Here is a 144,179-nt window from a genome sequence, read left to right on the forward strand (position 1 = left end):
CCTAACAGTTCCATATATATAGATAACCTAATTTATGACAGTTGGTAAGAGGGGAAAATATAGCCTTTTCGTAATGAGAGACAATTGGTATACACACACACACACACACACACACACACACACTGCACCCCTCCTTTGTCTTACAGAAAGAGATCGATTCCAAGAGATTTTGATAACAACAACAAAAAAACGTGTAAGGCAAAACTATAATGCTTTAAGAATATAGAAAACTAAAATTATGACTTTTTAAAAAATATTTTTGAGCACACAAACAGGCGCCTGCGCCTGTGTGGGGAGCGACAGAGGGCGAGAATCCTCCAGTAGACTCCCACCCCTCCCCCCAGCCTGATGCAGGTCTCCATCCTGCAACCCATGAGATCATGACCTGAGCCGAAACCAAGAACTTTATTTTCTCTCCACAAGGCAAGGTAAAATCTTATGTATAAAGTTATTTAATTATTTTATTAGTTGATGGCCTCTCAACCTTACCCAATAATGTCCCCATAATAGAAGAAAATGGGTGCTCACATTGCAGGGCTGTGCCAGAGGTAAAAAGCAGTTAAGCTAGGACTGGCTTTGAAATCAAATTTCTTGAAAACAAAACTGTTGATTTTGCGTTCTTCCCTATAACACGTATATTTAATCCAATAGAAAAATCATGTCTAAATTATTTGCCAGATAAATTTGATACTCCCCCCCTCCCCCCGTTAAATTAGTGCTCAAGAAAGAAATAACTTGACCATCCATCGGGAAGACCTCCCGCTCCTCTGGGAGTCAAACTCCTACAGACACTCCGAAATAAAGGCATGAGAAAAGCACATCTGCATAACACAAACATCACCAGTCACGCAACTACTCTCAATTATGAACCCAAAACAAACCACAATAGCAGAGGTCCCTTCCTCCGTCCTTCAATCCCACAAGTTACGCCATTACCCACTTCACGCCACGGCCTGCAGACTCAACTCAGTCGAAATACAACCACACACCCATCCGCCCAGGGACTCCCCAGTCCGCCGGACAACGTCTCCCGCTGTCTCACACACACCAAAAGGCCTGGCAAAGGCACACTGGGGGGGGGGGGGTCTCTGCGAGTCTGAGGCGCTGGCTGGTCCCCGCCTCAGCTCCAGCTCCTCCTCCGCACCTGCCCGCCTGAGGGTCCGTCCCACCTTCTCTGGATCCGGTTAAGACCCTGGGACCGCTCAACACTGGCGGTCTCTGTCCCCAACTGCCCCAGCTGCGCGCGCCAAACGCCTGCGCACTGAACGCAGGCGGGCACTCCCAGAAACACCCGCGGCCTGGCTGTTGGCACTAGCGGGTTTCAGCCGCGGAGTCCAGGAACCTCGCGGAGAGTTAGTAAACCCGACATCCTAGCGTCCTGGCCCGCCAACCTATAGCCTTCCCCGCGTTGGACTACATTTCCCAGAGCCACCGCGTCCCCAATGCGGCTTCATTTCCGTTTGTTCGCGCGATTTGGGGACCTCGCGTGGGGAGGGCAGAGTCTGTGGAGGATCTTGGCCCGGCTCCGGCTGGGCGGGCGAACCCGAAATCGGGGCTCGGACCCGGGAGCCAGATCCTGGATCGTGAACCGCACCTTCTGTCGAGGTGAGGATGTCCGGAATGCCGGGGCGGAAGCGTCGCTGGAATTGCCTGTGCGTCGGTCTCCAGCCGTTTTGTGTTGTGAGACAGCCAGCCTGTTATTGGTGTGGCGAATGGACGTGTGCGACTGTGGTTTTGTGTGTAAGCGTTTGTGTGAGGGTGAGTTGTGACTGCGGGTGTAGTAATACTGCTGTGACAATGTGTTTGTGACCGCGTGCTTAACTGACTGGAAATGTGCCTATGTGACAGTGTGATTGTGTGTGTACCTCGTATGTGACTGGGGGTTTGCTTGTGACTGTGAGCTGTGCGACAGTGCTGTTGTGACAGGGTGTTTGGATGTTCTTGGGTCACTTTGAGGTTGTGTATGCGATTGTGTATTGTGTGTATTACTGGGGTTTGTCTGTGACTTTAAGGTGTTATGAGAGTGTTGCTGTGACACGGTGGTTGTGACCACTTGTTTCTTTGACCTGGTACTTGGTTCTTTTTTTTTTTTTTTTTTTTGTCTGATATGTGTGACTGTTGGAACTGTAAGTGTGCCACTTTCATGACTGTGTAAAGAGAGTAAAAGTACTGCTGTGAAAGGGTGGTTTTGGCCATGTGTATTCCTGATCCAAGGGTGCTTGGATGTGCTTGAGTGATTGTGTGCATGCTGTGTTTATTATTGGATTTTGTTTAAGATAAAAGGTGGTCTGAGGATGTAATATTTAATTTGGCAATTGTGGTCTGGCTGTGTGACCATGGAAATGTGGGTGACTTTGTCTAGTCATTTGTGTATTTTATAGTCTGTGATCTTACGGGAGTTTAGTGAGGTACAGAGATAAAATTGGATTTTTGTATTTTGGGGGTCCATTCTGGGACTGAGTCTGCCTGTGTGTCATGAGTCCCATGTGGCTTTGTCGTCACAGAACTTGACTTCTTTCTCTTCCGACTTCAGTGATCCCCCTTCACACATGGCCTGTATGGCTTCATTTCTGTATCCATTCTTAGTTCACACTAGGATTGTAGATGTAGATTTCCGTTTGGCTTCCAGGTGTCCTCTCACCTTACAGCCTTAAGAATGTAGAATGCAGAAGGGTGACAGGAAGGAAAGAAGTCAGAAATTTAAGCCCCTGAATGAAGATTATGAGTTACTTCTAAGCCATAGACCTGTTTTTGACAAGATTAGAACTGATAGCACCTTTAAAACAGGCCATTTAGAAATGTAATGGGGTTCTAGGAATGGGAATACTTCTAGAGAATGTGCCAGAGGAGTCAGTCACACACTTTAGAACCTGTAGTACTTCACTGCAGGGCTCTGTCTCCAGTGGACAATTTTGAATCCAGCAGTAAATTCTGGTCCAAGACAGCTGTGGTCTTGAACCTTCCTTCTAAAACAAAAAGTGCAGAACTGTTCTACTCTCCTTCTGACTTTCCTCCTGGTTAACTGAGGGGTAGATTGGGGGCTGGGTGGATAAGAGCATGTGTTCTAATTCCGAGTATATCCTAAGAAAGGTCAACTATCTCATGGTTCCATTTTCTTTTCCTGAGAGTAGAGCCCAGAGGAGGAAAAAATGGCTGTTACACATTCAAAAGCAAAGTCTGAGGTAAGTAGATGTTTCCTCTGTTTCCCTTTATTATATAATAATAAATGCCTTTATTATTTCAGGACATAGGAATCTTTGTTTTCTCTTTGAAATTTCCTAGTTAAGCTTTCTCAAATGATGGAGGTGGCAAGGCAGTTTTCTGTAGATTGGGAGCAGGTAACACGTGCAGTTAATTTTGATAGATACTTCCCAACAGTGGTTGAATTGAGGAACAATGGATTTGAGACTCGTAAAGTTAAAAAGGAGATAATAATGTGTTATTTCTGACACAGCAGCATTCTTTTTTTTTTTTTTTTAATTTTTCTGTTTGGTAATTTTTTTTTTTTTTTTTTTTGAGAGAGAGAGACAGAAAGAGATAGATGTGGGGAAGAAGGGGGAGAGGGAGAGAGAGAATCTTAAGCAGGCTCCACACCCAGTGCAGAACTCGAGGTGGGTCTCCAGCTCACGACCCTGAGATCATGATCTGAGCCAAAATCAAGAGCCTGACATTTAACCAACTAAGCCACCCCAGGTGCCCCTGTTTGGTAATTTTCAAACATACACAAAAGTATAATGAACCATCATAGGCCCAGCTCAAAAGTTGTCACTTGCCAATCTTATTTATTCTGCCTTCAGTTTGAATTCATTTCTAATTTGATTTCTTCTTTGACTTATGGTTTATTTATAAATATGTTATTTAGTTTTCAGGTATTATGAGGATCTTCAGAGGTCTTTTTATTACTGATTTCTAATTTCATTCCATTGTGTTCATAAAACATACTTATGACTTGAATCCTTTAAAATTTATTTTTTTTTATTTTTTTTTATAAAGATTTTTTATTTATTTATTTGACAGATATAGAGCAGCCAGTGAGAGAGGGAGCACAAGCAGGGGGAGTGGGAGAGGAAGAAGCAGGCTTCCAGTGGAGAAGCCTGATGTGGGGCTTGATCCCAGAACCCCGGGATCACGCCCTGAGCCGAAGGCAGACGCCCAACGACTGCGCCACCCAGGCGCCCCGAATCCTTTAAAATTTATTAAGAGTAGTTTTGTGACCCAAAATGTGTGATTCTATCTTAGTAAATGTTTGATGTGCACTTGAAAAGACTGTATTCTGTTATTGTTGGGTAGAGAGTTCCATGTGAGCTAGGTAACGTAGGTTGACAGTGTTGTTGAAATCCTCTGTACCTTTACTGATTTTCTGTCTGTTGAATTTATTTCTTTCTCCTTGTAATTTCTATTAGTTTCTCCTTCATGTTTTTTGAAGCTCTGTTATTAGATACATAAAAGTTTTAGGTAATACGTCCTGTTGGTGAATTGATCCCTCTATCATTATGAAATGGTCTTCTTTATCCCTGGTAGTAGTCTTTGCTCTGAGCATCTACTTTGTCTGATATTTAATGTTGCCACTCCAGCTTTCTTTACATTTGTGTTAGCATGAAATATCTTTCTCTATCCTTTTATTTTTAACCTGTTTATGTTCTGGTGTTGGAGTGCATTTCTTGTTTGCTGCATTTAGTTAGATCTTGTGTTTTTATCCAGTTTGACAATTTCTGTCTTATAATTAAAGTATTTATACCATTTATATTTAGTGTGATCATTGATGTGGTTTAGGTCAAATCCTTCATCTTGTCCCATTTGTTCCCTATTCCCTTTTCCTTCTTTTCTGCCTTCTTTTGAATTGGGAGGGAGAGTTTCAAACTAACAATACCAATACTTTGACTAACAATCATTATGCAGAAAAACAATCAAGACTTCTTGGAGTTCAGTAGGGTATGACCTGTCCTACAGTTAGGCTCATCATGCTTTCTACTTTTAGTGATTGTTTTTCCCCCACTTTGATTTAATTTGATTTTTTTTTAATCTCCAAAATCAAAACTACAGAACAAGGTGAATTCAGAGAAGACCAGTGTTTATTCCTGTCCCTTTCAGCCTGTTTCCTTTTTCTCTGTATAGATAACTACCTGTACTTTTCTTTGGTGTATTCTTCCATTTTTCTTTTAAATGATGTATTTATGCATATGCATTTGTATGTATACGTGTATACACATACACGTATACATTTATTTTTTATATCTCCATTCCTAACTTAAAGGAAGTGAAATTCTATGTACAGTACACTACACCTTTTTTTCCCACATGTTTAATGTATTCTGGAGATCATTCTTAGCAGCCTACAGAGATTGTTCTTATTCTCTTTTATAATTATTCTGTTGTGTGGGTGTAATAGTTTATTCATCTAGTCTTCTATGAGTGGGCATTTGGGTTTTTTCCCCAATATTTTGCCATTATATAATATAGCAACCAATAACAGTGTATATGGTTTCTATTTGTAGATGTTTATCTTTGGGGCAAATTTCTAGAACTAGCCTACTTTTAGTTTATTTTAATGTTTTTGATATAAATTCCACCTGAATCACAACTCTTGAGTAATAATAAAATGGGTGCATTTCCTTATTTTTCCCCTTCTCCATCTTTTTTCCCTTACCCAAGTTAAAGGAAAAAAAAAAGGTGTTAGAGTTTATCTTTTGTCAAAAGACAAAATTCTTTTGTCTCAGAATTTACTGAGACTTTTTTAACCACTGCATGTCCTTTTTTAAAAATTTCACAAAGCTATTATTTCCTTGTTTTCTGAGATCAAGGTAATACAAAAGCAATGGAAGGAAATACAAAAAACAGTGAAGAAAATAACAATTACTCAAAAAACCTCCTTTAGACTGAATCATGGTTCATATTTGGAATCTATCCTTGAAGTCTTTTTTTTTTTTAACTTCTTCTTATAGAAAAATTCAAGCATGAAACTAAAAAGTATAATACTTCCCCATGTACCCAACCCATCCCTAAGCTTCAACAAATATCAATTTATAACTAAACATGTTTTTCATCTATAGATCCACTACTCCCTCTCCCCACCAAAAAAAGGATTATTTTGAAGTAAATTCCAGATATGTATTTCATCCACAAATATTTTAATATGTGTGTCTAAAAGATAAGAACTTTTTACTTAGAAAACATAACCATGGGCCCCTGGGTGGTTCAGGCAGTTAAGCATCTGACTCTTGGTTTTGGCCCAGGTCATATCTTGCAGTCTTGGAATTGAGCCCCAAGTCCACCTCTGAGCTCAGAGTGGAGTCTGCTTCAGATTCTCTCTCCCTCTCCCCTGTCCTCACGGTCTCTCACTCACTCTCTTTCTCTCAAATAGATAAATAAAATCTTAAAAAAAAAAAGACCACAATATCATCACTATAAAATAAACCCCACCTTTAATACTTTCTTAATGTTATGAAATAGGAAGTCAGTATTCACATTTCTCCCATTGTCCGTAAATATTTGTTAGAATTAAGATCCAAACAGGGGCGCCTGGGTGGCACAGCAGTTAAGCACCTGCCTTCTGCTCAGGGCGTGATCCCGGCGTTCCGGGATCGAGCCCCACATCGGGCTCCTCCGCTGTGAGCCTGCTTCTTCCTCTCCGACTCCCCCTGCTTGTGTTCCCTCTCTCGCTGGCTGTCTCTATCTCTGTCAAATAAATAAATAAAATCTTAAAAAAAAAAAAAAAGATCCAAACAATGTCTATTTAGTGTAATAGTGTGTGATGTTTCTTAATCTTTCTTTCTCTTTTTTTGCAGTTTATTTGTTCCAGAAACAGTTTTCTTACAGAGTTACTGTATTCTGGATTTTGTTGGTTGTATATGTGTTGTATCATTTTACATGTTCCTGTATTTCTTCTAAACTGGTATTTAATTCTAGAGGCTTGATCAGGTTCAGGTTTTTTTGTGGTTTTGCTTGTTTGCTTTGCACTAATATTTCATACATAATGGTGTGTGCTGCATAACATTTGGTTGTTTTCCTTTACGTGATATTAGCAGCCATTGGTTATCTTTACTTGGAATTTATTATTAGAGTTACAAAATTATATTCTAATTCTCTTATTTTGTCTGCAATTATTAGTTGGAATACTTCTGTAAAGGGAACCATCCTCTCATCAGTGTCTTGGTTACTCTGAAGTATAGCTCATTTTAAAAAATTAGGATAAAAGCTTGCTTTTACTCATTATTTTTCAGCATCTTCCAAAGTTTATCCTATGTTTTCCTTTTAAATTATTATCATGAACTTGAAGATTTAAATATATTTGATATGTTTCAATCCATAGCAGTTATTATTCTTATTAATACTCAGATTGTTCATCTTTGATCTATGGGATCCTCTTTACCCCCTCTGATTGGGCTCCTTTTGGATTCTGTGGCCCTGGTTTTTGAAATGGGTGAAGCCTTTTATTTGGTACTCTGTTGGCAGTGAAATGATTCCCTTCATCTGTGCTGTTCCATCTGACCCTCTCTAGGTACTGTTCCATGGGGGAACATAGACCATGGGGGAGCCAGTGCTTTCTTTGGGTTAGCCTCTTTTTGTACAAAGTGATTGGTAAGTGATTAAAAGCTTGACTGTTACTTTCATTCTGGCTTGTTTTTCATTCTGGCTTGTTGTCTTAGTTTTTCTGACAACTGGCAGCTCAGCTCTTTTCAGCTCATCTTTTGACATTTTGGTGTGGTATTCTTGACAGTTGGGTGTGGTAGCAGTTTTGTCAAGGTACTTGATAGTGTTGTATATAAATCCTCTATATCATCACTGCCATTTTTATCTACTCGTTTTGTTAGTTGCCGAGAGTAAGATGTTAAAATTTCCAAATCTGATTGTGGATTTGTCCATTTCTTTCTTTAGTTGTTAGTTTTTGCTTCATATATTTTGGTACTTTGTTGTTAAATCTGCACACATGTAGGATTTCTATGTCTTCTTGATGAATTTATCCTCTTTGTCTCTTGTAATAGTCTTTGTCTTGATCTCTGTTTTGTCTTATATTAATACGAGTACATAGGCTTTCTTTTGCTTAGTATTTTTGCTTAGTATGGTATACCTTCCTTAACCATTTTACATTCTTCTTTGTTTTTTAAGTTTTTATTTAAATTCCAGTTAACATACAGTGTAATATTAGTATCAGGTGTACAATATAGTGATTCAACATTTCCATACAGTAGCTGATGTTCATTTCAGCAAGTGCCCTCCTTAATCCCCATCACCTATTTTATCAGTCTCCCTGTCCACCTCACTTCTCGTAACCATCAGTTTGTTCTTTATAGTTAAGAGTCTCTTTCTTGGTTTGCTTCCCTCTTTGTGTTCCCCTTTGTTTGTTTTGTGTTTTAAATTCCACATATGCATGAAATCATATGATATTTGTCTTTCTTTGACTGAGTTATTTTGCATAGGATAATACTCTCTAGCTCCATCCATGTCATTGCAGAAGGCAAGATTTCATTCTTTTTATGGCTGAGTAATATTCCATTGTGTATATATACCACATTTTCTTTATCCATTCATCAGTCGATGGATACTTGGGCTATTTCCATAATTTGGCTATTGTTAATGCTGTTATAAAACATCAGGGTGCATGTATCCCTTTGAATTAGTATTTTTGTATTCTTTGGGTGAATACCTAGTAGTGCAATTGCAGGGTCATGGGGTAATTCTATTTTTAACTTTCTGAGGAACCACCATACTGTTTTCCAGAGTGGCTACACCAGTTTGCATTCCCACCAACAGTGCACAAGTGTTCTCCTTTAACCACATCCTAGCCAACACCTGTTGTTTCTATTATTGTTGATGTTGGCCATTCTGACAGGTATGAGGTGATATGTCATTGTAGTTTTGATTTGTCTTTCCCTGATGATCAGTGATATTGAGCATCTTTTCATCTGTCTGTTGTCTCACATTAATACAGATACACAGGCTTTCTTATGCTTAGTATTTGTATGGTATATCTTCCTCCACAACTTTACTTTCAATCCATCTGTGTCTTTATATTTAAAGTACATTTCTTATAAAGAACGTATAGTTGAAGCTTGCTTTTATTTCTTGTCTTGACATTGTCTTTTAATTGGAGTGGTTGGATTATTTACCATTTAGTTTAATCCCTGCCGTGGACAGGAGCTCCCCAAATACCTCTTAAGAAGTGCTTGGCACATTTTACAGTTAGTTCATTTAAATTTCCTTGTGTCTTAGCTCTGTAATGAATTTAAAGGAAACTATGATATTTTATCTTACCTGAAGTATTTTTGGTTGTTAAGATGGGCACAATTATCTATTTAACTTTCCACGTCTGGAGGAAGTAGAATTTTTAATTAAATGTTTATTGAATATATCATCGATTCTTCGTAGGGGCAGTGGTTCTCCCTAGAGGATGTTTTAGAAATACATCTGTGTGCTTTTGAATGTTAAAATAACTGAGTTGAAAGTGAAGTCTTCTGGCTATTGAAGGACTGAAGTGATGGATCTCGATTATAGGGTAGATGATTTTTCTATAAAGGGATAGACAGTAAATATTAAGCTTTCTGGGCCAGATGGTTTCTGTTGCAGTTATTTGACTCTGCCACTGTTGTGTGAAAGTAGGCAAAGATAATTTATAAACAATTGAGTGTAGATGCGTTCCAGTAAAGCTTTATTTACAAAAATAGTTGGTGGGCAGTAGTTTGCTAACTTCTAATCTAGATGCTCTGCAGTACACAGCAAATAATTGTTCTGTGACCTGCAAAATGAAGATCTTGGCTGGGGAAGAAATGTGTTTATAATAATCTGGGTCTAGAACTTCTCACGTAAAGCATTATTTTTGCATGAGTTTTACAAACTGCTCAATTTATCTGTTACTATTATTGCATGGTTTTACTCTTAATCTTCCAGGAATGCTTGAGAATGATTGAGAAAAGACTGTACTTTGTTTTATTCAGAAGTTTACTGTGAGTTTTAAAGTCACAGCACTGATGGCAACACTACTTGCAATATTTTCCTTACCAGTATCACATACTTGTAGAAGCCTACATTTGTAGATAATGAATTTCTTTGAGTCTATACATATCCAAACACATCACACACATACATACATATGCATACATACATATACACATATATAGACTTTATTTTAAAGTGTCAAATATAAATAAAAGTTTTCAGCTATACTTAGTTGAAGATTTCTGGGGAAGATGCCAGAGTAGGAGGACCCTAAGCTCACCTCGTCTCATGGATACAAACTAGATAACACCCACATCAGTGTAAATAACCCAGAAAATGACCTGAAGACTGGCAGAACAGACTCTCCAGAGCTAAATGTAAGGAATAGGCCACATTGAAGAGGGTAGGAGGGTAGGGATGCAGTTGGGAGCTAAATGGACCCACAGGACTGTCTGCAAAAAGGAGGGACACTGCAGGCATGCAGAGGGGAAAACAAACAGATCCTCACACCAGAACCCCAGGAATGGGAGCCCACATGGGGAGATGAATCCCCTTAGTATTTGGCTTTGGAAATCAGAGGGGCTGGATTTCTGGAGTCCTTGCAAACAGGGGGCTTAACACATGGAACTTTAAAAATCACTAGGCTTCGCTCTGGAAGAGGTGGGAGGGTGAGAGAAAAACTGAGTCCCTGCCCTTAAAGAGATAGCACAAAAAACAGCCCCACAGAGATACAGCATAGAAGTAGCAGTTTGAAAAATGCCTGGGGTATGTCAGAGAGCGATTTGTTTACTTATCTCAGAATTTGTGCTGGAGGGGCAGGGATCACTGGGAGTCATCTCCAAGTGCAAAAGAGCTGGCAGGCACCATTTTCCTTCCCCACCCCCCAGTGTAGACACACAGACACTTATGGGAACCAGTGCAGCACTGGCATTTACTACATAACTTGCTAATGGTGGCCCCGCCCCTGCATCCTTCTGTGGATCTGCCCCTTACAGCCAGGCCTCTGCCCTGGGACTCTTCCCACAGCAGACCTGTGCAAAATTTGCCAACACCCTGCAACCCACACCTGCATACTCCTGCAGACCTCTTCCTCCAATATGCCAGGCTAGAGCTAATCCAAAGTGGTGCCACAAGCTTGGCAGTGTGCACACATCCTCGACATGGGCCAGCAACCACTCCAATGTGACTCCTGCCTGGAGGAGAGGGGAAGGTAACCACACACACCAGTCCAACTGCAGCCCGAGCTGGGGATTGGGGACAGACATCTGGTCTGACTACAGGTGCTGCCCACCAATGAAAGCTTCTTAGGGGACAAGACAGAATGTGCCCTGTAGTTCAGTGCTACTTCAACTTTGGCAAATGCCCAATGGGACTCAGCTTAAGCCCAGTGCAGCCCCAGACTGGCCCACAAACAACACAGGGACCAGACTTTACCCACAACAGGCAGAAAGACATTGCAGACACCTGGACTAAAGGCAAAAGAAGCCACAAAGCAGGGAGCAACATGCAACACACATAAAGGACACCCCTGAAGTGCCAGGTTCTGGCGAACAGGGGATATTGTGCTGCAGGGTACTACAGGACCTCTTCTTCATAAGACCGCTACTTTCAAGAGCAGGAGATGTAGCTGACTTTCCTAACATACAGAAACAGACATTGAGAGATAGACAAAATGAAGAGACAGAGGGATATGTCCCAAATGAAAGAACAGGACAAAATCACAGCAGGAGACCTTAATGAAATGGAGATAAATAATATATATCTGATAGAGAATTTAAAGTAATGGTCATAAAGATACTCACTGGACTTGAGAAAAGAGTGGAGGACATCAGTGAGACCCTTAACAAAGAGATAGAAAACATAAAAAAGAGCCAATCAGAGATAAAGAACTCAATAACTGAAATTAAAAATACACCAGATAGAATCAATAATAGTCTAGAGGGAGCAGGAAAACAGAGGATAGAATAATGGAAAGCAATCAAGCTGAATAAGAGAGAGGAAAAAATGATAAAAAATGAAAATAGACTTGAGAGCTGAGCAACACCATCAAGTGTAATAACATTCACATTACAGGGATCCCAGAAGAAGAGAGAGAAAAGGAGGCAGAAGATGTATTTGAAGAAATAATAGCAGAAACTTCCCAAATCTGGAAAAGGAAACAGAAATCCAGATCTAGGAGGCACAGAGAACCTCCAACAAAATCAATACTTGGAGGTCCACACCAAGATACATAGTAATCCAAATGGCAAAAAGTAGTGAGAAAGAGAGAATTTTAAAAGCATCAAGAAAAAAGAAAACAGTTACATATGAAGGAAAAGGCTCATGTAGCCTATTAGCTGATTTTTCAACAGAAACTTTGCAGACCCGAATGGAGTGCCATGATATATACAGAGTGCTAAATGAAAACCCCGCAGTTAAGAATACTCTGTCTGGCAGAGCTATCATTCAGAATAAAAGAGATAAAGAGTTTACCAGACAAAAGTTAAAGAAATTCATGTCCACTAAGCCAGCCATATGGAATGTTAAAAGAGACTCTAGTGGAAAGGAAAGACCATAAGTAGGAATAAGAAAGTAGGAAGAATAAGAACAGTAAAAATAAGTATATCTATAAAAATCAGTCAAGGGATTCACAGAAGAAAAGGATGTAAAGTATGACATCATATACCTTAAGTGGGGGGAAGGGAAGGAGTAAAGAATGGGTTCGAACTTAAGCAACCATCAACTTAATGTAGACTACCAAATTCAGGAGATGTTATACACAAAGCTAATGGTAACCAAAATAAAAAAAACCAGTAATAGATGTGCAAAAAAATGAAGAGGATGGAATCCAAGTAGATCACTAAAGAAAGCCAGCAACGAAAGAAGACAGCAAGAGAAGAAAGGAACAGAGACCTACAAAAACAACAATTAACTAATGAAATGGCAGAAGAACATACTGATCAGTAATCACTTTGAATGTACATGTACTAAATGCTGTAATCAAAAGGCATAGGGTGATGGAATAGATTAAAAAAAAAGCAAGATTCATCTATCTATATGCTGCCCACAGGAGACTCATTTCAGACCTAAAGGCACATGCAGATTGAAAGTGAAGGGTTAGAGAGGTGCCTGGGTGGCTCAGTTGCTTGAGCGTCCTGACTCTTGATTTTGGCTCAGGTCACGATCTCAGGGTTGTGGGATTGAGCCCCCCATCGGGCTCCATGCTCAGAGTGGAATCTACTGGTCCCTCTCCGCCCCCATTCCCCCACCCTATCTGCCCCTCCCTTTACTCAGCCTTGTGCGGTTGTGTACTCTCTCTAAAATAAATATTAAAAAAAAGTTTTTTTAAGTGAAGGGATAGAAAAGCAGTTATCATGCAAATAGAGGTAAAAAGAACACTGGGGTAGTAATACTTATATAGAATACTTATATAGAATACTTATGTAGAACAAAATAGACATTAAAACAACAAAGACTGTAACAAGAGACAAAGGACACTAAAGATGAAAAGAACAATCCAACAAGAATATCTACCAGAACAGTACTTATGCACCAAACTTGGGGGCACCCAAATGCATAAAGCAGCTAATAACAACATAAAGGAAAAGGAAATAATTGATAGTAATACAATAATAGGAGACTTTACCATCCCACTTAAATCAATAGATGATCCAGAAGAAAATTAACAAGGAAACAGTGGCTTTTAAAGGCACATCGGACCAGATGGATCTACAGATATATTCAGAACATTCCATTCTAAAACAGCAGAATACACATTCTTTTCAAGTGCACAAGGAATATTCTCCAGAATAGATCACATACTAGGCCCCAAAACAAGTCTCAACAAGTTAAAAAGATTGAAGTCATACCATGCAATTTTTCTAACCACAATGCTATTAAACTAAATATCAACCATAGGAAAAAAATCTGGAAAGACCACAGATATGTGGAGATTAGATAACATGCTACTAAACAATGAATGGGTCAAGCAAGAAATCAAAGAGGAAATGAAAAACCATATGGGGATGAATGAAAATGAAAATACAATGATCCAGAATCTTTGCGATGCAGCAAAAGCTGTTCTAAGAAGGAAGTTTATAGTGATACAGGCCTAACTCAAGAAGCAAGAAAAATCTTAAATAAAAAACCCAGGGGCGCCTGGGTGGCACAGCGGTTAAGCGTCTGCCTTCGGCTCAGGGCATGGTCCCGGTGTTATGGGATCGAGCCCCACATCAGGCTCCTCTGCTATGAGCCTGCTTCTTCCTCTCCCACCACCCCGCTTGTGTTCCCTCTCTCGCTGGCTGTCTCTATCTCTGTCGAATAAATAAATAAAATCTTTAAAAAAAAAAAACCCAAAGTTACACTTAACACAGCTAGAAAAAGAACAAACAAAACCCCAAGCCAGTAGAAGGAAGGAAGTAATAAAGGTTGAGCACAAATAAATGTAATAGAAACAACAAATATATATATGTGTATATGTATATATATAAATATATATATATATAGAACAAATCAATGAAATGGAAGCTGGTTCTTTGAAAAGATCAACAAAACTTAATCAACATTTAGACTCATCTAAAAGAAAAGAATGAGAAGACTCAACAAAATCAGAAATGAAGGAGGAGAAATAACTGACACCACAGAAATACAAAGAAATGTAAGAGAATATTATGAAAAATTGTATGTCAACAAGTTGGACAACCTAGAAGAAATTGAGGAATTCCTAGAAACATAAAACCTCCCAACACTGAATCAGGAAGAAACAAAATTTGAATAGACCGATTACCAGCAATGAAATTGAATCAGTATTCAAAAAACTCCCAACAAACAAAAGTCCAGGACCAGATGACTTCACAGGTAAATTCTACCAAACATTTAAAGAAGAATTAATACCTGTTCTTCTCAAACTATCCCAAAACACAGAAGAGGAAGAAAAATTTCCAGATTCATTCTATGAGTCCAGCATTACCTTGCTACCAAAACCACATCTAGACACCATTAAAAAAAGAGAACTACAGGCTCATATCTCTGTTGAACATAGATGTAAAATTCTTCAACAAAATACTAGCAAACCAGATCCAGCAATATGGATGGTTGATCAAGTGGGATTTATTCCCGGGATTCAAGGGTTGTTCAATATTCACAAGTTAACGTCATACATCACATTAATAAGACCAAGGATAAACACCATATAATCATTTCTATAGATGCAGAAAAAGCATGTGACAAAGTACAACACTGATTCATGATAAAAACCCTTAACCAAGTAGGTTTAGAGGGAATAGTCCTTAACAAATAAAGGCCAAATGTGAAAAACCCACACCTAACATCACACTCAATGGCAAAAACTGGGAGCTTGTCCTGTAAGATCAAGAATAGGGCAAGGATGTCCATGCTCACCTCTTTTGTTCAACATAGTACTGGAAGTCCTAGCCACAGCAACCAGACAGCAAAAAGAAATAAAAGACATCCAAATTGGCAAGGAAGAAGTAAAACTTTCACTATTTATAGATGACATGATATGATATATGGAAAACTTGAAAGACTCCACCAAAAAACTACTAGAACTGATAAATGAATTTAGTAAAGTCACAGGATACAAAATCAATGTACAGAAATCTGTTGCATTTCTATACACTAATAGTGAAACAGCAGAAAGAGGAGAAAACAGTCCCATTTACAATTGCACCAAACAGAATAAAACATCTAGGAAAAAACTTCAACAAGGAGGTGACAGATCTGTACTCCGAAAACTTAAAATTGGTGAAAGAAATTGAAGACAACACAAATGGAAAGATATTCCATGCTTGTGAATTGGAAGCACAAATATTGTTAAAATTCCCATACTGTCCAGAGCAATCTACAGACTTTAAAAAAAGATTTATTTATTTATTTATTTATTTATTTATTTATTTATTTATTTATTTATTTAAGAGAGTACACAAACCAGAGGGGGGCAGAGGGAGAGAGAGAATCCTCAAGCAGACTCCCTGAGCATGGAGCCTGATGTGGGGCTGCATCCCAGGATCCTGAGATCATGACCTGAGCTGACATCAAGAGTCATATGCTCAACTGACTGAGCCACCCAGGCATCCCCAATCTACAGATTTAATGCAGTCTCTATCAAAATACCAACAGCATTTTTCTCAGAACTGGAGCAGATAATCCTCAGATTTATATGGAACCACAAAAGACCTCCATTAGCCAAAGCAATATTGAGAAAAAAGAACAAAGCTGGAGGTATCACAATTCTGGATTTCAATATATACTACAAAGTTATAGTAATCTACATAGTGTGGTACTGGCAAAAAAAAAGACCAGTGGAACCGAATAGAGGGCCCAGATATAAACCCACGATTACATGGTCAATTAGTTTTTAACAAAGAAGGCAAGAATATGCAATGGAAAAAAGTCTCTTGAACAAATGGTGCTTGGAAAATTGGACAGTGCATACAAAAGAATGAAACTGGACCACTGTCTTACATCATACACAAAAATGTAAAAATCGGTTAAGAACCTAAATGTGAGACCTGAAACCATAAAAGTAATAGAAGAGAGCACAGTCAGTAATTACTCTGACATCAGCCATGGCAACACGTTCTTAAATATGTCTCCGGAGACAGGGGGAGCAAAAGCAAAAATAAAATATTGATATTACTTCAAAATAAAAAGCTTCTGCACAGCCAAGGAAATACTCACCAAAACTAAAAGTCTACTGAATGTGAGAAGATATTTGCAAATGACATATCTGATAAACTGTTAGTATCCAAAATGTATTAAGAACTTACACAATTCAACAGAAAAACTGAATAGTCTGATTAAAAAATTGTCAGAAGACATGAACAGACATTTCTCTGAAGAAGACTTAGAGATGGCCAACAGATACAAGATCCCTCATCATCAGGGAGATGCAAGTCAAAACCACACTGAGATACTACCTCACACCTGTAAGAATGGCTAAAATAAAAAACAGAAGAAATAACAAGTGTTGGCGAGAATATGGAGAAAAAGGAATCCTTGTGCACTGTTGGTGGGAATGCAAACTGGTGCAGCCACTCTGGAAAGCAGTATGGAGGTTCCTTAAAAAGTTACAAATAGAACTACCCAACAATCCAGACTCTTAATCTTAGGAAACAAACTGAGGGATTGCTGGAGGGTAGGAGGGTAGGGGGGATAGGGTGGCTGAGTGATGGACATTGGGAAGGGTATGTGTTTTGGTGAGCACTGGGTGTTGTGTAAGACTGATGAATCACAGACCTGTACCCCTGAAACAAATAACACATTATATGTTAATTAAAAGAAAAAAAAAAAAGAACTACCCTACAAATCCAGCATTTGCACAACTGGGTATTTACCCAAAGAATACCAAAACACTAATTCAAAGGCATACATGTACTTCTGTAGCAGTGTTATTTACAATGGCCAAGATACTACCATATTATCCAGTAATTCCCCCACTGGTATTTACCCAAAGAATATGAAAACACTAATTTGACAAGATATATGCACCCCTATGTTTATTGCAGCATTATTAATAATAGCCAAAATACGGAAACAGCCCAAGTGTCCATTGATAGATGAATGGATAAAGAAGAGGTGGTATATATGTATATATATACACAAAATGGAATATTACTCAGTCATTAAGAAAGAATGAAATAGGGGTGCCTGGGGTGGCTCAGTCGTTAAGTGTCTGCCTTCGGCTCAGGTCCTGGTCCCAGGGTCCTGGGATTGAGCCCCACATTGGGCTACCTGCTCGGCTTGTGTTCCCTCTCTTGCTGTGTCTCTCTCTGTCAAATAAATAAAATCTTTTTAAAAAAAGAATGAAATATTGCCATTTACAACAACATGGATGGTTTTAGAGAGTATAATGCTAAATGAAATTAGTTAAAGAAAGACAGATACCATATGATTTCACTCCTGTGGAGTTTAAGAAACAAAGAAAAAAAAAGAGACAAACCAAGAAACAGGCACTTAACTATAGAGAACAAACTGTTGGTTACTAGAGGGGAGGTGGGTGGGATTATGTGTGAAATAGATGAAGGGAATTAAGAGTACATTTACCTTGATGAGAACTGAGTAATATATAGAATTGTTTAATCAGTATATTGTATACCTGAAACTAATACAACACTGTATGTTAACTATACTAGAATTAAAATTTTTAAAATAGAACTTAAAAAATGCTTACTTGAATATTGTCGTCTTATAAGTGAGAATTTGTTCAAGTAGTTGTAAGCAGAAGTGTTTAATTAGTTGTGTGTTTTAATTTGTGTAACAGTTGGTCATTATCTCTATTTTTGGCATAATGTATATAAATGTGTCATATTATCTATATGTTTTATTTCTGAAATGGTAGAGAAGTTGTTTTAGATATTATCTTATTGTATATAGAGAGCATTGAGTTTGATCAGGGTAATAATCACCACCTGTATGTCTCCCATACAGTATCTTTTGGTGACGGGAGTGAGACAGGAAGAGGAGAACAAGAAAGATAATTCTAACTTACTTATTTGGAACTTTGTGAAAAGCCTGGTCTCACGGTTCCGTTTTCTTCTCTCCAGCTCTGCCCTTTTCAGACTCTGTGCTTCTCTAAGCTAGGAATCCAGAGGAGGATTGATAATTTCTTGCAGTGCTAAAAACCATGGCTCAGGTAAAGTGGTGTTTTTGTGCTCTCTTTAAGTAGTCGCTTTTTTACAGAGTGTATGTACGTTTGCATTCCTTATTTCTGAAATTTCCTTCCTAACTGATCCCACTCAAGAATGTGCTCCCCAGCATTTCATTCTTATAAGTGATAAGGGTCTTCCCTAAGTTTGTCTTTCTTATCTACAAAAGAATGAAACTGGACCACTGTTTTATATTTACATAATTATTCAAAAATACTTTGAGCATCTCTGTCTAGGAGCACCAATAGGACAAAAGCACATTCCCTGATTTTATAAGATAGAGAAGTTTGTTAAATCGCACCACACATGAGAAAACTTTGAACTTTTCTTTGGACCTCAGTTTCCTGGTCAGACAATATGATTAGTTTTGACTGGACTTAGTCTCCATACCTGGCAAGAGCTTATGTTTTGTGAGCTTTTAAGATTGATTAGGAACATGATTAGAGATTGAGAGAGATCAGGGATCTTCCTTGGGAATCCATAATTGACATAAAGCAATAATATAGATACTTTTGAAAGTCAACATTATGAGTTAATATTGTATGCATAAGTTTGGATATATCTTTTTCATTTTTTTGTTGCTTAGAGCAAGGAAAAGTTATATTTATAATTGATAAATAGTAACAAGAAAGATCATTCACATGCGAAAGTTGTTGAAAATTGTAAACTCACAAAAGTGAGAAATGCTTATGAGATTTTTATGTAACCTAAAATGTTCAAATATGCACACTTAGAAAGTCAAACATATTCATTATATTCAGCTATTTTGCAGCCTATTAAAAATGTATACTAAATTATTGGTAAGGAGGAAAATGCTTATGATGTAATATTCTGATGTGATGATGAATTGAGATTTCAATAAATTCTTTAATTTTATACAAATCTTATAAGGTACAGATTTTATAAGATTTTGCAGAGAAACTTCCCCAGTTATTTTTCGTATTTCTTAGAGAATAAGAGAAACTTGCATTTACTGAGAGTGTATGATATACAAGATACAAGCATAATTAAAGAGTGAATGGTAGAGTATTGTACAGGTTGCCTGTGTTTGCTTTTTCTTTTAATTGGGACATTGCATCTTCTTTAAGTTCCAGACTTAACTGTATAATGAGATGTTCTATATACAGGAATAACAAGGAATGTGTTGGCACGTCAGAAGCGTTGATTTCTTTAGTGTCTCATTTCTGTCAGTGGCCTTTTGCTGTTTGCTCTGTTGCCTCCTTTGTGGAGAGCTCCCCCATCATCTCCCTTCCACTGAAAAAATATTTTCTTTACTTCCACAACTAGTATTATATTTGTTGTTTCAGAGATCAGTGATGTTCAGGGATGTTGCCATTGACTTCTCTCAGGAAGAGTGGGAATACCTGGACTCTGCTCAAAGGGATTTGTATAGAGATGTGATGTTGGAGAACTATAGTAACTTGGTGTCACTAGTAGGTAAGGAAATGTACTGCTAGAATTTCAGGATTTACCTTGGGAATGGCTGTTTTCTCTGATTGTTTTTAAGTAATTAACTGAATTGCCTCTTATTATTCTCAAAGGAATGGTTCTAAATTACTGGAAATAGTATTTCAGCGGGTACATTTGGCTTCTCCGTTCTGCAAGCATAGTTATCTATCTTCTGTCTGTCTTCCTTCCTGTCTTCCTTGATAATCAAGGGGCTCGATTTGAATTTTGGGACACTTGGAATATTGTCAGATAAAACAGGCTATGCATTGTTACAATTTAGATCTGCTAAAGGAGCTCAAAATATTTTTTAAAGATAGATGCAGAAATGTATGGTTTTTCTGACAATAGAAGAGCTCATATCATTTATATATTAATACAGTAGGTCAAGTCAGGTCAACATAATCCATTACAACAAATACATTCTCTTATTTGTGTTTTGTAATTTAATATTACATTTTAAGAACTTTGTACTTTACATTAAATGAATGTGCCAAAACCACCTTTTATTGGAAAAGAGCTCAGGAAAAACATGCGATTGTCTAAGAAAGTTTATAGGTTTTTTTCCTGTAGACAAGAGACATCCTATATCAGCTAAAACTTCAAAAAGTGGTTTTCCAACCTAAATGATCACTATTCTTTTGACTCTCCAAGTCCCTGGAATATAACTGTCTCTTGCCCATTCACTCTTTCCTCTGAAGGCTTTATGAAGTTAGTAGTTGGTACACTGCCTTTCAGAGCCCAGGTCATGTGGGAGAAAAAACTTCTGACTTAAAAAGAAAAGTGAGGGCTTTTCAGCACAATCTCTGTAAGGAATCCCGCCTAATCCCTACTTTTCCCTTTTGGTCTTTTATGATAGTCCTTCCCACTGCCAAAGGAGGGGCTCTTCCTTTTCTCCAGTGACAACAACCCTTTTATGTAAACTTGGGAGTCCATTTCTTTCTAGATTTTTTGAAAATTTAGACTTATATCATTTTCTCCCTTCTTTAAAATGTACTCATTCATTCAAAATACATATACTGAGAGCCTATTCTTTGCCAAGGACTGTAGTAGGCATTGGAGAAATGATGATCTAGGTAAGGTTCGTATTCTGCTACATTCTCATGGGAGAAATAAAAAGTAAACAAGGAAATAAAAATACATGTGTATTTGTGTGCATATATATGTACATATATGCATTTATTTAATAAATATAACAATTGCAAGTTGTAATAAGTAATATGAATAAAGATAAAGGATAGTAGGCAAATGAGTTAACTGGGGAGTAAGGGTGGGCTATTTTAGATAGGTAGGGTTTTGGGTTTTTTTTAATTTTTTTGAGAGAGAGCACGAGTGGTGGGTAGGGAGGGACAGAGGAAGAGGGAAAGAGAGAAGCTCAAGCAGACTACCTACTGAGTGTGGAGCCCGATGCAGGGCTCAGTCTTACAACCCTGAGATCATGACCTGAGCCGAAATCAAGAGTCAGATGCTTAACCATCTGAGCCTCCCAGGGGCCCCTAGATAGGAAGATTTTCAAAAACCTCTCTAAGGAGGTAATATTTGAGCAAAGACTTGACTGATGTAAAGGTATGAGTCAGACCAATCTATGAGGGAACAGTATTCCAGGCAGATGGAGTAGTGAGTGTAAAGGGCTTGGGGTGGGTGTTAATTTAGGAACAGAAAAGCATGATTAAAGAAGAATGATGGATAGAGTAATAAATAAATATAGTTAAGCAACTCCAGAAAAGGAGTCCGAATTTTATTTTATTTTTTGAGGTGCTGCCCTCTGACTTCTGGTCAAAGAAAATGCACATTCTCTCTGAAGAAAAGTAAGAGGGCTTTAGAATTCTCAAAAATTAGAATTCTCTCAACAAAAGAGGAGGTCACAAAGATCATCAAACCCACAAGGAGACAGGTCATAGGTGAGTGATAATCTAAAGAAACAACAGATTATATGGCAAATGATTTCAGATATTGGTATTATTAGATATAAATGTAAAATGTTGGTGAAATGTTTAAAGAAATAAGTGAAATCACAAAAATGACAAGCAATAAGAGATTTTCATAAAGGATCTGATTTGAAAGAGAACCAGATAGAACATTTCTAAAGGTTCTGGTTATATCTTTTTAAAAAACAATCAGTAATAGATTGATAAATTTGCATGAAAATTGTTCTCTTTATAAAAAGACATGAAGTAAAAGACATTGGGTGAAGATAGTTGCAATTCATATTGATGACAGTAAAATTAATACCTAGGATCTAAAAATCTTTTATAGATTAAGAAAAAGTTAAATAATTTTTTTTGAAAAACTGGGTAAAAGACATTCATAGGCAGTTCAGGAAAAGGAAATAAATAAATCAAGGAGGTGAATAACTTATGCTCTGAAAACTATAAAACATTGATGAAAGAAATTTAAGACAACACAAATGGAAGGATATTCCCTGCTCATGGATTGGAAGAATTAATAATTGTTAAAATGTCCATACTACACAAAGCAAACCACAGATTCAATGCAATGCTTAATAAAATACCAGTAATATTTTTCACAAAACTAAACAAATAATCCTAAAATTCGTATGGAACCACGAAAGACCCAGAATAGCCAACATAATCTTGAGAAAGAACAAAGCTGGAGGTATAACAGTTTCAGATTTCAAGATATACTACAAAGCTGTAGTAAACAAACCAGTATGTACTGGCACAAAATAGACAATAAATCAATGGAACAGAGATCCCAGAAATAAGCCCACACAGATATCATTAATTAATCTACAGCAAAGGTGGCAAGAATATCCAGTTGGGGAAAAGAGAGTCTTTTGAATAAATGGTTCTGGAAAAACTGGACAACTACATGCAAAAGAATGAAAACTACATCCCTTTCTTACACCATACACAAAAGTAAACTCAAAATGGATTAAGACCTAAATGTGAGAGTTGAAATCATAAAACTAAAAGAATGCATAGGCAATAATCTCTTGGACGTCACCCTTACCAACATATTTCTGGATATGTCTCCTCAGGCAAGAGACACAAAAGCAAAAATAAACTATTGGGATTACATGAAAATAAAAAGCTTTTTTGTACACCAAAGGAAACCCATGAACAACATGAAAAGACAACCTACTGAATGGGAGAAGATATTTACAAGTGATGTATCTGATACGAAGTTAAAAAAAAAAGTTTTAAAAGAAATACAAACAACCAATAGACATGAAAAAGTGCTCAACCTCATTAGCAATCAGGAGATGCACATTTAAACCACAGTGAGATAATTATTTCACATACCCTGGAGGGGCAAAAGTTAAGTGGTAGTACCAAGTGTTCACAGCTTTTGGTGACAGAAGTGCTATATACTTCATTTTCACAATAGCCAGAGAGTGAAAATGACCCAAATGTCTGTTGACTGATGAATGAATGAATGAATGAATGAATCAATGAATGAATAAAATTTGGTGTAATTTTACAATGGATTATTATTCAGCAATGCAGTAGCCAAAATGTGGAAACAACACAGATGTCCATCAGCTGATGAAAGGATGAATAAAATTTGGTTTATATTTTTTTAATATCTTGCTAAATTGTTTTTATTCACATATAATTGACAGATAACAGTTTCAGGCTTACAACATAATGTCAATATTTGTACATATTACTAAATGACAGCAATAAGTCTAACATCATCATTACACATATTCCAGATTTTTTTCTTGTTATTTTTATTTTTTTAAAGATGGAATATTATTCAGCAATAAAAAGGAGTACTGATACATGCTACAACATGGATGAACCTTTAGAACATGTTAAGTGAAAGAAGCCAGATACAAAGACTACATATTACATGATTCCATCTACATGAAATGTCTACCATAGACGATCTATAGAGACAGAAAATAGATTAGTGGTTGCCAAGTGCATTTGGAGTGGGAGGTGAAGGTGAATGGAGAATGAGAGTAGGGAAATTGGAAACGACTACTAATAGGTGCAGGTTTTTTTTTTTTTTTTTTGAGGGGATAAAAATATAAAAATAGATTGTGGTGTTGTTGCAGAATTCTGTGATTATACTAAAACTCATTGAATTGTATACTTCAAATGAATGAACTGTAGGTTATGTGAATTATATTTGAACAGTTCTGTTGTTTTTTTTTAAGTGCTCCATACCTTACCAATTGCAGTATCAATTGACATAACCACTTTGAAAAAAAAATGTGGAAATGATTTCCAAATTTGTATGCATAGCTGGATTCTTTTAAAAATTCCAGATCCCTGGCCATACTCCAGACCAATTAAATCACAATCTCTGGGCATGAGACACAAATATTATTTTATGAAGCTTCTTCGGTTGTTCAAGTGTTCAGACATGTTTGGTAACCACTACAATAAATTATCTGAGAATTTATTATTTTTTTTAATTTGAAGGTTCACTCCATTTAATTGCTTTTGCCAGTATGCCTGGATTTATTTCTCCCCTATTTTATTGTTTTTTTTTGTTTACTCTTTTAATCTTCTGTGCCTCCTTTTTTATTTATTTCCTTAATCAGGATGGGTACAGCTTTTTATTTTTGGTCTGTTAATTCCATTTACCCCCTTGCTTAATTTGGAAGATGTATATTATTTATATGCTTTTGGTGGTTATCTTTAATTTTTATAACATATCCTATATTTCTTTTAATGCAAATACAGTTAGTTTTGTAGTTTTTATTAATTGCAGTGATGTTTGAAAAATATACATATTTAATGAAAATTGACTTTCATTAATTATACGTATTAATTCAATCCACATAAGTATTTGCTTGCATACTGCTTTGCAGAAGTCTTTTTTATTCCCAAGTTTTTATTTAAATTTCAGTTAACATACAGTGCAACACTAGTTTCAGGTGTAGAATTTAGTGATTCATCACCCCCATATAACACCCAGGGCTCATCACAACAAATGCCGTCCTTAATACCCATCACGTATTTAACCCATCCCCCTGCCCACCTCCTCTCCAGAAGCCATCAGCTTGTTCTACACAGTTTAGAGTCTGTTTCTTGGTTTGCCTCTCCTTTTTTCCCCCACTATGTTCATTTGTTTCTTAAATTCCACATGTGAGTGAAATCATATGGTATTTTTCTTTTCCTGACTTATTTTGCTCAGCATAATATAATCTAGTCCCAACCACATCATTTCAAATGGCAAGATTTCATTCTATTTGATGGCCAAGTAATATTCCATACATACACACACGCACACACACACACACACACACACACACACACACACCACATCTTCTTTATCCATTCATCAGTTGATGAACATTTGGACTGTTTCCATAATTGGCTGTTGTTGATAAGCTGCTATAAATATTGGGTACATGTATCCCTTTGGATCAATATTTTTGTATCTTAGGGGTAAATACCCAGTAGCGCAATTACTGGATTGTAGGGTAGTTCTCTTTTTAACTTTTTGAGGCACTTCCATAGGTTTTCCACAGTGGTTGCACCCATTTGCATTCCCACCAATAGTTCACAAGGGTTCCCCTTTCTCCACATCCTTGCCAACACCTGCTGTTGGGAAAATTGGACAGCAATATGCAAAAGAATGAAACTTGACCACTTCCTTACACCATACACAAAAATAAATTCAAAATCAGTTAAAGACCTAAATGTGAGACAGGAAACATCTCCTAGAGGAGAACATAAGCAATAACCTCTTTGACATCAGCTGTAGCAACTTCTTAGTAGATATGTCTCCTGAGGCAAGGGAAATAAAAGCAAAAATAAGCTGTTGGGACTATATGAGAATAAAAACCTTCTGCACAGTGAAGGAAACAATCGACAAAACTAAAAGTCAACCTACAAATGGGAGAAGATATTTGCATATGACATAACTGATTTTAAGGGGTTAATATCCAAAATATATAAAGAATTTACCAAAATCAACACCCAAAAACCAAATAATCCAGTTAAAAAATGGGCAAGAAGACATGAATAGACATTTTTCCAAAGAAGACATACAGATGGCTAACAGACACATGAAAAGATGCTCAACATCACTCATCATCAGGGAACTAGAAATCAAAACTACAAAGAGATATTACCTCACACTAGTCAGAATGGCTAAAATTAAAAGCACAGGAAGACAGAAGACTTGAATAAACCGTATGCCCAGTCTCACACCTGGGATTTCAAGTCCGACCAGTTGAAAAACAGAAAGGATTATGTCTACTTTGAAATAAATTGGAAGCTGTAGTGACAGTGAATTAAGGTTCTATAAAGAGATGAGTTATTGACATCTCATGTCACAATATCATCGTTGTCACAAAATTCTTATCAGGAGCATGCCATCAGTGTATACTCTTTTTCTGTACTTTTACAAACACTACATACCTGTGGTTGCTGGTGAGTTTAAATATTTCAGGAGTATTTCTGTCTATTTTGGTACTTTAATCATTATCATTATTGTTTGTTAGTTTTGTAGTTTTTACTTAACAAGGGCTAAAGTTAATGTCTCCTTTGTCCGAGAACAACATAAAGGATATATGAAGGGTCTTAGAATGCTCTAACTTTAATCTTTCCCATCAGTTATGTTGTCTGGTGTTTCAATTTTATTTTCTTTTTAACCCTCAAAATGAGCATTATTTTTGTTTTATAATGACAGTGTTTGCTAATAGATTTATTCACCTGATTATCCTTTTATTTAGACACTATTCCTCCTCCATTTTACCTTCCCCCTGAGATCATTTTATTTGTCATGATTACATTAGGCAAGTCCTATTGTTAGTAAATGCTCTGTTTTTATTTTTGTTGTTTTTGTGAAGTAACCTTTGTTTCACTTTCACTCCTGCTTGATGACTTAACTGGGTATAGAATTCTATACTGACAATTATTTTTTTCTCAGCACTCTGAAGATATTATTCCACTGTCTTCTGGCTTCTTTGTGCTCTTGAGAAGTCTGCCTTCTGTCTCATTATTGTTCCTTTTGTAAGTAATCTGTATTTTCTCTCTGGCTGCTTTTAAGATTTTTTTCTTAAGATTTTAATATAATTGATTATACTGTTTTATTTCAAGAACTTCATATTTTCTTCCTCCCCTAGATCTTATCTTTGTGTGTGTGTGTGTGTGTGTGCTTCTATTTAGTTTCTTTCTCATGGTTTTGACTTTATGTTTTACATTTTCATATATTTCAATCATTTATATTATATATCTCTTTCAACATTCAGTAATTGTAGAGAACAGGTCTAATTCTGCAGCTTCTTACATTCACGTGGGCTCCTATGTAAATCATTTTTTTCTTCCTTTTCATTGAGAGTCTAGGCCAACACTGAAATATTTCTTGTCATTTCCTTTGAGGTCCCATGGATTCCCCCCCCCGCCCCGAACTGTAAGCCTTGGATAGTTCTGTTTTTGTGAAGAGGTTCAGTGCTAATCCCTGACATGTTGTGGGCCTATGGCTTTTTGTCTCTTGGATTTTTATCAAACCATTAAGATAAATAAAAACTGGCAATTGAAGTCAGCAAATGCTGTGAGGGTAGCTGTGTCTTCAGGGCATGTTTACCTCTAGTTTCTCACTTTATTGTGCTTCTTTTGGATCTTCTTTACTTTTTTTTTTTTTTTAAGCATGGCATATTTTTAAAAAGATAAATGTCGCATGTTAGCCAGCGTTTCAAGGTGTTTTCAGAAGTCTGATTCACCATTCACATATTTACAATTGTGAATCCTTCTGTCTTTAAACAAGCTATATCTCCTTTTTACGTCCTCTATAAAATGTCGTTGTTTTTTCTTAAAACATCTTTTGCATTTCTTGTTAAGTAAGTTTCTCAGTACTTTATAAATATTGATAGTATGCATAGGAGTATTTTGTTGTATGATATTTTCTAAATGGTTAATACAGGTATTTATACAGACATGCACAACACACACACATATGGATAATAAAATGTTGATTTCCATAAATTGATAATACTCTTACAGAAATATCTAATAATTTTCCAGTGGGTAATATTGGATTTCTAGGTAGATAATTTTGAGTTTTATATATGTCTGATTTCTTCCTTTTCTAGTTTGTACCAGTTTTTGAAAACTGTAATCAGTAGGAGCTAAGTATTTGTGTATTTCACAATTTGAAAACAATGCTTACCTTTTTAAGACTCTTGGGAATACTAATGTTTACTGAATGTGTTTCTACAGGTTTCTGGTAAATACGCTTAATTAATTAGGTTAAAGAAGAGCCATTCTTGTTTTAGAGAGTTTTTAATACAGGATCTCAAGTACATTTTCTTTTCTTTTTAAGATTTTATTTATTTATTTGAGATAGAGCGAGAGACAGTGAGCATGAGCTGGGGGCAGGGGCAGCAGGAGAGGGAGAAGCAGACTCCCCTATGAGCAGAGAGCCTGATGCAAGGCTTGATCCCAGGACTCTGGGATCATGACCTGAGCCGTAGGTGGACACTTAACCAACTGAGCCACCCAGGCGACCCTCAGATAGATTTTCTTTTTTTTTTTTTTAATAATGATTTTTTATTATATTATGTTAGTCACCATACAGTACATCCCCGGTTTTTGATGTAAGGCTCGATGATTCATTAGTTGTGTATAACACCCAGTGCACCATGCAATATGTGCCCTCCTTACTATCCATCACCGGCCTATCCCATTCCCCCACCCCCCTCCCCTCTGTAGCCCTCAGTTTGTTTCTCATAGTCCATAGTCTCTCATGTTTCATTCCCCCTTCTGATTACCCCCCCTTTCTTTATCCCTTTCTTCCCCTACTGATCATTCTAGTTCTTATGTTCCATAGATGAGAGAAATCATATGATAGTTGTCTTTCTCTGCTTGACTTATTTCACTTAGCATTATCTCCTCCAGTGCCGTCCATGTTGTAGCAAATGTTGAGAACTCGTTCTTTCTGATTGCTGAGTAATATTCCATTGTATATATGGACCACAACTTCTTAATCCAGTCATCTGTTGAAGGGCATCTCGGCTCCTTCCACGATTTAGCTATTGTGGACATTGCTGCTATGAACATTGGTGTGCATATGGCCCTTCTCTTCACTACGTCTGTATCTTTGGGGTAAACACCCAGTAGTGCAATGGCTGGATCATAGGGTAGGTCAATTTTTAACTTTTTAAGGGACCTCCACACTGTTTTCCAGAGTGGCTGTACCAACTTGCATTCCCACCAACAATGTAGGAGGGATCCCCTTTCTCCACATCCTCTCCAACAATTGTTGTTTCTTGCCTTGTCTATTTTTGCCATTCTAACTGGCGTAAGGTGGTATCTCAGTGTGGTTTTGATTTGAATTTCCTTGATGGCTAATGATTTTGAACATTTTTTCATGTGTCTGTTAGCCATTTGTATGTCTTCATTGGAAAAGTGTTTGTTCATTTCTTCTGCCCATTTTTTGATTTGTTTATTTGTTTCTCGTGTATTGAGTTTGAGAAGTTCTTTGTAGATCTTGGATACCAGTCCTTTATCTGTAGTGTCATTTGCAAATATCTTCTCCCATTCCGTGGGCTGCCTCTTAGTTTTTCTGACTGTTTCCTTGGCTGTGCAGAAACTTTTAATCTTGATGAAGTCCCATAAATTCATTTTATCTTTTGTTTCTCTTGCCTTTGGGGATGTATCATGAAAAAGGTTGCTTTGGCCGATGTCGTAGAGGTTGCTGCCTATGTTCTCCTCTAGAATTTTGATGGATTCCTGTCTCACCTCGAGGTCTTTCATCCATTTGGAGTTTATTTTTGTGTACGGTGTGAGAGAGTGGTCAAGTTTCATTCTTTTGCATGTAGCTGTCCAATTTTCCCAGCACCATTTATTGAGGAGACTGTCTTTTTCCCACCGGATGTTTTTTCCTGCTTTATCAAATATTAGTTGCCCAAAGAGCTGAGGGTCCATTTCTGGGTTCTCTATTCTGTTCCATTGGTCTATGTGTCTGTTTTTGTGCCAGTACCAGGCTGTCTTTGTGATCACAGCTTTGTAGTACAGCTCGAAATCCGGCATTGTGATGCCCCCAGCTTTGTTTTTCCTTTTCAACAGTTCCTTGGAGATTCGGGGTCTTTTCTGGTTCCATACAAATTTAAGGACTATTTGTTCCAGTTCTTTGAAAAACGTCCTCGGTATTTTGATCGGGATAGCATTGAAAGTGTAGATTGCTCTGGGTAGCATGGACATTTTAACTATGTTAATTCTTCCGATCCATGAGCATGGAATATCTTTCCATCTTTTTATGTCTTCCTCAATGTCTTTAAGAGTGATTTATAGTTTCTAGAATAAAGGTCCTTTACGTCTCTGGTTAAGTTAATTCCAAGGTAATGTATGGTTTTTGGTGCTATTGTAAATGGGATGGATTCCTTAATTTCTCTTTCTTCCTTCTCGTTATTCGTGTACAGAAATGCAACTGATTTCTGAGCATTGATTTTGTATCCCGCCACGTTACTGAATTGCTCTATAACTTCTAATAGTTTGGGAGTGGCTTCTTTTGGGTTTTCCATACAGAGTATCATGTCATCTGCGAAGAGAGACAGTTTGACTTCTTCTTTGCCGATTTGAATACCTTTGATCCCTTTTTGTTGTCTGATTGCTGTTGCAAGGACTTCTAGTACTATGTTGAATAATAGTGGCAAGAGTGGGCATCCTTGTCGTGTTCCTGATCTTAAGGAAAAGGCTTCCAGCTTTTCCCCATTGAAAATAATATTTGCAGTAGGCTTTTCATAGATGGCCTTTATGAGATTGAGAAATGTACCTTCTATTCCTACACTCTGAAGGGTTTTAATCAGGAAAGGATGCTGTATTTTGTCAAATGCTTTTTCGGCATCAATTGAGAGGATCATATGGTTCCTGAGTCTTTTCTTGTTGATATGATGTATCACGCTGATCGATTTGTGAATGAACCACGCTTGCATCCCAGGTATGAATCCCACTTGGTCATGATGGATAATCCTTTTAATGTACTGTTGGATTCTATTAGCAAGTATCTTGTTGAGGATTTTGGCGTCCATATTCATTAGGGAAATCGGTCTGTAATTCTCCTTTTTGAGGGGGTCTTTGCCTGGTTTGGGGATCAAGGTAATATTGGCCTCATAGAATGAGTTTGGTAGCTTTCCTTCTGTTTCTATTTTTTGAAATAGCTTTAGGAGAATAGGTATTATTTCTTCTTTTGAATGTTTGGTAGAATTCCCCAGGAAAACCGTCCGGGCCTGGAGTTTTGTTATTTGGAAGGTTGTTTATCACTGACTCAAACTCTTCATTATTAATTGGCCTGTTTAAAAAATCAATTTCTGAGGTCTTTTTACTTTTATAGAACCCCCCTTAATATCTCCTGTAGGGCTGGTTTCATGGTTATGAAATTGGTCAATGACTGGTGGTTCTGGAAGGTCTTTATTTCTCCATCAATTCTGAATGACAGCCTTGCTGGATAAAGGATCCTTGGCTGCATGTTTTTCTCTGAAAGCACTTAAAAAATGTCCCCCCAACCCTTTCTCTCATTCCAGGTCTGTGTAGACAGGTTTGACGTTATTCTGATACCTTTGACTTGGTACGTGAGAAATTTCTTTGCCCTGGACACTTTCAATACTTGGATCTAGTGTTTGCGAATTGCACTATGACGTGACGTGGTGTAGGTTTGTCGTGGTTGAGCTTGGGAGGGGTCCTCTCTGCCTCTTGGACACGGATGTTTATTTCCCTTGCTAGATTAGGGAAGTTTTCAGCTACAATTTGTTCAAATATCTCTTCTAGACCTCTGTTTTTCTCCACCCCCTCGGGGATGCCGATGTTTCTTACATTGGAACGTTTCATTGAGTCAGTAATCTCCCATAACCTACATTACTGAGCACTGATTTTTTTGAGTCCAGATTCTATTTTAGCTTTTTCTTCTACTAACCCATCCTCCACTTCACTGATAACGTTTTTTCTGCCTCATTTACCCTGGCCATCAGAGCCTCTAGTTTTGCCTGCATTTGGCTCATAGAATTTTTAATTTCTGCCAGGTTCACTCTCATTTCCACCCTTAGAGATTCTATATTCTCATTAACATTTCTTTAATACTTTTTTCAAGTCTACACATCATCTTGACCATCGTTACTCTGAATTCCATTTCTGATAATTTGGTTATATCCATATCCATTAGTCGTGTGGCAGAGGCCACAGACTCATTGTCTTTTCCTTGCTGGGGGGGATTTCTCCTTCTCATCATTCTGATGAGAAGAGGTTGCAGGGTTGTCCAGAGCCCAAATTATTGACTGGGACCCAGGCCGTGCACCCTTGTTTTATAGGGATTTTAGAAATGTGGGCTTCTTGATTTTTCAGCCTGCCTTCTGAGGGAAGGGCCTGCCACGCCGATACTCAGGCAAACCTGTTTGGGTAGAGTCTCCGTGTCCCCTGCGAGGGAGGATGGGGATGGGTACACTGTGAACCGGTCTTTCCAGGCTTTTGTTCTCTGGCGGCTTACCCTGGCGGTTTGCTGTGCCTCTTCTGAGAGTCAGAGCAGCAGTGGTCGAATCTCAGCCTCTGTCTCAGAACAGAGGGATCGCGGACCGTTCTCCACTGATATTCTGGCCACTTTAACTCTGTTTCTGTTGGTATTGCTCAACCCTGCAGCATCCCGGATGTGCGCCCCACACCCGGCATCCCAGCCCTCACTTCCAGCCTGGCGCATCTCTATCCTTTGTTTTTCTAACACCGCCATCCGCCAGTCGCCCCCGCACGCTCCCGGAGCTCCCGGTCTCAGTCTGGTTCCATTGAGCACACCGGAGCTCCATTTCAGTCTGGTGGTGCACGTTCCCCGGCTCACGGTTTCAGTCTGCTCTCTCGCGGGTGCCGGTCTGTGAGTCCGTCCGCTCTCCCCTGCATGTGGCTACCGCTTCCTGAAGCCCGAACGCAGCGGCTCCCTCCCCCTTCCGTTTATCTTCCGATATCTGTGTGTGGTTTCACGGCTTTCCCGCCTCGTACCTCAATACTCATCGCTGGAGATTTCATTTGTAGAGATACAGATGTATCTTCCTGCATCTCAGGCTGATTCCGTGGATGTTCAGGGTGGTCTGGTACCTATCCAACTCGACTCAGGGGACCGGATGAAAAAGGGGTCCCCCTTTCCTCCGCCATCTTAACTCCCCCTCCTCTGTTTTTACAATTTTTAATTTTAATAAGATGCTATTAGTTTTTTTTCTCCTCTTGTTAATTATGTTCCAGTCTTCTCACTACATATTTCTTCTCAGTCTGTTTATACTACTGCCCTAAAAAGGAAAAGAAAAAACTACTTCCTTTTACTCATACAACACTTCTGACACCAAATGTGTGGATTTTCCCACACCATGCATTTCTCCAGTTCTTGTTAGACACCAGCAGGATGTCCTATAATTCAACTTAATTTTGACACTATGTTTCCAGAGTTAGCACAGACCCCACTGATTAAGGGCTCAGTCCCACAGACTGCCTCTTACCTCAGAGGCCAGTTGTAAGTCCCAGGTTGTCATCTGTACCCATGACTGTTTATAAATCAGAGGTTCCCATAACACCTTCCTCAGGTTTAATAATGTGCTAGAATGGGGAAGAGAACTTAAGAGAAACACTTACCAGTTTATTACAAAATATACAACTCAGGAACAGCCAAATGGAAGAGATGCACAGGGCAAGTGTTTTTGTGCTGGTCTCGGCTTATCAGTAACCACTAACGTTGTGGCTGGACCAGCTCTTGTGGCTCTTATTATGATTGCAAGATGCCCTTTAGCAATAACCATCAGGAAACTTTGAAAAAGTAAAGATTTATGACTTAGAGGACCTGGAAATTACACAGCATACCCTGGGCCACACAGTGATGTCATGGGTAGAGAGAGTACACAGGCCTAGGGTTCTGCTTCTGTTGAGGATGACAGTTTCTGGGCTCTTTATTATTGAATTTAGAATAAAAGCAAGAACTTAAAGGGTGGCAAAGAGAAAACAAGTGGTCTAAATGGTTAGTTAACTGACATCAACCAAGATCTCTAAAACAAAAGAGTCTCAGTGGGGGGAGGCAGCATGGCTCTTTATCTGCTGTGGCTTGTAATATGTTTGAGATAGTCATCTTTGAAATGGATGCCTCTTTGAAGTGGATGCCTCGGCAATCAAAGCTTAAGTCAGGCACTCACATTAAAAACAAAAACAAAAACCTGTCAGGACTTACACTCTAGCAAGGTATGGAAAAGGGGTGTAGAGATTCCATGCTGTCTCTTTGTATACCACCCTCCCATCACTTTGATGTGTTCACTAATCCAGAAGCTCTCTGAACCCCAGTTGGGGTTTTGCATGGAGGCTTCATTATGTAGGCATGATTGATGAAATAAGGGCCATTAGTAATGTATTCAGTGTCCAGCATCTCTGCCCTCCAGAGGTGGGGAGATGGGGCTGAAATTTCCAACCTGATGATCACATGGTTGGTTCCCCTGGCATCCAGCCCACGATCCTTAAGGGCTTTCCAAAAGTCACTTCCTTAGCATGAACTCAGCTGTGGTTGAAAGGGACTTGTTATGAGTAACAGAAGACATTCCATTTACCTTTATTTTTTTTCTCACTTTTTCCACTTTTATTTGTTTTTTTAATTTTTTTATTATATTATGTTAGTCACCATACAGTACATCCCTAGTTTTTGATGTAAAGTTCCATGATTCATTACTTGCGAATAACACCCAGTGCACCATGCAATACGTGCCCTCCTTACTACCCCTCACCAGCCTATCCCATTCCCCCCCTCTTGAAGCCCTCAGTTTGTTTCCCAGAGCCCGTACTCTCTCATGCTTCATTCCCCATTCTGTTTATGCCCCCTTTCTTCTTCCCTTTCTTCTCCTACTGATCTTCCTACTTCTTATGTTCCATAAATGAGTGAAACCGTATGATAATTGTCTTTCTCTGCTTGGCTTATTTTGCTTAGCATTACCTCCTCCAGTCCCGTCCATGTTGCAGCAAATGTTGAGAAATCGTTCTTTTTGATAGCTGAGTAATATTCCATTGTATGTATGGACCACATCTTCTTCATCCAATCATCTGTTGAAGGGAATCTCGGCTCCTTCCAAAATTTAGCTGTTGTGGACAATGCTGCTATGAACATTGGGGTGCATATGACCCTTCTCTTCACTACGTCTGTATCTTTGGGGTAAAGACCCAGTAGTGCAATGGCTGGATCCTAGGGTAGCTCAATTTTTAACTTTTTAAGGGACCTCCACCTATTTTCCAGAGTGGCTGTACCAACTTGCATTCCCACCAACAATGTAGGAGGGATCCCCTTTCTCCACATCCTCTCCAACATTTGTTGTTTCCTGCCTTGTCTATTTTTGCCATTCTAACTGGCATAAGGTGGTATCTTAGTGTGGTTTTGATTTGAATTTCCCTGATGGCTAATGATTTTGAACATTCTTTCATGTGTCTGTTAGCCATTTGTATGTCATCATTGGAAAAGTGTCTGTTCATATCACCTGCCCATTTTATGATTTGTTTATTTCTTTCTTGTGTGTTGAGTTTGAGAAGTTCTTTGTAGATCTTGGATACCAGTCTTTTATCTGTAGTATCATTGCAAATATATTCTCCCGTTCCGTGGGCTGCCTCTTAGTTTTTGTGACTGTTTCCTTGGCTGTGCAGAAGCTTTTTATCTTGATGAAGTCCCACAAGTTCATTTTATCTTTTGTTTCTCTTGCTTTGGAGATGTGTCATGAAAAAGTTTGCTTTGGCCGATGTCATAGAGGTTCCTGCCTATGTTCTCCTCTAGGATTTTGACGGATTCCTGTCTCACATAGAGGTCTTTCATCCTTTTGGAGTTTATCTTTGTGTATGGTGTGAGAGAGTGGTCGGTCAAGTTTCATTCTTTTGCATGTAGCTGTCCAATTTTCCCAGCACCATTTATTGAAGAGACCGTCTTTTTTCCACCGGATGTTTTTTCCTGCTTTGTCAAAGATTAGTTGCCCAAAGAGCTGAGGATCCATTTCTGGGTTCTCTATTCTGTTCCATTGGTCTATGTGTCTGTTTTTGTGCCAGTACCATGCTGTCTTTGTGATCACAACTTTGTAGTACAGCTTGAAATCCGGCAATGTGATGCCCCCAACTTTGTTTTTCCTTTTCAACAGTTCCTTGGTGATTCGGGGCCTTTTCTGGTTCTACACAAATGTAAGGGCTGTTTGTTCCAGGACTTTGAAAAATGTCCTCGGTGTTTTGATTGGGATAGCATTGAAAGTGTAGATTGCTGTGTAGCATGGACATTTTAACTATGTTAATTCTTCCGATCCATGAGCATGGAATTTTTTTCCATCTTTTTGTGTCTTCTTCGATGTCTTTCAACAGTGATTTGTAGTTTCTAGAATATAGATCCTTTACGTCTCTGGATAAGTTAATTCCGAGATAACCTATGATTTTTGGTGCTATTTTAAATGGAATGGATGCCCTGATTTCTCTTTCTTCAGTCACGTTGTTCGTGTATAGAAATGCAACTGATTTCTGAGCATTGATTTTGTATCCCGCCCCATTACTGAATTGCTCTATAACTTCTAATAGTTTGGGAGTGGATTCTTTTGAGTTCTCCATATAGAGTATCATGTTGTCTGCGAAGAGAGACGGTTTGACTTCTTCTTTGCCAATTTGATTACCTTTGATCCCTTTTTGTTGTCTGATTGCTGTTGCAAGGACTTTTAGTACAATGTTGAATAATAATGGCGAGAGTGGGCATCCTTGTCGTGTTCCTGATCGTAAGGGAAAGGCTTCCAGCTTTCCCCATTGAGAATGATATTTGTTGTAGGCTTTTCATAGATGGTTTTTATGAGATTGAGGAATGTACCCTCTATCCCTACACTCTGAAATGTTTTAATCAGGAAAGAATGCTGTATTTTGTCAAATGTTTTTTTTGCATCTATTGAGAGGATCATATGGTTCTTCTTTTTTTTTTTTTTTTTAGATTTTATGTATTTATTTGACAGAGATAGAGACTGCCAACGACAGAGGGAACACAAGCAAGGGGAGTGGGAGAGGAAGAAGCAGGCTTCCAGCAGAGGAGCCCTATGTGGGGCTCGATCCCAGAACACCGGGATCACACCCTGAGACAAAGGCAGGTGCTTAACGACTGAGCCACCCGGGCGCCCCGAGAGGATCATGTGGTTCTTGACTCTTTTCTTGTTAATTAGATCTATCACACTGATAGATTTGCGAATGTTGAACCACCCTTGCATCCCAGGGATGAATCCCACTTGGTCATGATGGATAATCCTTTTAATGTAGTGTTGGTTCCTATTAGCTAGGATTGTTGAGAATTTTGGCATCCATATTCATCAGGGCTATCGGTCTGTAATTCTCCTTTTTGATGCGGTCTTTCCCTGATTTGGGGATCAAGGTAATACTGGCCTCATGGAATGAGTTTGGTAGTTTTCCTTCTGTTTCTATTTTTTGAAACAGCTTCAGGAGAATAGGTATTATTTCTTCCTTGACTGTTTGGTAGAATTCCCTGGGGAATCCATCAGGCCCTGGAGTCTTGGTTTTTGGAAGGTTTTTAATCACTGCTTCCATCTCCTCATAATTAATTGGTCTGTTTAAAAAATCAATTTCTTCCTGTTTCAGTCTTGGTAGTTTATAGGTTTCCAGGAAGGCATCCATTTCTTCCAGGTTGTTTAATTTATTGGCATAAAGCTGTTGATAAAAGTTTCTAATGATCCTTCCTATTTCATTGGTGTTGGTTGTGACCTCTCCCTTTTCATTCATAATTTTATTAATTTGGGTCCTTTCTCTATTCTTTTGGATAAGTCTGGCCAGTGGCTTATCGATCTTATTTATTGTTTTAAAGAACCAGCTTCTAGTTCTGTTGATGTGCTCTACTGTGCTCCTGGTTTCTAATTCATTGATCTCTGCTCTAATCTTGATCAGCTGCGTCCACGTGCGTGGATTAGGCCTGTCCCTCTGTTGCTGTTCCAGCTTCTTGGGGTGAGAATATAAAAATTGCATTTTAGATTTTTCTATTCTTTTGAGTGAGGCTTGAATGGCTATGTTTTTCCCCCTTAGGACTGCCTTTGCGGTGTCCTATATGTTTTGGACCATTGTGTTTTCATTCTCGTTGGTCTCCATAAATTGTTTAAATTGATTTTTAATTTCCTGTTTTATCCTGTCATTCTTGAGCAGGATGGTTCTTCGTTTCCAAGTGTTTGAGTTTCTTCCAAATTTTTCCTTGTGATTGAATTCAATTTCAAAGCATTGTGGTCTGAGAATATGCAGGGGATAATCTCAGTCTTTTGGTATTGGTTGAGACCTGTTTTGTGACCCAGCGTATGATCTATTCCGGAGAACGTTCCACGTGCATTCGAAAAGAATGAGTATTCTGTTGTTCTGGGGTGGAGTGTCCTATATATATTTATGAGGTCCATCTGGTCTAGTATGGCATTCAAAGCTCTTGTTTCGTTGTTGATTTTCTGCTTAGGTGATCTTTCTATTGCTGATAGTGGCGTATTGAGTTCCCCTACTATTAACGTATTTTTAATCTATATATCTCTTTATTGTGGTTAAGAGTTGGCTTGTGTGTCCCGCTGCTCCCCTGTTGGGGGCATAGATATTTATAATTGTCATATCCACTTGTTGTATACTTCCTTTAAGAATAATATAGTGTCCTTCTGTATCTCTAACTATAGTCTTTAGTTTAAAATCCACTCTGTCTGATACAAAAATTGCTACCCCAGCTTTCTTTTGAGGTCTATTGGCATGAAAAATGGTTTTCAATAGTCTGGATATATCTTGAGGTTCAAGATGAGGCTCTTGTAGACAGCAAATAGATGGGTCATGCCTTTTTATGCAATCTGCAACCCTGTGGCGTTATGGGAGAATTTAGGCCATTCACATTGAGAGTGATTATTGAGAGATGTGATTTTAATGATGTCATGTAAAGTCTTTGTTTCTATAGATTGTAACTTTCTGTTCTGTATCACTCTTGGGGCCTTTTTTCTTTTGTAGAACCCCCCTTAATATCTCCCTAATGCTGGTTTTGTGGTTACAAAATTGGTCAGTGTCCGGTGATTTTGGAAGGTCCTTATCTCTCCATCAATTCTGAATGACAGCCTTGCTGGATAAAGGATCATTGGCTGCTTGTTTTTCTCTGAAAGAGCTTTAAAAATGCCCCCCCCCCCCGCAACCCTTTCCCTCATTCCAGGTCTGTGGTGATAGGCCTGACATAATCCTAATATTTTTGCCTTTGTATGTGAGAAATTTCTTCGCCCTGGCCACTTTTAGTACTGTATCCGTGGATCTAATATATATGAAATGCACTATGAGGTGACGTGGTGTAGGTTTGTCGTGGTTGAATTTGGGAGGGGTCCTCTTTGCCTCTTGGACATGAATGTTTGTTTCTTTTGCTAGATTAGGGAAGTTTTCATCTACAATTTGTTCAAATATCTCTTCTAGACCTCTTTCTCCACCCCCTCGGGGATGCCGATGATTCTGACATTGGAATGTTTCATTGAGTCAGTAATCTCCGGTGACCTACATTCTTGAGATTGGATTTTTTTGACCCAAGTTTCTGTTTTAGCTTTCTCTTCTACCATCCCATCCTCCAATTCACTAATCCGTTCTTCTGCCTTATTTACCCTGGCCGTCAGAGCATCTAGTTTTGACTACATATGAGTCATAACATTTTTAATTTCTGCCAGATTCGCTTTCATTTCCGCCCTTAGAGATTCTATATTCTCATTAACATTTCGTTAATACTTTTTTCAAGTCTGCACATCATCTTGACCATTGTTACTCTGAACTCCATTTCTGATAATTTGGTTATATCCATATCCAACAGTTCTGTGGCAGAGACCACAGACTCATTGTCTTTTCTTTGTTGTGGGGGATTTCTCCTCCTCGTCATTCTGATGAGGAGAGGTTGCAGGGTTGCCCAGAGCCCAAATTATTGATCAGGACCCAGGCAGTGTGCTCTTGTTTTATAGGGACCTTAGGGACGTGGGCTACTTGATTTTTCAGCCTCCTTCTCGTGGAAGGGCCTACGCACTGATATTCAGGCAACCCTGTTTGGGTAGAGTCTCCCTGTCCCCTGTAAAGGGTGGATGGGGATTGGCACAATGTGAGCTGGTATTTCTGGGTTTTGTTCTCTGGCGGCTTTGCCTGGCGGTTTTCTGTGGCTCTTCTGAGAGTCAGAGCAGCAGTGGCTGAATCCTAGCCTCTGTCTCAGAACAGAGAGATAGCAGTCCGCTCTCCACTGAGCTCTTCTGTCCTCTCTAACTCTGTTTCTGTTGGTGCTGCTAAAAACCCTGCAGCGTCCCGGGTTGTGCACCCCACAGCTGGCATCCCAGCCCTCACTTCCAGGGCTGGCACTTCTCTGTCCTTTGTGTTTCTAACACTGCCAGCCACCATCCGCCCCCCCCCCCCCGCCCCGCGCACTCCTGAACTCTGTTTCAGTGTGGTCCGTGTGCACTCCCGAGCTCCCAGTCTCAGTCAGATTCTAGTGAGTACTCCAGAGCTCTGGTTTTCAGTTTGGACGTGGGAGCATTCCCAGGCTCACAGTCTCAGTCTGCTTTCTCGCGGGTGCCCGTCCGCAAATCCGGCCCCCTCCCCAGTGCAGGTGGCTTCTGCTTCCCAGCGCCCAAGCACAGCGGCTCCCTCCCCCTTCCATTTATCTTCCGATATCTATCCACGGATTCACGGCTCCCTGCTTCGTACCTCAATACTCAGTGCTGGAGATGTTCATTTGTAGAGATCCAGATGTATCTTCCTCCGTCTCAGTCTGATTCTGTGGATTTTCAGGATGGTCTGGTACCTATCCAGCTCAACTCAGGGGACCAGCTGAAAAAGGGGACCCCCTACTCATCCGCCATCTTAACTCCCTATCCTCCATTTACCTTTATCACTCAGGGAATTCCAAGAGTTTTAGCAGCTTTGTGCCAGAAATCAGGAACAAAGACCAAATATGTTATTTCTTATTATTTTAAAATATCACAGTTCTCTACTATGATTTGGGATTTATTAGTTCCTTTTTCTATGTCTATGAATTTTTATTTTACTTCAGGGCTAAGTTGTCACTTGCATAAACATGACTTCTAATTTCTCTTGCCTGACTCTAAGATGATTGCCTTGAGCTGATTTCACTAAGGTAACGGAAGTAATCATAGGAGAAACTTCTACAAGCTTCTGCCTCATCTGTCTTCCTACTGTATAGTCATTGGGCCTCTTTTCCTATTATGATAGATAAACTTTAAAGGCCAGTACCTCCACTTTTGTACTAAATGCCACTCACTTCTTTCTCATCTTTTTAGGGACATTGTTGGAGCAATGTTCTCTGTTATTCTCTTGAAACATCAACTTGTCTGTATTTGTTATAATCATTTTCGTCCACACAAATGTAATTTCTCCCATCTTAAATGGATAAACAAACAGAAAAAAAATCTCTTAACACACATATTTTCCTCTTGATATGGTTCCATTTCTCTATTACTTTTTATAACAAAACTCAAAAGAATTTTCCATGCTCCCTTATTGTGGACTCTGGATCTACTCTCTTTTAAGCTTGACATTCTTTTGGAAGGTTGTTTTATTCAATATTTATTGGTGTTCTTCAGGAAATCTGATGCACCATTTGCTGTCATAGTCATAATATAGAACAGTCCCATTATACCCTCAAATTTCCTCATCCTGGGGACACCTGGGTGGCTCAATTAAGCGTCCAGCTCTTGGCAAAACCAAAAACCTGAGCTGGAAGCTCAGGTCATGATCTCAGGGTCATGAGATCAAGCCCTGCGTGGGGCTCTGTGCTCAGTGCAGAGTCAGGTTGAGATTCTCTGCCTCTCCTTTTCCCTCTGCTCCTCCCTCTGCTCGTGCTCTCTAAAACAAACACATACATAAATAAATAAATAAATAAATAAATAAATAAATAAATAAATAAATAAAACCTTAAAATTTTTTCCTCATATTGTCCCTTATGACAACCAGTGACCTCTTTTCTATGCCTTTTGCAATTTTCCCTTTTCCAGAATATTATATAAGTTGAATAAAAATACATAGCCTTTCTGGTCTGGCTTTTTTCATTTAGTAAAATATATTTGAGATTTATCCATACTATTCCATGTATCAGTACTTTCTATTTATTCCTGAGTTGTGTTCCGTTGTGGGGAAATGGCAAAGTTTGTTTATTCACTTTTGAGGGACATGTGGGTTTCCAGTTTTTTTTAATTTGTATATATTGACATTCTGCGTTGCATCAGTTTCAGGTGTACAACATAGTAATATGACAACTTTATATATTATGCTGTGTTCACAAGTGGAGTTACCATTTGTCCTGATGCATCATTATTACAGTATCATTAGCTTTATTCCTTATGTTGTGCTTTTTAGTCACATGACTTACTCGTATCTTCCACTCCTCTTCACCTACTTTGCCCAACTCTCCACTTCCCTCACCTCTGTCAGCCATCAGTATGTTCTCGCACTATATATGTCTGATTATGCTTTTTGTTTATTTTTTTTAGATTTCACTCACTGAAATCATACATTATTTGGCTTTCTCACTCTGACTTATTTCACTTAGCGTAATAATCCCTAGTTCCATTGAGGTTATTGCAAATGCCACAGTCTCATCGTTTGTATGACTGCATGATATTCCATTTTATATATATATATACATATATATATATATATATATATATATATATATATATATGTATATATATATATATAATCTTCCTTACCCATTCATTTGTTGATGGGCACTAGGTTGCCTTCATATCTTGGTAAGTAGTGCTGAAATAAACATAGGGGTGCATATATCTTTTCAAATTACTGTTCTCATTTCCTTTGGAATTATTGGATCATGTGATATTTCTATTTTAATTATTTTTAAAGTTTTTGTTTTAATCAACTGGTCCTCATCAAAATAAGTGCACTCCTTAATCTGCATCACCTGTTTCACCCAGTAACCCCAGCAGCTTCTCCTTTGGTAGCCGTCAGTTTTCTATAGTTAAGAGCCTATTTCTTGGTTTGTCTCTTTCTCCCTTTTGTTCCCCTTTGCTCATTTGTTTTGTTTCTTTAAGAATGAAATCATACAGTACTTATTTCACTTAGCATTATACTCTAGCTCCATCCATGTCATTGCAAAAGGCAAGATTTAATTATTTTTTGTGGTTGAATAATATTCCATTCTCTGTGTGTGTGTGTGTGTGTGTGTGTATACATATACACACATATATATCACCTCTTCTTTATTCATTCACTTATCGATGGATATATAGGCTGCTTCCATATCTTGGCTATTATAAACAATGCTACTATAAACATTGAGGTGCATGTATCCCTTCAAATTACTGTTTCTGCATTCTTTGGGTAAACACCCAGGAGTGTGATTGCTGGATCATAAGGTCTGTTTTTAATTTTTTGAGGAACCTCCATACTGTTGTCCACAGTGGCTGCACCAGTTTGCATTCCCACCAGTAGTGCATGGCAGTTCTTTTTCTTCTCATCCTCACCAACACCTGTTGTTTCTTGTGTTGTTGATTTTAGCCATTCCAACAAATGTGAGGTGATACCGTAGTTTTGGTTTGCATTTTCCTGACGATAAGTGATAATGAGCCCTTTTTTTTCCTGTGTCTGTTGGCCATCTGTATGTTTTTAGAGAAATGTTCATTCATTTCTTCTGCCCATTATTTTTTACTTGGATTATTTGTTTTTGGCTGTTGAAGTGTATAAGTTCTTTATATATTTTGGATGCTAACCTTTTATTGGATATGTCATTTGCAGATATCTTCTCCCATTCCTTTTAGTTTTGTTGATTGATTCCTTTGCTGTGCAGAAGCTTTTATTTTGACGAGGTCCCAGTGGTTTATTTTTGTTTTTGTTTCTCTTGCCATGGGGGACCCATATAGAAAAAAGTTGCTGTGGCCAATGTCAGAGATAATACTGCCTGTGCTCTTTCCTAGGATTTTTATGGTTTCAGGTCTCACATTTAGATTTTTTTTTTAAGTTTTTTAATTTATTTATTCGACAGAGATAGAGACAGCCAGCGAGAGGGAACACAAGCAGGGGGAGTGGGAGAGGAAGAAGCAGGCTCATAGCGGAGGAGCCTGATGTGGGGCTCGATCCCATAACGCCGGGATCACGCCCTGAGCCGAAGGCAGACGCTTAACCGCTGTGCCACCCAGGCGCCCCTCACATTTAGATTTTTAATACATTTGAATTTATTTTTGTGTGTGGTTTATGAAAGTGGTCTGGGGGCGCCTGGGTGGCACAGGGGCACCTGGGTGGCACAGCGGTTAAGCGCCTGCCTTCGGCTCAGGGCGTGATCCCGGTGTTATGGGATTGAGCCCCACATCAGGCTCCTTTGCTGGGAGCCTGCTCTTCCTCTCCCACTCCCCCTGCTTGTGTTCCCTCTCTCACTGGCTGTCTCTGTCTCTGTCAAATAAATAAATAAAATCTTTAAAAAAAAAAAAGTGGTCTGGTTTCATTCTTTTGCATGTTGCTGTCCAGTTTTCCCAACACTATTTGTTGAAGAGACTTTTTCCTATTAGATATTCTCTCCTGCTCTGTCAGAGATTGATTGGCCATGTAACTGTGGGTTTATTTATGGATTTTCTTTTTTTTTTTAAGGATTTATTTATTTATTTATTTATTTATTTATTTATTTATTTATTTGACAGAGAGAGAGACAGCCAGCGAGAGAGTTAACATAAGCAGGGGTAGTGGGAGAGGAAGAAGCAGGCTCCCAGTGGAGCAGGGAGCCCGATGTGGGGCTCGATCCCAAGACTCTGGGATCACGCCCCAAGCCGAAGGCAGACCCTTAACGACTGAGCCACCAGGCGCCCCTATTCGTGGATTTTCTGTTCTCTTCTATTGATCTATGTGTTTGTTTTGATTATTACATCCTGTTTTGATTGCTATAGCTTTATAATATAACTTGAAGTCTGGAATTGTGATGCCTTCAGCTTTGCTTTTCTTTTTCAAGGTTGCTCTGGGTATTTGGGGTCTTTTGTGATTCCATATAAATTTTGGGATTATTTGCTCTAGTTCTGTGAAAAATGCTGTTAGTATTTTGACAGAAATACATTAAAAGTATAGATTGCTTTGGGTAGTATAGACATTTTTTTTAAAGATTTTATTTATTTATTTGACAGAGAGACAGCCAGTGAGAGAAGGAACACAGCAGGGGGAGTGGGAGAGGAAGAAGCAGGCTCCCAGCGGAGGAGCCCGATGTGGGACTCGATCCCGGAACGCTGGGATCATGCCCTGAGCCGAAGGCAGACGCCTAACGACTGCGCCACCCAGGCGCCCCTGGGTAGTATAGACATTTTAACAATATTTGTTCTTCCAATCCATGAGTATGGAATGTTTTGTGTCATCTTCAATTTCTTTCATCAGTATTTTATAGTTTTCAGAGTATAGGCATTTGGCCTCTTTGCTTAGGTTTATTCCTAGGTATCTTATTTTTGGTGCAGTTGTAAATGGGATTGTTTTCTTAAGTTCTCTTTTTGCTGCTTCATTAATGGTGTATGAAATGCAACAGATTTCTGTAGATTCATTTTGTATCCTGGATTGTTACTGCATTGGTTTATCAGTTCTATCAGTTTTTTTGTGAAGTCTTTGGGTTTTCTATATTTAGTATCATGTCATCTACAAATAGTGAAAGTTTTACTTCTTCCATACTGATTTGGATGCCACTTGTTTCTTTTTGTTGTCTGATTACTGTGGCTAAGACTTTTAGTACTATGTTGAATAAAAGTGGTGAGAGTGGCTATCCTTGTCTTGTTCCTGACTTTAGGGGAAAGGATCTTAGTTTTTCCCCATTGAGGATGATGTTAGCTGTAGGTTTTTCATGTATGGCCTTTATTAAGTTGATGTATGTTCCCTGTAAAGGGAACCTGCATTGTGGAGGGCTTTGATCATGAATGGATGTTGTACTTGTCAAATGCTTTTTCTGCATCTACTGAAATGATCATATGGTTCTTATGCTTTCTCCTCTTGGTGTGATGTATCATGTTAATTGACTTGCAAAATTGAACCACCCTGGCAACCCAGAAATAAATCCCACATGGTTGTGGTGAATGGTATTTTTTACTGTATTGCTGGATTTAGTTTGCTAGTATTTTCTTGAGGGTTTTTGCATCTATGTTCATCAGAGATATTGACTTGTAGTTCTCTTTTCTTGTGTGGTGTTTTTATCTGGTTTTTTTTTTTTTTTAAAGATTTTATTTATTTATTCGACAGAGATAGAGACAGCCAGCGAGAGAGGGAACACAAGCAGGGGGAGTGGGAGAGGAAGAAGCAGGCTCATAGCGGAAGAGCCTGATGTGGGGCTCGATCCCAGAACGCCGGGATCACGCCCTGAGCCGAAGGCAGACGCTTAACCGCTGTGCCACCCAGGCGCCCCGTTTTTATCTGGTTTTAGTATCAGGCCTCATAGAATGAATTTGGAAGTTTTCCGTTCTCTTCTGATTTTTGGAATAGTTTGTGAAGAATAGTTTTTACCTCTTCTTTTAGTGTTTGTTAGAAGTCACTTGTGAAGCCATTTGGTCCTGGACTTGTGTTTTTTTTGGATTTTTTGGTTACTGATTTTGTTTTATTGCTGGTAGTCAGGCTAATTTTCTGTTGCTTCCTGTTTCAGTTTTGATAGCTTATATGTTTGGTAATTTATATGTTAATTTGTATGTTTGTAGGAATTTATCCATTTCTTCTAGGTTGTCCAATTTGTTGACACATAGTTTTTCATAATATTCTCTTATAATTGTTTGTATTTCCATGGTGTTGTTATTTCTCATCTCTCATTTGTGATTGTATTTCTTTGGGTTATCTCTCTCTTTTTATAAGTCTGGCCAATTTTTTTTTTTTTTCTGTTTTCCAAGAACCAGCTCCTGGTTTATTAATTTTTGGTTTCTTATCATTTATTTCTGATTTAATCTTTATTATTTCCTTCCTTCTGCTGGTTTCAGGATTTGTGTTTTTTTCTAGCTCCTTTAGGTGTAAGTCTAGCTTGTTTGAGAATTTTCTTCATTTTTAAAAATTTTATTTGACAGAGAAAGAGAGTGAGCACAAGCAGAGGGAGTGGGAGAGAAAGAAGCAGGCTCCCCGCTGAGCAGGGAGCCCAATGCAGGGCTCGATCCCAGGACTCTGGGATCATGACCTGAGCCGAAGGCAGCTGCTTAACTGACTGAGCCACCCAGGCACCCCAGTTTTTTCATTTTTGATGTAGGCCTGTATTGCTATAAACTTCCCTCTTAGAACTGGTTTTATGGTATCCCAAAAATTTCAAACCTTTGTGTTTTCATTTTCATTTGTTTCAGTGTACTTTTTTATTGCTTCTATTTCCTGGTCGCCCATTTCATTGTTATTTAACCTCCATGTATTTGCAGTCTTCCCAAATTTTGTTTTGTGGTTGATGATGATGATGATGATGACTACTACTACTACTTCTGCTGCTGCTGCTTCTTTTTAAGATTTTATTTATTTATTTAGAGTATGAGTCGGGCGAGCAGCAGAGGGGAAGGGAAAGGTAGGTGGAAAGAATCTCAAGCATACTCTGCACTGAGTGCGGAGCCCTACTCAGGACTTGTCCTCACGACCTTGAAATCATGACCTGAGCTGAAACCAAGAGTCGGACGCTCAACCAACTGAGCCAAAAAGGTGCCCCAGTTGCGGTTGACTTCTAGTTTCATGGTGTTGTAGTAAGCAAAGATGTATGGTGTGACTTTGATATTTTTAAATATGTTGAGAGTTGTTTTGTAGCCTAATATGAGATCTGTTCTGGAGAATGTTCCATGTGCACTTGAAAAGAATGTATTCTGGTATTTTAGAATGGAGTGTTCTGAATATATCTGTTAAATCTATCTGGTCCATTGTGTAATTTTTCTTGTTCATTTTCTGTTTAGATGATCCGTCCAGGGGTGCCTGGGTGGCACAGTCGTTAAGCGTCTGCCTTTGGCTCAGGGCGTGATCCCGGTGTTACGGGATCGAGCCCCACATCGGGCTCCTCCGCTATGAGCCTGCTTCTTCCTCTCCCACTCCCCCTGCTTGTGTTCCCTCTCTCGCTGGCTGTCTATCTCTGTCAAATAAATAAATAAAAAATCTTAAAAATAGATGATCCGTCCATTGCTGTAAGTGGTGTGTTAACGTCCCTTACTATTAGTGTATTATTACTGATTCTTTCCTTTATGTTTATTATTAATTATTGTTTAATGTATTTGGGTGCTCCTGTGTTTGTATATGAATATTTAAAATTGTTATGCCTTCTTATTGTCCCCTCTATTATTATATAGTCCCTTTCTTTTTCTCTTGTTACAGTCTTTGCTTTAAAGTCTATTTTGCCTGATAGAAGTATTGCTACTCCAGCTTTCTTTTGGCATCCATTTGTATGATAAATGTTTCTCCATCCACTCACTTTAAAACTACAGGTGTGTTTAGGTCTAAAATAAGTATCTTGTAGGCAGCATATAGATGGGTTTTGTTTTTTATCCATTCTGTCACCCTCTGTCTTTTTATTGGAATGTATAGTCCATTTACATTCAAAGTGATTTTTGATAGATATGTATTTATTGCCATTTTATTACTTGTCTTGTGGTTGTTTCTGAAGATTTTCTCTGATCCTTTCTCGTTTTTTGCTTTTTTGTGGTTTGCTGGTTTTCTTTAGTGATATATTTGGATTTCTTTCTCTTTATTGTTTCCATATTTATTACTGATTTTTGGTGTCTGGGTATCATTAGGTTTGTCTATAACATCTGCATGTCACAGTCTATATTAGGTTGATGGTCTTTTAAATTTGAATTCACTCTTTGCTCCTCTCCTCCCCACATTTTAGGTACCTAGTGCCATATTTTATATCCTTTAATTCTGTGACTTCCTTGACTGAATTTTTACAGAAATACTCATTTTTACTGCTTTTGTGTTGTCTACCTTAATAATGTCATTTTTGGTCTTTACTTTCCCTTAATATTTCTTGAAGGGCTGTTTTAGTGGTCACAAACTCCTTTAGTTTTTATCTGGGAAACTCTATCTCTCCTTCTATTCTCTCTCTTTTAAGATTTTATTTATTTATTTGACAGAGAGAACACACACAACCAGGGAAAGTGACAGGCAGAGGGAGAGGGAGAAGTAGGCTCCCCACTGGGCAGGAAGCCCAATGCGGGGCTTGATCCCAGGACCCTAGGATCATGACCCAAGCCTAAGGCAGATGCTTAACCAACTGAGCCACCCAGGCACCCCTCTCCTTCTATTCTGAATAAAAAACTTGCTGGATAAAGTATTCGTGGCTGGAGGTTTCTCGCAATTCAGCACTTTGAATATATCATGCCACTCCTTTCTGGCTTAGAAAATTTCTGCTGAAAATCTGGACCTAGCCTTATGGTGTTTCCTTTGTATGTAACTTTCTTTTGTCTTGCTGCTTTTACTGTTTTTTTTTTCTTTATCACTATTTTGCCTTTTTAATTACAGTATGTCTCATTGTGGATCTCCTTTTGTTGATTTTGTTGGGGTTTCTCTGTGCCTTTTGGCTCTGGATGTACCTTTCCTTCCTCACATTAGGGAGGTTTTCAACTAATTTCTTCAGTAAATTCTCTGCCCCTTTTTCTCTCTCTTCTCAGATTCCTATAATGAGAATGTTATTACATTTGATGGAGTCACTGAGTTCCCCAAGTCTCTTCTCATTTTGTGTAATTCTTTTTTCCTCTTTTGTTCAGCTTGATTACTTTTCATTAGTCTCTCTTCTAGGTCATTAATTTGCTCCTCTGCTTTATCCAGCCTTCTGTTCATTCCACCAAATGTGTTTCTCATTTCATTTTTGGCCCTTCCTGTTGTGGTACTCCTTATCTCTGTCAATGGTCTCACTGATGTCTTCCACTCTTTTCTCAAGTCCAGTGAGTATCCTTATGATCAGTACTTTAAATTCTCCATCAGACATGTTACTTATCTGTTTTGCTTAGCTCTCTGGCCTTGTCCTGTTCCTTCCTTTAGTACAAATTCTCCTGTCTTCTAATTTTGTCTAAGTACTCTATGCCTGTTTCTCTATGTTAAGAAAGTCAGCTCCGTCTCCTTTTCTTGAGGGTAGTGGCCTTATGAAGAAGAGTTTCTGTTTTGTTCTGCAGTGCAGTGTCCCTGTTCCCCAGGGCCTGGTGCTTTAGGAAGTTTCTCCAATGTGCGCTGTCTGTGTTCTGCTGTCATGTCTTGGCTGCTTTATCCTTCAGGCTAGTCATCTGCAAAGGCTCTGTTTGCCTGTTGTGAACAGCATTTGGTCCCTGGCCTCGATGGGGTGCATTTTAACTAGGTGTGCTCTGGTCTACTTGTGAAATGAGACCTGTCACCACCGCCACTGGAACTGAAGTCTCACAAAACTCCCGGGTCAGGAGACACAATGTTGGCAGGGATTTGATCCAGTCTTCTGGGGTAGGAACTTACAAAGGGAGACCGAGGCAAGTGTTAACTGGGAAGGGTGGTTCTACTGTAGCTTGGCAGAGCTGGGGCTTGTGAGCAAGTTGAGTAGCAAGTGTTGTCACTGTGCTGGTTTCCACAGATGGCTCTGTGTTTATGCTGAGGGATGGGGGAGGGGATTGGCACCTGCTAGTTCCTTTGTTCCTAGAGGGGTCTCTCTCTGTGATTGCTGCCTTTGAACTAACCTCCCCATGTGTGCCCCAGGTGCTCTTCAGATTGCTATTTCCACACTGTATGTCTGTGGGCTATTTGCCGTGCCTTTTCTCCAAGAGCAGCCCCAGTGTCTTCCAAGCTCTCCCAGAGCCACACATGCTGACCTTTTAAACTCTAGGCATTAATCCCCACTGGTTGCATGAACTCTTGAAATTCGGGCCCTCTCATTTTCCAAGCCAATTTGCTATGCTTCATTTTCCCCATGTAGTCCCTGTGTACTAATCTGTGTCTTGCCCTTTTCCATGTCTGCAACTCCTTCCCCACCAGAGCGGACATGATCCATTCCTCTCCCAAGTTGCATCTCCAGACTTCCTATCTTCTTTGATGTGTCCTCTTCTCTACTTTTAAATGTGGAGTACACATCTTCAGATTGATTTCTGGGGTACTTAAGATGATTTGATAGTTATCTAGTTGTATTCATAGAACAAGGTGAGCCAAGAGTCCTCCTACTCTGCTGCCATCTTCCCCCACTCTTTATTTTTATTTTTTTGAGGAGCCTCCATATTGTTTTCCGCAGTGGTTGCACCAATTTACATACCCATCAACAGTGTTTAAGGATGTGGAGACCTCCTTACCAACACTTGGTATTTCTTATCTTTTTGTTTTTAGCCTCCTAACAGGTGCAAAATGATGATAGCTCATTGTGGTTTTGGTTTGCATTTTCTTGATGACAAGTGATGTTGGGCGTCTTTTCATGTGTCTGTTGGACATTTGTATGTCTTCATTGGAAAAATGTCTGCTCAGGTCCTCTGCCCATATTTTAATCGGATTGCTTTTTGGTTCAGAGTTGTATAAGTTCTTTATGTATTTTGGATTATTAACCCCTTATTGGGTATATTATTTGCAAATATCTTCTCCTATTCAGTAGGTTGCCTTTTTGTTTTGTTTATGGTTTCCTTTGCTATGCAAAGGCTATCTTGATGTAGTCCCAATAGTTTAGTTTTGCTTTTTGTTTCCCTTGCCTTAGGGCATATATCTAAAAAAAAAATATTGCTATGGACAATGTCAGAGAAATTACTGCCTGTGTTTTCTTCTAGGATTTTTATGGATTCAGATCTCACATTTAGCCCTTTAATCCATTTAGAGTTTGTTTTTGTGAATGGTGTAAAAAGGCCATCCAGTTTCATTTTTTTGTATATAGCTGTCCAATTTTCCCAGCACCATTTGATGAAGAGACTGTCTTTTCCCTGTTGTATATTCTTACATTCTTTGTCATAGATAAATTGGCTATATAGGTGTAGGTTTATTTCTGGTGTCTTTATTCTGTTTTATTGATATATGCATCTGTGCCAGTACCTTACTCTTTTGATTACTACAGCTTCATAGTGTATGTAGAAATCTGGAATTGTGATACCTCTAGCTGTATTTTTCTTTCTCAAGGTTGATTTGGCTATTTGGGGTATTTTGTGATATAATACAAATTTTAGGATTATCTGTTCTAGTTCTATGAAATTTTTGTTTGTATTTTGATAGGGATTGCATTAAATCTGTAGCTTGCTCTGGATAGTATGGACATTTAACAACATTTTTTTTCTTCCAATCTATGAACATGCAATATTTTTGCATTTGTTTATGTCATCTTGAATTTCTTTCATCAATGTTTTATAGTTTTCAGAGTGCAGGTCTTTTGCCTGTTTGGTTAAGTTTATTCCTAGGTATTTTATTCTTTTCATACATTGTAAATGGGATTGTTTTCTTAATTTCTCTTTTTCTACTTTATTATTACTGTATAGAAATACTACTGACTTCTAGATATAAATTTTTTTAGCCTTCAACTTTATTGAATTCATTTATTACTTCTAGTAGTTTTTTAATGGAGTCTTCAGGATTTTTATGTATAGTATGTCATCTGCAAATACAGTTTAACTTCTTCTTTACCAGTATGAATACATCTTTAGTTTCTGAATTTTTGGTAATTGTGAAGAAAGCTGTTATAATCCTTGGTGTACAGATGTTTGTCTGGGCATAGGTGTAAGTACATACAAGTATTAATGCTGGATCATGTGCTAAGTGTACATTTAGCCTTATACAAAACAACCAAACTCTTTCAGCATGGTTTTGCTGTTTTACATTTCTATTAGCAACATATGAAATTTTTTGGTGTTCTTTTTCTGGATCTTATTTCCATATAGCATAGTGTTTTTCAGTAGAATTCCTGGAAATTTATCACTTCAAATTCCTTTCCTTATATTCAATAATTGCTTTTTTTTCCTCTCCAAAATCCTTAGTATTCTGTAAGTTTACAGAAACTTTTCATCATGTCTTTGACCTGTATGAATGCCCAAGAAATTATAGAGATACTATTTTGGTATTTGCCTTGGATAGAAGACTAAGTATGAGAACACATGGGACAGGCAAGTTGGTATCTTGGTTGAAAAGGACGGAGAGAACTAATGAAGATGTCCCTGGCTAGTACCTAGGAAGCAGTATGAAAGAGGCAAGGCAATTGGAGAAGTATGATTACTTTTTCCTTTTTAATCTTAGATTTAGTATGGATGTACTTTTGTTTCCATTTGTAAGGAGGTGTTGGGAAAGCCACAGATCAGTAATGTCCAGGCATCTGCGCTTAAGGTTAGGAGAGATTTACTACAAAGGGACAGCACGAGAGTACTTAGGAATGGTAGAAATGTTATATCATTACTTTTGTGGTGGATGTGTGATTTGAGCCATAGACCAGTTTCTGTTTTCTTTATTCTTTTTCTTTATTCTCCTGTTTTTCAGTTAAGTTGGCTATGTATCCTCATTCACCTGGTTATTTTTTATTGAGTGCTAAACATTGTCAAGAAAAGTTACGAAAGTAATTTGAAACCTTGGGTGAATCTTCGGTGAAGATTTTAATATGTTTTGTGGCAAACAATCTTAAATAACTTCAGTCCAGATTTCTTGGTTGAGTTGATTCAAAGATGGTTCAGACTTCAGACCCTGCCCAGACTGGTCTACTGTTTTTCCCTTATCCCTTATTTTTGTAGCCTTCAGTGTTCCCAATTCTAAGTATGACTTTATAGTGGGCCCTGTTCTCTGGTTATTGCCCAAACCTTAAGAAATGGTCCAGTACACCACTTAGTTTTTCCACGTCTCACTTGTCTTTTACTGAACTGTAGGACCTAAGTGGACAAGTAGTCTAAAATGATGAGCTTATTTCTTTAAATGTTCATGTTTTTCAACTTCCAGCCCACCATCTCTTTATTACAATAGCAATTCTCTAACACCTCCAGTTGGATCCCCATAATATCTTGTCCAGTTTGTGTAATTGCTCTCATTGGGAAGGTTGTTTTAAATTACCTAGTCTTCTGTTAGCAAAAATGGATATTTACAATATATGAACTGGCATTTAAATTAAGACCTGAAGAATGATAAAAAGTCAGTTTCTCATGCACAGTAGTCCAAAGACATCAAATAGGCTCTAGTTAGTTATGAGTTGAAATTGGCCCTCTAGTTTTTTTCAGGGCTAAAAGGAGTCTGGTATGTTTGGCAAATAATGAGCAAAACTGAGAAGACTCATGGAGAGAAATCAGATAAGTTGGGACTGTACAATGGAGTGCTTTGTCAAAGTCATGGGATGCATTTGGATTTTATTCTAGGTTCAATTTGGAAGCTTTTAAAAGTTTTAGGCAGAGGTTGCAAATCATGATCTGAATCAGAATCAGTTTGTAGAAAGTATTAAAACTAGAGATCTCCATGCTCTTTTTCTGATCCACTAGATTCAGATTCAGTTAGTCTGGTGTGGTATCTGAGCATCTTTAACTTTACCAAAATCAGTGATTTTATCCCCATCAGTTTGAGAACCATTAAAATGTTTTCTCTTCTACTTTCTCAGTAGATTTTCATTATACTCTGATCTCTGGTGCTCTTTTTACATGTTAGTATGTAAGATAATTCTGTGATAATATTTTTTGAAACCCTAGGCAGCAACATATTACTGCATGCAGCATGAGATCAGTTTAGTGGGTTTTGACTATCTGCACGTGTGTGTGTGTGTGTGTGTGTGTGTGTGTGTGTGTGTGTGTACAGTGTGTGTCTGTGTGTTAGAGGAGACTAGAATAGCATAGAAAAAATAAAACAGGGTAGATATTGTTTAATGAAACTGTATGGGTCAGGTTGTGATGTGAAAGGTAAGTAGGTATTAGTATGGGTCATAGTAAATAATATCTGAAAAGCACTGATGTAAGCCAGTTATTTCTTGTGGGTATTAGTTACCTATACCAGATCCTCAACTTACAACTCCTGTCCCAATAATCCCACTGTAAGTTGAAAATTTTGTAAGTTTAATACATCTACCAAACATCATAGCTTAGCCTGTCCTACCTTAAACATGCTCATAACACCTACAATAGTCTATAGTTCAGCAAAATTATCTAATATAAAGCATATTTTATGATAAAGTATTGAATACCTCATGTAATTTTTTTTAATACTATATTGAAACTGAAAAACAGAATGATTGTGTGAGTACAGAATGGTTGTAAGTATATCCGTTGTTTACCCTCATCATGTGGCTGTCTGGGAGCTATAATTTACTGTGAGTATTGTAATGAGAGTATTGTACTGCATATTGCTAGCTCAGGAAGTTATCAAAATTCAAAATTTGAATTACAGTTTCTACTGAACGTATGTTGCTTTTGTACTATCATAAATTCAAAAAATTTTAAGTTGAACCATCATAAATTGGTTACCATCTATATATATATTATCATATATAGTCTTTTCTACTATGGGTTCTCCTGAAATAACAACAGGAATTTTTGATGTTCTCTTATCTTTCAGACTTGCCTTCAAGGAGTGCAAATAAGGACTTATCTCCCAAAAAAGACACTTACGAAACAGAATTATCCCAATGGGAAATGAGTGCCAGGCTTGAAAACAGTGATCTCAAGGAGTCCAGTTCCAGAGATTATTTGGAAGTCAGAGGCACATTGGAAAAGCAACAAGAAAATCAGGAGGAGTATTTCAGGCAAGGGATGATCATATATGAAAAAATGTCCATTTTCAATCAGCATACTTACTTATCTCAACATCCCAGATGTCATTCTACTGAGAAACCCTATAAATGTAAGGAATGCGGGAAGGCTTTTAGACGAGCCTCACACCTAACTCAACATCATAGTATTCATACTGGTGAAAAACCCTATGAATGTAAGCAATGTGGGAAGGCCTTTAGTCGTGATTCACAGCTCATTCTTCATCAGAGACTTCATACTGGTGAGAAACCCTATGCATGTAAGGAATGTGGGAAGGCCTTTACTCAGAGCTCACAACTTATTTTACATCATAGAATTCATACTGGTGAAAAACCATATAAATGTGAAGAGTGTGGGAAAGCCTTTATTCGTAGCTCACAACTCACCCGACATCAAAAAGTCCATACTGGTGAGAAACCTTATGAATGTAAAGAATGTGGGAAGGCCTTTACTCAGAACTCACAACTTACTCTGCACCAGAGACTTCATACTGGTGAAAAACTCTATGAATGTAAAGAATGTAGAAAGGTCTTTACTCAGCTCTCACAACTTATTCTGCATAAGAGAATTCACACCGGTGAAAAACCTTATGAATGTAAGGAATGTGGGAAAGCTTTTATTTGTGGCTCACAGCTTTCTCAACATCAGAAAATTCACAATGGGGAAAAGCCATATGAATGTAAGGAATGTGGAAAGGCCTTTATTCGTGGCTCATTGCTTATGCAACATCAGAGGATTCATACTGGTGAAAAGCCCTATAAATGTGAAGAATGTGGGAAAGCCTTTATCCGTGGCTCACAACTTACTCAACACCAGAGAATTCATACCAATGAGAAGCCCTATGAATGTAAGGAATGTGGAAAGACCTTTAGTCATGGCTCACAACTTACTCAACACCAGAGAATTCATACTGGTGAGAAACCATATCAATGTAAGGAATGTGGAAAGGCTTTTAATCGTGGCTCACTGCTTACTCGACATCAAAGGATTCATACTGGTGAAAAACCCTATGAATGTAAAGAATGTGGAAAGACTTTTAGTCGTGGCTCAGAACTTACTCAGCATGAGAGGATTCACACCGGTGAGAAACCCTATGAATGCAAGGAATGTGGGAAGTCTTTTATTCGGGGCTCACAGCTTACTCAACATCAGAGAATTCATACTGGTGAGAAACCATATGAATGTAAAGAATGTAGAATGGCCTTTACTCAGAGTTCACATCTTTCTCAACATCAGAGACTTCATACAGGTGAGAAACCCTATGTATGTAATGAATGTGGGAAGGCTTTTGCCCGTGGCTTACTACTTATACAGCATCAGAGAATTCATACAGGTGAGAAACCGTATCAGTGTAAGGAATGTGGGAAGGCCTTTATTCGTGGTTCACAACTTACTCAACATCAGCGAATTCACACTGGAGAAAAGCCTTATGAATGCAAGGAATGTGGGAAGGCCTTTAGTCATGGCTCTCAACTTACATTACATCAGAGAATTCATACTGGTGAGAAGCCCTATGAATGCAAAGAATGCAGAAAAGCATTTACTCAGAGCTCACATCTTTCTCGACATCAGAGAGTTCATACTGGTGAGAAACCCTATCAATGTAAGGAATGTGGGAAGGCCTTTACTCGTGGTTCACAACTAACTCAACATCAGAGAATTCATATCAGTGAGAAATCCTTTGAATATAAGGAATGTGGGATAGACTTCAGTCATAACTCACAAGTCTATATATGAATTATCTGACTCTTTGTGATTAAGATAGAGAGCCTTCTCTGATCACTAATCCATTAACATCAAAGAATTCCTAAAATGTGAATATGGGAGCATATTTACCTCATAAAGTTCAGCATCAGTGAATTCGAATGGGAGAAAGATACTGTTAATGTGTAATCTATGTAGAAAAACCTATCATTACAGAAAACCCATTAAACTTCAGCATATTATAATAAAATAATTCTGTTAATATAATAAATATATTGAGGCCTTTAGCTGTAGAATATGTCTTTTTCAACATTATCTTGACTCTACCAGCTACTTTCCTTCGTGACATTTATCATAATTAACCTCTGCTTCGGTTTAATCATTTATAAGATACGCCCAAGAAAAATAACTTCTTTGGTAAGATTCTTGGAAGTATTATGTGAGACATTTCATGTAAAGCTCTTAGAGCAGTGCCTTGAACATAGCATATCACAAGTATTAGCTATCATTATTACTAGTATGATTTCAGAGAATTTGCATGAGAAGAGGACACTTAGGAGTCTTTCATTAACCGTTGACCCTGACTGAGTTGGGGGAAACTGTATGCTGTGATGAATATGAGAAAGCTTTCGTTCACATCTCATCCCATATGCCAGAAGAGGAAGTTCATACTGTTTGGGAAAAAAAGAAAACCCACAAAATTTTGTAGATTTAATCAGTGGATTGTTGAAGAGAGGTGAAGTGAATTGTAGCAAGGTGCAAAAACTCATTTTTCCTATCATTTTTTTACCACAATTCAAGAATATTATTTAGAAATGAAAAACAATGGATAACCAAAATAAAATTTCCTATTAGGAGATTTCTAGAAACTTGAATGTACAGCTTTTGAATGAAACTAAAATAAACTGACATTACTCTTTTGCAGTGAAACATGATGAGAGTCTGTCAGAGACTGCTACTTCCCTACCCAATATCCATTTTTCCATTAGAATTCTTGGCGGAAAAATCATCTCAGCCCCTCTTGCAGGTCAACAAGATGAAAGTGGTATTTGTATATGTAGGACATTTAAGAATACCTTTTCTCTCTCTGCATTTCTTTGTTTCCCTGCCTATAATGTGGACATTTAATTTACAGTTCTGATGATTTTATGGAGAATTTGAGAATGGTTATCTGGGTACTAAGGATGATGGAGCAGAAATACAGAATGAGTCTACACCTGTACTGATTTTATGGAACAGTTGTACCAATTCTGGTGTGCCTGCCTCCTGTATTTTTTATATAAAATTAAAATAAACATTTGTTGATGTTGTGATTCTGTTATTGACACTAAAATGTATTAACGTTATAAAATTTTGTACCCAGAGTGGATTGCTATGGGTCAAAGAAATCTCAAATATGGCATTGACTTTATGCCATCATGAATGAGAATTAACCCACTTCAGGCTAGAAAACTAAAGATTTTTGCTTTTATAGCCTGACATTTGGTCTGATTCCCTTCCAGTCTATCTTACAAGGCAGATCCTTCACCAGTTAAGGCTTTAATGTTAGTAGAAATGGTAGGAGTGATTCAGAATGTATGTTAGGTGTTTCTTGTTGCTTTTGGTAATGTCCCGTGAAAGAAAAATGTGGTATAGAGTTAACTGTAGAGGCTACTAGTGGAGATTGAAAGCGATACTGCTTTGTTAAGGGATGCTATCTCTCCTTACAGGCATTCAGTCCTGGCTGATAGTAAATTCATATATTGCTATATCCCAGCCACTGTTTTTAGGTGTTTAGGATATATCAGTGAGCAACTCTAGCAGGAGGAGATACAAAAATAATAGAAAAATTGTAGAGTATGTTAGAACATTAGTGTTATGGAGGAATGGTTGTTCAAAAGTAGCTAAGAAGAATATGAAAGTTTATGAAATGGACCATAGGTAAGGAAAGTTTCGAGTCAAGATTTGAAGATGTGAAGGAGTAAGTCAGTGGTTATCTAAGGGAAAAGCACTGCAGACAGGAAAAAGCTAGAACAAAGGCCCCACAATGGGATGATGCTGGTATACTTGAGGAACGTCAAAGAAGCTATTGTAGAGGTCTGTGCAAGGGGGTGATTAATAGAGGAGGATGGAGAGATAACAGGGCCACATCTTGTAAGTCATTATAAGCATTTTGTATTTTTTTCTGATGGAAATGGTAGCCATTGAAGTGTTTTGAGCAGAGGATGTGATTTGACAAGCTGCTATTGTGTTGTTAAAATGAACAAACAAACAAACAAACCTAAGTGGGCAAGAGGCTATGGCCTCCTAATTCAGGTGAAAGATGATGTTGGCTCACACCTTGGTGGTAATAATGGTGAATACTGGTTGGACTCTAGATATAGGGTAAATGTGAGCAAGCAAGATTTGTTTAAGGGTGAGATGTCAGGTGAGAGAGAGGAGGGTCTGGGGTGACTTTGACTCACGGGTTTTGGTCTCAAACAACTGTAAAGATGGTATTCCCATCAGCTAAGATGGGGAAAGCTGCAGTTCCATCAGGTTTGTTAGGGAAGATTGGGAGTTCAATTTTGAACATACTGAGTTTGAAATATCTTTTAGACAAAATGATAATATTGATTAGGCACTTGGATGTTTTAGCTTATATTTTTCTAGAGATTATATTAATTTGGTAGGTATCGCCTATACTTACATAAAACCATGAGGCAGAATAAGAGCATTAAAGACCTGGGTCTAGATAGAGAAAAGAAGAACAGAAAGACTGATTCACAGTGCCTTATAACATTAAGAGATCAAGGATAAAAAGACAGACTAGCAAAGGATGCTAAGAAGGACCAATGAGATGGAAGGTAAAACAAGATAGTGTGGCATTACAGAAGCTAAATAAAAGTAAGTCAAGGGAAGGACGACCAATGACTGTAGCTACCATTAGCAGATTATTTAATACTAGACTTGAGAATTGACTTGAACTTTTCCATGTTATTGTTGATCTTGAGAAGAGTTGGGGTATTTTTGTTTGTTTTGGAGTGGTTGAATTAACATGTTGAAAAATAGAAATTGGAGACAGTGAATGTAGACATAACAGCTTACAGGTGTTTTGCTGCAAACTGAAACAAACTTGTTAATAATTAGTGTGACAACAGGAATGGGAGTGTCTCCAGGATGGGAAAAGTAATAGCAATTCTGTATGCTGGTTGGAATAATCGGATGGGGGAATAATTCATAACAAAGAAGGAGAATTACTGGAGCAACGACCTTATGTTAGTGAGAGGGGATAAAATTTAGCCGATGAAGGGATCATTTTGGATAATATCGTGGAAAGTTTATACCTGGCGATAGTATGGCAGAATATGGGGTGGTGGGAAGTAAGTATTTGGAGTGGGAGAAGTTTTGGGAAGTGTTGATTCCTTCAGTGATTCCATGAGTGTTAAACATGGTTAGCTGAAAATATGGGGGATGAGAAGTTTGGGGTCCAAAAGAAAAGAGATCTGACATAGTCACTGAAGTGAGATATTTAATATGCAATATGATTGCCTGGCAATATTAAAGGGATAAAAAAATGAAAGCAGAAAGGGGCCAGTAAGCAAAAGACGTCAGGCTTAAAACTATATTCACACAAGATCTTTGACATTGTAATTAAATCTGCAAATGCTTTGAAAGCCTATTGAGTTTTTGAGGGAAATGTACTACTGTTAATGAAACCCAGTCCTAGCTTGCAACAGCATATGACTCAAATCCCCCAAACAATTCCCAGGCTTTGGAACAAATCCATTAGGAAATGACCCATTTATGTAACTTTTCCAAGGATAAATATGAAACTCTGTATTTCTAGCTATAGAGGCAGAGATTGAAAGAGATTGAAAGAGATACACATATAGAGAGAGCTAGAATGTAGTTTCTCTTTTTTCATTTGCTTTTTAAAATTATATAAATTGTATGTCTTAAAAACCTGCCTTGCTTTTTCACGTACATATTTTGGCAATCATTCCAGTTGCTATTGCTGCATAACAACCACTCCAAACTTGGCTTAAGATACAATAATAATTTATTTAGCTATAAAAATTTAGACAGGGCTTGGCAGCAACAGCTCATCTCTGATTGACATAGCCTGAGATGGGGTGGCTTGAAAGCTTGATAGCTGAAGGCAGGGATCATCTGAATATTCACGCGCTCGCATGTCTGGCAGTTGATTCTGGCTGTCGGCTGGACCTTAAATAGGTGGTCAGCCAGAATACCTACATATGATATCTCTACGCGGCTGCTTAGCATGGTGTCTTGGGTTCCAAGAGTATGCCCTAAACAATAAGGTAACAGTTCATGTAATTTTTATGATCTAGCCTCAGAAATCACATAACCTCACTTGTGTCATACTCCATTGGTTAAGGCAGTTACAGCTCCATGAAAGAAGTGTAACATTTTAAGAGCTTGTAGGGTGGATATATTGTGGCCTGTTTGGAAAATGCAATATGCCATAAAGATTTTCCATACCTAGCCTGGGAAGTTACATAATCTCAATTCTGCCATTCTGTTTAAGTAGCTACATCTTGATAGGAGAGTGTCATGTTGTAAGTAGAGCATATGGGGTAGGATACATTTTGGTGGGCCCTTTTGAAAAAATGTATTCTGTCCCAGAGATCCTCTCCTACATGAAATTACCTCATTTTTATGGTGGCATATTGTTACGCCTATATATTCTTTTAGTGATACACCGTAATTTTGGCAGACTGCCAGAATTTTCGTTTTTTCCTGGGTACTTGGCTCCCCTGCTAGGTACCAAATTTCCCATTCTCCCTTGCCAATTGTGGCCCTGTGACTATGTGCAACATTATAAGAAGTGACACATAATTTCCCTCTCATTTGCTCAAAAATTTCCGTAAGTGTAGGGCCCCCTGGGTGGCTCAGTCAGTTAAGCATCCAACTCTTGATTTCGGCTCAGGTAATGATCTCAGGGTTGTGAGATTGAGCCCCATGTTGAGCTCCACTCTCAGCAGAGTCTGCTTGAGATTCTCTCTGTCCCTTTCCCTTTGCCCCTCCCCCTGCTCTCTCTCAAATAAAGAAGTCTTTTAAAAATTTTCCATAAGAATATAGAAATAGGGGTGCCTGCACTGGGTGTTATACGCAACTAATGAATCATCGAGCCTTACATCGGAAACCGGGGATGTACTGCATGGTGACTAACATAATATAATAAAAAATCATTAAAAACAAGAAAGAAAGAAATAGGAGTGCCTGGGTAGTGCAGTTGTTGGGCATCTGCCTTCAGCTCAGGACGTGATCCCGGCATTCTGGGATCAAGTCCCACATTGGGCTCCTCCACTGGGGGCCTGCTTCTTCCTCTCCCACTCCCCCTACTTGTGTTCCCTCTCTCGCTGGCTATCTCTGTCAAATAAATAAATAAAAATCTTTTTTAAAAAAAGAATATAGAAATAATTCCCAATACATTAATTACTGTTAGTGTAAATATTTAATGTGGCTGTTAAGGATATGTTTTACTTCCAGTTCTTGACCAAGATGGAATATAAAGAAAAATGAAGCTATAGTAAAGGATAGAAGAACTCTGAAGGGTACCCAAAGACTGAAGGAGAGGGTAAACTTTGAAGATGGGCCCCATCTCTAAGTCTGGGGTTCAGATTTCATCATAGAAGGTGTGGTTTCAGCTCCACAATTTGGTGGGGTGCCAGGGCTAGAGCTAATCTATACTTGTTGAGCAAGCAGGAAACAAACCTTTGGGACACAAATGAGTTGCAATGTAAACAGTAGGGGACTTTAGATCAACGGATAGATCATTCAAACAGAAAAATCAACAAGGAAACAGTGTTTTGAAAGACACATTGGACCAGATGGATCTACAGATATATTCAGAACATTCCATCCTTAGACAGCAGAATACACATTCTTTTCAAGTACACAAGGAACATTCTCCCTAACAGATCACATATTAGGCCACAAAACAAGTCTCAACAAATTTAAAAAACATTGAAGTCATACCATGCATCTTTTCTGGCCACACCACTATGAAACTAGAAGTCAACCACAAGAAAAAATCTGGAAAGAGCACAAATAAATGAAGGTTAAATAACATACTACTAAACAACGAATGGGTCAACCAAAAAATTAAAGAGGAAATAAAAAAATACATGGAGACAAATGAAAATGAAAACAGAATAGCCCAAATCTTTGAGATGCAGCAAAAGCTGTTCTAAGAGGGAAGGTTATAACAATACAGGCCTACCTCAAGAAGGAAGAAAAATCTCAACCTAACCTTCCACCTAAAGGATCTAGAAAAAGAACAAATAAAACCTGAAACCAGTGGAAGGAAGGAAATACTAAAGACTAGAGCAGAAATAAATGGAAACTAAAACAATAGGAGAAATCGATGAAACCAGGACCTCAAACTAACACTACTCCCTCCCATTGGTACAGACCCTAGATTACAGCCTATAGCTTCACAAGTAAGTTCCTGATAGGACTTCCCCAAATGACCCTTGTAATAAACAGTTTCCCTTGCTTCCCAGAGCCTTCCTCTTGTGTGGCCCTTCTATAGGACCAAATGAAGTTTATATGAACACCACTCTTTTTTATTTGAATTAACCAATCTGGTCTTAGCATAAGAATCCTAAAACACATTACCTACAGACCCTAATGAAAGCATGTGCCCTAGACCCTGCTTCACTTTCTGTCTGCATTTTGCGGGGACCTTCCTGTGTGGCCCCTGGAGGCATGCTGTGTACTTCCTCCTACACCCATGAGTAATAAACTCTATTTCAACTTCTTCTTGGCCTTCTTTTAAATATTTTTTTTATTATGTTAGTCAAAATACAGTACATCCCTAGATTTTGAGGTAAAGTTCCATGATTCATTACTTACGTATACCACCCAGTGCACCATGCAATACATGCCCTCCTTAATACCCATCACCAGCCTATCCCATTCCCCCCTCCGAAGCCCTCAGGTGGTTTCCCAGAGTCCATAGTCTCTCATGCTTCATTCCCCCTTCTGATTGCCCCCCACCATTCTTCTTCCATTTCTTCTCCTAACGATCATCCTACTTCTTATTTTCCATAGATGAGTGAAACCATATGATAATTGTCTTTCTCTGGTTGATGTATTTCACTTAGCATTATCTCCTCCACTCCCATCCACGTTGCAGCAAATGTTGAGAAATCGTTCTTTTTGATAGCTGAGTAATTTTCCATTGTATGATGGACCACATCTTCTTAATCCAGTCATGTGTTGAAGGGCATCTGGGCTTCTTCCACGATTTAGGTATTATGGACTATGCTGCTATGAATATTGGGGTGCATATGGCCCTTCTCTTCACTACGTCTGTATCTTTGGGGTAAACACCCAGTAGTGCAATGGCTGGATCATAGGGTAGCTCAATTTTTAACCTTTTAAGTGACCTCCACACTGTTTTCCAGAGTGGCTCTACCAACTTGCATTCCCACCCACAACGTAGGAGGGATCGCGTTTCTCGACATCCTCTCCAAAAATTGTTTCTTGCTTTGTCTATTTTTGCCATTCTATCTGGCGTAAGGTGGTATCACACTGTGGTTTTGATTTGAATTTGAACATTTTTTCATGTGTCTGTTAGCCATTTATATGTCTTCATTGGAAAAGTGTCTATTCATATCTTCTGCCCATTTTGTGATTTGTTTATTTGTTTCTTGCGTGTTGAGTTTGAGAAGTTCTTTGTAGATCTTCGATACCAGTCCTTTATCTGTAGTGTCATTTGCAAATATCTTCTCCCATTCCGTGGACTGCCTCTTAGTTTTTGTGACTGTTTCCTTGGCTGTGCAGAAGATTTTTATCTTGATGAAGTCCCACAAGTTCATTTCATCTTTTGTTTCTCTTGCCTTTGGAGATGTGTCATGAAAAAGTTGCTTTGGCCGATGTCGTAGAGGTTGCTGCCTATGTTCTCCTCTAGGACTTTGATGGATTCTGTCTCACATCGAGGTCTTTCATCCATTTGGAGTTTATCTTTGTGTATGGTGTGAGAGAGTGGTCAAGTGTCATTCTTTTGCATGTAGCTGTCCAATTCTCCCAGCACCATTTATTGAAGAGACTGTCTCTTTTCCACCGGATGTGTTTTCCTGCTTTATCAAAGATTAGTTACCCAAAGAGCCTAGGATCCATTTCTGGGTTCTCTATTCTATTCCATTGGTCTATATGTCTGTTTTTGTGCCATTACCATGCTGTCTTTGTGATCACAGCTTTGTAGTACAGCTCGGAATCCGGCATTTTGATGCCCCCAGCTTTGTTTTTCCTTTTCAACAGTTCCTGGCGATTCGGGGCCTTTTCTGGTCCCACAAAAATCTAAGGGCTTTTGTTCCAGTTCTTTGAAAAATGTCCTCGGTATTTTGATTGGGATAGCATTGAAAGTGTAGATTGCTCTGGGTAGCATGGACATTTTAACTATGTGAATTCTTCTGATCCATGAGCATGGACTATTTTTCCATCTTTTTGTGTCTTCTTCAATGTCTTTCAACAGTGATTTGTAGTTTCTAGAATATAGATCCTTTATGTATCTGGTTAAGTTAATTCCAAGATAACATACAATTTTCGTGCTATTGTAAATGGAATGGATTCCCTAATTTCTCTTTCTTCAGTGACATTGTTCGTGTATAGAAGTGCAGCTGATTTCTGTGCATTGATTTTGCATCCTGCCACGTTACTGAATTGCTTGCTCTATAACTTCTAGTAGTTAGGGGATGGATTCTTTTGGGTTTTCAATATAGAGTATCATGTCATCTGTAAAGAGAGACAGTTTGATTTCTTCTTTGCCGATTTGGATACCTTTTATCCCTTTCTGTTGTCTCATTGCTGTTGCAAGGACTTCTAGTACTATGTTGAATAATACTGGCGAGAGTGGGAGCATTGATTAAAGCTGGAGTTAAGATGGCGGAGGAGTAGGGGACCCCTTTTTCAGCCGGTCCCCTGAGTCGAGTTGGAGAGGTACCAGACCAGCCTGATCATCCACGGAATCAGCCTGAGACACAGGAAGATACATCTTGATCTCTACAAATGAACATCTCCAGTGCTGAATATTGAGGTACAAAGTGGGAGGCGTGAAACCGCACACAGATATCAGAAGATAAACGGAAGGGGAAGGGAGCCACCACACGGGGGAGTGGCGGACTGGCGGACCGTCACCCACGAGAGAGCAGACTGAGACCGTGAGCTGGGGAACGTGCACCACCAGACTGAAACGGAGCTCCGGTGTGCTCACTGGAACCAGACTGAGACTGGGAGCTCCGGGAGCGCGCGGGGGCAGCTGGCGGCTGGCGGTGTTAGAAACACAAAGGACAGAGACGTGCCAGCCCTGGAAGTGAGGGCTGGGACGCCGGGTGTGGGGCGCACATCCTGGGACACTGCAGGGTTGAGCAACACCAACAGAAACAGAGTTAAAGTGGCCAGAATATCAGTGAAGAATGGTCCGCGATCCCTCTGTTCTGAGACAGAGGATGAGATTCAGCCACTGCTGCTCTGACTCTCAGAAGAGGCACAGCAAACTGCCAGGGAAAGCCGCCAGGAACAAAAACCTGGAAAGACCAGTTCACAGTGTGCCCATCCTCATCCCGCCCGCCCCCGCTGGGGACACAGAGACTCTACCCAAACAGGGTTGCCTGAGTATCGGTGCGGCAGGACCCTCACCCAGACGGCAGGCTGAAAAATCAAGAAGCCCACATCCCTAAGATCCCTATAAAACAAGGGCGCACGGCCTGGGTCCCGGTCAATAATTTGGGCTCTGGACAACCCTGCAACCTCTCCTCATCAGAATGATGAGAAGGAGAAATCCCCCCCAGCAAAGAAAAGACAATGAGTCTGTGGCCTCTGCCACACGACTAATGGATATGGATATAACCAAATTATCAGAAATGAAATTCAGAGTAACGATGGTCAAGATGATGTGTAGACTTGAAAAAAGTATTAAAGAAATGTTAATGAGAATATAGAATCTCTAAGGGCAGAAATGAGAGCGAACCTGGCAGAAATTAAAAATTCTATGAGCCAAATGAAGTCAAAACTAGAGGTTCAGACGGCCAGAGTGAATGAGGCAGAAGAACATACCAGTGAATTGGAAGACGGGTTAGTGGAAGAAAAAGCTAAAATAGAATCTGGACTCAAAAAAATCAGTGCTCAGTAATGTAGGTAATGGGAGATTACTGACTCAATGAAACGTTCCAATGTCAGAATCATGGGCATCCCCGAGGGGGTGGAGAAAAACAGAGGTCTAGAAGAGATATTTGAACAAATTGTAGCTGAAAACTTCCCTAATCTAGCAAGTGAAACAAACATCCATGTCCAAGAGGCAGAGAGGACCCCTCCCAAGCTCAACCATGACAAACCTACACCACGTCACAACATAGTGCAATTCACAAATATTAGATCCCAGGATACAGTATTGAAAGCAGCCAGGGCAAAGAAATTTCTCAAGTATCAAGGCAAAGGAATCAGAACTACGTCAGACCTGTCTACACAGACCTGGAATGAGAGAAAGGGTTTGGTGGGGGCATTTTTAAAGCTCTTTCAGAGAAAAACATGCAGCCAAGGATCCTTTATCCAGCAAGGCTGTCATTCAGAATTGATGGAGAAATAAAGACCTTCCAGAATCTCCAGTCACTGACCAATTTCGTAAACATGAAACCAGCCCTACAGGAGATATTAAGGGGGTTTCTATAAAGGTGAAAAGGGTCCAAGAGTGATACAGAACAGAAAGTCACAATCTATAGAAATAAAGACTTTACTGGCATCATGGCATTATTAAAAGCATATCTCTCAGTACTCAGTCTGAATGTTAATGGCTTAAATGCTCCCATAATGACACAGGGTTGCAGATTGGATAAAAAGAAATGACCCATCCATTCGCTGTCTACAAGAGACTCATTTCGAACCCAAAGATGCATTCAGACTGAGAGTAAGGGGATGGAGTACTATCTTTCACGCAAATGGACCTCAAAAGAAAGCTGGGGTAGCAATTCTCATATCAGATAAATTGGATTTTAAACTACAGACTATAGTTAGAGACGCAGAAGGGCAGTATATTATTCTTAAAAGAAGTATTCAACAAGTGGATATGACAATTATAAATATATATGCCCCCAACAGGGGAGCAGCAAGATACACAAGCCAAGTCTTAACCAGAATAAAGAGACATATAAATAAAAATACATTAATAGTAGGGGACCTCAACACTCCACTATCAGAAATAGACAGAACACCCTGGCAAAAACTAAGCAAAGAATCAAAGGCTTTGAATGCCATACTCGACGAGTTGGACCTCATAGATATATATAGAACACTACACCCCAGAACCAAAGAATACTCATTCTATTCTAATGCCCATGGAACATTCTCAAGAATAGACCATGTTCTGGGACACAAAATAGGCCTCAACTGATAGCAAAAGATTGAAATTATCCCCTGCATATTCTCAGACCACAACGCTCTGAAATTGGAACTCAACCACAAGAAAAATTTGGAAGAAACTCAAACACTTGGAGACTAAGAACCATCCTGCTCAGGAATAACTCGATAAACCAAGATATCAAAACTCAAATTAAACAATTTATGGAGACCAATGAGAATGAAAATACAGTGGTCCAAAACCTATTGGATACTGCAAAGGCAGTCCTAAGGGGGAAATACATAGCCATCCAAGCCTCACTCAAAAGACTAGAAAAATCTAAAATGCAGTTTTTATATTCTCACCTCAAGAATATGGAACAGCAACAGAGGGACAGGCCTAATCCATGCATGAGGAAGCATTTGACCAAAATTAGAGCTGAAATCAATCAAGCAGAAACCATAAGTACAGTAGAGCAGATCAACAGGACTAGAAGCTGGTTCTTTGAGAGAATCAATAAAATTGACAGACCACTGGCAAGACTTATCCAAAAGAAAAGAGAAAGGACCCAGATTATTAAAATTATGAATGAAAATGGAATGGTCACGGCAAACACCATTGAAATTGGAAGGATTATTAGAAATTTTTATCAACAGCTATATGCCAATAAACTAAGCAACCTGGAAGAGATGGAATCCTTCCTGGAAACCTATAAACTACCAAGATTGAAACAGGAAGAAATTGATTTCTTAAACAGGCCAATTAATTATGAAGAAATTGAGTCAGTGATAAACAACCTTCCAAATAACAAAACTCCAGGCCCGGATGGTTTTCCTGGGGAATTCTACCAAACATTCAAAGAAGGAATAATACCTATTCTCCTAAAGCTATTTCAAAAAATAGAAACAGAAGGAAAGCTACCAAACTCATTCTATGAGGCCAATATTACCTTGATCCCCAAACCAGGCAAAGACCCCCTCAAAAAGGAGAATTACAGACCGATCTCCCTAATGAATATGGATGCCAAAATCCTCAACAAGATACTTGCTAATAGAATCCAACAGTACATTAAAAGGATTATCCATCACGATCAAGTGGGATTCATACCTGGGATGCAAGCGTGGTTCAATATTCGCAAATCAATCAGCGTGATACATCATATCAACAAGAAAAGACTCAGGAACCATATGATCCTCTCAATCGATGCCGAAAAAGCATTTGACAAAATACAGCATCCTTTCCTGATTAAAACCCTTCAGAGTGTAGGAATAGAAGGTACATTTCTCAAACTCATAAAAGCCATTTATGAAAAGCCTACTGCAAATATTATTCTCAATCGGGAAAAGCTGAAAGCCTTTCCCTTAAGATCAGGAACTCGACAAGGATGCCCATTCTCGCCACTATTATTCAACATAGTACTAGAAGTTCTTGCAACAGCAATCAGACGACAAAAAGGGATCAAAGGTATTCTAATCAGCAAAGAAGACGTCAAAATGTCTCTCTCTTCGCTGATGACATGATAGTCTATATGGAAAACTCAAAAGAAGCCACTCCCAAACTATTAGAAGTTATAGAGCAATTCAGTAACGTGGCGGGATACAAAATCAATGCTCAGAAATCAGTTGCATTTCTATACACGAATAACGAAACTGAAGAAAGAGAAGTTAGGGAATCCATCCCAATTACAAAAGCACCAAAAACCATATGTTACCTTGGAATTAACTTAACCAGAGACGTAAAGGACCTATATTCTAGAAACTATAAATCATTCTTAAAAGACATTGAGGAAGACACAAAAAGATGGAAAGATATTCCATGCTCATGGATCGGAAGCATTAACATAGTTAAAATGTCCATGCTACCCAGAGCAATCTACACTTTCAATGCTATCCCGATCAAAATACCGAGGACATTTTTCAAAGAACTGGAACAAACAGTCCTTAAATTTGTATGGAACCAGAAAAGGCCCCGAATCTCCAAGGAACTGTTGAAAAGGAAAAACAAAGCTGGGGGCATCACAATGCCGGATTTCGAGCTGTACTACGAAGCTGTGATCACAAAGACAGCATGGTACTGGCACAAAAACAGACACATAGACCAATGGAACAGAATTGAGATCCCAGAAATGGACCCTCGGCTCTTTGGGCAACTAATATTTGATAAAGCAGGAAAAAACATCCGGTGGGAAAAAGACAGTCTCCTCAATAAATGGTGCTGGGAAAATTGGACAGCTACATGCAAAAGAATGAAACTTGACCACTCTCTTACACCATACACAAAAATAAACTCCAAATGCATGAAAGATCTCGATGGGAGACAGGAATCCATCAAAATCCTAGAGGAGAACATAGGCAGCAACCTCTACGACTTCGACAAAAGCAACCTTTTTCATGACACATCTCCAAAGGCAAGAGAAACAAAATATGAAATGAACTTGTGGACTTCATCAAGATAAGAAGCTTCTGCACAGCCAAGGAAACAGTAAAAAAAACTAAGAGACAACCCACAGAATGGGAGAATATATTTGCAAATGATACTACAGATAAAAGACTGGTATTCAAGATCTACAAAGAACTTCTCAAGCTCAATACGTGAGAGACAAATAAACAAATCATAAAATGGGCAGAAGATATGAACAGACACTTTTCCAATGATGACAAACAAATGGCTAACAGACACATGAAAAAATTTTCAAAATCATTAGCCATCAAGGAAATTCAAATCAAAACCACACTAAGATACCACCTTATGCCAGTTAGAATGGCAAAAATGGACAAGGCAGGAAACAACAAATGTTGGAGAGGATGTGGAGAAAGGGGATCCCTCCTACATTGTTGGTGGGAATGCAGGTTGGTACAGCCTCCCTGGAAAACAGTGTGGAGGTCCCTTAAAAAGTTAAAAATTGACCTACCCTATGACCCAGCCATTGCACTACTGGGTCTTTACCACAAAGATACAGACGTAGTGAAGAGAAGGGCCATATGCACCCCAATGTTCATAGCAGAATTGTCCACAATAGGTAAATCATGGAAGGAGCTGAGATGCCCTTCAACAGATGACTGGATTAAGAAGTTGTGGTCCATATATACAATGGAATATTACTCAGCTATCAAAAAGAATGATTTCTCAATATTTCCTGCAACATGGACGTCACTGGAGGAGATAATGCTAAGAGAAATAAGTCAAGCAGAGAAAGACAGTTATCATATGATTTCTCTCTTCTACGGAACATCAGAACTGGGAAGATCGGTAGGAGAAGAAAGAGATAAAAAAGGATGGGTAATAAGGGGGAATAAAGCATGAGAGACTATGGACTCTGAGAAACTGAGGGCTTCGGAGGGGATGGGTGTGGGGGAATGGGATAGGCTGGTGATGGGTAGTAAGGAGGGAAAGTAATGTATGGTGCACCGGGTGTTATACGCAACTAATGAATCATCAAACATTATATCAAAAACCAGGCATGTACTGTATGGTGACTACCATAATATATTTTAAAAAACACTAAAATATTAAAAAAAAAAGCTGTGAGTTGAGACACGATGTCTCTACAGTGTTCTATAGAATTAAGCAACGCGCTTTATGTTTAAGTTTTCTTTCACAATTTTGTATATGCTTCCTTTTCCTGACAGAACTGTGAAATACAATATGCTCTCGCTAACGTGTTCTTTCTTAGACTTCAGTATATGGCACTTTCCTTATGTTTTCTTTTACCCCTGTGCAAACGGTTTCATCTTCACGACCAAAGGCATGACTTGAAAGGTGGCTAAGGTACAATGTTCATTCTTAAAGATTGGTTCATGGCCCTTTCCTTATGCTTTCATTCACTTTCATTCACTCTGAAACATGCTTCCGTCATCATGACAGATGATGGGGTTGGAAGACCCTTTCCATACCCTCTTCTTACTGAGAGTTACGTCTATGGCAGTTTCCTTAACGTTCAACCCACGTATTGGGAAATGCTTGTATATTCATGGGTCACGATTTTATATTGATGTTGCTTTCTATCAACACAGACTTGGTTCTCACAATGACTTACATAGAACCTTTCCTTATGTTTTTACTCACACTACTACGAGTACTTCCATCTTCATTACAAAAGATGTGAGTTGGATGATCTTTCGCACAGGGGTTCTTAAATGAGCATACAGCACGTTCTTTAGATTTTCATATGCACTTTTGGAAAATACATCCATCTTCATGAAGTTAGATGTGATTTGGAAGGTTGGCTATATAGGGTGCTCTTTCTTAGTGTGAAGGTATGGCACTTCTCTTACCCTTCAACACAGATATTTGAAAAAACTCCCCCCTGCATGCATCAGGATGTTTGAAGTGGCATTCTCTATACAGAAGCTTGGTGCTCATCGTTTAGTAAACAGCATTTCTTTACACGTTCCCTCACCCTTGAGCCAATGCTTCTAATTCATGAGAAAAGTTTTGAGTTTCAGATGGTTTTCTACGGAGTTCCTTCGAAACGTTAAGCGTATGCTAATTTCCTTATGCTGAGAAACACCCTTCTGAGAATGCTTCCGACTTCATGAAAGAAAACGTGACTTGAAGGATGGATTCGGTACAGTCATTTCTTAAAGCTAAGTCTCTGCCACTTTCCCTATACTTTCAAAACAACGTTGCAAATGTTTCCATCTTCATGACAGAAGTTGCGGGTTGTAAGATGCTACCTATCTAGTGTTCTCACTTACGCTTAAGTTTATGGCACTTTCCTTAAGGTTCAACACACAGGGAAGAAAACCCTGCTTGATTCATTTGTCAGGAGGTGGGTTCGATATTGTATTCTATCTGCAAAGATTTGTTTCTCAGAATTCAGTAGATGGCACTTTCTTTCCCCGCTTGCACACAACTTGTCAAGGCTTCTATCTCCATGAGAGAAGTTGTGATTTGAGACATAATGTCTCTACAAGTGTTCTTCTATAGAGTTAAGCAAAGTGCTTTATGTTTAAGTTTTCGGTCACACTATTGCATATGCTTCCATTTTCCTGACAGAAGACTGTGAGATGCAAGATGCTTTCTCTATGGTGTTCTTTCTTAGACTTCATTATATGGCACTTTTCTTATGTTTTCATATACCCCTGTGCAAATGGTTTCATCTTCATGACCGAAGACGTGACTTGAAAGATGGCTTTGGTACAATGTTCTTTCTTAAAAATTGGTTCATGGCCCTTTCATTATGCTTTCATTCCCACTCTGAGACATGCTACCATCATCATGACAGACGGGAGTTGGAAGACCATTGCCATACCCTCTTCTTACTGAGAATTATGTCTATTGCAGGTTCCTTACGGTTTGACACACGTATTGGAAAAAGCTTGTATATTCATGGGTCTCGATGATAGATCGATGTTGCCTTCTATCAACACAGACTTGGTTCTCACAACGCCTCATATAAAACCTCTCCTTATGTGTTTACTCACACTTCTGCATGTACTACCATCTTGGTTACAGAAGATGTGAGTTGGAAGATCAATCCCAAAGGGATCTTCCTTTAGCATATAGTACGTTCCTTAGGTTTTCATACACACTTCTGGAAGATACATCCATCTTCATGAAGGTAGATGTGATTTGGAAGGTCGGCTCTAGATGGTGCTCTTTCTTAGTGTGAATCGTATGGGAATTCTCACTGTTCAACACAGATATTTGAAAAAGCTCCCTTCATGCATTAGTATGTTTGAAGTGGCATTGAGTGTACAGAGGCACGGTGCTCAGAAGTTATTAAATAGCATTTCTTTACACATTCCCTCACTCTTGAGCCAATGCTTCCAGCTTCATCAGAGAAGATGTGAGTTTCAGATGGTTTTCCTGGAGTTATTTCATAACGTTCAGCATACTCTAATTTCCTTAAGCTGAAAAACACACTTCTGAGAATTCTTCCAACTTCATGAAGAAGATATGACTTGGCAGATGGATGCGGTGCGGTCCTTTCTTGAAGGTAAAACTCTACCACTTTCCTTATGCTTTTAACACAACATTGCAAACGTTTCCATCTTCATGACAGAAGTTTTTGGTTGTAAGATGCTCTCTATCCAGTTTTCTCACCTACTATTAAGTTTATGGCACTTTCCTTAAAGTTCAACACAGGGAGGAAAACCATGCTTGATTCATTTCTCAGGAGGTGGGTTCCATATTGCATTCTATCTACACAGATTTGGTTCTCAGAATTAAGTAGACAGCACTTTCCTTACCCGCTCACACAAACTCTTGTCACGGCTTCCATCTTAAGGACAGAAGTTGTCAGTTGAGACATGGTGTCTCTACAGTGTTCTTCTATAGAGTTAAGCAAAGTGCTGTATGGAAGAGTTAAGATGGCGGAGGAGTAGGGGACGCCTTTTTCAGCCAGTCTCCTGAGTCGAGCTGGATAGGTACTTGACCAGCCTAAACAACCATGGAATCAGCATGAGATGCAGGAAGATACATCTGGACCTCTACAAATGAATATCTCCAGTGCTCAGTATTGAGGTACGAAGGGGGAGCCGTGAAACCGTGCACAGATATCAGAAGATAAACGGAAGGGGCAGGGAGCCGCCGCGTTCAGGCGCCGGGAAGCGATAGCCACCTGCACGAGGGACCGGGCAGGCTCATGGACCGGCACCCGTGAAACAGCAGTCTGTGACCATGAGCTGGGAGCGCACGCCATCAGGCATCTCACGGAACTCCGGAATCCCGGTGTGCTCACTGGATTCAGACTGAGACCGGGAGCTCCGGGAGGGCACGGGGGTGACTGGCGGCTCGCGGTGTTAGAAACACAAAGGACAGAGACGCACCGGCCTTGGAAGTGAGGGCTGGGATGCCAGGTGTGGGGTGCACATCCCGGGACGCTGCAGGGTTGAGCAGCACCAACAGTAACAGTTAAAGTGGCCAGAACATCAGTGGAGAACGGTCCGCAATCCCTCTGTTCTGAGACAGTGGCTGAGATTCAGCCGCTGCTGCTCTCTCAGAAGAGGCACAGCAGACCACCAGGGAGAGCCGCCAGAGAACAAAAGCCTGGAAATACCGGCTCACAGCATGCCCATCCCCATCCTCCCTCGCAGGGGATACGGAGACTCTACCCAAACAGGGTTGCCTAAGTATCAGCACGTCAGACCCCTCCCCCAGAACACAGAAGGCAGGCTAAAAAATCAAGAAGCCCACAACCCGGGGAGCCTGGGTGGCGCAGTCATTGAGCGCCTGTCTCCGGCTTAGAGCGTGATCCCGGCTTTCCGGAAAGGAGTCCCTCATAGGACTCCTCCGCTGGGAGCCTGCTTCTTCCTCTCCCACTCCCAAGCTTGTGTTCCCTCTCTCGCTGGTTGGCTCTCTGCCACACAAATAAATAAATAAAATCTTTAAAGAATCAGCCCACATCCCTAAGATCCCTATAAAACAAGGGGCACGGCCTGGGACCCAGTCAATAATTTGGGTTCTGGACAACCCCGCAACCCTTCCTCATCAGAATGAAAAGGAGAAGGCCCCCCCCCAGGAAAGAAAAGACAGTGAGTCTGTGGCCTCTGCCACAGAAATAATGGATATGGATGTAACCAAAGTATCAGAAATGGAATTCAGAGTAACGATGGTCAAAATGATGAGTAGAAGTGAAAAAACTATTAACGAAAAGGTTACTGAGAATATAGACTCCCTAAGGACAGAAATGAGAGCGAATCTGACAGAAATTAAAAATTCTATGAGCCAAATGCAGGCAAAACTAGAGGCTCTGATGGCCAGGGTCACAGAATCAGAGGAAAGGGTTAGTGAATTGGAGGATGGGTTAATAGAGGAAAAACGAACATAGAAGATGGTCTTTAAAAAATCCAAGCCCACGAATGTAGGTTACGGGAGATTACTGACTCAATGAAACGATCCAATGTCAGAATCATCGGCATCCCCGAGGGGGTGGAGAAAAACAGAGTTCTGGAAGAGATATTTGAACAAATTGTAGCTGAAACTACCCTAATCTAGCGAGGGAAACAAACATTCGTGTCCAAGAGGCAGAGAGGACCCCTCCCAAGCTCAACCACTACAAACCTATGCCACGTCACCTCATAGTGCAATTCACAAATATTAGATCCAAGGATACAGTATTGAAAGCGGCCAGGGCAAAGAAATTTCTCACGTACCAAGGCAAAGGCATCAGAATTACGTCAGACCTGTCTATACAGACCGGGAATGAGAGAAGGGGTTGGGGGGGGCATTTTTAAAGCTCTTTCAGAGAAAAACATGCAGCCAAGGATCCTTTATGCAGCAAGGCTGTCATTCAGAATTGATGGAGAAATAAAGACGTTCCAGAATCCCCAGTCATGGACCAATTTTGTAACCACGAAACCAGCCCTACAGGAGTCATTAAGGGGAGGTCCTAAAGGTAAAAAGGCCCCAAGAGTGATACAGAAAAGAAAGACACAACCGATACAAACAAAGACTTTACTGGCAACATGGCATCATTAAAATTCTATCTCTCAGTTCTTAGAGTCAATGTAAATGGTTGAAACACTCCCATAAAACCCCACAGGGTTGAAGATTGGATAAAAAGACATGACCCATCCATTTGCTGTCTACAAGAGACTCATTTCGAACCCAAAGATGCATTCAGACTGAGAGTAAGGGGATGGAGTACCATCTTTCACACAAATGGACCTCAAAAGAAAGCTGGGGTAGCAATTCTCATATCAGATAAATTGGATTTTAAACTAGAGACTATAGTTAGAGATGCAGAAGGGCAGTATATTATTCTTAAGGAAGTATTTAGCAAGTGGATATGACAATTATAAATATATATGCCCCCAACAGGGGAGCAGCAAGATACACAAGCCAACTCTTAACCACAATAAAGAGATATAGATAAAAATACATTAATAGTAGGGGACCTCAATACTCCACTATCAGAAATAGTACACCCTGGCAAAAACTAAGCAAAGAATCAAAGGCTTTGAATGCCATACTCGACGAGTTGGGCCTCATATAGAACACTACACCCCAAAACCAAGGAATACTCATACTATTCTAATGCCCATGGAACATTCTCAAGAATAGACCATGTTCTGGGACACAAAACAGGTCTCAACCGATACCAAAAGATTGAAATTATCCCCTGCATATTCTCAGACCACAACACTCTGAAATTGGAACTCAACCACAAGGAAAAATTTGGAAGAAACTCAAACACTTGGAGACTAAGAACCATCGTGCTCAGATGACTCAATAAACCAGGAACTCAAAAATCAATTTAAACAATTTATGGAGACCAACGAGAATGAAAACACAATGGTCCAAAACCTATGGGATACTGCAAAGGCAGTCCTAAGGGGGAAATACATAGTCATCCAAGCCTCACTCAAAAGAATAGGGAAATGTAAAAGCCAGTTTCTATATTCTCACCTCAGGAAGCTGGAACAGCAACAGAGGAACAGGCCTAATTCACGCACGTGGAAGCAGTTGACCAAGATTAGAACAGAAATAAAAGAATTAGAAACCAGAAGTACAATAGAGCAGATCAACAGGACTAGAAGCTGGTTCCTAGAGAGAATCAATAAAATTGACAGACCACTGGCAAGACTTACCCAAGAGAAAAGAGAAAGGACCCAAGTTATTAAAATTATGAATGAAAAAGCAGAGGTCATGACCAACAACAATGAAAGTGGAAGGATTTTTAGAAACTATTATCAACAGCTATATGCCAAAAAACTCCAATCTGGAAGAGATGGAGGCCTTCCTGGAAACCTATAAACTACCAAGACTGAAACAGGAAGAAATTGATTTTTTAAACAGGCCAATTAATTATGAAGAGATTGAATCAGTGATAAACAACCTTCCAAATAAAAAAACTCCAGGCCCGGACGGTTTTCCTGGGGAATTCTACCAAACATTCAAAGAAGGAATAATACCTATTCTCCTAAAGCTATTTCAAAAAATAGAAACAGAAGGAAAGCTACCAAACTCATTCTATGAGGCCAATATTACCTTGATCCCCAAACCAGGCAAAGACCCCATCAAAAAGGAGAATTACAGACCGATCTCCCTAATGAATATGGACGCCAAAATCCTCAACAAGATACTTGCTAATAGAATCCAACAGTACATTAAAAGGATTATCCATCATGACCAAGTGGGATTCATACCTGGGATGCAAGCGTGGTTCATTCACAAATCGATCAGCGTGATACATCATATCAACAAGAAAAGACTCAGGAACCATATGATCCTCTCAATTGATGCAGAAAAAGCATTTCCCAAAATACAGCATCCTTTCCTGATTAAAACCCCTCAGTGTGTAGGGATAGAGGGTACATTTCTCAATCTCATAAAATCCATCTATGAAAACCCTATAGCAAATATTATTCTCAATGGGGAAAAGCTGGAAGCCTTTCCCTTAAGATCAGGAACTCGACAAGGATGCCCATTCTCGCCACTATTATTCAACATAGTACTAGAAGTCCTTGCAACAACAATCAGACAACAAAAAGGGATAAAACGTATCCACATCGGCAAAGAAGAAGTAAAAATGTCTCTCTTTGCAGATGACATGATACTCTATATGGAAAACCCAAAACAATCCACTCCCAAACTATTAGAAGTTATAGAGCAATTCAGTAATGTGGCGGGGTACAAAATCAGTGCTCAAAAATCAGTTGCATTTCTATACACGAATAACGAGATGGAAGAAAGAGAAATTAGGGAATCCATCTCATTTACAATAGCACCAAAAACCATACGTTACCTTGGAATTAACTTAACCAGAGACATAAAGGGCCTATATTCTAGCAACTATAAATCACTCTTGAAAGACATTGAGGAAGACACAAAAAGATGGAAATACTATTTAAGTTTCCGTTCAAAGTTTTGCACATGCTTCCGTTTTCCTGACAGAAGACTGCGAGATGCAAGATGCTTTCCTCGGGTTTCACTCATGCTGCCAAAAGCCCAGTGTTGATGTTAGGGCTCAGACCATTCCTGGGCACTGTTGTTTCTTACAGATATGTGTATGGCATTTTCTTTACCTTGCCACAACCACTTAGGATGGGTTTGCACAAGAAGAGAATATTTTTCGTTGGAACCGGGTTTTTCCCAAATGTGCCTGAGTTCTGTGTTCCTCGGGTTTAACTCATGCTGCCAAAAAGCCCAGTGATGATGTTAGGGCTCAGACCGTTCCTGGGCACTGTTGTTTCTTACAGGTAAGTGTATGGCATTTACTTTACCTTGCCACAACCACTTGTGATAGGGTTTGCACCTTAGGAAAAATTTTTTCGTTGGAAGCCGGTTTTTGCCAAAAGTGTCTCAGTGCTGTGCTCCTCGGGTTTAACTCATGCTACCAAAACCGCCGTGATGAGGTAAGGGTTCAGACTGTTCCTGGGCACTGTTGTTTCTTACAGATGAGTGTATGGCATTTTCTTTACCTTGCCACAACCACTTTTGGTAGGGTTTGCACGTGAAGAAAATATTTTCATTGGAAGCCGGATTTTGCCCAATGTGTCTCAGGGCTGTGTTCCTCGGGTTTCACTCATGCTGCCAAAAGCCCAGTGATGTTGTTACAGCTCAGACCGTTCCTGGGCACTGTTGTTTCTTACAGATATGTGTATAGCATTTTCTTTACCTTGCCACAACCAGTTAGGATCGGGTTTGCACAGAAAGAGAATATTTTTCGTTGCAACCGGGTTTTTCCCAAATGTGCCTGAATGCTGTGTTCCTTGGGTTTAACTCATGCTGCCAAAAGCCCAGTGATGATGTTGGGGCTCAGACCATTCCTGGGCACTGTTGTTTCTTACAGTTAAGTGTATGGCATTTACTTTACCTTGCCACAACCACTTGTGATAGGGTTTGCACCTTAGGAAAAATTTTTTCGTTGGAAGCCGGTTTTTGCCAAATGTGCCTTGTGCTGTGTTCCTCGGGTTTCACTCATGCTACCAAAAGCACAGTGATGATGTTAGGGCTTAGACCATTCCTGGGTACTGTTGTTTCTTACAGATAAGTGTGTGGCATTTTCTTTACCTTGCTGCAAGCACTTTTGATAGGGTTTGCACATACAGAAAATATCTTTAGTTGGAAGCGGGTTTTTGTCAAAGGTGTCTCAATGCTGTGTTCCTCGGGTTTCACTCATGCTACCAAAAGCACAATGATGATGTTAGGGCTAAGACCGTTCCTGGGCACTGTTGTTTCTTCCAGATAAGTGTATGGCATTTTCTTTACCTTGCCACAACCACTTATGATAGGGTTTCAACATCAAGAAAATATTTCTCGTTGGAACCTGTTTTTGCCAAAAGTGTCTCAGTGCTGTTCTCTTCAGGTTTAACTCATGCTACCAAAACCGCCTTGATGTGGTAAGGGTTCAGACTGTTCCTGGGCACTGTTGTTTCTTACAGATGAGTGTATGGCATTTTCTTTACCTTGCCACAACCACTTGTGATAGGGTTTGCACGTGAAGAAAATATTTTCGTTGGAAGCCGGTTTTTGCCCAAAGTGTCTCAGGGCTGTGTTCCTCGGGTTTCACTCATGCTGCCAAAATCCCAGTGATGATGTTAGGACTCAGACTGTTCCTGGGCACTGTTGTTTCTTACAGATATGTGTATGGCATTTTCTTTACCTTGCCACAACCACTTAGGATGGGTTTGCACAAGAAGAGAATATTTTTCTTTTCTTTTTTTTTTTTAATGATTTTTTATTATATTATGTTAGTCACCATTCAGTACATCACCGGTTTCCGATGTAAGGATCGATGATTCATTAGTTGTGTATAACACCCAGTGCACCATGCAATACGTGCCCTCCTTACTACCCATCACTGGTCTATCCCATTCCCCCACCCCCCTCCCCTCTGAGGTCCTCACTTTGTTTCTCATAGTCCATAGTCTCTCATGTTTCATTCCCCCTTCTGATTACCCCCCCTTTCTTTATCCTTCTTCCCCTGCCGATCATCCTAGTTCCTTATGTTCCATAGATGAGAGAAATCATATGATAATTGTCTTTCTCTGCTTGACTTATTTCACTTAGCATTATCTCCTCCAGTGCCGTCCATGTTGTAGCAAATGTTGAGAACTCGTTCTTTCTGATAGCTGAGTAATATTCCATTGTATATATGGACCACAACTTCTTAATCCAGTCATCTGTTGAAGGGCATCTCGGCTCCTTCCACGATTTAGCTATTGTGGTCATTGCTGCTATGAACATTGGGGTGCATATGGCCCTTCTCTTCACTACGTCTGTATCTTTGGGGTAAATACCCAGTAGTGCAATGGCTGGATCATAGGGTAGGTCAATTTTTAACTTTTTAAGGGACCTCCACACTGTTTTCTAGAGTGGCTGTACCAACTTGCATTCCCACCAACAATGTAGGAAGGATCCCCTTTCTCCACATCCTCTCCAACAATTGTTTCTTGCCTTGTCTATTTTTGCCATTCTAACTGGCGTAAGGTGGTATCACACTGTGGTTTTGATTTGAATTTCCTTGATGGCTAATGATTTTGAACATTTTTTCATGTGTCTGTTAGCCATTTGTATGTCTTCATTGGAAAAGTGTCTGTTCATATCTTCTGCCCATTTTTTGATTTGTTTATTTGTTTCTCGTGTATTGAGTTTGAGAAGTTCTTTGTAGATCTTGGATACCAGTCCTTTATCTGTAGTGTCATTTGCAAATATATTATCCCATTCCGTGGGCTGCCTCTTAGTTTTTCTGGCTGTTTCCTTGGCTGTGCAGAAACTTTTAATCTTGATGAAGTCCCATAAATTCATTGTATCTTTCGTTTCTCTTGCCTTTGGGGATGTGTCATGAAAAAGATTGCTTTGGCCGATGTCGTAGAGGTTGCTGCCTATGTTCTCCTCTAGAATTTTGATGGATTCCTCTCTCACATCGAGGTCTTTCATCCATTTGGAATTTATCTTTGTGTATGGTGTGAGAGAGTGGTCAAGTTTCATTCTTTTGCATGTAGCTGTCCAATTTTCCCAGCACCATTTATTGAGGAGACTGTCTTTTTCCCACCGGATGTTTTTTCCTGCTTTATCAAATATTAGTTGCCCAAAGAGCTGAGGGTCCATTTCTGGGCTCTCTATTCTGTTCCATTGGTCTATGTGTCTGTTTTTGTGCCAGTACCATGCTGTCTTTGTGATCACAGCTTTGTAGTACAGCTCGAAATCCGGCATTGTGATGCCCCCAGCTTTGTTTTTCCTTTTCAACAGTTCCTTGGAGATTCGGGGCCTTTTCTGTTCCCATACAAATTTAAGGACTGTTTGTTCCAGTTCTTTGAAAAATGTCCTCGGTATGTTGATCGGGATAGCATTGAAAGTGTAGATTGCTCTGGGTAGCATGGATATTTTAACTATGTTAATTCTTCCGATCCATGAGCATGGAATATCTTTCCATCTTTTTATGTCTTCCTCAATGTCTTTCAAGAGTGATTTATAGTTTCTAGAATATAGGTCCTTTACGTCTCTGGTTAGTTAATTCCAAGGTAACATATGGTTTTTGGTGCTATTGTAAATGGGATGGATTCCCTAATTTCTCTTTCTTTGGTCTCGTTATTCGTGTATAGAAATGCAACTGATTTCTGAGCATTGATTTTGTATCCCGCCACGTTACTGAATTGCTCTATAACTTCTAATAGTTTAGGAGTGGATTGTTTTGGGTTTTCCATATAGAGTATCATGTCATCTGCAAAGAGAGACATTTTTACTTCTTCTTTGCCAATTTGAATACCTTTGATCCCTTTTTGTCGTCTGATTGCTGTTGCAAGGACTTCTAGTACTATGTTGAATAATAGTGGCGAGAGTGGGCATCCTTGTTGAGTTCCTGATCTTAAGGGAAAGGCTTCCAGATTTTCCCCATTGAGAATAATATTTGCAGTAGGCTTTTCATAGATGGCCTTTATGAGATTGAGAAATGTACCTTCTATTCCTACACTCTGAAGGGTTTTAATCAGGAAAGGATGCTGTATTTTGTCAAATGCTTTTTCGGCATCGATTGAGAGGATCATATGGTTCCTGAGTCTTTTCTTGTTGATATGATGTATCACACTGATTTATTTGCGAATATTGAACCACGCTTGCATCCCAGGTATGAATCCGACTTGATCATGATGGGTAATCCTTTTAATGTACTGTTGGATTCTATTAGCAAGTATCTTGTTGAGGATTTTGGCATCCATATTCATTAGGGAAATCGGTCTGTAATTCTCCTTTTTGAGGGGGTCTTTGCCTGGTTTGGGGATCAAGGTAATATTGGCCTCATAGAATGAGTTTGGTAGCTTTCCTTCTGTTTCTATTTTTTGAAATGGCTTTAGGAGAATAGGTATTATTTCTTCATTGAATGTTTGGTAGAATTCCCCAGGAAAACCATCCGGGCCTGGAGTTTTGTTATTTGGAAGGTTGTTTATCACGGACTCAATTTCTTCATAATTAATTGGCCTGTTTAAGGAGTCAATTTCTTCCAGTTTCAATCTTGGTAGTTTATAGGTTTCCAGGAAGGATTCCATCTCTTCCAGATTGCTTAGTTTATTGGCATATAGCTGTTGATAAAAATTTCTAATAATCCTTCCAATTTCAATGGTGTTCGTCGTGACCTCTCCTTTTTCATTCATAATTTTAATAATCTGGGTCCTTTCTCTTTTCTTTTGGATAAGTGTTGCCAGTGGTCTGTCAATTTTATTGATTCTGTAAAAGAACCAGCTTCTAGTCCTGTTGATCTGCTCTACTGTACTTATGGTTTTTGCTTGATTGATTTCAGATCTAATTTTGGTCAAATGCTTCCTCATGCATGGATTAGGCCTGTCCCTCTGTTGCTGTTCCATCTTCTTGAGGTGAGAATATAAAAACTGCATTTTAGATTTTTCTAGTCTTTTGAGTGATGTTTGGATGGCTATGTATTTCCCCCTTAGGACTGCCTTTGCAGTATCCAATAGGTTTTGGACTGTTGTATTTTCATTCTCATTGGTCTCCATAAATTGTTTAATTTGATTTTTGATTTCCTGGTTTATCGAGTTATTCCTGAGCAGGATGGTTCTTAGTCTCCAAGTGTTTGAGTTTCTTCCAAATTTTTCCTTGTGGTTGAGTTCCAATTTCAGAGCGTTGTGGTCTGAGAATATGCAGGGGATAATTTCAATCTTTTGGTATCGGTTGAGACCTGTTTTGTGTCCCAGAACATGGTCTATTCTTGAGAATGTTCCATGGGCATTAGAATAGAATGAGTATTCTTTGGTTCTGGGGTGTAGTGTTCTATATATATCTATGAGGTCCAACTCGTCGAGTATGGCATTCAAAGCCTTTGATTCTTTGCTTAGTTTTTGCCAGGGTGTTCTGTCTAGTTCTGATAGTGGAGTGTTGAGGTCCCCTACTATTAATGTATTTTTATTTATATGTCTCTTTATTCTGGTTAAGACTTGGCTTGTGTATCTTGCTGCTCCCCTGTTGGGGGCATATATATTTATAATTGTCATATCCACTTGTTGAATACTTCCCTTAAGAATAATATACTGCCCTTCTGTGTCTCTAACTATAGTCTGTAGCTTAAAATCCAATTTATCTGATATGAGAATTGCTACCCCAGCTTTCTTTTGAGGTCCATTTGCGTGAAAGATGGTACTCCATCCCCTTACTCTCAGTCTGAATGCATCTTTGGGTTCGATGTGAGTCTCTTGTAGACAGCGAATGGATGGGTCATTTCTTTTTATCCAATCTGCAACCCTGTGGCATTATGGGATGGTTCAAACCATTTACATTAAGACTGATTACTGAGAGATATGATTTTAATGATGCCATGTTGCCAGTAAAGTCTTTGTTTGTATTGGCTGTGACTTTCTGTCCTGTATCACTCTTGGGGCCTTTTTACTTTTATAGAACCCCCCTAATATCTCCTGTAGTGCTGGTTTCGTGGTTACGAAATTGGTTAGTGACTGGCGATTCTGGAACGTCTTTATTTCTCCATCAATTCTGAATGACAGCCTTGCTGGATAAAGGATCCTTGGCTGCATGTTTTTCTCTGAAAGAGCTTTAAATATGCTCCCCCAAGCCTTTCTCTCATTCCAGGTCTGTGTAGACAGGTCTGACGTAATTCTGATGCCTTTGCCTTGGTACGTGAGAAATTTCTTTGCCCTGGCTGTTTTCAATACTGTATCCTTGGATCTAATATTTGCGAGTTGCACTATGACGTGACGTGGCGTAGGTTTGTTGTGGTTGAGCTTGGGAGGGGTCCTCTCTGCCTCTTGGACATGAATGCTTGTTTCCTTTCTAGATTAGGGAAGTTTTCAGCTACAATTTGTTCAAATATCTCTTCTAGCCCTCTGTTTTTCTCCACCCCCTCGGGGATGCCGATGATTCTAATATTGGATCGTATCATTGAGTCAGTAATCTCCCGTAACCTACATTTGTGGGCGTGAATTTTTTTAAGACCATCTTCTATTTTCATTTTTTCCTCTATTAACCCATCCTCCAATTCACTAACTCTTTCCTCTGCTTCTGCGACCCTGGCCATCAGAGCCTCTAGTTTTGCCTGCATTTGGCTCATAGAATTTTTAATTTCTGTCAGATTCGCTCTCATTTCTGTCCTTAGGGATTCTATATTCTCAGTAACCCTTTCGTTAATACTTTTTTCAATTCTATTCATCATTTTGACCATCGTTACTCTGAATTCCATTTCTGATACTTTGGTTACATCCATATCCATTATTTCTGTGGCAGAGGCCACAGACTCACTGTCTTTTCTTTGCTGGGCGGGGGGGGGGGGCTTTTCCTTCTTGTCATTCTGATGAGGAGAGGTTGCGGGGTTGTCCAGAACCCAAATTATTGACTGGGTCCCAGGCCGTGCCCCTTGTTTTATAGGGATCTTAGGGATGTGGGCTGATTCTTTAAAGATTTTATTTATTTATTTATGTAGCAGCCAACCAGTGAGAGAGGGAACAGAAGCAGGGGAGTGGGAGAGGAAAAAGCAGGCTCCCAGCAGAAGAGCCCGATGAGGGACTCCTTTCCGGAACGCCAGGATCACGCCCTAAGCCGAAGACAGGCGCTCAATGACTGCACCACCCAGGAGCCCGGGTTGTGGGCTTCTTGATTTTTCAGCCTGCCTTCTGGGGGAGGGGCCTACCGTGCCGATACTCAGGCAACCCTGTTTGGGTAGAGTCTCCGTGTCCCCTGCGAGGGGGGATGGGGATGGGCACTCTCTGAGCCTGCATTTCCAGGCTTTTGTTCTCTGATGGCTTTCTCTGGCGGTCTGCTGTGCCTTTTCTCAGAGTCAGAGCAGCAGTGGCCGAATTTTAGGCTCTGTCACAGAACAGAGGGATTGCTGCCTCTTCTCTACTAATGTTCTGGCCACTTTAACTCTGTTACTGTTGGTGCTGCTCAACCCTGCAGCGTCCCGGGATGTGCGCACCACACCTGGCGTCCCAGCCCTCACTTCCAGAGCCGGCGCTTCTCTGTCCTTTGTGTTTCTAACGCCGCCAGCCGCCCGCCGCCCCGCGCGCTCCCGGATCTCCCGGTCTCAGTCTGGATCCAGTGAGCGCACCGGGATTCCGGTGTTCCGCGAGATGCCTGGCTCACGGTCTCAGTCTGCTCTTTTGCTGGTGCTGTCCGGAGCCCCGCCCGCTCCCCCGTGCAAGTGGCTACCGGTTCCCGACGCCCGAACGTGGCGGCTCCCTCCCCCTTCTGTTTATCTTCCGATATCTGTGCACGGTTTCATGGCTCCCAGCTTCGTACCTCAATACTCAGCACTGAAGATGTTCATTTGTAGAGATCCAGATGCATCTTCTTGCGTCGCAGGCTGGTTCCGTGGTTGTTTAGGCTGATCTGGTACCCATCCAGCTCGACTCAGGGGACCGGCTGAAAGCGGTGTCTCCTACTCCTCCGCCATCTTAACCCCCAGAAGAGAATATTTTTCGTTGCAACTGGGTTTTTCCCCAATGTGCCTGAGTGCTGTGTTCCTCGAGTTTAACTCATGCTACCAAAAGCACAGTGATGATGTTAGGGCTCAGACCGTTCCTGGGCACTGTTGTTTCTTACAGATAAATGTATAGCATTTACTTTACCTTGCCACAACCACTTGTGATAGGGTTTGCACCTTAGGAAAAATTCTTTCGTTGGAAGCCAGTTTTTGCCAAATGTGCTTTGTGCTGTATTCCTCGGGTTTCACTCATGCTACCAAAAGCACAGTGATGATGTTAGGGCTTAGGCCATTCCTGGGTACTGTTGTTTCTTACAGATAAGTGTGTGGCATTTTCTTTACCTTGCTGCAAGCACTTTTGATAGGGTTTGCACATACAGAAAATATCTTTTGTTGGAAGCGGGTTTTTGTCAAATGTGTCTCAATGCTCTGTTCCTCAGGTTTCACTCATGCTACCAAACTCACAATGATGATGTTAGGGCTCAGACTGTTCCTGGGCACTGTTGTCTCTTACAGATAAGTGTATGGCATTTTCTTTACCTTGCCAGAACCACTTGTGATAGGGTTTTCACGTGAAGAAAATATTTTCATTGGAAGCTGGTTTTAGCCCATTGTGTCTCAGGGCTGTGTTCCCCGGGTTTCACTCATGCCTCCAAAAGCCCAGTGATGATGTTAGGGCTCTGACCATTCCTGGGCACTGTTTCCTACAGATATGTGCATGGTATTTTCTTTACCTTGCCACAACCAGTTAGGATAGAGTTTGCACAAGAAGAGAATATTTTTCATTGGAACCGGGTTTTTCCCAAATATGCCTGAGTGCTGTGTTCCTCGGGTTTAACTCATGCTGCGAAAAGCCCAGTGATGATGTTAGGGCTCAGAGCATTCCTGGGCACTGTTGTTTATTACAGATAAGAGTATAGCATTTATTTTACCTTGCCACAACTACTTGTGATAGGGTTTGCACCTTAGGAAAAATTTTTTCGTTGGAAGCCGGTTTTTGTCAGATGTGTCTCCGAGCTGTGCTCCTCTGTTTTCACGCATGCTGCCAAAAGCACAGGGAGGATGTTAGGGCTTAGAACATTGCTGGGCACAGTGGTTTCTTCCAGATAAGTGTATGGTGATTTCTTTACCTTGCCACGACCCCTTGTGATAGGGTCTGCACTTTAAGAAAACTGTTTTCATTGGAAGCCGGCTTTTTGCCAAATGGGTCTCCGTGCTGTGTGCCTCCGGTTTCCCTCATGCTACCAAAAGCAGAGGGATGATGTTAGGGCTTAGACCATTCCTGGGTAATGTTGTTTGTTACGCATGAGTGTGTGGCATTTTGTTTACCTTGCTACAACCACTTTGGAAAGGTTTTCCACATCAAGAACATATTTTTCGTCGGAAGCCATTTTTGCCCCAAGTGTCTCAGCGCTGTGTTCTTTCGGGTTTAACTCTTGCTGGCAAAAACGCCGGGATGATGTAAGGGCTCAGACTGTGCCTGGGCACAATGGTCTCTTACACATCAGTGTATGGCATTTACTTCACCTTGCCACAGGCACTGGTGAGCATGTTTGCACGTTACAAAAGACTTTTTTGTTGGAAGCCGGTTTTTGTCAAAGGGGTCTCTGTGCTGTGCTCCTCTGTTTTCACTCATGCTGCCAGAAGCCCAGTGATGATGTTAGGGCTTGGAACATTGCTGGGCACTGTGGTTTCTCTCAGAGAAGTGTATGGCATTTGCTTTACCTTGCCACAACAACTTGTGATAGGGTCTGCACCTTAGGAAACTGTTTCCGTTGGAAGCTGGTTTTTCCCAAACGGGTCTCAGGGCAGTGGGCTTCGGGTGTCCCTCCTGCAACCAAAAGCACAGTTACGATGTGAGGGCTTCACCCATGCCTGGGGCATGTTGTTTCTTACACATAAGTGTGTGGCATTTTGTTTACCTTGCTACAACCACTTTGGATAGGTTTTCCACATCAAGAACATATTTCTCGTCGGAAGCCGTTTTTGCCCTAGGGGTCTCCGGGCTGGGTTCGTTCGAGATGAACTCCTGCTAGCAAAACCGCCGGGATGAGGGAAGGGCTCAGACGGTGCCTGGGCCCTGTGGTCTCTTCCAGGTCAGTGTATGGCATTTCCTTCACCTTGCCACAGGCACTTGGGAGCATGTCTGCACGTGAAGAAAGACTTTTTCGTGGGAAGCCGCTTTTTGTCAAACGGGTCCCAGTGCTGTGCTCCTCTCTTTTCACCCCTGCTGCCAGAAGCCCAGTGACGATGGGAGGGCGTAGAACATGGCTGGGCACTGTGGTTTCTTCCAGAGAAGTGGATGGCATTTGCTTTGCCTTGCCACAACCACTTGTGATACGGTCTGCACCTCAGGAAAACTGTTTCCGTGGGAAGCCAGCTTTTTGCCAAACGGGTCTCAGGGCCGTGGGCCTCGGGTGGCCTTCAGGCTCCCCAAAGCACAGTGACGAGGTTGGGACTTAGACCATGCCCGGGCAATGTTGTCACTTATACCTGGGTGTGTGGCATTTTGTTTACGTGGCTACCCCCACTTGGGATAGGTTTTCCACAGCAAGAGCATATTTCTCGTCGGAAGCCGTTGTTGCCCCAGGGGTTTCCGGGCTGGGTTCCTTCGGGTTGAACTCCTGCTACCAAAACCGTGGTATGAGGGAAGGGCTCAGACGGTGCCTGGGCCCTGTGGTCTCTTCCAGGTCAGTGTATGGCATTTCCTTCACCTTGCCACAGGCACTTGGGAGCATGTCTGCACATGAATAAAGACTTTTTCGTGGGGAGCCCGTTTTTGTCAAAAGGGTCCCAGTGCTGTGCTCCTCTCTTTTCACTCCTGCTGCCAGAAGCCTAGTGACGATGGGAGGGATTAGAACATGGCTGGGCACTGTGGTTTCTTCCAGGGAAGTGGATGCCATTTGCTTTCCCTTGCCACAAGCACTTGTGATAGGGTCTTCACCTCAGGAAAACTGTTTCCATGGGAAGCCGGCTTTTTCCAAACGGGTCTCAGGGCCGTGGGCCTCGGGTGTCCATCAGGTTCCCCAAACCACAGTGACGAGGTTAGGGACTTAGACCACGCCCGGGCAATGTTGTCTCTTACACCTGGGTGTGTGGCATTTTGTTTACCTGGCTATCCCCACTTGGGATAGGTTTTCCACAGCAAGAGCATATTTCTCGTCGGAAGCCTTTGTTGCCCAGGGGGTCTCTGGACTGGGTCCTTTCGGATTGAAATCCTGCTAGCAAAACCGCCGGGATGAGGGAAGGGCTCAGATGGTGCCTGGGCCCTGTGGTCTCTTCCAGGTCAGTGTATGGCATTTCCTTCACCTTGCCACAGGCACGTGGGAGCATGTCTGCACGTGAAGAAAGACTTTTTCGTGGGAAGCCGGTTTTTGACAAACGGGTCCCAGTGCTGTGCTCCTCTCTTTTCACCCCTGCTGCCAGAAGCCCAGTAACGATGGGATGGCTTAGAACATGGCTGGGCACTGTGGTTTCTTCCAGAGAATTGGATGGCATTTGCTTTCCCTTGCCACAACCACTTGTGATACGGTCTGCACCTCAGGAAAACTGTTTCCGTGGGAAGCCGGCTTTTTGCCAAATGGGTCTCAGGGCCGTGGGCCTCGGGTGTCCCTCAGGCTCCCCAAAGCACAGTGACGAGGTTAGTGGCTTAGACCATGCCCGGGCAATGTTGTCTCTTATACCTGGGTGTGTGGCATTTTGTTTACCTGGTACCCCACTTGGGATAGGTTTTCCACAGCAAGAGCATATTTCTCGTCGGAAGCCGTTTTTGCCACAGCGGTCTTCGGGCTGGATTCGTTTGCGATGAACTCCTGCTAGCAAAACCGACGGGATGAGGGAAGAGCTCAGACGGTGCCTGGGCCCTGTGGTCTCTTCCAGGTCAGTGTATGGCATTTCCTTCACCTTGCCACAGGCACTTGGGAGCATGTCTGCACGTGAAGAAAGACTTCTTCGTGGGAAGCCGGTTTTTCTCAAACGGGTCCCACTGCTGTGCTCCTCTCTTTTCACTCCTGCTGCCAGAAGCCCAGTGACGATGGGAGGGCTTAGAACATGGCTGGGCACTGTGGTTTCTTCCAGAGAAGTGGATGGCATTTGCTTTCCCTTGCCACAGCCACTTGTGATAGGGTTTGCACCTCAGGAAAACTGTTTCCGTGGGAAGCCGGCTTTTTGCCAAACGGGTCTCAGGGCCGTGGGCCTCGGGTGTCCCTCAGGCTCCCCAAAGCACAGTGATGAGGTTAGGGGCTTAGACCATGCCCGGGCAATGTTGTCTCTTATACCTGGGTGTGTGGCATTTTGTTTACCTCGCACCCCACTTGGGATAGGTTTTCCACAGCAAGAACAATTTCTCGTCGGAAGCCGTTTTTGCCCCAGGGGTCTACGGGCTGTGTTCGTTGGAGTTGAACTCATGCTAGCAAAACCGCTGGGATGAGGGAAGGGCTCAGACGGTGCTTGGGCCCTGTGGTCTCTTACAGGTCAGTGTATGGCATTTCTTTCACCTTGCCACAGGCACTTGGGAGTATGTCTGTACGTGAAGAAAGGCTTTTTCGTGGGAAGCCGGTTTTTGTCAAACGGGCCCAATGTTGTGCTCCTCTCTTTTCACTCCTGCTGCCAGAAGCCCAGTGACGATGGGGGGGCTTAGAACATGGCTGGGCACTGTGGTTTCTTCCAGAGAAGTGGATGGCATTTCCTTTCCCGTGCCACAACCACTTGTGATAGGGTCTGTACCTCAGGAAATCTGTTTCGGTGGGAAGCCGGCTTTTTGCCAAACGGGTCTCAGGGCCGTGGGCCTCGGGTGTCCTTCAGGCTCCCCAAAGCACAGTGACGAGGTTAGGGACTTAGACCACGCCCGGGCAATGTTGTCTCTTACACCTGGGTGTGTGGCATTTTGTTTACGTGGCTGCCCCCACTTGGGATAGGTTTCCCACAGCAAGAGCATATTTCTCATCGGAAGCCGTTTTTGCCCCGGGGGTCTCCGTGATGGGTTCGTTGCGGTTGAACTCCCGCTAGGAAAACCGCCGGGATGAGGGAAGGGCTCAGACGGTGCCTAGGCCCTGTGGTCTCTTACAGGTCAGTGTATGGCATTTCCTTCACCTTGCCACAGGCACTTGGGAGCATGTCTACACGTGAAGAAAGACTTTTTCGTGGGAAGCCGGTTTCTGTCAAACGGGTCCCAGTGCTGTGCTCCTCTCTTTTCACTCCTGCTGCCAGAAGCCCAGAGATGGGAGGGCTTAGAACATGGCTGGGGACTGTGGTTTCTTCCAGAGAAGTGTATGGCATTTGCTTTCCCTTGCCACAACCACTTGTGATAGGGTCCGCACCTCGGGAAAACTGTTTCCGTGGGAAGCCGGCTTTTTGCCAAACGGGTCTCAGGGCCGTGGGCCTCGGGTGTCCCTCAGGCTCCCCAAAGCACAGTGACGAGGTTAGTGGCTTAGACCATACCCTGGCAATGTTGTCTATTACACCTGGGTGTGTGGCATTTTGTTTACCTGGCTACCCCAACTTGGGATAGGTTTTCCACAGCAAGAGCATATTTATCATCGGATGCCGTTTTTGCCCCGGGGTGTCTCCGGGCTGGGTCTGTTGGGGTTGAACTCCCGCTAGCAAAACCGCCGGGATGAGGGAAGGGCTCAGACGGTGCCTGGGCCCTGTGGTCTCTTACAGATCAGTGTATGGCATTTCCTTCACCTTGCCACAGGCACTTGGGAGCATGTCTGCACGTGAAGAAAGACTTTTTCGTGGGAAGCCGCTTTTTGTCAAACGGGTCCCAGTGCTGTGCTCCTCTCTTTTCACTCCTGCTGCCAGAAGCCCAGTGACGATGGGAGGGCTTAGAACATGGCTGGGCACTGTGGTTTCTTCCAGAGAAGTGGATGGCATTTGCTTTCTTTTGCCACAACCACTTGTGAGAGGGTCTGCACCTCAGGAAAACTGTTTCCGTGGGAAGCCGGCTTTTTGCCAAATGGGTCTCAGGGCCGTGGACCTCGGGTGTCCCTCAGGCTCCCCAAAGCACAGTGACGAGGTTAGGGGCTTAGACCATGCCCTGGCAATGTTGTCTCTTACACCTGGGTGTGTGGCATTTTGTTTACCTGGCTACCCCCACTTGGGATAGGTTTTCCACAGCAAGAGCATATATCTCGTGGAAGCCGTTTTTGCCCCGGGGGGTCTCCGGGCAGGGTTCGTTGGGGTTGAACTCCCGCTAGCAAAACCGCCTGGATGAGGTAAGGGCTCAGACGGTGCCTGGGCCCTGTGGTCTCTTACAGGTCAGTGTATGGCATTTCCTTTACCTTGCCACAGGCACTTGGGAGCATGTGTGCACGTGAAGAAAGACTTTTTCGGGGGAAGCCGCTTTTTGTCAAACGGGTCCCAGTGCTGTGCTCCTCTCTTTTCACTCCTGCTGCCAGAAGCCCAGTGACGATGGGAGGGCTTAGAACATGGCTGCGCACTGTGGTTTCTTCCAGAGAAGTGGATGGCATTTGCTTTCCCTTGCCACAACCACTTGTGATAGGGTCCGCACCTCGGGAAAACTGTTTCCGTGGGAAGCCGGCTTTTTCCAAACGGGTCTCAGGGCCGTGGGCCTCGGGTGTCCCTCAGGCTCCCCAAACCACAGTGACGAGGTTAGGGGCTTAGAGCATACCCGGGCAATGTTGTCTCTTACACCTGGGGTGTGCCATTTTGTTTACCTGGCTACCCCCACTTGGGATAGTTTTTCCACAGCAAGAGCATATTTCTCGTCCGAAGCCATTTTTGCCCCGGGGGGTCTTCGGGCTGGGTTGGTTGCCGTTGAACTCCCGCTAGCGAAACCACCGGGATGAGGGAAGGACTCAGACGGTGCCTGGGCCCTGTGGTCTCTTACAGGTCAGTGTATGGCATTTCCTTCACCTTGCGACAGGCACTTGGGAGCATGTCTGCACGTGAAGAAAGACTTTTTCGTGGGAAGCCGCTTTTTGTCAAACGGGTCCCAGTGCTGTGCTCCTCTCTTTTCACTCCTGCTGCCAGAAGCCCAGTAACGATTGGAGAGCTTAGAACATGGCTGGGCACTGTGGTATCTTCCAGAGAAGTGGATAGCATTGCTTTCCCTTGCCACAACCACTCTTGATAGGGTCTGCACCTCAGGAAAACTGTTTCCGTGGGAAGCCAGCTTTTTGCCAAACGGGTCTCAGGGCCGTGGGTTCGGGTGTCCCTCAGGCTCCCCAAAGCACAGTGACGAAGTTAGGGGCTTAGACCATGCCCGGGCAATGTTGTCTCTTACTCCTGGGTGTGTGGCATTTTGTTTACCTGGCTACCCCCACTTGGGATAGGTTTTCCACAGCAAGAGCATATTTCTCGTCGGAAGCCGTTTTTCCCCGGGGGGTCTCCGGGCTGGGTTCGATGGGGTTGAACTCCTGCTAGCAAAACCGCCGGGATGAGGGAAGGGCTCAGACGGTGCCTGGGCCCTGTGGTCTCTTACAGGTCAGTGTATGGCATTTCCTTCACCTTGCCACAGGCACTTGGGAGCATGTCTGCACGTGAAGAAAGACTTTTTCATAGGAAGCCGGTTTTTGTCACACGGATCCTAGTGCTGTGCTCCTCTCTTTTCACTCCTGCTGCCAGAAGCCCAGTGACGATGGGAGGGCTTAGAACATGGCTGGGCACTGTGGTTTCTTCCAGAGAAGTGGATGGCATTTGCTTTCCGTTGCCTCAACCACTTGTGATAGGGTCTGCACCTCAGGAAAACTGTTTCCGTGGGAAGCTGGCTTTTTGCCAAACGGGTCTCAGGGCCGTGGGCCTTGGGTGTCCCTCAGGCTCCCCAAAGCACAGTGACGAGGTTAGGGGCTTAGACCATGCCCGGGCAATGTTGTCTCTTACACCTGGGGTGTGGCATTTTCTTTACCTGGCTGCCCCCACTTGGGACAGGTTTTCCACAGCAAGAGCATATTTCTGGTCGGAAGCCGTTTTTGCCCCGGGGGTCTCCGGGCTGGGTTCGTTGGGGTTGAATTCCGGCTAGCAATACCGCCGGAATGAGGGAAGGGCTCAGACGGTGCCTGGGCCCTGTGGTCTCTTACAGGTCAGTGTATGGAATTTCCTTCACCTTGCCACAGGCACTTGGGAGCATGTCTGCACGTGAAGAAAGACTTTTTCGTGGGAAGCCGCTTTTTGTCAAACGGGTCCCAGTGCTGTGCTCCTCTCTTTTCACTCCTGCTGCCAGAAGCCCAGTGACGATGGGAGGGCTTAGAACATGGCTGGGCACTGTGGTTTCTTCCAGAGAAGTGGATGGCATTTGCTTTCCCTTGCCACAACCACTTGTGAGAGGGTCTGCACCTCAGGAAAACTGTTTCCGTGGGAAGCCAGCTTTTTGCCAAACGGGTCTCAGGGCCGTGGGCCTTGGGTTTCCCTCAGGCTCCCCAAAGCACGGTGACGAGGTTAGGGGCTTAGACCATGCCCGGGCAATGTTGTCTCTTACACCTGGGTGTGTGGCATTTTATTTACCTGGCTACCCCCACTTGGGATAGGTTTTCCACAGCAAGAGCATATTTCTGGTCGGAAGCCGTTTTTGCTCCGGGGGTCTCCGGTCTGGGTTCGTTGGGGTTGAATTCCCGCTAGCAAAACCGCCGGAATGAGGGAAGGGCTCAGACGGTGCCTGGGCCCTGTGGTCTCTTACAGGTCAGTGTATGGCATTTCCTTCACCTTGCCACAGGCACTTGGGAGCATGTCTGCACGTGAAGAAAGACTTTTTCGTGGGAAGCCGGTTTTTGTCAAACGGGTCCCAGTGCTGTGCTCCTCTCTTTTCACTCCTGCTGCCAGAAGCCCAGTGTCGATGGGAGGGCTTAGAACATGGCTGCGCACTGTGGTTTCTTCCAGGGAAGTGGATGGCATTTGCTTTCCCTTGCCACAACCACTTGTGATAGGGTCTGCACCTCAGGAAAACTGTTTCCGTGGGAAGCCGGATTTTTTCAAACGGATCTCAGGGCCGTGGGCCTCGGGTGTCCCTCAGGCTCCCCAAAGCACAGTGACGGGGTTAGGGGCTTAGACCATGCCCGGGCAATGTTGTCTCTTACACCTGGGTGTGTGGCATTTTGTTTACCTGGCTACCCCCTCTTGGGATAGGTTTTCCACAGCAAGAGCATATTTCTCGTCGGAAGCCGTTTTTGCCCCGGGGGTCTCCGGGCTGGGTTCGTTGGGGTTGAATTCCCGCTAGCAAATCCGCCGGAATGAGGGAAGGGCTCAGACGGTGCCTGGGCCCTGTGGTCTCTTACAGGTCAGTGTATGGCATTTCCTTCACCTTTCTACAGGCACTTGGGAGCATGTCTGCACGTGAAGAAAGACTTTTTCGTGGGAAGCCGCTTTTTGTCAAACGGGTCTCAGTGCTGTGCTCCTCTCTTTTCACTCCTGCTGCCAGAAGCCCAGTGACGATGGGAGGGCTTAGAACATGGCTGGGCACTCTGGTTTCTTCCAGAGAAGTGGATGGCATTTGCTTTCCCTTGCCACAACCACTTGTGAGAGGGTCTGCACCTCAGGAAAACTGTTTCCGTGGGAAGCCAGCTTTTTGCCAAACGGGTCTCAGGGCCGTGGGCCTCGGGTGTCCCTCAGGCTCCCCAAAGCACAGTGATGAGGTTAGGGGCTTAGACTATGCCCGGGCAATGTTGTCTCTTACACCTGGGGTGTGGCATTTTGTTTACCTGGCTACCCCCACTTGGGATAGGTTTTCCACAGCAAGAGCATATTTCTCCTCGGAAGCCGTTTTTGCTCCGGGGGGTCTCCGGGCTGGGTTCGTTGGGGTTGAACTCCTGCTAGCAAAACCGCCGGGATGAGGGAAGGGCTCAGACGGTGCCTGGGCCCTGTGGTCTCTTACAGGTCAGTGTATGGCATTTCCTTCACCTTCCCACAGGCACTTGGGAGCATGTCTGCACGTGAAGAAAGACTTTTTCGTGGGAAGCCGGTTTTGTCAAACGGGTCCCAGTGCTGTGCTCCTCTCTTTTCACTCCTGCTGCCAGAAGCCCAGTGACGATGAGAGGGCTTAGAACATGGCTGGGCACTGTGGTTTTTTCCAGAGACGTGGATGGCATTTGCTTTTCCTTGCCACAACCAATTTTGAGAGGGTCTGCATGTCAGGAAAACTGTTTCCGTGGGAAGCCGGCTTTTTGCCAAGCGGGTCTCAGGGCCGTGGGCCTCGGGTGTCCCTCAGGCTCCCCAAAGCACAGTGACGAGGTTAGGGGCTTAGACCATGCCTGGGCAATGTTGTCTCTTACACCTGGGTGTGTGGCATTTTGTTTACCTGGCTACACCCACTAGGGATAGGTTTTCCACAGCAAGAGCATATTTCTCGTCGGAAGCCGTTTTTGCCCCGGGGGGTCTCCGGGCTGGGTTCGTTGGGGTTGAACTCCTGCTAGCAAAACCGCCGGGATGAGGGAAGGGCTCAGACGGTGCCTGGGCCCTGTGGTCTCTTACAGGTCAGTGTATGGCATTTCCTTCACCTTGCCACAGGCACTTGGGAGCATGTCTGCACGTGAAGAAAGACTTTTTCGTGGGAAGCCGCTTTTTGTCAAACGGGTCCCAGTGCTATGCTCCTCTCTTTTCACTCCTGCTGCCAGAAGCCCAGTGACGATGGGAGGGCTTAGAACATGGCTGGACACTGTGGTTTCTTCCATAGAAGTGGATGGCATTTGCTTTCCGTTGCCTCAACCACTTGTGATAGGGTCTGCACCTCAGGAAAACTGTTTCCGTGGGAAGCCGGTTTTTTGCCAAACGGGTCTCAGGGCCGTGGGCCTCGGCTGTCCCTCAGGCTCCCCAAAGCACAGTGACGAGGTTAGGGGCTTAGACCATGCCCGGGCAATGTTGTCTCTTACAGCTGGGTGTGTGGCATTTTGTTTACCTGGCTACCCCCACTTGGGATAGGTTTTCCACAGCAAGAGCATATTTCTCGTCGGAAGCCGATTTTGTCCCGGGGGGTCTCCGGGCTCGGTTCGTTGGGGTTGAACTCCCGCTAGCAAAACCGCCGGGATGAGGGAAGGGCTCAGACGGTGCCTGGGCCCTGTGGTCTCTTACAGGTCAGTGTATGGCATTTCCTTCACCTTGCCACAGGCACTTGGGAGCATGTCTGCACGTGAAGAAAGACTTTTTCGTGGGAAGCCGCTTTTTGTCAAACGGGTCCCAGTGCTGTGCTCCTCTCTTTTCACTCCTGCTGCCAGAAGCCCAGTGACGACGGGAGGGCTTAGAACATGGCTGGGCACTGTGGTTTCTTCCAGAGAAGTGGATGGCATTTGCTTTCCCTTGCCACAACCACTTGTGATAGGGTCTGCACCTCAGGAAAACCGTTTCCGTGGGAAGCGGCTTTTTGCCAAACGGGTCTCAGGGCCGTGGGCCTCGGGTGTCCCTCAGGCTCCCCAAAGCACAGTGACGAGGTTAGGGGCTTAGACCATGCCCGGGCACTGTTGTCCCTTACACCTGGGTGTGTGGCATTTTGTTTACCTGGCTACCCCCACTTGGGATAGGTTTTCCACAGCAAGAGCATATTTCTCGTCGGAAGCCGGTTTTGCCCTGGGGGGTCTCCGGGCTGGGTTCGTTGGGGTTGAACTCCCGCTAGCAAAACCGCAGGGATGAGGGAAGGGCTCAGACGGTGCCTGGGCCCTGTGGTCTCTTACAGGTCAGTGTATGGCATTTCCTTCACCTTGCCACAGGCACTTGGGAGCATGTCTGCACGTGAAGAAAGACTTTTTCGTGGGAAGCCGGTTTTTGTCAAACGGGTCCCAGTGCTGTGCTCCTCTCTTTTCACTCCTGCTGCCAGAAGCCCAGTGACGATGGGAGGGCTTAGAACATGGCTGCGCACTGTGGTTTCTTCCAGGGAAGTGGATGGCATTTGCTTTCCCTTGCCACAACCACTTGTGATAGGGTCTGCACCTCAGGAAAACTGTTTCCGTGGGAAGCCGGCTTTTTTCAAACGGATCTCAGGGCCGTGGGCCTCGGGTGTCCCTCAGGCTCCCCAAAGCACAGTGACGGGGTTAGGGGCTTAGACCATGCCTGGGCAATGTCGTTTCTTACACCTGGGTATGTGGCATTTTGTTTCCCTGGCTACCCCCACTTGGGATAGGTTTTCCACAGCAAGAGCATATTGCTCGTCGGAAGCTGTTTTGGCCCCAGGGGTCTCCGGGCTGTGTTCGTTGGGGTTGAACTCCTGCTAGCAAAACCGCCGGGATGAGGGAAGTGCTCAGACTGTTCCTCTGCCCTGTGGTCTCTTACAAGTCAGTGTATGGCATTTCCTTCACCTTGCCACAGGCACTTGGGAGTATGTCTGCACGTGGAGAAAGACTTTCCTGTCGGAAGCCGGTTTTTGTCACACGGGACCCAGTGCTGTGCTCCTCTCTTTTCACTCCTGCTGCCAGAAGCCCAGTGAGGATGGGAGGGCTTAGAATATGGCTGGGCACTGTGGTTTCTTCCAGAGACGTGGCTGGCATTTGCTTTACCTTGCCATAACAACTTGTGAGAGGGTCTGCACCTCAGGAAAACTGTGTCCGTGGGAAGCCGGCTTTTGGCCAAACGGGTCTCAGGCCCGTGGGCCTCGGGTGTCCCTCAGGCTCCCCAAAGCACAGGGACGAGGTGAGGGGCTTAGACCATGCCTGGGCAATGTTGTTTCTTACACCTGGGTGTGTGGCATTTTGTTTACCTGGCTACGCCCACTTGGGTTAGGTTTTCCACAGCAAGTGCATATTGCTCGTCGGAAGCCGTTTTGGCCCCAGGGGTCTCCGGGCTGTGTTCGTTGGGGTTGAACTCCTGCTAGCAAAACTGCCGGGATGAGGGAAGGGCTCAGACTGTGCCTGGGCCCTGTGGTCTCTTACAGGTCAGTGTATGGCATTTCCTTCACCTTGCCACAGGCACTTGGGAGCATGTCTGCACGTGGAGAAAGACTCTCCCGTGGGAAGCCAGTTTTTGTAAAACGGGTCCCAGTGCTGTGCTCCTCTCTTTTCACTCCTGTTGCCAGAAGCCCAGTGCGGCTCGGAGGGCTAGGAGATGGCTGGGTACTGTGGTTTCTTCCAGAGACGTGGATGGCATTTCCTTTACCTTGCCAGAACCACTTGTGAGAGGGTCTACACCTCAGGAAAACTGTCCGTGCGAAGCCGGCTTTTGGCCAAACGGGTCTAGGGCCGTGGGCCTCGGGTGTCCCTCCGGCTCCCCAAAGCACAGGGACGAGGTGAGGGGCTTAGACCATGCCTGGACAATGTTGTTTCTTACACCTGGGTGTGTGGCATTTTCTTTACCTGGCTACCCCCACTTGGGATAGGTTTTCCACAGCAAGAGCATATTGCTCGTCGGAAGCCGTTTTGGCCCCAGGGGCCTCCGGGCTGTGTTCGTTGGGGTTGAACTCCTGCTAGCAAAACCGCCGGGATGAGGGAAGAGCTCAGACTGTGCCTCTGCCCTGTGGTCTCTTACAGGTCAGTGTATGGCATTTCCTTCACCTTGCAACAGGCACTTGGGAGTATGTCTGCACGTGGAGAAAGACTTTTTCGTGGGAAGCCGGTTTTTGTCAAACGGGACCCAGTGCTGTGCTCCTCTCTTTTCACTCCTGCTGCCAGAAGCCCAGTGCGGCTGGGAGGGCTTAGAATATGGCTGGGCACTGTGGTTTCTTCCAGAGACGTGGCTGGCATTTGCTTTACCTTGCCACAACCACTTGTGAGAGGGTCTGCACCTCAGGAAAACTGCTTCCGTGGGAAGCCGGCTTTTGGCCAAATGGGTCTCAGGGCCGTGGGCCTCGGGTGTCCCTCCGGCTCCCCAAAGCACAGGGACGAGGTGAGGGGCTTAGACCATGCCTGGGCAATGTTGTTTCTTACACCTGGGTGTGTGGCATTTTGTTTACCTGGCTTCTCCCACTTGGGATAGGTTTTCCACAGCAAGAGCATATTGCTCCTCGGAAGCCGTTTTGGCCCCAGGGGTCTCCGGACTGTGTTCGTTGGGGTTGAACTCCTGCTAGCAAAAACGCCGGGAGGAGGGAAGTGCTCAGACTGTGGCTGGGCCCTGTAATCTCTTACAGGTCAATGTATGGCATTTCCTTCACCTTGCCACAGGCACTTGGGAGCATGTCTGCACGTGGAGAAAGACTATCCCTTGGGAAGCCGGTTTTTGTCAAACGGGTCCCAGTGCTGTGCTCCTCTCCTTTCACTCCTGCTGCCAGAAGCCCAGTGAGGATGGGAGGGTTTAGAACATGGCTGGGCACTGTGGTTTCTTCCAGAGAAGTGGATGGCATTTGCTTTACCTTGCCACAACCACTTGTGAGAGGGTCTGTACCTCAGGGAAACTATGTCTGTGGGAAGCCGGCTTTTGGCCAAACGGGTCTCAGGCACGTGGGCCTCGGGTGTCCTTCCGGCTCCCCAAAGAACAGGGACGAGGTGAGGGGCTTAGACGATGCCTGGGCAATGTTGTTTCTTACACCTGGGTGTGTGGCATTTCGGTTACTGGCTACCCCCACTTTGATAGGTTTTTCACAGCAAGAGCATATTGCTCGTCGCAAGCCGTTTTGGCCCCAGGGGTCTCCGGGCTGTGTTCGTTGGGGTTGAACTCCTGCTAGCAAAACCGCCGGGAGGAGGGAAGGGCTCAGACTGTGCCTGGGCCTTTGGTCTCTTACAGGCCAGTGTATGGCATTTCCTTCACCTTGCCACAGGCATTGGGAGCATGTCTGCACGTGGAGAAAGACTTTCCCGTGGGAAGCCGGTTTTTGTCAAACGGGTCCCAGTGCTGTGCTCCTCTCTTTTCACTCCTGCTGCCAGAAGCCCAGTGAGGATGGGAGGGCTTAGACCATGGCTGGGCCCTGTGGTGTCTTCCAGAGATGTGGCTGGCATTTGCTTTACCTTACCACAACCACTTGGGAGAGGGTCTGCACCTCAGGAAAACTTTGTCCGTGTGAAGCCGGCTTTTGGATAGACGGGTCTCAGGACCGTGGGCCACGGGTGTCCCTCCGGCTCCCCAAAGCACAGGGACGAGGTGAGGGGCTTAGACCATGCCTGGGCAATGTTGTTTCTTACACCTGGGTGTGTGGCATTTTGTTTACCTGGCTACCCCCACTTGGGATAGGTTTTCCACAGCAAGAGCATATTGCTCGTCGGCAGCCGTTTTGGCCCGAGGGGTCTCCGGGCTGTGTTCGCTGGGGTTGAACTCCTGCTAGCAAAAGCGCCAGGATGAGGGAAGGGCTCAGACTGTGGCTGGGCCCTGTAATCTCTTACAGGTCAATGTATGGCATTTCCTTGACCTTGCCACATGCACTTGGGAGCATGTTTGCACATGGAGAAAGACTTTCCCGTGGGAAGCCGGTTTTTGTCAAACGGGTCCCAGTGCTGTGCTCCTCTCCTTTCACTCGTGCTGCCAGAAGCCCAGTGATGATGGGAGGGTTTAGAACATGGCTGGGTACTGTGTTTTCTTCCAGAGACGTGGCTGGCATTTGCTTTACCTTGCCACAACCACTTGTGAGAGGGTCTGCACCTCAGGGAAACTCTGTCCGTGGGAAGCCGGCTTTTGGCCAACGGGTCTCAGGCCCGTGGGCCTCGGGTGTCCCTCCGGCTCCCCAAAGCACAGGGACGAGGTGAGGGGCTTAGACCATGCCTGGGCAATGTTGTTTCTTACACCTGAGTGTGTGGCATTTTGTTTACCTGGCTGACCCCACTTGCGATAGGTTTTCCACAGCAAGAGAATATTGCTCGTCGGAAGCCGTTTTGGCCCCAGGGGTCTCCGGACTGTGTTCGTTGGGGTTGAACTCCTGCTAGCAAAACCGCCGGGATGAGGGAAGGGCTCAGAATGTGCCTGGGCCCTGTGGTCTCTTACAGGTCAGTGTATGGCATTTCCTTCACCTTGCCACAGGCACTTGGGAGCATGTCTGCACGTGGAGAAAGACTCTCCCGTGGGAAGCCGGTTTTTGTCATACGGATCCCAGTGCTGTGCTCCTCTCTTTTCACTCCTGCTGCCAGAAGCCCAGTGCGGCTAGGAGGGCTAGGACATGGCTGGGCACTGTGGTTTCTTCCAGAGACGTGGATGGCATTTGCTTTACCTTGCCAGAACAACTTGTGAGAGGGTCTGCACCTCAGGAAGACTGTCCTTCGGAAGCTGGCTTTTGGCCAAACGGGTCTAGGGCCGTGGTCCTCGGGTGTCCCTCCGGCTCCCCGAAGCACAGGGACGAGGTGAGGGGCTTAGACCATGCCTGGGCAATGTTGTTTCTTACACCTGGGTGTGTGGCATTTTCTTTACCTGGCTACCCCCACTTGGGATAGGTTTTTCCACAGCAAGAGCATACTGCTCGTAGCAAGCCGTTTTGGCCCCAGGGGTCTCCGGGCTGTGTTTGTTGCGGTTGAACTCCTTCTAGGAAAAGCGCCGGGATGAGGGAAGGGCTCGGACTGTGGCTGGGCCCTGTAATCTCTTACAGGTCAATGTATGGCCTTTCCTTCACCTTGCCACAGGCACTTGGGAGCATGTCTGCAACGTGGAGAAAGACTTTCCCGTGGGAAGCCGGTTTTTGTCAAACGGGTCCCAGTGCTGTACTCCTCTCCTTTCACTCGTGCTGCCAGAAGCCCAGTGATAATGGGAGGGTTTAGAACATGGCTGGGCCCTGTGGTGTCTTCCAGAGATGTGGCTGGCATTTGCTTTACCTTGCCACAACCACTTGTGAGAGGGTCTGCACCTCAGGAAAACTGTGTCCGTGGGAAACCGGCTTTTGGATAAACGGGTCTCAGGACCGTGGGCCACGGGTGTCCCTCCGGCTCTGCAAAGCACAGGGACGAGGTGAGGGGCTTAGACTATGCCTGGGCAATGTTGTTTCTTACACCAGGGTGTGTGGCATTTTTTTAACGGCTACCCACCTTGGGATTGGTTTTCCACAGCAAGAGCATATTGCTTGTTGGAAGCCGTTTTAGCCTCAGGGGTTTCCGGGCTGTGTTCGTTGGGGTTGAACTCCTGCTAGCAAAACCGCCGGGATGAGGGAAGGGCTCAGACTGTGCCTGGGCCCTGTGGTCTCTTACAGGTCCGTGTATGGCATTTCCTTCACCTTGCCACAGGCACTTGGGAGCATGTCTGCACGTGGAGAAAGACTCTCCCGTGGGAAGCCGGTTTTTGTCAAACGGATCCCAGTGCTGTGCTCCTCTCTTTTCACTGCTGCTGCCAGAAGCCCAGTGCGGCTGGGAGGGCTAGGACATGGCTGGGCACTGTGGTTTCTTCCAGAGAAGTGGATGGCATTTGCTTTACCTTGCCAGAACCACTTGTGAGAGGGTCTGGACCTCAGGAAAACTGTCCGTGGGAAGCCGGCTTTTGGCCAAACGGGTCTAGGGCCGTGGGCATCGGGTGTCCCTCCGGCTCCCCAAAGCACAGGGACGAGGTGAGGGGCTTAGACGATGACTGGGCAATGTTGTTTCTTACACCTGGGTGTGTGGCATTTTGTTTACCTGGCTACGCCCACTTGGGATAGGTTTTCCACAACAAGAGCATATTGCTCGTCGGAAGCCGGTTTTCCCCAGGGGTCTCCGGGCTGTGTTCGTTGGGGTTGAACTCGTGCTAGCAAAACCGCCGGGATGAGGGAAGGGCTCAGACTGTGCCTGGGCCCTGTAATCTCTTACAGGTCAATGTGTGGCATTTCCTTCACCTTGCCACAGGCACTTGGGAGCATGTCTGCACGTGGAGAAAGACTTTTCCGTGGGAAGCCGGTTTTTATCAAACGGGTCCCAGTGCTGTGCTCCTCTCTTTTCACTCCTGCTGCCAGATGCCCAGTGCGGCTGGGAGGGCTAGGACATGGCTGGGCACTGTGGTTTCTTCCAGAGAAGTGGATGGCATTTGCTTCACCTTGCCAGAACCACTTGTGAGAGGGTCTGCACCTCAGGAAAACTGACCGTGGGAAGCCGGCTTTTGGCCAAACGGGTCTAGGGCCGTGGGCATCGGGTATCCCTACGGCTCCCCAAAGCACAGGGACGAGGTGAGGGGCTTAGACCATGCCTGTGCAATGTTGTTTCTTACACCTGGCTATGTGGCATTTTCTTTAACTGCCTACCCCCACTTGGGATAGGTTTTCCACAGCAAGAGCATATTGCTCGTGGGAAGTCGTTTTGGCCCCAGGGTCTCCAGGCTGTGTTCGTTGGGGTTGAACTCCTGCTAGCAAAAGCGCCAGGATGAGGGAAGGGCTCAGACTGTGGCTGGGACCTGTAATCTCTTACAGGTCAATGTATGGCATTTCCTTCACCTTGCCACAGGCACCTGGGAGCATGTCTGCACGTGGAGAAAGACTTTCCCGTGGGAAGCCGGTTTTTGTCAAACGGGTCCCAGTGCTGTGCTCCTCTCCTTTCACTCGTGCTGCCAGAAGCCCAGTGATGATGGGAGGGTTTAGAACATGGCTGGGTACTGTGTTTTCTTCCAGAGACGTGGCTGGCATTTGCTTTCCCTTGCCACAACCACTTGTGAGAGGGTCTGCACCTCAGGGAAACTCTGTCCGTTGGAAGCCGGCTTTTGGCCAAACGGGTCTCTGGCCGGTGGGCCTCAGGTGTCCTTCCGGATCCCCAAAGCACAGGGACGAGGTGAGGGGCTTTGACCATGCCTGGGCAATGTTGTTTCTTACACCTGGGTGTGTGGCATTTTGTTTACCTGGCTACCCCCTTGGGTTAGGTTTTCCACAGCAAGAGCATATTGCTCGTCGTAAGCCGTTTTGGCCCCAGGGGTCTCCGGGCTGTGTTTGTTGGGGATGAAATCCTGCTAGCAAAACCGCCGGGATGAGGGAAGGGCTCAGACTGTGCCTATACCCTGTGGTCTCTTACAGGTCCGGGTATGGCATTTCCTTCACCTTGCCACAGGCATTGGGAGCATGTCTGCACGTGGTGAATGACTTTCCCCTGGGAAGCCGATTTTTGTCAACGGGTCCCAGTGCTGTGCTCCTCTCTTTTCACTCCTGCTGCCAGAAGCCCAGTGAGAATGGGAGGGTTTAGAACATTGCTGGGCACTGTGGTTTCTTCCAGAGACGTGGCTGGCATTTGCTTTACCTTGCCACAACCACTTGTGAGAGGGTCTGCACCTCAGGAAAACTTTGTCCGTGTGAAGCCGGCTTTTGGATAAACGGGTCTCAGGACCGTGGACCACGGGTGTCCCTCCGGCTCCCCAAAGCTCAGGAACGAGATGAGGGGCTTAGACCATGCCTGGGGAATGTTGTTTCTTACACCTGGTGTGTGGCATTTTCTTTACCTGGCTACCCCCACTTGGGTTAGGTTTTAGCAAGAACATGTTGCTCGTTGGAAGCCGTTTTGGCCACCGGGGTTTCCGGGCTATGTTCCTTGGGGTTGAACTCGTGCTAGCAAAACCGCCGGGATGAGGGAAGGGCTCAGACTGTGCCTGGGCCGTGTAATCTCTTACAGGTCAATGTATGGCATTTCCTTCACCTTGCCACAGGAACTTGGGAGCATGTCTGCACGTGGAGAAAGACTTTCCCGTGGGAAGCCGGTTTTTGTCAAACGGGTCCCAGTGCTGTGCTCCTCTCCTTTTACTCGTGCTGCCAGAAGCTCAGTGAGGATGGGAGGGTTTAGAACATGGCTGGGTACTGTGGTTTCTTCCAGAGACGTGGCTGGCATTTGCTTTACCTTGCCACAACCACTTGTGAGAGGGTCTGCACCTCAGGGAAATTCTGTCCGTGGGAAGCCGGCTCTTGGCCAAACGGGTCTCAGGCCCGTGGGCCTCAGGTGTCCCTCCGGATCCCCAAAGCACAGGGACGAGGTGAGGGGCTTTGACCATGCCTGGGCAATGTTGTTTCTTACACCTGGGTGTGTGGCATTTTCTTTACCTGGCTACCCCCACTTAGGGTAGGTTTTCCACAGCAAGAGCATACTGCTCGTCGCAAGCCGTTTTGGCCCCAGGGGTCTCCGGGCTGTGTTCGTTGGGGTTGAACTCCTGCTAGCAAAACCCACGGGATGAGGGAAGGGCTCAGACTGTGCCTCTGCCCTGTGGTCTCTTACAGATCAGTGTATGGCATTTCCTTCACCTTGCCACAGGCACCTGGGAGCATGTCTGCACGTGGAGAAAGACTCTCCCGTGGGAAGCCGGTTTTTGTCAAACGGGTCCCAGTGCTGTGCTCCTCTCTTTTCACTCCTGCTGCCAGAAGCCCAGTGCGGCTGGGAGGGCTAGGACATGGCTGGGCACTGTGGTTTCTTCCAGAGACGTGGATGGCATTTGCTTTACCTTGCCAGAACCACTTGTGAGAGGGTCTGCACCTCAGGAAAATTTTGTCCGTGTGAAGCCGGCTTTTGGATAAACGGGTCTCAGGACCGTGGTCCACGGGTGTCCCTCCGGCTCCCCAAAGCACAGGGACGAGGTGAGGGGCTTAGACCATGCCTGGGCAATGTTGTTTCTTACACCTGGGTGTGTCGCATTTTGTTTACCTGGCTACCCCAACTTGGGATAGGTTTTCCACAGCAAGAGCATATTGCTCGTCGGAAGCCGTTTTGGCCCCAGGGGTCTCCGGGCTGTGTTCGTTGGGGTTGAACTCCTGCTAGCAAAACCGCCAGGATGAAGGAAGGGCTCAGACTGTGCCTCTGTCCTGTGGTCTCTTACAGGTCAGTGTATGGCATTTCCTTGACCTTGCCACAGGCACTTGGGAGCATGTCTGCACGTGGAGAAAGACTTTCCCGTGGGAAGCCGGTTTTTGTCACACGGGACCCAGTGCTGTGCTCCTCTCTTTTCACTCCTGCTGCCAGAAGCCCAGTGAGGATGGGAGGGCTTAGAATATGGCTGGGCAGTGTGGTTTCTTCCAGAGACGTGGCTGGCATTTGCTTTACCTTGCCACAACCACTTGTGAGAGGGTCTGCACCTCAGGAACTGCTTCCGTGGGAAGCCGGCTTTTGGCCAAACGGGTCTCAGGCCCGTGGGCCTCGGGTGTCCCTCCGGCTACCCAAGCACAGGGACGAGGTGAGGGGCTTAGACCATGCCTGGGCAATGTTGTTTCTTACACCTGGGTGTGTGGCATTTTGTTTACCTGGCTACCCCAACTTGGGATAGGTTTTCCACAGCAAGAGCATATTGCTCGTCGGAAGCCGTTTTGGCCCCAGGGGTCTCCGGACTGTGTTCGTTGGGGTTGAACTCCTGCTAGCAAAATCGCCGGGATGAGGGAAGGGCTCAGAATGTGCCTGGGCCCTGTGGTCAATTACAGGTCAGTGTATGGCATTTCCTTTACCTTGCCACAGGCATTGGGAGTATTTCTGCACGTGAAGAAAGATTTTCCCGTGGGAAGCCGGTTTTTGTCAAACGGGTCCCAGTGCTGTGCTCCTCTCTTTTCACTCCTACTGCCAGAAGCCCAGTGAGGATGGGAGGGCTGAGACCATGGCTGGGCCCTGTGGTGTCTTCCAGAGATGTGGCTGGCATTTGCTTTACCTTGCCACAACCAATTGTGAGAGGGTCTGCACCTCAGGAAAACTGCTTCCGTGGGAAGCCGGCTTTTGGCCAAAAGGGTCTCAGGTCCGTGGGCCTCGGGTGTCCCTCCGGCTCCCCAAAGCACAGGGACGAGGTGAGGGGCTTATCCATGCCTGGTCAATGTTGTTTCTTACACCTGGGTGTGTGGCATTTTGTTTAACGGCTACCCACCTTGGGATTGGTTTTCCACAGCAAGAGCATATTGCTTTTCGGAAGCCGTTTTGGCCTCAGGGGTCTCTGGGCTGGGTTCGTTGGGGTTGAACTCCTGCTAGCAAAACCGCCGGGATGAGGGAAGAGCTCAGACTGTGCCTCTGCCCTGTGTTCTCTTACAGGTCCGGGTATGGCATTTCCTTCACCTTGCCACAGGCATTGGGAGCATGTCTGCACATGGAGAATGACTTTCCCCTGGGAAGCCGAATTTGTCAACGGGTCCCAGTGCTGTGCTCCTCTCTTTTCACTCCTGCTGCCAGAAGCCTAGTGAGAATGGGAGGGTTTAGAACATGGCTGGGCACTGTGGTTTCTTCCAGAGACGTGGCTGGCATTTGCTTTACCTTGCCAGAACCACTTGTGAGAGGGACTGCACCTCAGGAAAACTGTCCGTGGGATGCCGGCTTTTGGCCAAACGGGTCTAGGGCCGTGGGCCTCGGGTGTCCGTCCGGCTCCCCGAAGCACAGGGACGAGGTGAGGGGCTTAGACCATGCCTGGGCAATGTTGTTTCTTACACCTGGGTGTGTGGCATTTTGTTTACCTGGCTACCCAACTTGGGATAGGTTTTCCACAGCAAGAGCATATTGCTCGTCGGAAGCCTTTTTTCCTCAGGGGTCTCCGGGCTGTGTTCGTTGAGGTTGAACTCCTGCTAGCAAAAACGCCGGGATGAGGAAAGGCCTCAGGCTGTGCCTCTGCCCTGTGGTCTCTTACAGTTCAGTGTAACGCATTTCCTTCATCTTGCCATAGGCACCTGGGAGCATGTCTGTACGGGGAGAAAGACCCTCCCGTGGGAAGCCGGTTTTTGTCAAACGGGTCCCAGTGCTGTGCTCCTCTCCTTTCACTCCAGCTACCAGAAGCCCAGTGATGATGGGAGGGTTTAGAACATGGCTGGGTACTGTGTTTTCTTCCAGAGACGTGGCTGGCATTTGCTTTACCTTGCCACAACCACTTGTGAGAGGGTCTGCACCTCACGGAAACTCTGTCCGTGGGAAGCCGTCTTTTGGCCAAACAGGTCTCAGGCCCGTGGGCCTCGGGTGTCCCTCCGGATCCCCAAAGCACAGGGACAAGGTGAGGGGCTTTGACCATGCCTGGGCAATGTTGTTTCTTCACCTGGGCGTGTGGCATTTTGTTTACCTGGCTACCCCCACTTGGCATAGGATTCCCCAGCAAGAGCATATTGCTCGTCGGAAGCCGTTTTGGCCCCAGGGGTCTCTGGGCTGTGTTCATTGGGGTTGAACTCCTTCTAGCAAAAGCGCCGGGATGAGGGAAGTGCTCAGACTGTGCCTGGGATCTGTGGTCTCTTACAGGTCAGTTATGGCATTTCCTTCACCTTGCCACAGGCACTTGGGAGCATGTCTGCACGTGGAGAAAACTCTCCCGTGGGAAGCCGGTTTTTGTCAAACAGATCCCAGTGCTGTGCTGCTCTCTTTTCACTCCTGCTGCCAGAAGCCCAGTGCGGCTGAGAGGGCTAGGAAATGGCTGGGCACTGTGGTTTCTTCCAGAGACGTGGATGGCATTTGCTTCACCTTGCCAGAACCACTTGTGAGAGTGTCTGCACCTCAGGGAAACTCTGTCCGTGGGAAGTCGGCTTTTGGCCAAACGGGTCTAGGGTCCTGGGCCTCGGGTGTCCGTCCGGCTTCCCGAAGCACAGGGACGAGGTGAGGGTTTAGACCATGCCTGGGCAATGTTGTTTCTTACACCTGGGTGTGGGGCATTTTGTTTACCTGGCTACCCCCACTTGGCATAGGTTTTCCACAGCAAGAGCACACTGCTCGTCGCAAGCTGTTTTGGCCCCAGGGGTCTCCGGGCTGTGTTCGTTGGGGTTGAACTCCTGCTAGCAAAAACGCCGGGATGAGGAAAGGGCTCAGGCTGTGCCTCTGCCCTGTGGTCTCTTACAGGTCAGTGTATGGCATTTCCTTCACCTTGCCACAGGCATTGGGAGCATTTCTGCACGTGGAGAAAGATTTTCCCATTGGGAAGCTGGTTTTTGTCAAACGGGTCCCAGTGCTGTGCTCCTCTCTTTTCACTCCTACTGCCAGAAGCCCAGTGAGGATGGGAGGGCTGAGACCATGGCTGGGCCCTGTGGTGTCTTCCAGAGATGTGGCTGGCATTTGCTTTACCTTGCCACAACCACTTGTGAGAGGGTCTGCACCTCAGGAAAACTGTGTCCGTGGGAAGCCGGCTTTTGGATAACCGGGTCTCAGGACTGTGGGCCACGGGTGTCCCTCCAGCTCCCCAAAGCACAGGGACGAGGTGAGGGGCTTAGACCATGCCTGGGCAATGTTGTTTCTTACACCTCGGTGTGTGGCATTTTGTTTAACTGGCTGCCCACCTTGGGATCGGTTTTCCACAGCAAGAGCATATTGCTCGTCGGAAGCCTTTTTTCCACAGGGGTCTCCGGGCTGTGTTCATTGGGGTTGAACTCCTGCTAGCAAAACCGCAGGGATGAGGTAATGGCTCAGACTGTGCCTGGGCCCTGTGGTCTCTTACAGGTCAGTGTAAGGCATTTCCTTCATCTTGCCACAGGCACCTGGGAGCATGTCTGCACGTGGAGAAAGACTCTCCCGTGGGAAGCCGGTTTTGTCAAACGGGTCCCAGTGCTGTGCTCCTCTCTTTTCACTCCTGCTGCCAGAAGCCCCGTGCGGCTGGGAGGGCTAGGACATGGCTGGGCACTGTGGTTTCTTCCAGAGACGTGGATGGCATTTGCTTTACCTTGCCACAACCACTTGTCAGAGGGTCTGCACCTCAGGAAAACTGTCCGTGGGAAGCCGGCTTTTGGCCAAACGGGTCTAGGGCCATGGGCCTCGGGTGTCCCTCCGGCTCCCCGAAGCACAGGGACGAGGTGAGGGACTTAGACCATGCCTGGGCAATGTTGTTTCTTACACCTTGGTATGTGGCATTTTGTTTACCTGGCTACCCCCACGTGGGATAGGTTTTCCACAGCAAGAGCATATTGCTCGTCGGAAGCCGTTTTGGCCCCAGGGGTCTCCGGGCTGTGTTCGTTGGGGTTGAACTCCTGCTAGCAAAACCGCCGGGATGAGGGAAGTGCTCAGACTGTGCCTGGGCCCTGTGGTCTGTTACAGGTCAGCGTATGGCATTTCCTTCACCTTGCCACAGGCACTGGGGAGCATGTCTGCACATGGAGAAAGACTTTCCCGTGGGAAGCCGGTTTTGGTCAAACGGGTCCCAATGCTGTGCTCCTCTCTTTTCACTCCTGCTGCCAGAAGCCCAGTGAGGATGTGAGGGTTTAGAACAAGGCTGGGCAATATGGTTTCTTCCAGAGAAGTGGATGGCATTTGCTTTACCTTGCCACAACCACTAGTGATAGGGTCTGCACCTCAGGAAAACTGTGTCCGTGGGAAGCCGGCTTTTGGCCAAACGGGTCTCAGGCCCGTGGGCCTCGGGTGTCCCTCCGGCTCCCGAAAGCATAGGGACGAGGTACAGGGCTTAGACCATGCCTGGGCAATGTTGTTTCTTACACCTGGCTGTGTGGCATTTTGTTTACCTGGCTACCCCCCTTTTGGATAGGTTTTCCACAGCAAGAGCATATTGCTCGTCGCAAGCCGTTTTGGCCCCAGGGGTCTCCGGGCAGTGTTCGTTGTGGTTGAACTCCTGCTAGCAAAACCGCCCGGATGAGGGAAGGGCTCAGACTGTGCCTGGGCCTGTGGTCTCTTACAGGCCAGTGTATGGCATTTCCTTCACCTTGCCACAGGCATTGGGAGCATGTCTGCACGTGGAGAAAGACTTTCCCGTGGGAAGCCGGTTTTTGTCAAATGGGACCCAGTGCTGTGCTCCTCTCTTTTCACTCCTGCTGCCAGAAGCCCAGTGAGGATGGGAGGGCTTAGACCATGGGTGGGCCCTGTGGTGTCTTCCAGAGATGTGGCTGGCATTTGCTTTACCTTGCCACAACCACTTGTGAGAGGGTCTGCACCTCAGGAAAACTTTGTCCGTGGGAAGCCGGCTTTTGGATAAAAGGGACTCAGGACCGTGGGCCACGGGTGTCCCTCCGGCTCCCCAAAGCACAGGGACGAGGTGAGGGGCTTAGACCATGCCTGGGCAATGATGTTTCTTACACCTCGGTGGCTGGCATTTTGCTTAACTGCCTACCCACCTTGGGATAGGTTTTCCACAGAAAGAGCATATTGCTCGTCGGAAGCCTTTTTTCCACAGGGGTCTCCGGGCTGTGTTCATTGGGGTTAAACTCCTGCTAGCAAAATCGCCGGGATGAGGTAATGGCTCAGACTTTGCCTGGGCCCTGTGGTCTCTTACAGGTCAGTGTAAGGCATTTCCTTCATCTTGCCACAGGCACCTGGGAGCATGTCTGCACGTGGAGAAAGACTCTCCCGTGGGAAGCCAGTTTTTGTCAAACTGGTCCCAGTGCTGTGCTCCTCTCTTTTCACTCCTGCTTAGAAGCCCACTGCGGCTGGGAGGGCTAGGACATGGCTGGGCAATGTGGTTTCTTCCAGAGAAGTGGATGGCATTTGCTTCACCTTGCCACAACCACTTGTGAGAGGGTCTGCACCTCAGGAAAACTGTCCGTGGGAAGCCCGCTTTTGGCCAAACGGGTCTAGGGCCGTGGGCATCCGGTGTCCCTCCGGATCCCCAAAGCACAGGGACGAGGTGAGGGGCTTAGACCATGCCTGGGCAATGTTGTTTCTTACACCTGGGTGTGTGGCATTTTGTTTACCTGGCTACGCCCACTTGGGATAGGTTTTCCACAGCAAGAGCATATTGCTCGTCGGAAGCCGTTTTGGCCCCAGGGGTCTCCGGGCTGTGTTCGTTTGGGTTGAACTCCTGCTAGGAAAACCGCCGGGATGAGGGAAGGGCTCAGACTGTGGCTGGGCCCTGTAATCTCTTACAGGTCAATGTATGGCATTTCCTTCACCTTGCCACAGGCACTTGGGAGCATGTCTGCACGTGGAGAAAGACTTTCCCGTGGGAAGCCGGTTTTTGTCAAACGGGTCCCAGTGCTGTGCTCCTCTCCTTTCACTCGTGCTGCCAGAAGCCCAGTGATGATGGGAGGTTTTAGAACATGGCTGGGTACTGTGTTTTCTTCCAGAGACGTGGCTGGCATTTGCTTTACCTTGCCACAACCACTTGTGAGAGGGTCTGCACCTCAGGGAAACTCTGTCCGTGGGAAGCGGCTTTTGGCCAAACGGGTCTAGAGCCGTGGGCCTCGGGTGTCCGTCCGGCTCCCCAAAGCACAGGGACGAAGTGAGGGGCTTAGACCATGCCTGGGCAATGTTGTTTCTTACACCTGGGTGTGTGGCTTTTGTTTACCTGGCTACCCCCACTTGGCATAGGTTTTCCACAGCAAGAGCACACTGCTCGTCGCAAGCCGTTTTGGCCCCAGGGGTCTCCGGGCTGTGTTCGTTGGGGTTGAACTCCTGCTAGCAAAAACGCCGGGATGAGGAAAGGGCTCAGGCTGTGCCTCTGCCCTGTGGTCTCTTACAGGTCAGTGTATGGCATTTCCTTCACCTTGCCACAGGCATTGGGAGCATGTCTGCACGTGGAGAAAGATTTTCCCATTGGGAAGCCGGTTTTTGTCAAACGGGTCCCAGTGCTGTGCTCCTCTCTTTTCACTCCTACTGCCAGAAGCCCAGTGAGGATGGGAGGGCTGAGACCATGGCTGGGCCCTGTGGTGTCTTCCAGAGATGTGGCTGGCATTTGCTTTACCTTGCCACAACCACTTGTGAGACGGTCTGCACCTCAGGAAAACTGTGTCCGTGGGAAGCCGGCTTTTGGATAACCGGGTCTCAGGACTGTGGGCCACGGGTGTCCCTCCAGCTCCCCAAATCACAGGGACATGGTGAGGGGCTTAGACCATGCCTGGGCAATGTTGTTTCTTACACCTCGGTGTGTGGCATTTTGTTTAACTGGCTGCCCACCTTGGGATCGGTTTTCCACAGCAAGAGCATATTGCTCGTCGGAAGCCTTTTTTCCACAGGGGTCTCCGGGCTGTGTTCATTGGGGTTGAACTCCTGCTAGCAAAACCGCAGGGATGAGGTAATGGCTCAGACTGTGCCTGGCCCCTGTGGTCTCTTACAGGTCAGTTATGGCATTTCCTTCATCTTGCCACAGGCACCTGGGAGCATGTCTGCACGTGGAGAAAGACTCTCCCGTGGGAAGCCCGTTTTGTCAAACGGGTCCCAGTGCTGTGCTCCTCTCTTTTCACTCCTGCTGCCAGAAGCCCCGTGCGGCTGGGAGGGTAGGACATGGCTGGGCACTGTGGTTTCTTCCAGAGACGTGGCTGGCATTTGCTTTACCTTGCCACAACCACTTGTGAGAGGGTCTGCACCTCAGGGAAACTCTGTCCTTGGGAAGCCGACTTTTGGCCAAACGGGTCTAGGGCCGTGGGCCTCGGGTGTCTGTCCGGCTTCCCGAAGCACAGGGACGAAGTGAGGGGCTTAGACCATGCCTGGGCAATGTTGTTTGTTACACCTGGGTGTGTGGCATTTTGTTTACCTGGCTACCCCCACTTGGCATAGGTTTTCCACAGCAAGAGCACACTGCTCGTCGCAAGCTGTTTTGGCCCCAGGGGTCTCCGGGCTGTGTTCGTTGGGGTTGAACTCCTGCTAGCAAAAACGCCGGGATGAGGAAAGGGCTCAGGCTGTGCCTCTGCCCTGTGGTCTCTTACAGGTCAGTGTATGGCATTTCCTTCACCTTGGCACAGGCATTGGGAGCATTTCTGCACGTGGAGAAAGATTTTCCCATTGGGAAGCTGGTTTTTGTCAAACGGGTCCCAGTGCTGTGCTCCTCTCTTTTCACTCCTACTGCCAGAAGCCCAGTGAGGATGGGAGGGCTAAGACCATGGCTGGGCCCTGTGGTGTCTTCCAGAGATGTGGCTGGCATTTGCTTTACCTTGCCACAACCACTTGTGAGAGGGTCTGCACCTCAGGAAAACTGTGTCCGTGGGAAGCCGGCTTTTGGATAACCGGGTCTCAGGACTGTGGGCCACGGGTGTCCCTCCAGCTCCCCAAAGCTCAGGGACGAGGTGAGGGGCTTAGACCATGCCTGGGCAATGTTGTTTCTTACACCTCGGTGTGTGGCATTTTGTTTACCTGGCTACCCCCACTTGGCATAGGTTTTCCACAGCAAGAGCATACTACTCGTCGCAAGCCGTTTTGGCCCCAGGCGTCTCCGGGCTGTGTTCGTTGGGGTTGAACTCCTGCTAGCAAAACCGCCGGGATGAGGGAAGGGCTCAGACTGTGCCTCTGCCCTGTGGTCACTTACAGGTCCCTGTATGGCATTTCCTTCATCTTGCCACAGGCATTGGGAGCATGTCTGCACGTGGAGAAAGACTCTCCCGTGGGAAGCCAGTTTTTGTCAACGGGTCCCAGTGCTGTGCTCCTCTCTTTTCACTCCTGCTGCCAGAAGCCCAGTGAGAATGGGAGGGTTTAGAACATGGCTGGGCACTGTGGTTTCTTCGAGAGACGTGGCTGGCATTTGCTTTACCTTGCCACAACCACTTGTGAGAGGGTCTGCACCTCAGGAAAACTTTGTCCGTGTGAAGCCGGCTTTTGGATAAACGGGTCTCAGGACCGTGGGCCACGGGTGTCCTTCCGGCTCCCCAAAGCACAGGGACGAGGTGAGGGGCTCAGACCATGCCTGGGCAATGTTGTTTCTTACACCTGGGTGTGTGGCATTTTGTTTACCTGGGTACCCCTCTTGGGATAGGTTTTCCACAGCAAGTGCATATTGCTCGTCGCAAGCCATTTTGGCCCCAGGGCTCTCCGGGCTGTGTTCGTTGGGGTTGAACTCCTGCTAGCAAAACCGCCGGGATGAGGGAAGGGCTCAGACTGTGCCTGGGCCCTGTGGTCTCTTACAGGTCAGTGTATGGCATTTCCTTCACCTTGCCACAGGCACCTGGGAGCATGTCTGCACGTGGAGAAAGACTTTCCCGTGGGAAGCCGGTTTTTTTCACACGGGACCCAGTGCTGTGCTCCTCTCCTTTCACTCCTGCTGCCAGAAGCCCAGTGAGGATGGGAGGGCTTAGAACATGGCTGGGCACTGTGGTTTCTTCCAGAGACGTGGATGGCATTTGCTTTACCTTGCCACAACCACTTGTGAGAGGGTCTGCACCTCAGGAAAACTCTGTCCGTGGGAAGCCGGCTTTTGGCCAAAACGGTCTCAGGCCCGTGGGCCTCGGGTGTCCCTCCGGGTCCCCAAAGCACAGGGACGAGGTGAGGGGCTCAGACCATGCCTAGGCAATGTTGTTTCTTACACCTGGGTGTGTGGCATTTTGCTTACCTGGTTACCCACCTTGGGATTGGTTTTGACAGCTAGAGCATATTGCTGGTAGGAAGCCGTTTTGGCCTCAGGGGTCTCCGGGCTGTGTTCGTTGGGGTTGAACTCCTGCTAGCAAAACCGCCGGGATGAGGGAACGGCTCAGACTGTGCCTCTGCCCTGTGGTCTCTTTCAGGTCCCTGTATGGCATTTCCTTCACCTTGCCACAGGCACTTTGAAGCATGTCTGCATGTGAAGAAAGACTTTTTCGTGGGAAGCAAGTTTTTGTCAAACAGGTCCCAGTGCTGTGCTCCTCTCTTTTCACTCCTGCTTCCAGAAGCCCAGTGACGATGGGAGGGCTTAGAACATGGCTGGGCACTGTGGTTTCTTCCAGAGAAGTGGAAGGCATTTGCTTTCCCTTGCCACAACCACTTGTGATAGGGTCTGTACCTTCGGAAAACTGTTTCCGTGGGAAGCCGGCTTTTTGCCAAAAGCGTCTCAGGGCCGTAGGCCTCGGGTGTCCCTCAGGCTCCCCAAAGCACAATCACGAGGATAGGGGCTTACACCATGCCGGGGCAATGTTGTCTATTACACCTGGGTGTGTGGCATTTTGTTGACCTGGGTACCCCCACTTGGGATAGGTTTTCCACTGCAAGAGCATATTTCTCGTCGGAAGCCATTTTTGCCCCGGGGGGTCTCCGGGCTGGGTTCGTTGTGGTTGAACTCCCGCTAGCAAAACCGCCGGGATGAGGGAAGGGCTCAGACGGTGCCTGGGCCCTGTGTTCTCTTACAGGTCAGTGTATGGCATTTCCTTCACCTTGCCACAGGCACTTGGGAGCATGTCTGCAGGTGAAGAAAGACTTTTTCGTGGGAAGCCGCTTTTTGTCAAATGGGTCCCAGTGCTGTTCTCCACTCTTTTCACTCCTGCTGCCAGAAGCCCAGGGAGGATGGGAGGGCTTAGAACATGGCTGGGCACTGTGGTTTCTTCCAGAGAAGTGGATGGCATTTGCTTTCCGTTGCCTCAACCACTTGTGTAAGGGTCTGCACCTCAGGAAAACTGTTTCCGTGGGAAGCCGGCTTTTTGCCAAACGGGTCTCAGGGCCGTGGGCCTCTGGTGTCCGTCAGGCTCCCCAAAGCACAGTGACGAGGTTAGGGGCTTAGACCATGCCCGGGCAATGTTGTCTCTTACACCTGGGTGTGTGGCATTTTGTTTACCTGGCTATCCCCACTTGGGATAGGTTTTCCACAGCAGGAGCATATTTCTCGTCGGAAGCCGGTTTTGCCCCGGGGGGTCTCCGTGCTGGGTTCGTTGGGGTTGAACTCCCACTAGCGAAACCGCCGGGATGAGGGAAGGGCTCAGACGGTGCCTGGGCCCTGTGGTCTCTTACAGGTCAGTGTATGGCATTTCCTTCACCTTGCCACAGGCACTTGGGAGCATGGCTGCAGGTGAAGAAAGAGTTTTTCGTGGGAAGCCGCTTTTTGTCAATCGGGTCCCAGTGCTGTTCTCCTCTCTTTTCACTCCAGCTGCCAGAAGCCCAGTGACGATGGGAGGGCTTAGAACATGGCTGGGCACTGTGGTTTCTTCCAAAGAAGTGGATGGCATTTGCTTTCCCTTGCCACAACCACTTGTGAGAGGGTCTGCACCTCAGGAAAAGTGTTTCCTTGGGAAGCCGGCTTTTTGCCAAACGGGTCTCAGGGCCGTGGGCCTCGGGTGTCCCTCAGGCTCCCGAAAGCACAGTGACGAGGTGAGGGGCTTAGACCATGCCCGCGCAATGTTGTCTCTTACACCTGGGTGTGTGGCATTCTGTTTACCTGGCTACGCCCACTTGGGATATGTTTTCCACAGCAAGAGCATATTGCTCGTTGCAAGCCGTTTTGGCCCCAGGGGTCTCCGGGCTGTGTTCGTTGGGGTTGATCTCCTGCTAGCAAAACCGCCGGGATGACGGAAGGGCTCAGACTGTGGCTGGGCCCTGTGGTCTCTTACAGGTCAGTGTATGGCATTTCCTTCACCTTGCCACAGGCATTGGGAGCATGTCTGCACGTGGAGAATGACTTTCCCCTGGGAAGCCGGTTTTTGTCAACGGTTCCAGTGCTGTGCTCCTCTCTTTTCACTCCTGCTGCCAGAAGCCCAGTGAGAATGGGAGGGTTTAGAACATGGCTGGGCAGTGTGGTTTCTTCCAGAGACGTGGCTAGCATTTGCTTTACCTTGCCACAACCACTTGTGAGAGGGTCTGCACCTCAGGAAAAATTTGTCTGTGTGAAGCCGGCTTTTGGATAAACGGGTCTCAGGACCGTGGGCCACGGGTGTCCCTCCGGCTCCCCAAAGCTCAGGGACGAGGTGAGGGGCTTAGACCATGCCTGGGCAATGTTGTTTCTTACACCTGGGTGTGTGGCATTTTCTTTACCTGGCTATCCCCACTTGGGTTAGGTTTTCCGCAGCAAGAGCATATTGCTCGTCGGAAGCCGTTTTGGCCCCAGGGGTCTCTGGGCTGTGTTCGTTGGGGTTGAACGCCTGCTAGCAAAACCGCCGGGATGAGGGAAGTGCTCAGACTGTGCCTCTGCCCTGTGGTCTCCTACAGGTCAGTGTATGGCATTTCCTTCACCTTGCCATAGGCCCTTGGGTGTATGTCTGCACGTGGAGAAAGACTTTCCCGGGGGAAGCCGGTTTTTGTCACACGGGACCCAGTGCTGTGCTCCTCTCTTTTCACTCCTGCTGCAAGAAGCCCAGTGCTGCTGTGCGGGCTAGGACATGGCTGGGCACTGTGGTTTCTTGCAGAGACGTGGCTGGCATTTGCTTTACCTTGCCAGAACCACTTGTGAGAGGGTCCGCACCTCAGGGAAACTCTGTCCGTGGGAAGCCGGCTTTTGGCCAAACGGGTCTCAGGCCCGTGGGCCTCCGGTGTCCCTCCGGATCCCCAAAGCACAGGGACGAGGTGAGGGGCTTTGACCATGCCTGGGCAATGTTGTTTCTTACACCTTGGTGTGTGGCATTTTGTTTACCTGGCTACGCCCACTTGGCATAGGTTTTCCACAGCAAAGGCATACTACTCGTCACAAGCCGTTTTGGCCCCAAGGGTCTCCGGGCTGTGTTCATTGGGGTTGAACTCCTGCTAGCAAAACCGCCGGGATGAGGGAAGGGCTCAGACTGTGCCTGGGCCCTGAGGTCTCTTACAGGTCAGTGTATGGCATTTCCTTCACCTTGCCACAGGCACTTGGGAGCATGTCTGCACGTGGAGAAGACTTTCCCGTGGGAAGCCGGTTTTTGTCAAACGGGTCCCAGTGCTGTGCTCCTCTCTTTTCACTCCTGCTGCCAGAAGCATAGTGCTGCTGTGAGGGCTAGGACATGGCTGGGTACTGTGGTTTCTTCCAGAGACGTGGATGGCATTTGCTTTACCTTGCCACAACCACTTGTGAGAGGGTCTGCACCTCAGGAAAACTCTGTCCGTGGGAAGCCGGCTTTTGGCCAAACGGGTCTCAGGCCCGTGGGCCTCGGGTGTCCCTCCGGATCCCCAAAGCACAGGGACGAGGTGAGGGGCTTTGACCATGCCTGGGCAATGTTGTTTCTTACACCTGGGTGTGTGGCATTTTGTTTACCTGGCTACCCCACTTGGCATAGGTTTTCCACAGCAAGAGCATACTACTCGTCGCAAGCCGTTTTGGCCCCAGGGGTCTCCGGGCTGTGTTCGTTGGGGTTGAACTCCTGCTAGCAAAACCGCCGGGATGAGGGAAGTGCTCAGACTGTGCCTCTGCCCTGTGGTCTCCTACAGGTCCGTGTATGGCATTTCCTTCACCTTGCCACGGGCACTTGGGAGCATGTCTGCACGTGGAGAAAGACTTTCCCGTGGGAGGCTGGTTTTTGTCACACGGGACCCAGTGCTGTGCTCCTCTCTTTTCACTCCTGCTGCCAGAAGCCCAGTGAGGATGGGAGGGCTTAGAACATGGCTGGGCACTGTGGTTTCTTCCAGAGACGTGGCTGGCATTTGCTTTACCTTGCCACAACCAGTTGTGAGAGGCTCTGCACCTCAGGAAAACTGTGTCCGTGGGAAGCCGGCTTTTGGCCAAACGGGTCTCAGGCCCGTGGGCCTCGGGTGTCCTTCCGGCTCCCCAAAGCACAGGGTCGAGGTGAAGGGCTTAGACCATGCCTGGGCAATGATGTTTCTTACACCTGGGTGTATGGCATTTTGTTTACCTGGCTACGCCCACTTGGCATAGGTTTTCCACGGCAAGAGCATACTACTCGTCGCAAGCCATTTTGGCCCCAGGGGTCCCCGGGCTGTGTTCATTGGGGTTGAACTCCTGCTAGAAAAACCGCTGGGATGAGCGAAGGGCTCAGACTGTGCCTGGGCCCTGAGGTCTGTTACAGGTCAGTGTATGGCATTTCCTTCACCTTGCCACAGGCACTTGGGAGCATGTCTGCACGTGGAGAAGACTTTCCCGTGGGAAGCCGGTTTTTGTCAAACGGGTCCCAGTGCTGTGCTCCTCTCTTTTCACTCCTGCTGCCAGAAGCCCAGTGCTGCTGTGAGGGCTAGGACATGGCTGGGTACTGTGGTTTCTTCCAGAGACGTGGATGGCATTTGCTTTACCTTGCCACAACCACTTGTGACAGGGTCTGCACCTCAGGAAAACTCTGTCCGTGGGAAGCCGGCTTTTGGCCAAACGGGTCTCAGGCCCGTGGGCCTCGGGTGTCCTTCCGGCTCCCCAAAGGACAGGGACGAGGTGAGGGGCTTAGACCATGCCTGGGCAATGTTGTTTCTTACACCTGGGTGTGTGGCATTTTCTTTACCTGGCTACCCCCACTTGGGATAGGTTTTCCACAGCAAGAGCATATTGCTCGTCGGAAGCCGTTTTGGCCCCAGGGGTCTCCGGGCTGTGTTCGTTGGGGTTGAACTCCTGCTAGTAAAACCGCCGGGATGAGGGAAGGGCTCAGACTGTGCCTCTGCCCTGTGTTCTCTTACAGGTCAGTGTATGGCATTTCCTTCACCTTGCCACAGGCATTGGGAGCATGTCTGCACGTGGAGAATGACTTTCCCCTGGGAAGCCGGTTTTTGTCAACGGTTCCAATGCTGTGCTCCTCTCTTTTCACTCCTGCTGCCAGAAGCCCAGTGAGAATGGGAGGGTTTAGAACATGGCTGGGCACTGTGGTTTCTTCCAGAGACGTGGCTGGCATTTGCTTTACCTTGCCACAACCACTTGTGAGAGGGTCTGCACCTCAGGAAAAATTTGTCTGTGTGAAGCCGGCTTTTGGATAAACGGGTCTCAGGACCGTGGGCCACGGGTGTCCCTCCGGCTCCCCAAAGCTCAGGGACGAGGTGAGGGGCTTAGACCATACCTGGGCAATGTTGTTTCTTACACCTGGTGTGTGGCATTTTCTTTACCTGGCTACCCCCACTTGGGTTAGGTTTTCCACAGCAAGAGCATATTGCTCGTCGGAAGCCGTTTTGGCCCCAGGGGTCTCTGGGCTGTGTTCGTTGGGGTTGAACGCCTGCTAGCAAAACCGCCGGGATGAGGGAAGGGCTCAGACTGTGCCTGGGCCCTGAGGTCTCTTACAGGTCAGTGTATGGCATATCCCTCACCTTGCCACAGGCACTTGGGAGCATGTCTGCACGTGGAGAAGACTTTCCCGTGGGAAGCCGGTTTTTGTCAAACGGGTCCCAGTGCTGTGCTCCTCTCTTTTCACTCCTGCTGCCAGAAGCCCAGTGCTGCTGTGAGGGCTAGCACATGGCTGGGTACTGTGGTTTCTTCCAGAGACGTGGATGGCATTTGCTTTACCTTGCCACAACCACTTGTGAGAGGGTCTGCACCTCAGGAAAACTCTGTCCGTGGGAAGCCGGCTTTTGGCCAAACGGGTCTCAGGCCCGTGGGCCTCGGGTGTCCCTCCGGATCCCCAAAGCACAGGGACGAGGTGAGGGGCTTAGACCATGGCTGGGCAATGTTGTTTCTTACACCTGGGTGTGTGGCATTTTGTTGAGCTGGCTACCCCCACTTGGGATAGGTGTTCCACAGCAAGCACCTATTGTTCGTCGGAAGCCGTTTTTGCCGCAGGGGTCTCCCCGCTGTGTTCGTTGGGGTTGAACTCCTGCTAGCAAAACCGCCGGGTTGAGGGAAGGGTTCAGACTGTGCCTGGGCCCTGTGGTCTCTTCCAGGTCAGTGTATGGCATTTCCTTCCCCTTGCCACAGGCACCTGGGAGCATGTCTGCACGTGGAGAAAGACTTTCCCGTGGGAAGCCGGTTTTTGTCAAACGGGTCCCAGTGCTCTGCTCCTCTCTTTTCACTCCTGCTGCCACAAGCCCAGGGAGGATGGGAGGGCTTAAAACATGGCTAGGCACTGTGGTTTCTTCCAGAGAAGTGGAGGGCATTGGCTTTACCTTGCCACAACCACTTGGGATAGGGTCTGCACCTCAGGAAAACTGTTTCCGTGGGAAGCCGGCTTTTTGCAAAGGGGTCTTAGGACCGTGTGCCTCGGCTGTCCCTCCGGCTCCCCAAAGCACAGGGACGACGTGAGGGACTTAGACCATGCCTGGTCAATGTTGTTTCTTACACCTGGGTGTGTGGCATTTTGTTGAGCTGGCTACCCCCACCTGGGATAGGTGTTCCACAGCAAGCACCTATTGTTCGTCGGAAGCCGTTTTTGCCCCAGGGGTCTCCGCGCTGTGTTCGTTGGGGTTGAACTCCTGCTAGCAAAACCGCCGGGTTGAGGGAAGGGTTCAGACTGTGCCTGGGCCCTGTGGTCTCTTCCAGGTCAGTGTATGGCATTTCCTTCCCCTTGCCACAGGCACCTGGGAGCATGTCTGCACGTGGAGAAAGACTTTCCCGTGGGAAGCCGGTTTTTGTCAAACGGGTCCCAGTGCTCTGCTCCTCTCTTTTCACTCCTGCTGCCAGAAGCCCAGGGAGGATGGGAGGGCTTAGAACATGGCTGGACACTGTGGTTTCTTCCAGAGAAGTGGAGGTCATTGGCTTTACCTTGCCACAACCACTTGTGAGAGGGTCTGAACCTCAGGAAAACTGTTTCCGTGGGAAGCCGGCTTTTTGCAAATGGGTGTCAGGGCCGTGGGCCTCGGGTGTCCCTCCGGCTCCCCAAAGCACAGGGACGAGGTGAGGGGCTTAGACCATGCCTGGTCAATGTTGTTTCTTACACCTGGGTGTGTGGCATTTTGTTGAGATGGCTACCCCCACTTGGGATAGGTGTTCCACAGCAAGCACCTATTGTTCGTCGGAAGCCGTTTTTGCCCCAGGGGTCTCCGCGCTGTGTTCGTTGGGGTTGAACTCCTGCTAGCAAAACCGCCGGGTTGAGGGAAGGGTTCAGACTGTGCCTGGGCCCTGTGGTCTCTTCCAGGTCAGTGTATGGCATTTCCTTCCCCTTGCCACAGGCACCTGGGAGCATGTCTGCACGTGGAGAAAGACTTTCCCGTGGGAAGCCGGTTTTTGTCAAACGGGTCCCAGTGCTCTGCTCCTCTCTTTTCACTCCTGCTGCCAGAAGCCCAGGGAGGATGGGAGGGCTTAGAACATGGCTGGGCACTGTGGTTTCTTCCAGAGAAGTGGAGGGCATTTGCTTTACCTTGCCACAACCACTTGTGAGAGGGTCTGCACCTCAGGAAAACTGTGTCCGTGGGAAGCCAGCTTTTGGCCAAACGGGTCTCAGGCCCGTGGGCCTCGGGTGTCCTTCCGGCTCCCCAAAGCACAGGGTCGAGGTGAGGGGCTTAGACCATGCCTGGGCAATGATGTTTCTTACACCTGGGTGTATGGCATTTTGTTTACCTGGCTACCCACCTTGGGATGTTTTCCACAGCAAGAGAATATTTCTCGTTGGAAGCCGTTTTGGCCTCAGGGGTCCCCGGGCTGTGTTCGTTGGGGTTGAACTCCTGCTAGCAAAACCGCCGGGATGAGGGAAGGGCTCAGACTGTGCCTGGGCCCTGTGGTCTCTTACAGGTCAGTGTATGGCATTTCCTTCACCTTGCCACAGGCATTGGGAGCATGTCTGCACGTGGAGAATGACTTTCCCCTGGGAAGCCGGTTTTTGTCAACGGTTTCAGTGCTGTGCTCCTCTCTTTTCACTCCTGCTGCCAGAAGCCCAGGGAGGATGGGAGGGTTTAGAACATGGCTGGGCAGTGTGGTTTCTTCCAGAGACGTGGCTGGCATTTGCTTTACCTTGCCACAACCACTTGTGAGAGGGTCTGCACCTCAGGAAAAATTTGTCTGTGTGAAGCCGGCTTTTGGATAAACGGGTCTCAGGACCGTGGGCCACGGGTGTCCCTCCGGCTCCCCAAAGCTCAGGGACGAGGTGAGGGGCTTAGACCATGCCTGGGCAATGTTGTTTCTTACACCTGGGTGTGTGGCATTTTCTTTACCTGGCTATCCCCACTTGGGTTAGGTTTTCCGCAGCAAGAGCATATTGCTCGTCGGAAGCCGTTTTGGCCCCAGGGGTCTCTGGGCTGTGTTCGTTGGGGTTGAACGCCTGCTAGCAAAACCGCCGGGATGAGGGAAGTGCTCAGACTGTGCCTCTGCCCTGTGGTCTCCTACAGGTCAGTGTATGGCATTTCCTTCACCTTGCCATAAGCCCTTGGGAGTATGTCTACACGTGGAGAAAGACTTTCCCGGGGGAAGCCGGTTATTGTCACACGGGACCCAGTGCTGTGCTCCTCTCTTTTCACTCCTGCTTCAAGAAGGCCAGTGCTGCTGTGAGGGCTAGGACATGGCTGGGCACTGTGGTTTCTTCCAGAGAAGTGGAGGGTATTGGCTTTACCTTGCCACAACCACTTGGGATAGGGTCTGCACCTCAGGAAAACTGTTTCCGTGGGAAGCCGGCTTTTTGCAAAGGGGTCTCAGGGCCGTGGGCCTCGGGTGTCCCTCCGGCTCCCCAAAGCACAGGGACGAGGTGAGGGGCTTAGACCATGGCTGGGCAATGTTGTTTCTTACACCTGGGTGTGTGGCATTTTGTTGAGCTGGCTACCCCCACTTGGGATAGGTGTTCCACAGCAAGCACCTATTGTTCGTCGGAAGCCGTTTTTGCCCCAGGGGTCTCCGCGCTGTGTTCGTTGGGGTTGAACTCCTGCTAGCAAAACCGCCGGGTTGAGGGAAGGGTTCAGACTGTGCCTGGGCCCTGTGGTCTCTTCCAGGTCAGTGTATGGCATTTCCTTCCCCTTGCCACAGGCACCTGGGAGCATGTCTGCACGTGGAGAAAGACTTTCCCGTGGGAAGCCGGTTTTTGTCAAACGGGTCCCAGTGCTCTGCTCCTCTCTTTTCACTCCTGCTGCCAGAAGCCCAGGGAGGATGGGAGGGCTTAAAACATGGCTGGGCACTGTGGTTTCTTCCAGAGAAGTGGAGGGCATTGGCTTTACCTTGCCACAACCACTTGGGATAGGGTCTGCACCTCAGGAAAACTGTTTCCGTGGGAAGCCGGCTTTTTGCAAAGGGGTCTTAGGGCCGTGTGCCTCGGCTGTCCCTCCGGCTCCCCAAAGCACAGGGACGACGTGAGGGACTTAGACCATGCCTGGTCAATGTTGTTTCTTACACCTGGGTGTGTGGCATTTTGTTGAGCTGGCTACCCCCACTTGGGATAGGTGTTCCACAGCAAGCACCTATTGTTCGTCGGAAGCCGTTTTTGCCCCAGGGGTCTCCGCGCTGTGTTCGTTGGGGTTGAACTCCTGCTAGCAAAACCGCCGGGTTGAGGGAAGGGTTCAGACTGTGCCTGGGCCCTGTGGTCTCTTCCAGGTCAGTGTATGGCATTTCCTTCCCCTTGCCACAGGCACCTGGGAGCATGTCTGCACGTGGAGAAAGACTTTCCCGTGGGAAGCCGGTTTTTGTCAAACGGGTCCCAGTGCTCTGCTCCTCTCTTTTCACTCCTGCTGCCAGAAGCCCAGGAAGGATGGGAGGGCTTTGAACATGGCTGGGCACTGTGGTTTCTTCCAGAGAAGAGGAGGGCATTGGCTTTACCTTGATACAACCACTTGTGAGAGGGTCTGCACCTCAGGAAAACTGTTTCCGTGGGAAGCCGGCTTTTTGCAAATGGGTGTCAGGGCCGTGAGCCTCGGCTGTCCCTCCGGCTCCCCAAAGCACAGGGACGAGGTGTGGGGCTTAGACCATGGCTGGGCAATGTTGTTTCTTACACGTGGGTGTGTGGCATTTTGTTGACCTGGCTACCCCCACTTGGGATAGGTTTTCCACAGCAAGCGCCTATTGTTCCTCGGAAGCCGTTTTTGCCTCAGGGGTCTCCGGGCTGTGTTCGTTGGTGTTGAACTCATGCTAGCAAAACCGACGGGTTGAGGGAAGGGTTCAGACTGTGCCTGGGCCCTGTGGTCTCTTCCAGGTCAGTGTATGGCATTTCCTTCCCCTTGCCACAGGCACCTGGGAGCATGTCTGCACGTGGAGAAAGACTTTCCCGTGGGAAGCCGGTTTTTGTCAAACGGGTCCCAGTGCTCTGCTCCTCTCTTTTCACTCCTGCTGCCAGAAGCCCAGGGAGGATGGGAGGGCTTAGAACATGGCTGGACACTGTGGTTTCTTCCAGAGAAGTGGAGGGCATTGGCTTTACCTTGCCACAACCACTTGGGATAGGGTCTGCACCTCAGGAAAACTGTTTCCGTGGGAAGCCGGCTTTTTGAAAAGGGGTCTCAGGGCCGTGGGCCTCGGGTGTCCCTCCGGCTCCCCAAAGCACAGGGACGAGGTGAGGGGCTTAGACCATGCCTGGTCAATGTTGTTTCTTACACCTGGGTGTGTGGCATTTTGTTGAGCTGGCTACCCCCACTTGGGATAGGTGTTCCACAGCAAGCACCTATTGTTCGTCGGAAGCCGTTTTTGCCCCAGGGGTCTCCGCGCTGTGTTCGTTGGGGTTGAACTCCTGCTAGCAAAACCGCCGGGTTGAGGGAAGGGTTCAGACTGTGCCTGGGCCCTGTGGTCTCTTCCAGGTCAGTGTATGGCATTTCCTTCCCCTTGCCACAGGCACCTGGGAGCATGTCTGCCCGTGGAGAAAGACTTTCCCGTGGGAAGCCGGTTTTTGTCAAACGGGTCCCAGTGCTCTGCTCCTCTCTTTCCACTCCTGCTGCCAGAAGCCCAGGGAGGATGGGAGGGCTTAGAACATGCCTGGGCACTGTGGTTTCTTCCAGAGAAGTGGAGGGCATTTGCTTTACCTTGCCACAACCACTTGGGATAGGGTCTGAACCTCAGGAAAACTGTTTCCGTGGGAAGCCGGCTTTTTGCAAAGGGGTCTCAGGGCCGTGAGCCTCGGGTGTCCCTCCGGCTCCCCAAAGCACAGGGACGAGGTGAGGGGCTTAGACCATGCCTGGGCAATGTTGCTTCTTACACCTGGGTGTGTGGCATTTTGTTGAGCTGGCTACCCCCACTTGGGATAGGTGTTCCACAGCAAGCACCTATTGTTCGTCGGAAGCCGTTTTTGCCCCAGCGGTCTCCGGGCTGTGTTCGTTGGGCTTGAACTCCTGCTAGCAAAACCGCCGGGATGAGGGAAGGGCTCAGACTGTGCCTCTGCCCTGTGTTCTTTTACAGGTCCGTGTATGGCATTTCCTTCACCTTGGCACAGGCATTGGGAGCATGTCTGCACGTGGAGAATGACTTTCCCCTGGGAAGCCGGTTTTTGTCAACGGTTCCAGTGCTGTGCTCCTCTCTTTTCACTCCTGCTACCAGAAGCCCAGTGAGAATGGGAGGGTTTAGAACATGGCTGGGCACTGTGGTTTCTTCCGGAGACGTGGCTGGCATTTGCTTTACCTTGCCACAACCACTTGTGAGAGGGTCTGCACCTCAGGAAAAATTTGTCTGTGTGAAGCAGGCTTTTGGATAAACGGGTCTCAGGACCGTGGGCCACGGGTGTCCCTCCGGCTCCCCAAAGCTCAGGAACGAGGTGAGGGGCATAGACCATGCCTGGGCAATGTTGTTTCTTACACCTGGTGTTTGGCATTTTCTTTACCTGGCTACCCCCACTTGGGTTAGGTTTTCCGCAGCAAGAGCATATTGCTCGTCGGAAGCCGTTTTGGCCCCAGGGGTCTCTGGGCTGTGTTCGTTGGGGTTGAACGCCTGCTAGCAAAACCGCCGGGATGAGGGAAGGGCTCAGACTGTGCCTCTGCCCTGTGGTCTCTTACAGATCCCTGTATGGCATTTCCTTCACCTTCCCACAGGCATTGGGAGCATGTCTGCACGTGGAGAAAGACTTTCCCGTGGTAAGCCGGTTTTTGTCAACGGGTCCCAGTGCTGTGCTCCTCTCTTTTCAATCCTGCTGCCAGAAGCCTAGTGAGGATGGGAGGGCTTAGAACATGGCTGGGCACTGTGGTTTCTTCCAGAGACGTGGCTGGCATTTGCTTTACCTTGCCACAACCACTTGTGAGAGAGTCTGCACCTCAGGAAAACTGTTTCCGTGGGAAGCCGGTTTTTTGCAAAGGGGTCTTAGGGCTGTGGGCCTCGAGTGTCCCTCCGGCTCCCCAAAGCACACTGAAGAGGTGAGGGGCTTAGACCATGGCTGGGCAATGTTGTTTCTTACACCTGGGTGTGTGGCATTGTTTACCTGGCTAACCCAATTGGGATAGGTGTTCCACAGCAAGCACCTATTGTTCGTCGGAAGCCGTTTTTGCCCCAGGGGTCTCCGGGCTGTGTTCGTTGGGGTTGAACTCCTGCTAGCAAAACCGCCGGGTTGAGGGAAGGGTTCAGACTGTGCCTGGTTCCTGTGGTCTCTTCCAGGTCAGTGTATGGCATTTCCTTCCCCTTGCCACAGGCACCTGGGAGCATGTCTGCACGTGGAGAAAGACTTTCCCGTGGGAAGCCGGTTTTTGTCAAACGGGTCCCAGTGCTCTGCTCCTCTCTTTTCACTCCTGCTGCCAGAAGCCCAGGGAGGATGGGAGGGCTTAGAACATGGCTGGGCACTGTGGTTTCTTCCAGAGAAGTGGAGGGCATTTGCTTTACCTTGCCACAACCACTTGTGAGAGGGTCTGCACCTCAGGAAAACTGTTTCCGTGGGAAGCCGGCTTTTTGCAAAGGGGTCTCAGGGCCGTGGGCCTCGGGTGTCCCTCCGGCTCCCCAAAGCACAGGGAGGAGGTGAGGGACTCAGACCATGGCTGGGCAATGTTGTTTCTTACACCTGGGTGTGTGGCATTTTGTTGAGCTGGCTACCCCCACTTGGGATAGGTGTTCCACAGCAAGCACCTATTGTTCGTCGGAAGCCGTTTTTGCCTCAGGGGTCTCCGGGCTGTGTTCCTTGGGGTTGAACTCCTGCTAGCAAAACCGCCGGGATGAGGGAAGGGTTCAGACTGTGCCTAGGCCCTGTGGTCTCTTCCAGGTCAGTGTATGGCATTTCCTTCCCCTTGCCACAGGCACCTGGGAGCATGTCTGCACGTGGAGAAAGACTTTCCCGTGGGAAGCCGGTTTTTGTCAAACGGGTCCCAGTGCTCTGCTCCTCTCTTTTCACTCCTGCTGCCACAAGCCCAGGGAGGATGGGAGGGCTTAGAACATGGCTGGGCACTGTGGTTTCTTCCAGAGAAGAGGAGGGCATTGGCTTTACCTTGATACAACCACTTGTGAGAGGGTCTGCACCTCAGGAAAACTGTTTCCGTGGGAAGCCGGCTTTTTGCAAATGGGTGTCAGGGCCGTGAGCCTCGGCTGTCCCTCCGGCTCCCCAAAGCACAGGGACGAGGTGTGGGGCTTAGACCATGGCTGGGCAATGTTGTTTCTTACACGTGGGTGTGTGGCATTTTATTGACCTGGCTACCCCCACTTGGGATAGGTTTTCCACAGCAAGCGCCTATTGTTCGTCGGAAGCCGTTTTTGCCTCAGGGGTCTCCGGGCTGTGTTCGTTGGTGTTGAACTCATGCTAGCAAAACCGACGGGTTGAGGGAAGGGTTCAGACTGTGCCTGGGCCCTGTGGTCTCTTCCAGGTCAGTGTATGGCATTTCCTTCCCCTTGCCACAGGCACCTGGGAGCATGTCTGCACGTGGAGAAAGACTTTCCCGTGGGAAGCCGGTTTTTGTCAAACGGGTCCCAGTGCTCTGCTCCTCTCTTTTCACTCCTGCTGCCAGAAGCCCAGGGAGGATGGGAGGGCTTAGAACATGGCTGGACACTGTGGTTTCTTCCAGAGAAGTGGAGGGCATTTGCTTTACCTTGCCACAACCACTTGGGATAGGGTCTGAACCTCAGGAAAACTGTTTCCGTGGGAAGCCGGCTTTTTGCAAAGGGGTCTCAGGGCCGTGGGCCTCGGGTGTCCCTCCGGCTCCCCAAAGCACAGGGACGAGGTGAGGGGCTTAGACCATGCCTGGGCAATGTTGCTTCTTACACCTGGGTGTGTGGCATTTTGTTGAGCTGGCTACCCCCACTTGGGATAGGTGTTCCACAGCAAGCACCTATTGTTCATCGGAAGCCGTTTTTGCCCCAGCGGTCTCCGGGCTGTGTTCGTTGGGCTTGAACTCCTGCTAGCAAAACCGCCGGGATGAGGGAAGGGCTCAGACTGTGCCTCTGCCCTGTGTTCTTTTACAGGTCCGTGTATGACATTTCCTTCACCTTGGCACAGGCATTGGGAGCATGTCTGCACGTGGAGAATGACTTTCCCCTGGGAAGCCGGTTTTTGTCAACGGTTCCAGTGCTGTGCTCCTCTCTTTTCACTCCTGCTACCAGAAGCCCAGTGAGAATGGGAGGGTTTAGAACATGGCTGGGCACTGTGGTTTCTTCCGGAGACGTGGCTGGCATTTGCTTTACCTTGCCACAACCACTTGTGAGAGGGTCTGCACCTCAGGAAAAATTTGTCTGTGTGAAGCAGGCTTTTGGATAAACGGGTCTCAGGACCGTGGGCCACGGGTGTCCCTCCGGCTCCCCAAAGCTCAGGAACGAGGTGAGGGGCATAGACCATGCCTGGGCAATGTTGTTTCTTACACCTGGTGTTTGGCATTTTCTTTACCTGGCTACCCCCACTTGGGTTAGGTTTTCCGCAGCAAGAGCATATTGCTCGTCGGAAGCCGTTTTGGCCCCAGGGGTCTCTGGGCTGTGTTCGTTGGGGTTGAACGCCTGCTAGCAAAACCGCCGGGATGAGGGAAGGGCTCAGACTGTGCCTCTGCCCTGTGGTCTCTTACAGGTCCCTGTATGGCATTTCCTTCACCTTCCCACAGGCATTGGGAGCATGTCTGCACGTGGAGAAAGACTTTCCCGTGGTAAGCCGGTTTTTGTCAACGGGTCCCAGTGCTGTGCTCCTCTCTTTTCAATCCTGCTGCCAGAAGCCTAGTGAGGATGGGAGGGCTTAGAACATGGCTGGGCAGTGTGGTTTCTTCCAGAGACGTGGCTAGCATTTGCTTTACATTGCCACAACCACTTCTGATAGGGTCTGCACCTCAGGAAAACTGTTTCCGTGGGAAGCCGGCTTTTTGCAAAGGGGTCTCAGGGCCTTGGGTCTCGGGTGTCCTTCCGGCCCGCCAAAGGACAGGGACGAGGTGAGGGGCTTAGTCCATGCCTGGGCAATGTTGTTTCTTACACCTGGGTGTGTGGCATTTTGTTTACCTCGATACCCCCACTTGGGATAGGTTTTCCACAGCAAGAGCCTATTGCTCGTTCCAAGCCGTTTTTCCTCCGGGGGTCGCCGGGCTGTGTTCGTTGGGGTTGAACTCCTTCTAGCAAAACCGCCGGGATGAGGGAAGGGCTCAGACTGTGCCTGGGCCCTGTGGTCTCTTATAGGTCAGTGTATGGCATTTCCTTCACCTTGCCGCAGGCACTTGGGAGTATGTCTGCACGTGGAGAAAGACTCTCCCGTGGGAAGCCGGTTTTTGTCAAACGGGTCCCAGTGCTGTGCTCCTCTCTTTTCACTCCTGCTGCCAGAAGCCCACTGAGGATGGGAGGGTTCAGAACATGACTGGGTACTGTATTTTCTTCCAGAGACGTGGCTCGCATTTGCTTTACCTTGCCACAACCACTTGTGAGAGAGTCTGCACCTCAGGAAATCTCTGTCCGTGGGAAGCCGGCTTTTGGCCAAACGGTCTCAGGCCTGTGGGCCTCGGGTGTCCTTCCGGCTCCCCAAAGCACAGGGACGAGGTGAGGAACTTAGACCATGCCTGGGCAATGTTGTTTCTTACACCTGGGTGTGTGGCATTTTGTTTACCTGGCTACCCCCATTTGGGATAGTTTTTCCACAGCAAGAGCATATTGCTCGTTGCAAGCCGTTTTGGCCCCAGGGGTCTCCGGGCTGCGTTCGTTGGGGTTGAACTCCTGCTAGCAAAACCGCCGGGATGAGGGAAGTGCTCAGACTGTCCCTCTGCTCTGATGTCTCTTACAGGTCAGTGTATGGCATATCCTTCACCTTGCCACAGGCACTTGGGAGCATGTCTGCACGTGGAGAAAGACTTTCCCGTGGGAAGCCAGTTTTTATCACACGGGACCCAGTGCTGAGCTCCTCTCTTTTCACTCCTGCTGCCACAAGCCCAGTGAGGATGGGAGAGCTTAGAACATGGCTGGGCACTGTGGTTTCTTCCAGAGACGTGGCTGGCATTTGCTTTACCTTGCCACAACCACTTGTGAGAGGGTCTGCACCTCAGGAAAACTGTGTCCGTGGGAAGCCGGCTTTTGGCCAAACGGGTCTCAGGCCCGTGGGCCTCGGGTGTCCTTCCGGCTCCCCAAAGCACAGGTTCGAGGTGAGGGGCTTAGACCATGCCTCGGCAATGATGTTTCTTACACCTGGGTGTATGGCATTTTGTTTACCTGGCTACCCACCTTGGGATGTTTTCCACAGCAAGAGCATATTTCTAGTTGGAAGCCGTTTTGGCCTCAGGGGTCTCCGGGCTGTGTTCGTTGGGGTTGAACTCCTGCTAGCAAAACCGCCGGGATGAGGGAAGGGCTCAGACTGTGCCTGGGCCCTGTGGTCTCTTACAGGTCAGTGTATGGCATTTCCTTCACCTTGCCACAGGCATTGGGAGCATGTCTACACGTGGAGAATGACTTTCCCCTGGGAAGCCGGTTTTTGTCAACGGTTCCAGTGCTGTGCTCCTCTCTTTTCACTCCTGCTGCCAGAAGCCCAGTGAGAATGGGAGGGTTTAGAACATGGCTGGGCAGTGTGGTTTCGTCCAGAGACGTGGCTGGCATTTGCTTTACCTTGCCACAACCACTTGTGAGAGGGTCTGCACCTCAGGAAAAATTTGTCTGTGTGAAGCCGGCTTTTGGATAAACGGGTCTCAGGACCGTGGGCCACGGGTGTCCCTCCGGCTCCCCAAAGCTCAGGGACGAGGTGAGGGGCTTAGACCATGCCTGGGCAATGTTGTTTCTTACACCTGGGTGTGTGGCATTTTCTTTACCTGGCTATCCCCACTTGGGTTAGGTTTTCCGCAGCAAGAGCATATTGCTCGTCGGAAGCCGTTTTGGCCCCAGGGGTCTCTGGGCTGTGTTCGTTGGGGTTGAACGCCTGCTAGCAAAACCGCCGGGATGAGGGAAGTGCTCAGACTGTGCCTCTGCTCTGTGGTCTCCTACAGGTCAGGGGATGGCATTTCCTTCACCTTGCCATAGGCCCTTGGGTGTATGTCTGCACGTGGAGAAAGACTTTCCCGGGGGAAGCCGGTTTTTGTCACACGGGACCCAGTGCTGTGCTCCTCTCTTTTCACTCCTGCTGCAAGAAGCCCAGTGCTGCTGTGCGGGCTAGGACATGGCTGGGCACTGTGGTTTCTTGCAGAGACGTGGCTGGCATTTGCTTTACCTTGCCAGAACCACTTGTGAGAGGGTCTGCACCTCAGGGAAACTCTGTCCGTGGGAAGCCGGCTTTTGGCCAAACGGGTCTCAGGGCCGTGGGCCTCGGGTGTCCCTCCGGATCCCCAAAGCACAGGGACGAGGTGAGGGGCTTTGACCATGCCTGGGCAATGTTGTTTCTTACACCTGGGTGTGTGGCATTTTGTTTACCTGGCTACGCCCACTTGGCATAGGTTTTCCACGGCAAGAGCATACTACTCGTCGCAAGCCATTTTGGCCCCAGGGGTCTCCGGGCTGTGTTCATTGGGGTTGAACTCCTGCTAGTAAAACCGCCGGGATGAGGGAAGGGCTCAGACTGTGCCTGGGCCCTGAGGTCTGTTACAGGTCAGTGTATGGCATTTCCTTCACCTTGCCACAGGCACTTGGGAGCATGTCTGCACGTGGAGAAGACTTTCCCGTGGGAAGCCGGTTTTTGTCAAATGGGTCCCAGGGCTGTGCTCCTCTCTTTTCACTCCTGCTGCCAGAAGCCCAGTGCTGCTGTGAGGGCTAGGACATGGCTGGGTACTGTGGTTTCTTCCAGAGACGTGGATGGCATTTGCTTTACCTTGCCACAACCACTTGTGAGAGGGTCTGCACCTCAGGAAAACTCTGTCCGTGGGAAGCCGGCTTTTGGCCAAACGGGTCTCAGGCCCGTGGGACTCGGGTGTCCTTCCGGCTCCCCAAAGGACAAGGACGAGGTGAGGGGCTTAGACCATGCCTGGGCAATGTTGTTTCTTACACCTGGGTGTGTGGCATTTTCTTTACCTGGCTACCCCCACTTGGGATAGGTTTTCCACAGCAAGAGCATATTGCTCGTCGGAAGCCGTTTTGGCCCCAGGGGTCTCCGGGCTGTGTTCGTTGGGTTTGAACTCCTGCTAGCAAAACCGCCGGGATGAGGGAAGTGCTCAGACTGTGCCTCTGCCCTGTGTTCTCTTACAGGTCAGTGTATGGCATTTCCTTCACCTTGCCACAGGCATTGGGAGCATGTCTGCACGTGGAGAATGACTTTCCCCTGGGAAGCCGGTTTTTGTCAACGGTTCCAGTGCTGTGCTCCTCTCTTTTCACTCCTGCTGCCAGAAGCCCAGTGAGAATGGGAGGGTTTAGAACATGGCTGGGCACTGTGGTTTCTTCCAGAGACGTGGCTGGCATTTGCTTTACCTTGCCACAACCACTTGTGAGAGGGTCTGCACCTCAGGAAAAATTTGTCTGTGTGAAGCCGGCTTTTGGATAAACGGGTCTCAGGACCGTGGGCCACGGGTGTCCCTCCGGCTTCCCAAAGCTCAGGGACGAGGTGAGGGGCTTAGACCATGCCTGGGCAATGTTGTTTCTTACACCTGGTGTGTGGCATTTTCTTTAGCTGGCTACCCCCACTTGGGTTAGGTTTTCCACAGCAAGAGCATATTGCTCGTCGGAAGCCGTTTTGGCCCCAGGGGTCTCTGGGCTGTGTTCGTTGGGGTTGAACACCTGCTAGCAAAACCGCCGGGATGAGGGAAGGGCTCAGACTGTGCCTGGGCCCTGAGGTCTCTTACAGGTCAGTGTATGGCATATCCCTCACCTTGCCACAGGCACTTGGGAGCATGTCTGCACGTGGAGAAGACTTTCCCGTGGGAAGCCGGTTTTTGTCAAACGGGTCCCAGTGCTGTGGTCTTCTCTTTTCACTCCTGCTGCCAGAAGCCCAGTGCTGCTGTGAGGGCTAGCACATGGCTGGGTACTGTGGTTTCTTCCAGAGACGTGGATGGCATTTGCTTTACCTTGCCACAACCACTTGTGAGAGGGTCTGCACCTCAGGAAAACTCTGTCCGTGGGAAGCCGGCTTTTGGCCAAATGGGTCTCAGGCCCGTGGGCCTCGGGTGTCCCTCCGGATCCCCAAAGCACAGGGACGAGGTGAGGGGCTTTGACCATGCCTGGGCAATGTTGTTTCTTACACCTGGGTGTGTGGCATTTTGTTTACCTGGCTACGCCCACTTGGCATAGGTTTTCCACGGCAAGAGCATATTGCTCGTCGGAAGCCGTTTTGGCCCCAGGGGTCTCCGGGCTGTGTTCGTTGGGGTTGAACTCCTGGTAGCAAAACCGCCGGGATGAGGGAAGGGCTCAGACTGTGCCTCTGCCCTGTGTTCTCTTACAGGTCAGTGTATGGCATTTCCTTCACCTTGCCACAGGCATTGGGAGCATGTCTGCACGTGGAGAATGACTTTCCCCTGGGAAGCCGGTTTTTGTCAACGGTTCCAGTGCTGTGCTCCTCTCTTTTCACTCCTGCTGCCAGAAGCCCAGTGAGAATGGGAGGGTTTAGAACATGGCTGGGCAGTGTGGTTTCTTCCAGAGACGTGGCTGGCATTTGCTTTACCTTGCCACAACCACTTGTGAGAGGGTCTGCAAATCAGGAAAAATTTGTCTGTGTGAAGCCGGCTTTTGGATAAACGGGTCTCAGGACCGTGGGCCACGGGTGTCCCTCCGGTTCCCCAAAGCTCAGGGACGAGGTGAGGGGCTTAGACCATACCTGGGCAATGTTGTTTCTTACACCTGGTGTGTGGCATTTTCTTTACCTGGCTACCCCCACTTGGGTTAGGTTTTCCGCAGCAAGAGCATATTGCTCGTCGGAAGCCGTTTTTGCCCCAGGGGTCTCCGGGCTGTGTTCGTTGGGCTTGAAGTCCTGCTAGCAAAACCGCCGGGTTGAGGGAAGGGTTCAGACTGTGCCTGGGCCCTGTGGTCTCTTCCAGGTCAGTGTATGGCATTTCCTTCCCCTTGCCACAGGCACCTGGGAGCATGTCAGCACGTGGAGAAAGACTTTCCCGTGGGAAGCCGGTTTTTGTCAAACGGGTCCCAGTGCTCTGCTCCTCTCTTTTCACTCCTGCTGCCAGAAGCCCAGGGAGGATGGGAGGGCTTAGAACATGCCTGGGCACTGTGGATTCTTCCATAGAAGTGGAGGGCATTGGCTTTACCTTGCCACAACCACTTGGGATAGGGTCTGCACCTCAGGAAATCTATTTCCGTGGGAAGCCGGCTTTTTGCAAAGGGGTCTCAGGGCCGTGGGCCTCGGGTGTCCCTCCGGCTCCCCAAAGCACAGGGACGAGGTGAGGGGCTTAGACCATGGCTGGGCAATGTTGTTTCTTACACTTGGGTGTGTGGCATTTTGTTGAGCTGGCTACCCCCACTTGGGATAGGTGTTCCACAGCAAGCACCTATTGTTCGTCGGAAGCCGTTTTTGCCCCAGGGGTCTCCGGGCTGTGTTCGTTGGGGTTGAACTCCTGCTAGCAAAACCGCCGGGTTGAGGGAAGGGTTCAGACTGTGCCTGGGCCCTGTGGTCTCTTCCAGGTCAGTGTATGGCATTTCCTTCCCCTTGCCACAGGCACCTGGGAGCATGTCTGCACGTGGAGAAAGACTTTCCCGTGGGAAGCCGGTTTTTGTCAAACGGGTCCCAGTGCTCTGCTCCTCTCTTTTCACTCCTGCTGCCAGAAGCCCAGGGAGGATGGGAGGGCTTAGAACATGGCTGGGCACTGTGGTTTCTTCCAGAGAAGTGGAGGGCATTTGCTTTACCTTGCCACAACCACTTGTGAGAGGGTCTGCACCTCAGGAAAACTGTTTCCGTGGGAAGCCGGCTTTTTGCAAAGGGGTCTCAGGGCCGTGGGCCTCGGGTGTCCCTCCGGCTCCCCAAAGCACAGGGAGGAGGTGAGGGGCTCAGACCATGGCTGGGCAATGTTGTTTCTTACACCTGGGTGTGTGGCATTTTGTTGAGCTGGCTACCCCCACTTGGGATAGGTGTTCCACAGCAAGCACCTATTGTTCGTCGGAAGCCGTTTTTGCCCCAGGGGTCTCCGGGCTGTGTTCGTTGTGCTTGAACTCCTGCTAGCAAAACCGCCGGGTTGAGGGAAGGGTTCAGACTGTGCCTGGGCCCTGTGGTCTCTTCCAGGTCAGTGTATCGCATTTCCTTCCCCTTGCCACAGGCACCTGGGAGCATGTCTGCACGTGGAGAAAGACTTTCCCGTGGGAAGCCGGTTTTTGTCAAACGGGTCCCAGTGCTCTGCTCCTCTCTTTTCACTCCTACTGCCAGAAGCCCAGGGAGGATGGGAGGGCTTAGAACATGCCTGGGCACTGTGGTTTCTTCCAGAGAAGTGGAGGGCATTGGCTTTACCTTGCCACAACCACTTGGGATAGGGTCTGCACCTCAGGAAAACTGTTTCCGTGGGAAGCCGGCTTTTTGTAAAGGGGTCTCAGGGCAGTGGGCCTCGGGTGTCCCTCCGGCTCCCCAAAGCACAGGGACGAGGTGAGGGGCTTAGACCATGCCTGGGCAATGTTGTTTCTTACACCTGGGTGTGTGGCATTTTGTTGAGCTGGCTACCCCCACTTGGGATAGGTGTTCCACAGCAAGCACCTATTGTTCGTCGGAAGCCGTTTTTGCCCCAGGGGTCTCCGCGCTGTGTTCGTTGGGGTTGAACTCCTGCTAGCAAAACCGCCGGGTTGAGGGAAGGGTTCAGACTGTGCCTGGGCCCTGTGGTCTCTTCCAGGTCAGTGTATGGCATTTCCTTCCCCTTGCCACAGGCACCTGGGAGCATGTCTGCACGTGGAGAAAGACTTTCCCGTGGGAAGCCGGTTTTTGTCAAACGGGTCCCAGTGCTCTGCCCCTCTCTTTTCACTCCTGCTGCCAGAAGCCCAGGGAGGATGGGAGGGCTTAGAACATGGCTGGGCACTGTGGTTTCTTCCAGAGAAGTGGAGGGCATTGGCTTTACCTTGTCACAACCACTTGGGATAGGGTCTGAACCTCAGGAAAACTGTTTCCGTGGGAAGCCGGCTTTTTGCAAAGGGGTCTCAGCGCCGTGAGCCTCGGGTGTCCCTCCGGCTCCCCAAAGCACAGGGACGAGGTGAGGGGCTTAGACCATGCCTGGGCAATGTTGCTTCTTACACCTGGGTGTGTGGCATTTTGTTGAGCTGGCTACCCCCACTTGGGATAGGTGTTCCACAGCAAGCACCTATTGTTCGTCGGAAGCCGTTTTTGCCCCAGCGGTCTCCGGGCTGTGTTCGTTGGGCTTGAACTCCTGCTAGCAAAACCGCAGGGTTGAGGGAAGGGTTCAGACTGTGCCTGGGCCCTGTGGTCTCTGCCAGGTCAGTGTATGGCATTTCCTTCCCCTTGCCACAGGCACCTGGGAGCATGTCTGCACGTGGAGAAAGACTTTCCCGTGGGAAGCCGGTTTTTGTCAAACGGGTCCCAGTGCTCTGCTCCTCTCTTTTCACTCCTGCTGCCAGAAGCCCAGGGAGGATGGGAGGGCTTAGAACATGGCTGGGCACTGTGGTTTCTTCCAGAGAAGTGGAGGGCATTGGCTTTACCTTGCCACAACCACTTGGGATAGGGTCTGCACCTCAGGAAAACTGTTTCCGTGGGAAGCCGGCTTTTTGTAAAGGTCTCAGGGCCGTGGGCCTCGGCTGTCCCTCCGGCTCCCCAAAGCACAGGGACGAGGTGAGGGGCTTAGACCATGGCTGGGCAATGTTGTTTCTTACACCTGGGTGTGTGGCATTTTGTTGAGCTGGCTACCCCCACTTGGGATAGGTGTTCCACAGCAAGCACCTATTGTTCGTCGGAAGCCGTTTTTGCCCCAGGGGTCTCCGGGCTGTGTTCGTTGGGGTTGAACTCCTGCTAGCAAAACCGCCGGGTTGAGGGAAGGGTTCAGACTGTGCCTGGGCCCTGTGGTCTCTTCCAGGTCAGTGTATGGCATTTCCTTCCCCTTGCCACAGGCACCTGGGAGCATGTCTGCACGTGGAGAAAGACTTTCCGGTGGGAAGCCGGTTTTTTTCAAACGGGTCCCAGTGCTCTGCTCCTCTCTTTTCACTCCTGCTGCCACAAGCCCAGGGAGGATGGGAGGGCTTAGAACATGGCTGGGCACTGTGGTTTCTTCCAGAGAAGTGGAGGGCATTGGCTTTACCTTGCCACAACCACTTGGGATATGGTGTGCACCTCAGGAAAACTGTTTCCGTGGGAAGCCGGCTTTTTGCAAAGGGGTCTTAGGGCCGTGGGCCTCGGGTGTCCCTCCGGCTCCCCAAAGCACAGGGTCGAGGTGAGGGGCTTAGACCATGGCTGGGCAATGTTGTTTCTTACACCTGGGTGTGTGGCATTTTGTTGAGCTGGCTACCCCCACTTGGGATAGGTGTTCCACAGCAAGCACCTATTGTTCGTCGGAAGCCGTTTTTGCCCCAGGGGTCTCCGGGCTGTGTTCGTTGGGCTTGAACTCCTGCTAGCAAAACCGCCGGGTTGAGGGAAGGGTTCAGACTGTGCCTGGGCCCTGTGGTCTCTTCCAGGTCAGTGTATGGCATTTCCTTCCCCTTGCCACAGGCACCTGGGAGCATGTCTGCACGTGGAGAAAGACTTTCCCGTGGGAAGCCGGTTTTTGTGAAACGGGTCCCAGTGCTCTGCTCCTCTCTTTTCACTCCTACTGCCAGAAGCCCAGGGAGGATGGGAGGGCTTAGAACATGCCTGGGCACTGTGGTTTCTTCCAGAGAAGTGGAGGGCATTGGCTTTACCTTGCCACAACCACTTGGGATAGGGTCTGCACCTCAGGAAAACTGTTTCTGTGGGAAGCCGGCTTTTTGTAAAGGGGTCTCAGGGCCGTGGGCCTCGGGTGTCCCTCCGGCTCCCCAAAGCACAGGGACGAGGTGAGGGGCTTAGACCATGCCTGGGCAATGTTGTTTCTTACACCTGGGTGTGTGGCATTTTGTTGAGCTGGCTACCCCCACTTGGGATAGGTGTTCCACAGCAAACACCTATTGTTCGTCGGAAGCCGTTTTTGCCCCAGGGGTCTCCGGGCTGTGTTCGTTGGGGTTGAACTCCTGCTAGCAAAACCGCCGGGTTGAGGGAAGGGTTCAGACTGTGCCTGGGCCCTGTGGTCTCTTCCAGGTCAGTGTATGGCATTTCCTTCCCCTTGCCACAGGCACCTGGGAGCATCTCTGCACGTGGAGAAAGACTTTCCCGTGGGAAGCCGGTTTTTGTCAAACGGGTCCCAGTGCTCTGCTCCTCTCTTTTCACTCCTGCTGCCAGAAGCCCAGGGAGGATGGGAGGGCTTAGAACATGGCTGGACACTGTGGTTTCTTCCAGAGAAGTGGAGGGCATTTGCTTTACCTTGCCACAACCACTTGTGAGAGGGTCTGCACCTCAGGAAAACTGTTTCCGTGGGAAGCCGGCTTTTTGCAAAGGGGTCTCAGGGCCGTGAGCCTCGGGTGTACCTCCGGCTCCCCAAAGCACAGGGACGAGGTGAGGGGCTTAGACCATGCCTGGGCAATGTTGCTTCTTACACCTGGGTGTGTGGCATTTTGTTGAGCTGGCTACCCCCACTTGGGATAGGTGTTCCACAGCAAGCACCTATTGTTCGTCGGAAGCCGTTTTTGCCCCAGGGGTCTCCGGGCTGTGTTCGTTGGGATTGAACTCCTGCTAGCAAAACCGCCGGGTTGAGGGAAGGGTTCAGACTGTGCCTGGGCCCTGTGGTCTCTTCCAGGTCAGTGTATGGCATTTCCTTCCCCTTGCCACAGGCACCTGGGAGCATGTCTGCACGTGGAGAAAGACTTTCCCGTGGGAAGCCGGTTTTTGTCAAACGGGTCCCAGTGCTCTGCTCCTCTCTTTTCACTCCTGCTGCCAGAAGCCCAGGAAGGATGGGAGGGCTTTGAACATGGCTGGGCACTGTGGTTTCTTCCAGAGAAGAGCAGGGCATTGGCTTTACCTTGCCACAACCACTTGTGAGAGGGTCTGCACCTCAGGAAAACTGTTTCCGTGGGAAGCCGGCTTTTTGCAAAGGGGTGTCAGGGCCATGAGCCTCGGCTGTCCCTCCGGCTCCTCAAAGCACAGGGACGAGGTGTGGGGCTTAGACCATGGCTGGGCAATGTTGTTTCTTACACCTGGGTGTGTGGCATTTTGTTGACCTGGCTACCCCCACTTGGGATAGGTTTTCCACAGCAAGCCCCTATTGTTCGTCGCAAGCCGTTTTTGCCTCAGGGGTCTCCGGGCTGTGTTCGTTGGGCTTGAACTCCTGCTAGCAAAACCGCCGGGTTGAGGGAAGGGTTCAGACTGTGCCTGGGCCCTGTGGTCTCTTCTATGTCAGTGTATGGCATTTCCTTCCCCTTGCCACAGGCACCTGGGAGCATGTCTGCACGTGGAGAAAGACTTTCCCGTGGGAAGCCGGTTTTTGTCAAACGGGTCCCAGTGCTCTGCTCCTCTCTTTTCACTCCTGCTGCCAGAAGCCCAGGGAGGATGGGAGGGCTTAGAACATGGCTGGGCACTGTGGTTTCTTCCAGAGAAGTGGAGGGCATTGGCTTTACCTTGCCACAACCACTTGGGATAGGGTCTGCACCTCAGGAAAACTGTTTCCGTGGGAAGCCGGCTTTTTGTAAAGGGGTCTCAGGGCCGTGGGCCTCGGGTGTCCCTCCGGCTCCCCAAAGCACAGGGACGAGGTGAGGGGCTTAGACCATGCCTGGGCAATGTTGTTTCTTACACCTGGGTGTGTGGCATTTTGTTGAGCTGGCTACCCCCACTTGGGATAGGTGTTCCACAGCAAGCACCTATTGTTCGTCGGAAGCCGTTTTTGCCCCAGGGGTCTCTGGGCTGTGTTCGTTGGGGTTGAACTCCTGCTAGCAAAACCGCCGGGTTGAGGGAAGGGTTCAGACTGTGCCTGGGCCCTGTGGTCTCTTCCAGGTCAGTGTATGGCATTTCCTTCCCCTTGCCACAGGCACCTGGGAGCATCGCAGCACGTGGAGAAAGACTTTCCAGTGGGAAGCCGGTTTTTGTCAAACGGGTCCCAGTGCTCTGCTCCTCTCTTTTCACTCCTGCTGCCAGAAGCCCAGGGAGGATGGGAGGGCTTAGAACATGGCTGGGCACTGTGGTTTCTTCCAGAGAAGTGGAGGGCATTTGCTTTACCTTGCCACAACCACTTGTGAGAGGGTCTGCACCTCAGGAAAACTGTTTCCGTGGGAAGCCGGCTTTTTGCAAAGGGGTCTCAGGGCCGTGGGCCTCGGCTGTCCCTCCGGCTCCCCAAAGCACAGGGACGAGGTGAGGGTCTTAGACCATGCCTGGGCAATGTTGTTTCTTACACCTGGGTGTGTGGCATTTTGTTGAGCTGGCTACCCACACTTGGGATAGGTGTTCCACAGCAAGCACCTATTGTTCGTCGGAAGCCGTTTTTGCCCCAGGGGTCTCCGGGCTGTGTTCGTTGGGGTTGAACTCCTGCTAGCAAAACCGCCGGGTTGAGGGAAGGGTTCAGACTGTGCCTGGGCCCTGTGGTCTCTTCCAGGTCAGTGTATGGCATTTCCTTCCCCTTGCCACAGGCACCTGGG

At 45.7% G+C, this 144,179-nt stretch overlaps 1 protein-coding gene across 3 annotated transcripts; it reads left to right on the forward strand.

The window, feature by feature from the left end:
- The first annotated feature begins 1,314 nt into the window (after positions 1–1,314).
- On the forward strand, positions 1,315–58,545 carry LOC123797372 (uncharacterized). Of its 3 annotated transcripts, XM_045805217.2 has the most exons (5): positions 1,315–1,605; positions 3,132–3,182; positions 18,477–18,565; positions 19,886–20,015; positions 55,343–58,545. In XM_045805217.2, exons 3-5 carry the CDS (start codon positions 18,557–18,559, stop codon positions 57,271–57,273), a joined length of 2,070 nt encoding a protein of 689 aa, XP_045661173.1. In that variant the 5' UTR covers positions 1,315–1,605; positions 3,132–3,182; positions 18,477–18,556; the 3' UTR covers positions 57,274–58,545. The 3 variants fall into 3 exon arrangements, with proteins under 3 accessions (XP_045661173.1, XP_045661174.1, XP_087727195.1); XM_045805218.2 differs by lacking the exon at positions 19,886–20,015; XM_087871069.1 differs by lacking the exons at positions 18,477–18,565; positions 19,886–20,015.
- Positions 58,546–144,179: the final 85,634 nt, after the last annotated feature.

The sequence above is a fragment of the Ursus americanus genome, chromosome 21 (genome assembly GCF_024610735.1).
Source record: "Ursus americanus isolate L20-20 chromosome 21, mUrsAme1.1.p, whole genome shotgun sequence".
Taxonomy (NCBI): Eukaryota; Metazoa; Chordata; class Mammalia; order Carnivora; family Ursidae; genus Ursus; species Ursus americanus.

What these genes read in the sequence shown, in the direction of transcription:
- LOC123797372 (XM_045805217.2), top strand. An exon ending in TAACTTGGTGTCACTAGTAG is followed by an intron (nt 20,016 to 55,342) that starts GTAAGGAAATGT and finishes CTTATCTTTCAG; the next exon opens with ACTTGCCTTCAAGGAGTGCA.